We start from the raw sequence: 142,825 nt of genomic DNA on the forward strand, positions 1-142,825 counted from the left end.
AAAGAAATTGATTTAAACAAAAAAAATCCTATTTATAGGATAATAATCTTATTTATATTTATTCACTTTAACTTCTTTTTGGTATTAAAAAAAAAAGAAAACCAAAACAAGCCATCTTCATCTTCTTATTCCTCGCTGTAACGCCTCGGTTATTTTATTTTAAGATTGAAATTGTGCCTTTGGATTTTCCCTAAATCCTTGAATTTTATAATTTTGAAGTTCTAATTTTTTATATTTAAAATTTAGGTTTAATTTCTTTGGATTAAGATAAATTAAGTTTTCAAATTTTGGTAAGAGATTTTTAATTAAATTTTAATCCAACGTTTTGGAAATTTAATTCTCTCTTTTGCATTTTATTGGTTTTAATTTTAAGTTAATCAATATTTTAGTATTGTCCCAAATCCATGTAAAATAAAGTCTGTTTTCTTATTGGAAAAGGATTAGGAAAAATCTCTTTATTTATAAGACCACAAATCTTATTTTGTTATATTCTTTTGTGAGGTAAAAAGAAAAAGGGGAGAAAAAAAATAAAACAAAACTAAAGAAACCTCAAACACCATCTTTTCCCCGTATCTTTTTCCCCTTCTTATTCTTCTTTCATCTCCTTCTTCCCCTTCCTAACCCTAGCCGCCCCCGTTCTCTGACGACCCAACAACACGGTGGCAGCAGCAGTCTTCGACGGATGAAAACTTCTGCCAATGTTTTCAGAATTTTGACAACTCTGCCAACGTTTCTCTAAAACTTTGGTAGAAGTTTCTATTTGCCAACCTTTCTTTAAAACGTTGGTAGATCTACCAACATTTAAGAAACGTTGGTGGAAAGTCAGCTCTACCAGCATTTTTTGAATGTTGGCGAAAGTATTGTTCTGCCAACTTTTTTTTAAAAACGTCGGCAATGTGCTTTCCCAACGCACTTCTAGCTGATGTTTTTGTCACAAATATTTATCGTTGGAAGAAACTACTCCCAAAATTAAAATTCTTGTAGTGAGACCTAACTTCAAAATTTCAAAATTATTTTCTTTCTGTTTAAACTAAAATGACATAAACGCCCTTACAATTAATTATTTTTAGAATCATTATTTACTAGTATAAACAATTAGTTTTTAAAAAATATTTAATATTTTATTCACTACGTCAATAAAAATATATTAATTATTTAAAATTTTGAATTGAGGGACAGGGTCGGGAAATGCATTTCCTATTCTTGGAGCGAAGACTCGACCCGGTAGAAATTGTTGTATGTCTAATGTAGAGACATGAAAATAAAAGTTTAGAGAGATGAAATAAACTTGTGAAATATAAATTTTAGAGAGAAAAGAAAAAATTTAGGGAAAAAATAGTAAAAGGAAAGTCAAAAACAAAAAGAGAAAAATTTTAGAGAAAAAGAGTAAAGTAGGGAGGAAGAGATATGTTAAAGAAAAAAAAGTGAAATTAAAAAGAAAAAGAAAAATTATAGTGAGAACCAAATTTAGAGATAAAAACAAATTTGCAATATAATTTTTATAGAAAATAAGTAAATACAAAGAGAAAGAAAAGTTATAGAGAAACAAAGTTGAACGAGAAAAGAAAATATAATTTTGTCAGAAAAAAATTTAATAGGAAAAATAGATTAGGAAGAAAAAATAAAAGTTATAAAAAGACGAAGTTTTAGAGAGAGAAAAATTCAAGAAAATATATTTTTTGGAGAGAGTTGTGCGGTGAAACAAAAACAAATAAAAATACATACAACATGAATTTGAAGAGAGAGAAAAATAATAATAAATATTTAAAATAATATAATTTTAGAGAGAGAAAAAAATGTTTAAGAGAAATTTATGAAAAAAAAATTAGCAGAGAGATTAATAGAACTTTGCTTGGGAGGGTCAGATGTATGTTTGTAAATGCTAAACTTTCGAAGGTTTTTTTCGAGGGAAGCTGTAACTATAGCAACTTATTTCATAAATCATAGCCCTTCCTCTGCAATTAACATGAAAACACCACAAGAAATGTAGACAGAAAAATCTCTTAGTTTAAACCAATTGAGAGTGTTTGTGTGTGCAGCCTATGCACATATATGGTAGGACAAGCTTGAATGAAAGTGAATGAAAGTGTTGCTGATGTTCAACGACGAAAAGCGACGAAAACGCTTTTCGTCGTTGAAAGTGGACCTGGCGACGAGAATCTTTTTCATGGCAAAAACTTTTTGGCGACGGCCCAACAGCAACAGCTTGGGCGACGAAAAAATTTCGTCGTCGAAGGTCTTTGGCGACGAATTGTGTCGTCGCCAAAACCTAAAATTTTTGTAGTTGATCATGAGATCGTGGAAGCATGGTTAAGAAATACTTAAAAAAGTTAATATTATCTACTATTATACCGACAATAAAGTACACATTTCTATTTGATGGCTCAATCATAAGAACTTTAAAATTAAACGTGCTAATTTGGAATAGAAAACATATGAGTGAGAACAAAGTATGTGGAGAGAATCCATATTTGGGAGTGAATTTTGAGTATTTTGATTATTCTAAAATCATTTTTTTTAAAACAAACATGCATTAATCATTGTAATCATTGCTTCAAAAACTAGAACCAAATAGTAAAATAATTTTTTATTAAACATTTTACAAAACTATTTATAATTAAATCAGTATCTTAAAATCACTTACAAACATATCTTTAATATACGTGACCATATCTTTAATATACGTGACCACCCCTACCTCTAGAGCTTGCAAAATCGGAATTAGTAGATAATGAATGGAACCTACTTAAATCACGCTGCTCTATGTTTGACTTAGCTTTTATAGACGATAGATCGTCCGTGGATTGATGGTCCAAATTGTCATCGGAATTATCGCCAACGGGAACAATTGGCTTCTTGACTCTCTCTTTTCTCCACTTGACCTTCCTCGTCCAATGATTAACCAACTCTAATCCCAAATAAATAAAAAGTGTTCCCAAAGTCCCGCCCACCACTGCCAATATCGCATTCGGAAGCCAATTTGTTTTGTAATCTTGCGGCAAGGTGAGCCATGTGGCCGACGTGAAAGTCGTTGTCATGAACCCTAGAGACAACCACAATACTTTATGGATAATCTTAAGAAGTCGTAGCAGTAATTTTTTTTTGAAAGGGATGATGCTCACTAAAACGATCATAATACATAAAGATGTCGTCATTGCGATGCTGTTGCTTATTAGGAATACCTTGTAGCCTTTTGTTTTGGCAAATACTACTTTTCCAATTAGTGGACCGTCTTGGTGAATTCCACCAGGGGGGCTTATGCCGGCAGAAAATGTAATTGTAGCAATCAAAGCTGCAACTAAAGTAATTGTGTTTCTTACATTTTGGAATGCCTCCTTATACATATCGTGTTGCTTTTCCCGTCGAGAATGGTTCTTGTTCATTTTGCTTATCAGAACTTTCCGCCGCTTTTGACTGAGAGCAACGTGTTGCTTTTCCCACCGAAAATGGTTCTTGTTCATTACGCTTGTTACAACTTCCTGCCGCTTTTGGCTGAGATCCTCTTGTATCTCCAAGGATATTGAAATCACAGACCCATCTTTGTTCTCTTCTTGATCGATTTGTTCACCGTTAGCAAGGATAACATTATTATTGCTCCTCAAATTTTCAAGGTCATTCTTTTCTTCTTCCTTCTTATCATGAGCTAAGTCAATGATCTTTTGCAAATGATCCTCCTCCAACAAATTTGGATCCAAAGAATCAATCCTCTTTTCTTCTTTCTTCTTATCATGCTCTAAGTCAATGATCTGATCCTCATCCAACAAATTTGGATCCAAAGAATTAATCCCCTTTTCTTCTTCCTTCTTATCATAACCTGAATCAATGGTCTTCTGCAAACGCTCCTCCTCCAACAAATTTGGATCCAAAGAATCAATCCATTCTTGAATCCATTCCCCTTTCTCGCTAGTTGGAATAATAATGGTGGAATCCATCAGTTCTATTTTTCTCTTTCCATCGGCATTTTTTAACATGTCCTCAAGAATTTGGAACTCCTCAGTGTCATTAACGGCAAGGTTGTCGAGCATGTCAAGGGCTGTCCTCCCTTCCATATTCTGACAATTTATCCACATCCTCATCTTCATTTTATTGATCAATAATTCTACAAACTGCAACATATTATTCAAAAAGATAAACCACGTCAGAAACGTACTAGAAATTAGACTCAATATATGTAATAGTCCCTAATATATTGAGTTAATATACAATTATGTATTGATGAGTTAGTATGTGAAGAAAAGTAGAGAAAGTGAGGATTTTTGTGACCTGTAGTCGTCCATACAGTACTGCAACATGTAAAAGAGTATTCCCATGGAGGTCAACAGAATTGAAGAATGATTCATGTGTATTGAAGGTTCGAGCCAAGTGGAGAAAAGTAGGGAATTGGTTATACCGAATGGTGAGATGAAGAATTGGGTCTCCCTGCTTCGTAGGATCCAGTAAGGAGAGTGGAGATAGGTCCATAAATAGTTGAAGAATGGGGATGTTGCCGTTCATGGCAACCAAGTGCAACGGCGTAGAGCCAGAGTTGTTGAATTGGCGTGCCAGCTGAGGATGATGACCCAACAGATACCTCACTACATCCACATGGCCGCCAATACAAGCCTTGTGCAGACCACAGAACCCGTTATCGTCCACCTTTTCAGCCACTTTTGGGAACTTCCCTAATATTTCTTTAACCAGGCCTGCACCCAACCAACCATCACCTTTTACTAAATTTGCTGCACTACTTTTACAACAAAAGAGACTAAAAAGTAAGAACACACAGATGCCCATGTTTTCATTCCAACATTTAGAAATAAACACCCTTAAATTTTCTTCATTAGATTTACGAAAGAGGCCTTTATTTTCAATACAACCTCTTACCTTTCATAAATCTGTGTATGAAAAATACCAATCGTGCAAACATTCACTAATATTTTTAATCGGAAGTTAACATGACTAGTAATTTATGTATGACACGATAATTAACTCTTCATCATCGATGGAGAGCTCATTCGATCCCTCTCTTTTCCTGAAACTCTTTGTTAGAATACAATTTAGCACAAATAATTTCAAATAGAAACCTGTTACTTTTTTTAAATCCATACTTGTAATTTAAGACATTACTAAAATTAGAAATTACCCAAGTATCCCCGAGAGGCAGCCTCAAGAAAGCAAGCTGCGTGGTCGTCTAAATTGTGGAGCCATGGCTGTTTCAAAAGGATCTTGACAGCATCCACTTGACCATGGCTGCAGGCCGCCAACAACAGGCTCTGGTTTTGATGGCTGAGTTCAGATCTGACCCATGGCTCCATCGCCAGAAGCAGCATTAAGATTTCGGGTTCCGATCCTTCCCTACAAGCTTCTTGGAATGGAGTCTCATTCTTCCGATTCTCCACCGCCGCAGCTTCCGGCCACAGCCTCAGGATCTCCGTCACAAAGTTGACATGGCCGTGCCTCACCGCCGAGTGCAGCGCCGTGTCCCCCGTCTCTTCTGATATCTGCTTCATAATTTCCCAATTTTCGTCCACCAGATTCCTGAAACGCCTTCTGTCGTTCCATTTCACTGCCTGGAAAAGCCTTGTATCCATTTTTTCTTTCCTTATTTCCGATTCCGGCGAATTCAGAACTCAAACAAATTAATTCTGGGGACGAAGTGGGAGTGGGCTTTTATTATTATTTTCCATCAATCATTATACGCGTCTTGGAAGTCAAATAAGGATAAGGGTGCTTAAGCAGAATTTTTTTTAAATAATTAATTTTTAAAAACAAAGGATAACGTAGGTTTTAAAGTAATTAAAAAAATAGGGTAAATAAAAATAGGGTGGATAAATCGTCGGGATATATGACTGCGATTTGACCAAAGTCATAGGAATAGGTTGTGATTTCATCGTAAATCACAATCATTGCCTGCGACTAAGGCCAAAATCGTTGTAATTGCTACAACTTCTCCTTTACGTGGCTCCAGACGTCTCTATTGATGGAAGTTGCAGTCACGTCTCTATTAACCAAAGTTGCAGCCATGGATAAAGCAGATCTATTTTATATCAGAAGGTGGCTGCGACTTCTTTTTATTTTTTTTTAATTTTAAAAATCAGAATTTAAGAAATCTAGGTCTTACATTATCTCTATAAAAATGTATATCCATACACAAGAAAAATGATCCAACCCAATAAATTTTTCAAAATTCTGCTACCATTTTGTCCTTTTTTTACTTTAAATTTTATTGTAAAAAACCGAAATTTAAGAAAAAGATTAAATTATGTTCAGGAATATTTAAATGGATGTGTTATTGACTTTGTACCATGTTTAAAAATTATATATTTGTTTTAAAAATACTATTACGTGTATTTATGTAATTTATACCTTGACTTTTATGTTTTTATCGAGGGCAGTTAAATATGGCAAAAAAATGTAAGGAAATAACAAATTTAGCATCTACATTTTAAATTTTTAAATATATCAAAATTTTTAGGAAAAATTGAGGTCAAATAATAAAATGTCAAAGTTACCCTCGTAGCACTATTTTATATATATATATATATACACTTGATATACCTCTAGTTTACTATTGATATACAACTGATATTACTGATATAACTATGATATCTATTAATATAACTTCTTATATGATTATATTATTTACTATTTATTGATTTACCATGGATATACGTGTGATATATAATTGATATGTCTTTGATATACCACTGATATAATATTGATATACAATTGATTTACTTATGATATAACGAGGATATCTACCCATCTAACTTCTAATATGGTTTACCACTGATATACATATGATATATAACTATGACTTATACTAATATAAGTTCTTATATGATTATATATAATTTACCATTGATTTATCATGCTAATATAACACTTATATGTCTGTGATATATGCTTTTAATTTACCACTGATATAACTATGATATCTACTAATATAACTTTTTCTACGATTATATGATTTATCACTAATATAACATTGATGCATCTGTGATATATACTTAATATATATAATTTACTACTTATATAACCATGATATCTACTTATATAACTATGATATATATGTATTGATATAAATCTAATATATCAATTAATTTTTTCCAAATGAAACCAATGGTGTAAACAAAAAAAAAAGAAAAAGAAAATCTAAAATTATTGCATAAAAGATTGATATGGACCACATGCGTCCAAAAAAAAAAGTTAAAAGTCAAATATACTTTATAAACTTAAACAATTGATATCCTTTATATTTAGTATCTAATTAATATTGATATAGATTATAGAGTGGATATAGCAATCAAAATTACTGAAGATATTAGTATATCAATCAACAAATTGCAGTTATAAACTACAATTTAAACAACTGATATACCATTGAAAATTAAATATTTGATACACCTTATATTTAGTATAGCAGTTACAAATATATTTAGTCTATCACTGATATACATCAAGTGTACATTAGAGATATATCGGATGTATATTAGATAAGATATACATAGGTATATCAGTTACAAATATATTTAGTATATCATAAATTAGAGATACATCAGATGTATATTAGATATATAATATGTACATCTAATGTATATCAGAAGTACATCGGATGTACATCAGATATAGATCGGAAGTATATCAGAGATATATCGGAAATATATCAAAAATATATCAGACATATATCAAATATACATCAAACGTATATCAGATATACATCTATCTGGCATATATCAGATATAATCCATTGGGCGTATATCAAATATATATCCATCGAGCATATATCAAATATACATCAGGTGTATATCAGATATCATAAGGATAAAACTGGAATAATAAAAATTTTGTAAATAAAAATTCAAATATTTTACCATATTTACAAAATACAAAAGACGTTGACATATATATAAATATGTATAAAAATTTAGCTACCCAATACAATTTCTCTTTTATTAATTTAATAATTTTTTTTATCGATTTAGTTTATATTAAATTTAAATGTTATTTTATAGAACATATCAAGATGAAGCACAAGAGAATGACATTTTAATCATTGAATTGATTTTAATCTAATTTTAAACTTTCAGACTTTAAATGAAATTTTAATCAAAATTTAAAATATAATAACAAAAAATATAAAATTTAATCACATCTTAATTAAATTTAGCAATATTAATAAAATAACAGAATAAAAATTGAAATTAAAAAAAAAAGAAGTTGGAAGTCGAATACAATGTACACGACTTTCGAAATAAAAAAATAATAAAAATGTGAAAGTCGTGTACAGTGTACGCGATTTCCACTTAGTCAACTACCACGTCAAATATACACGTTTGCATGGAAATCGCAGGCATTTTACGCGAATTTTGACTTTCACTTTTGACCTAACCTATTTTTGTCAATAATTTTGAAAACCTAACTTACTTTTGAATTTATTTATTTTATTTTGCTATCATTTTTAAACTAACATTATTTTTATAATTTATTTTTAAAACTATATTATTTTAAAATGTTGTCCTAGTTTAGGCTAGATTTTTTATAATATTCTAGTTGAAACTGTAGGGTTTTTTTTAGTACAACATTTAATCTCGACTGAATTATTATTATTATTATTTTAGGGTTTTAACACAAAAATTCAAGAATGGACATAATTGTAGAACTTACAGAGAGGTGGTTTATCCATACATGGTTCACATACACTTAGACACCGTTTAATTACCCGTAATCATAATCGACGAATCGTAATGAAAACCTTCATTCCCTTTATAGTGTTTACCAAATTGTAGGAATGTAATAAAACAGAGTGCGACCCACCTCAAACTTTGTGATCTCATTCCGTGTAATCTTATTACACTCATACAACCTCATCAACTTCATTCTTATTCCATATCCCGTGGGTCCCACTTATTTATTAGAATTAATTTACAACTTTTACTCTTTCTCCCTCGTTCATTAATTAGACCCATACAATTTTTAATTAATTTTTTTATATATATTTAATATTTTTTTCTCCATTTATACTTCAATTTTTATTAGTTGATGTGATTTTATTATATAATATTATAAATTTATATTAATTAATATCAAATAGATTTTTTAAAATATAAATTATTATTTTTTAAGATTAGAATAATAAAATTTAATAATATTTTAGATTAAATCATGGTTGTTCAAATGAAAAAAATTTATTTGATGGAATTTTATTTTAATAATTCATTATTTATTTGATGTAATTTTATTTTAATTATTCATTATTTATTAATGTTGAAGGTGAAAATTGAGCAGGACGCGTGTCAGCCTTAGAGAGGGGCGGGACCACAAACGGTTACACATCTTACACTACAGGGAAGGCGCATTCCACTACCCCGATATGGGGAGCACGTCGTGCCCGCGGCCTGCCACCAGCAAGGGACAAGCTCACAGCCTGCATGTACAGCCCTAGCAGGTATCGTACCCCGTGGCACGCCCCTGCCATCCCAACCGTCGTCCTCCCTAGTCAGCCATCCGAACCTATATAAGGAAGGACCTTTACTTTCACTAAACAACATCAAAAGAATTCTGATTACGATTCCAAAAAAGTTATAGTAAACAACATCGAAGGAATAACATTTCCATTCCGATTGATTTCATTAGGATTGATTTTCATTCTGATTCATTCTCATTACAATTGCGGATAAGTAAACGTGCATAATTAATATTAACCACAAATAAAGTGTTGAATAACTTGATGATATTCTCCATAACAAAAATATTTGGTAAGCTTTTATTTATCGTTAGTATTTTAAAACTTATTTTTCAAGTTCAATGCTATGAATATTTGTTACATTGTTATGAGTATAGTTCAATTCATGAAAAACAGTACTTTCTTCTTTTAAGTATTACTAATTCAAATGGTCGCCTCTTTATTGAATTTCAGAAAAAAAAAGAAGTTATTAATATGCAATTAACCAATTCTAAGCTGAGGTAAATTTGACACTTTAATAATAACAAATAAGTTTGAAAAATTATAAAAGATAATATTTATTAAGTGTGATATTAAAACAAGATCCAGTGCGATAAAAAAAATGAAAAGAATGAAATTAAAAAGATCCATAAATATATCTGCTAGCATACTGTCAAAAGGGTTGCATGCTACCGAGCCAATCTGTTAAAAATAAATTAATAAATAAGTATAGGAAGAGTTGAAAGTTGACTTTTTATAGCATATACCATTCACACTATAATTTTATTTTTATAAATAAATTATTATTATTTATGAACAGTTCATCATTTTTATCTCTGGGCATAACCTGTCTTTCTTATCTTCTGACAATGCCAAACCTCAACATGTACATCGAACCTTCTCTCTCTTGCCAACCACCACTACCTCGAATCTCCTTATGAATTTCTCCCTATTTTTTGCAAACTCACTTATGTAGCCTTCATCATCAAATTTCCCTACTGATATCAAATTCATTTTAAAACTAGGTACATATTTGACACCATATTGCAAAACTAACTCGATTCCATTGTGAGATTCCTCTGACCTTGGAGAGTCTCTCATTCCATGTCCTCACCGTGCAATGACTGACTATAGTGAGGGATGTGAACCAACTCCTACTAAAGATACATGCACTGAAGTTGCACTATCAACTACCCACTCTGATGACTAGTCTACAAGCGTTGCAACCCTCAATACATGCTAACACATCCACTGAAACGTAATTTAGAGTGTCTTCATTTTTCCGATCCCTCTTAAGCTTCCTACAGCGTTTCTTAAAGTGACCCTTCTTATAGTAGTAAAAACATTCAACCTCAATGTTCCCACTCCTCTGGTCATGTCTCTGCTGTTTTCCATTATTCATCTTCCATTTACCTTTGCTCTACACTACCAACACTGACTCCAAATGATTCTCACCACCAGAAGTGGATGCGGAATTCTTCCCACCTCCTTTCATGCGAATCTCTTAATCAGCAATTGCAGCATCAAAGATATCTAAAAATTTCAGACTCTTATCCCCAACGAATTTGATATTGCCGTCTTCATCGTCTCCCAACTGTCAGGCAAAGAGGATATCGGTTTTACAACCCTCAGCTCCTGTGAAAAAGTGATATGCATTGACTCGAACTTGTTCATCAGATCAGTGACCTCATTTTATGTGAGAGTTCACTGAAGTACCCTCCTCCATATGAATGTTGAAGTATCTCGTAATGATATACACCTTGCTGTAGGCAGAAAGTTTTTCATATTTGTCTGTCAGCGCCTTCATCAGTCCTATTGTCGTTTTCTAACTCACTACAAGACTTGCCACATTGATTGACAAGCACAACCTGATGATCGTTACGGCCTATTCATCCATCTCAACCTATTCCTTGTCTGTCATCCCAGCCTGTCGTTCCTTCAAGGTTTTTGTATCTTCTTGTATATAAGAAGATCCTTGATTTGCATCTTCCAAAACCCAAAATTTTCTCCATCCAATCTCAAAACCCCCTCGAAGTAGTGATGTGGCTTTCCACTGGATCCCATGACGCTGAACCTTAGAGCTCTTATACCACTTATTAAGAAAATTACTTACCAATAATATTTTTCCTCTTCCATAGTTCGTCAATGAAAAATAAGTCAACCACAATAATAAGAGAAAAATAAGAAAAGCGTAGAAATGACACAAGATTTATACTGGTTCACCTAACCACAGGCTACGTCCAGTCTTCCGCTCAGATGCACGTTCTATTATGATTATGAGATAAATACAATGTACAATACAATCTGTCAAACTTCAGGCCTCGACAAAAACCACCTAACTTTTATAAACTACAATAATACAATCCTAGAAAATACAAGAATGAAAAACCTCACACTACTCACGAGATTTGGTTGCCGACGATGTACCACTAACTCCACTGCCACTCCTTTGATTTTGTGCAACACGACAAAATTGTCCAGCCACTCTTTTTGGTTTGTTTTAATTGTCGGCTTCAACCAAAAATTAATAATTACCTACCTATATAAGTGTACTGGCGGCCAACCTAAGGAAGAAGAAAAAAACATTTTGGGCTTTTAATGAGTATTTAGGCCCAATTGGTTTTTTACTCCACTTTATCCCAACATAATTTTCGTAATATTAGATAAATTTACAACATGAATAAATCCTCCGAAACAAACGTGGCTATCCAAATATTACTGTATATCCTTAATAAATTTTCCTACAAAACAACCATGACTATCTGAAGATGTCGGACATCTAACATTTCGGACATCTAAAATTTCAGACATCTGAAAATACCGGATATTTACATTTTCGAAAAACAAATGGTCATTAATATTCCAATCATAATTATGGTTAAGTTAATAATACATTAGAGAGTTAAAAAAAGGTCAACTTGAGATATGACAAAAAAAAAATTAGCAAAAATAAGGAGAATAGCAACCATATTTTAGTTTTTCAAATATAGCACTAAACGAATACTCACATATTAAATGACAATATTGTCCTGTAGGCCCAAACCCAAACACAAAATAACCAAAAAATAAACCTAAAACGTGAAGTCCAAAAAACCTTACATTTTGATTTCCCTCTGATTTCCGTCTGATAAACTATTCATATTCATATTTTATATACTAGTGATATAAGTATCTGATGTATTATTAATGTTATAGTCTCATATACGCCTGATATGAGTGTTTCATATTAATATGTATATCCGATATAAATGTGATATACTAATGATATAACTATGTGATATACTACTGATATGTATATCTGATATCTATGTTGTTGACACCGTATTTGGTCCGGCTCAAATTTTATTATTTTTATTTATTTATTATTAACATTAATATTAATATTTTATATTATAAAATTTTATTTTTTTTCATTAAAAATAACATATTTTACCTTATTATTAGTTTTAAGGTAAGGTTTTAATTAAATTTAAAAATAGATTTTGTTTTAAAAGAATTTGATTTATTATTAAAATAAATAAATAAATAAGATTTGATTTTAAGTAAATAAAACGATTTGTTTAAATTTAAAAAAAAGTTTTTTTTAATAAAACTGATTTTGATTATGTTTTACTGGTCAAAACTACGTGACCTTTTCTCCGTTATCTTCCCCTTTTTTTTCTCTCTTCAATTTTGACCCTCTCATTGTTACCGTTACATTTTTGCTTATTTAAGGAGGGGGAAGGGACAGATTAGGGGGACACAAAAAATACAGAAAAACGCAGAAACAGAGAGAGCGATGCAGAAAAACTCTGATTTTTTTTTTCCTTTTGGAGAGTCCTCTCTCTTAAACCCACGAAGAATCCCATTTTTCTTTCTTCCCTCCTTCCTCTCTCTAAAAGCTCACCATCTCCATCTCCTTCCTTTTTTTTTTTTTTTCCTTCTTCCTCTCTCTAAAACCCCCCACATTTTTCCTCCATAATATTTCTCTCTCTAAAAACTTCAACTTCCACCTCACCGCCACCATTCCCTCTTTCAATCTCTTCAAAAACCTATTTTCTTTTACATTTTTATTTTTATTTTTTCCCTCTTTCCATCTTCTCTCTCCAAACACCCATTTTTCTTTTCCGTTTACTTTATTTTGTTTTGCTTCTCTCTCTCTACAATCCATTTCTCTCCTCAAACACTCATTTTATTTTCCTTTTTTATTTTATTTTTTTTCTCTCTCTCTACAGCCCATTTCTCATTTCATCTTCTCTTCTTCTTCCTTCTCAATTTCAAGCTCCACCACAACACCCACAACACCAATTCCAGCGGCAGCATAGGGACTTCACCGGCGAATCGACATTCCGGTGACCGACGGTACAGATCGGCGGCAGCAGCGGCGGCACCCACATAGCGGTGACAGTAACGTTTCGACAACAAACTCCGACAAACACAAATCGGACGATTTGTAGCAGACGATCTCGACAAACAGTGACTTCTAGCGACGAGAGTAACTCCCATTCTGGCGACTATGGACTCCGGTGGCGCAGAGCCATTTCAGCCTCCAGTGGGGGTGAGATAACCTCACGAGCATTGTACGCCTACAGCGGCAGGACCCGAACGGCACCACAGCTCACCGGCAGTAGCCATAGATTCCGGTGACCTCCATCCTTCCTCTACTAAAACAAAGGTAAGAAAGGTGAGTTTTGGTTTCCTAAAAATCAAAGGAAAAGAAAGTTTGTTTTAATAAAAGGAAAAAAGTGGTAAATTTTTTTTGTCTTTCCTTAAACGAGGAGTTTGTTTGGAGGGATAGTGGTCTGTCATAGACATTTTTTTTTTACTTTTAATTAAGCTTTTTGAAAAGAAAATAAAGGTTTTGTAAATGAAATTTGTTTTAAAACAAAATATTTTTTCTTTGTAAATCCTCTAAGTTTTAAAAGGAAAAATGTTTTAAATTTCAAACTTTCTTTTTAAATGAACAAATAGTTGACTAAACATGATTCGTTTTAAATTAAAACATCTCGTTTAGAGTTTTTTTTTTAAATAAAATTTAAAAATACAAAGTTTGTAATTTAAAATGGAGCATAGTTTATATCCTAAGGTGGTGGCACGTTGGTGAGACATTGAAGTGTCATCACTCATGTTGAGGTGTCAAAATTTTTCTAATGGCCTTCGTGGCACTCATACCTATTAATTCATATCTTATAACAAAATGTGAATTAATATAATATGAGACATTTAAAACAAAATAAAACATTTCTTTTTTTTTGACCAAATAAAATAATAGGATAATTTTTGACAAAATGTGGTACCGTTTTCGAACAGGTGTCATAGGTGTTAACACCTTCCCTACGCTCAGTCGACTCCCGAACCAAAATCTGTTTTTCGTAGACCAAGTTTTTAAAATAGGTGATCAATCACACCTCGTAGATGATTGGTGGCGACTCCAAACCCTAATCTCAAAAGAGACCCGTCAGGGGATGACGTCGGCCGCTCCGCGTCGCGATAACGTTACGACAGCTTGGCGACTCCACTGGGGATTCTTGAGAGTCAAGCCATTTGTTTTTGTCATCTACTATCTCGTTATGAAATATTTTGGTCCATTCCTTTTTTATTGCACATTTTGTGTTTTAATTATTTGCTTTTGTAAGTTTGCATTATCCATGCATCTCACACAATTTCACAAGCCTCCTACCCGGGCTTTACCCTTAGGATTAGATCGGAGACTGAGTAGTGTGACCTTCGCGGAATTTCGGTTCCCGTGCAGGCGCATGAAATTCTCCACTCAAGTTGACCATATTGCCAAAGCATATGGAAGATTTGAGGGCCATTATCCTCTAGGATGCATTAGTACATAACTTCACGCTCATATTCATATTACATTGTATTTTTGTTGTGTCATATTGTTTATTTTAAAAATAAAAAATAAAAAATAGGGTCAATTTGGCCAAGTTTCAACCATAAGGTTTTAAATGAACCACTTTTTTTTAAATTAAAAAAAAAGGAAAAAAACATTTACCTTATTTCTTCCTAACTATTTGCTTGAGTTTAGATAGAAGTGTTGCATTTCAAAGGGGGTTGTAAATGTCTCTGTTGTAGGCGAATAAAAACTTTTAAACTTATTCACTTATTTAGGAGTTCGTCCTTATAACCCTAAGGTTTCATTTCATGCGCCTATTCATGATCTTCCCTCCTGTGATGATTTATAGTCTAGTATTACATTTACATGCATTTAGATTTCATATCATATCACTTCGCGGTAATTGGTAGCACATTTTTTTTTTCTTAAAGTAAATTAAAACTGTTCTTTTCTTGCATTATTTTGCATGTCCATAACATAAATTAAAAAAATATGATCTTATGCATGCATCATTTCACATGTTCATAATCATTTACAATTTCCCTTAATTTGTGATCCAAAATTTGCATAACATTATCTCATGCATATCAATTTCTATCTTAAAAAAAAAAAGTCAAAATCTGTGCATTCTCCATTACATTATAATTAATACGAACTCTTAGGAAAAATAGCTCAAGAGCCACATATTTACTATTCTTTATATACAAGGTACATAAAGCAGCATAACATGGAAGAATTTAATGCTGAGCTAAAGAATATTAGTGACGAAATCCACGAACGGGTCATCGAAGAATTGAATATTGAGCTAAAGAAAATAAGAGACGAGATTCAAGAACAAGTCATGGAGGTACAGAATGTAGAGCTAAAGAAGATGAGACAAGACATCGATAATATTCAGAAGCAAGTCATGAAAATTTTAAATGTCTTAAAGAATATCGTTACAGTTGGGGGTACTTCTCAACCTAATAATTTAGTCGAACCTTATAATAATTCATCACCTAGGGTGGACCCACCTCTTTGTCAATCAAAAGAGGGCTTTCCTCAGCACAGTTCGTCACATGACGCTCAGCTTTCCAAGAAAGGCCAACAAGTTCCTACAAACTGCCAGGTTGAATTCACATTCAAAGATGAACAAACACCAAAGGTCAATTACTCAGATAATTTAAAAGGTGAAGAAAAAGAAAATGTTACTCAAAGATGGGGAAAAGCAATAGAACAGCTACCGGTGCCTTTAATTAATAAAGAGCCGCATCCTAAAATGAATAAAAGCTCTATTAAAAGGAAAAATAAAGTCCTGGCAGTAGTTTCGAAGCGCAAGAGGAAGTACCAACAAGGATTTGTGGCATACAGTCCTTCTACGGTACCCATAAACTCAATGACTCTGCAGGATGATCCACAAACATTACCTAACAATCATAGTAGTCGGAGACAACTAAAGCGAGAGAGCTTTCATTCGATCCCAACATCCTATACCGAGTTGTTATCCCAATTATTTCAAGGTAATCTATGAGCTCCTATATCCGTAGAACCATTGCATCCACCTTATCCAAAGTGGTACGACCCGCAAGTCCATTGTGATTACCATGCAGGAGCTGTAGGTCATTCAACTGAGAACTGTACTTCACTGAAGCATAAAAATGCAAGTGCTAATGAGGGCAGGATGACTAAAGTTTTCAAAGGAAGATGGTCAACACATGAAGCACTAGAATCATGAGTGTACAAGATTATTAAAATCAATGTTGACCTATTGCTTTCCATTATCAATAAAGTTTATTTCTTCTTTGAAGTCATCTTTGAGATTGTTTGCTAGTGTTAAAACAGAAATGAAGCTTTAGTCACCCATGATTTAGCTGAGTACTTGTAAAAAAGAATGTGAGTGTGGAAATTGAGCTATTGTTTTTTATTTTTTTATTTTTTTAAAAAAAAAATCTAAGTCGTCATACATTCATTCATGCATCACTCATATCATATCATTGGTTGAAAAATAAAAGAACAAAAAAACAAAAAACAAAAAATGTTTTCTTTGAAAATGCTCTCGATAAAAATGAAATTATATGTTTTGGAGTTTTTCAACAATAATTTTTATATGGTCTACTCTTATAATTTTTGTTAGTGGAGACCTTAGCCAGAATCATAAACCGACCATAGTAAGTCACTTGGAGGAAACAAAAAAAAAAAAGAAAAATGAAAACGAAAAATAAAAGTGAAAAAATGAAAAAATGAAAAAACGAATGCCTTCAAAGTTCTCAACAAGATATAATCTTTTTTCAAAACTCAACCATTTTACCAAGCTTTGTTCTCGGGCTAAATCTTAACTCAAAGCAGCTTTATGTTAGCCTCCTTATTTCTTACCATGTGCGAACCGGTAAACCACTAAATATCCATGCTGGGGCAAAAATGTCTTTTTGAGGTGAGAGTCCAAAATTACTCACCCCCTATAAAACCTTGAGCTTAGTCTGTTTTAAGCCTAATCTACCTTGAGCCTAGCCTACCGATATATGATAAATAAGATCAACATTGAGAGTTGACCATTTATTGCAAAAGATCCTTTGTTCAGTTCGTCACATACAATTTTATCCATATTTGCCAATTCACCATAAAAGCTTTTTACTAAGCCTGCCACATCTAATTGCTTGGCAAATGTCCAAATTATCCACCTAGTGTTGCCCTGAGAACTTTGAAAGTAATAAAATAACATTGGGCTCTTATGATTGACCGCTTCATGAATTTGTACTTGTAGCTGCTCAAAATTTCCCTACTCTGACTTCCTTATTTCCCTTTCTATTGTTCTCCTATCTTAATCCTTGGTCTACTTTCTTCTTTTGAGTAAAAGTGATTCCAAGACCGAGGATAGTGATTTTGAGAATTGGGAAGTTAGCGACCTGACAAATAGTCTCAAGATCTCAGTCTCCTTTGATGAGTTTCGTCTGTGAGAAATTTTTACTAGAGCAGTAGCAAAGACATAATTTGGAACAGCAGTAGAGGCGACTACGCATTTTTATATGTGATTGCACCCTATTTTTCAATGACTGGGGCAATCAACAGAAATCTACAACAATAATTTCAAAGGCTCCAAGGTCTTCTTTGCAAATCTCCACACTAGGGCAAATTTGATCATTACTATATTGAGGCAAAAGCCATCATCTGCTACACTGGGGCAAAACTATCATTTGCAAGCTGGGGCAGGGTCATGAGACAAAGGACATCTTCAGACTGAGGAGATCTTATTTCTCTCGCAGGAAATTTTCAATTTTGAAGGTTCTTCACTGCACAAAGTGGGCTGTTATACAACATTTCATAAAGAACTTCATTTTGAAATTGAAGGCTAAAAGGAGCAGTCATTTACATTCAATAAGTAGACTGCAACAATATTGCCGTGAAGAACGACACTTCAAAGCTAAGGCTAAAAAGATCTTTACCTTCAAAGTGGACCACAAAAACATTTCCGTGAAGAATAACATGTGGTTAGAAAGATGATTTCATCAAATTTCTCCAGCTAAGCTCAAAGGAGTGAGGTAAATAAACTCTTGGGGAGTTACGCAACCAATTCTCAAAGTTATTTGTCCAAAGAAATTGGGTCATTTCTACTCTTCTATTCATTTGATCCTACTCTAATCTTTCACCAAAGCTCTTAAAAATATATTTCAATCTCTTATTGTTCCAGAGATTTGACAAAATATCCATGAATTCTTGGTTTCCTTTTCTTTAAAAAGGAAGTCTGCTGACTTTTATTCATTGTCAAACTTTGTTGCAAAATCATGATTCCTATCCTCCATTACTCCTAATGTAATCCATTTTCTTGTAACCGATCTTTTTCTTGTCAATTATAAGGCTGAGTTTATGAAGTAGTTTGATCAAGCAAGATGTACAATGCTATGTGTTACCTTTGATTGTTCTCTAAACTGGCACATGAGATACCTCTACAAAAGAATTCCCTTCCAAACCTGATATAGTTGAGAAGTTACCTTGTATATCTCCAATCGAGTGAAAACATTCATTAAAAAAAATAATAAAGAAAAAAAAACAAAAGGAAAAAAAGAACAGTTGATGTGTTTCTTCCAATGTTGACATTACATTTTCTCATTTGATTCTTTGCTAAATAATTGCTAATAAGAAGGATGAGAGTAGAAAAAAAAAAGTAATATCTTTGCAAAGTATGGAAAAATTTCTTGTTCTCTCAACTATATTTTCACTAATCATACATTCACATCACTGGCATACATATTCTTCAAAAAAAAAAAAAAAAAAGTTTGTCATATCATGATTAGATTATGAAAATTTAAGTATCATGCATTGTGCATTCATAATCACATTCTATTGTTTGAGCCAAAATAAAAATGAGTATCATACATACATGATGCAACCATCTAGGATTGCATATACATTATTGCAGCATGCGTCGATGGTCAAATTCATTGGTTAAACGAAATAAAAAACAGATCATATACTGTCACACATTGTCAAATGATAAGAATAAATGGAAAGTAAAATGGAGACATTGGGGCAATACACATCTGTAGATGCACTATCCGTCCTAAAAGAATTGCGCCAGAGGTCATGCAACAGCTTCCCGTGAAGCCTCCGACGGATGTCTTTAGCTTTTCCTCGGCCTTTAGAGTTAGAGCTAGTTGATAGGCCACACTCAATTGTCAGCGACAGGGTACCCGATCTTCATTAGCTATTTCTAGTAGGAGCTCTACAAGGGGATGCAACTTAATATGAGAACAGCTTTCCACAGCCTCCATTCCTATCACATTCTTTATGATCTCTGGGTATTCCAGTCATCTCCTCATGCCACTGCGACCGTTTCAATATACTATTTTATTTATATACTATTTATATAAATAGTATATGATCCCCAGCGGTGTCATTAACTTCTTATTAGTGACGGACCTGGCTTTTCACGATATACTATTTATATAAGCATTTGATAAACTGCTGATTTTGATATACTACTGATATGAGTGTCTGGTATACTACAGATATTAATGTTTGATATACTAATGATATTAGTGTTTGATATACTACTGATGTGATATATCTGATATACACCTTATATGAGTGTTTCATATCAACACGTATGTCTGATATGAAAGTGATATACTACTGATATGAGTGTGTGATATAGTCTTGATATGTATATCTGATATACTATTTATATCGGTGTCTGATATATTGCTGATATTCGTGTTTGATATTCTACTGTTATAAGTGTCTGATAAACTACTGATGCCTTGGTCTCGTATACGCCTGATATACTACTGATATGAGTGTTTAATATACTACTGAAATGACTGTTTGATATACTACTAATATGAATGTCTGATATACTATTGATGTGATAGTCTAATTCACATATGATATAATGTTGATTTTACTTTAACAGAAGAGTTAAATATGGTATTCAGGTGCAAAAGTACAACAATATTCAAAATTATAATCAATAGGTAACATTCTCAATATGCTAACACCAACCCAAATAAAAATCTTTAGAAGTTGACCATTTGGACACTTTCTATCATTTAAGGAGATGCCCACTATAGTTTCTATAATCAATAGATAACATTCTCAATATGCATCTAATTCACCGAATATTTGAAAAGAGCCCACGAGATGCACTGATATTCAATCTAAATAGGAACTTTTTAAGATTTGGATTGAGGGAGTTTAGCTAGATTACAGGTTTAAACTATTTTGATGAATACCCTAGTATTGACCAGATTTAGGGGTACATTACATATATATCAAGGGTACATCAGATATATATTGGAAGTATATCATAAGTATATCAGAAGTACATCAGATGTAGATCAGATATATATTGAATGTATATAAGATGCATATACATAGGATGTATATCAAATATAGATTAAGTGTATATCAGTTACAGATATACATCGAATGTATATCAAATATAGATTGGATGTATATCAGATACAGAAATATATCAAATGTATATATATCATAAGGGTAAAATTGAAATAATAAAAATTCTGAAAATAAAAATTCAAATATTTTGTTATATTTGAAAATTTTAAAAGTTTGTAACCTTTTTTGAATATATAATTTTTTTTTTTTGGTAAGATTTTTTGAAATACATAAAATATTTTTTCTACCTACTACAATTACTAAAAAAAAATATCTAGGTAAGAATAACATATGTACGATATTAGATGTATATTAATTGATTTCAATATAATTGAAGCTTCTATAACAAGATTAATATGATAAATTCATAAAATAAAAGATAAGGAAGAAAAGCAACGATGTTACTTTGAGAAATATTGCTCCAAGCATATCGATGGATCCATCTATAACCCAAAGTTCAAAAGAGATTCAAAAAGGAGCTAGATTGTTGACATCTCATGATTATAAGTTTCTCCTCAAGGTGGCAAATTAGATTCGAGAACGAATCTTTCAAAAGAAGGAGAGGATATGAATCAGCAAGCCTCCATCATACTTCATCGAACATACTAACGTGAAGATGTTAATTTCATTTATTTTTATTTTAGTAGGGCTTAGCCAACTAGGCCTTAATTGTTTTTTTTTTTTTTTAACTAAGTGTTAGCCTTAATATTATTTAATTAGTTTAGTTGGTTATTTTATTTATTTATTTATTTTACCAAAATAAATAAGGACTAATATTGTTTGCACCTAGGTTATTTTTATTGGCAGGCCATATATAATTAAGCTTACCATTTATGTTGTTTAGTTAAAATAGAATTTTGAGCATTTGTGTTTTTTCTTTCAAGCCAGCCAAGAGCGGTTGAATCCTTGTAATTCTTCATCTAGGTTGCAAACTTGGAACATTCAAATTGGGTTCGATCAAACTCTCTTGTGTAGTGTTCAATTTCAAGTAGGAAACTAGTTCTCTTTTCCTCATGGTCTTCAATCAACAAAGTAACCTTATTCTAACTCTTCATTGGAGTTGTGCTAAATTGATTTTGGAGGTTTTATTGTTGGTGAATTAGGGGTTCATATACCCAGATGGTTCCTAATTCTAATTCGCTAGGGTTTTCATATCAATATAGTTTTCAAACCACCATGTTATTCACTATATGAATGTGTTTCAATAGTATGATTGGACAGAGATCTTTGGGACCATTAAACTCTGCACACGTATGAGTGGAGATTATTATGTTATGTATATTAAGATTGCTTTATGCCAAACCAAATTTTCTCTGCTTTGTTTCTAAGGCTGCACAAATCAATAGTATGACTAGAAATTAGTTCTAGTGTGCATATTGAGACTACTCTACGCCAATAGACCAAATTATTATGAGTACATGTGTGGTGTTGAGTTTTTTCTAGTCCTATTTAAGTTCAAAAGAGGATGTTTTACAAATATATTTAAAAATTGTATTTAGAGAGCAGGTTAAGAAGTTGGTGCAACTAGGTCGTAAGAGAATGCCAGGGCCACTAGGTGTTAAATCCGGATTCCAAATTCTGATTTGGGAGTGTTACTTTTTGTTTCACTCAAAAGTTGCTATTACAAGTTTCTTATGAAAAAATTTTATCGACTTTTTAGTTGTTTAGACTTTTATGAAGTTCATTACAGACATTTGACATTTTCATTTGGTTGTGACAATAGTTTTACAAAATTATTTTCTTATTAACTTCCCCTCACTCGACTTTTCAAGCTCAGTGTTTATCCTTTGTTTTGCTCCTCAGGCTATACCTGAGTTTTAAAGAGATGGTTGACCAACTTGTATCCTCTGCATCTGCATATCAAATTTAGTTTTAACTTGTAAAAGGTTTAGCTACACCCTTTTGTTTGTGAATAATGTTTGGAATGAGTGTAAAATAGATGTTCTATAAAAGTTTGTGTTGTTCTTCATTAGTACGTAATGTATATAGTGCTTCTTATTCAAAGTTTAGTTTAAAATTAAGAAAAAGTTTGACTGTGGGCTCTAGGTTAGTTGGGGTTTATGGTCGGCAAAACTGATCGTTCTAGAATTAGATGGTGTTTTAGGGCGGGTCATGTCAGTCATGTGAACCTTGAGTTAAAGATAATGGCTACATGAATAAATCTATATACCACTATTAAGGATCCCACATTGAAAAGAGGGATCTTACATAGGTTTATAATAGATATGGGTTATACCTCTCATTTTCAATTGGTTTTGAGATGGAATCTCATAAATATTAATATGGTATCAGAGGCTAAAACGCTCAAATGAGCATCGGGTCAAAAAATGATATCCGACTAAGATCGATAAACCAAAAAATCCACGATCTTGAAGGGCTTGTTATGGATCTCACATTGAAAAGAGGGACCTTAGATAGGTTTATAATATATGTGAGCTACTCATCTTAATGTCAATTGGTTTTGAGATGGAATCAAATGAATATTAATAAGCACGTCAAAATGGGAGGGATCCTGACAGCATAATTAAGAAAGACTTAAAAGAATTTATACTAACAATAATGTGCACAATTCTGGTTGACTCAATCATAAGAACATTAAAATTAAACACGTTTGACTAGAATTAGTGAAGACAAAATATTTTGAGAGAATCCGTATTTGGGAGGTAATTTTAAGTAATATAATTATTATGAAATCATTTTTGAAATAAAAAATGCATTAATCATTCAAATCACTGCTTCAAAAAGTAGAACCGAAAGTAAAATAATTTTTTTATTGAACATTTTACAAAACTATTTATAATTAAATCACTCACAGTTAAAATCACTCACAAAAATGTCTTTAATATACGTGGCCACCTATGCCTCTAGAGCTGGCAACATCGGAATTAGTAGATAATGAATAGAGCTTTCTTAGATCACGTCGTTCTATTTCTGACTTAGCTTTACTAGACGATAGATCATCCGTGGATTTATGGTCAGAATTGTCATCGGAATTACTACGAACATGAACAATTGGCTTCTCGACTCTCTCTCTTCTCCACTTGAGCTTTCTCATTCGATGCTTTACCAACTCTAATCCCAAATAAATGAAAAGTGTTACCATAGTCCCTCCCACCATTGCTAATATCACATTCGGAAGCCAATTTGTTTTGAAATCTTGAGGCAAGGTGAGCCATGTGGCCGACGTGAAAGCCATCATCATGAATGCTAGAGACACCCACAACACTTTATGAGTAATCTTAAGAAGTCGCAGCACTAACTTTTTTCTAAAAGGGATGATACTCACTAAAACCATCATGATGCATAGAGATGTCGACATTGCAATGCTGTTGCTTATTATAAATACTTCGTAGCCTTTTGTTTTGGCGAATACCGCTTTTCCAATCAGTGGGCCGTCTTGGTGAACCCCACCGGGGGGGCTTGTGCCTGCCGAAAACGTAATTGTAGCAATCAAAGATGCAACTAAAGTAACTGTATTTCTTGCATTTTGTAGTGCCTCCTTATACATATCGTGTTGCTTTTCCCTCCGAGAACGATTCTTATCCATTTTGTTTATTCTAACTTCCTGCCAGTTTTGGCTGAGATGCTGTTGCATTTCCAAGGATATTGAAATAATAGACCCATCTTTGTTCTCTTCTTGATCAACTTGTTCCTCCTTAGGAGGGATAATATTATTTCTCCTCAAATTTTCAATGATCTGTCGCCCGTGATTCTCAAACAACAAATTTGGATCCAAAGAATGAATCCTCATTTCTTTTTTCATCTTATCATGCTCTAAGTCAATGATCTTCTGCGAACCATCCTCCTCCAACAAATTTGGATCCGAAGAATGGATCTCCTTTTCTTCTTCCTTCTTACCATGATCTAAGTCAATATTCTGCAAATCATCCTCTTCCAACAAATTTGGATCCAAAGAATGAATCTTCTTTTCTTCTTCCTTCTTATCATGATTTAAGTCAATACTATTCTGCAAATGATCCTCCTCCAACAAATTTGGATCCAAAGAATTAATCCATTCCTGAATCCATTCCCCCTTCTCGCTAGTTGAAACAATAATTGTGGAATCTGTCAGTTCTATTTTTCTCTTTCCGCCGGCATTTTTTAACATGTCCTCAAGAATTTGGAACTCCTCACTGTCATTACCGGTAAGGTTGTTGAGCATGTCAAGGGCTGTCAGCCCTTCTGTGTTCTGATAATTTATCCACATCTTCATTTTATTGATCAAGAATTCTACAAACTGCAACATATTATTCAAAAAGGCAAACCCACATCAGAAATGTATTAGAAACCAGACTTGATTACATTCTCAGTTAGTATATAATTATGTATTGATGAGTTCATATGTGAAGAAAGTAGAGAAAGAGAGGATTTTTGTTTTACCTGAAGTCGTCCACACAGTGCTGCAATATGTAAAAGAGTATTCCCATGAAGGTCAACAGAATTGAAGAATGATTCATGTGTTTGGAAGGTTTCAGCCAAGTGTAGAAAAGTAGGGAATTGGTCATACCGAATGGTGAGATGAGGAATTGGGTCTCCCTGTTTCGTAAGATCCAATAAGGAGAGTGGAGAAAGGTCCATAAATAATTGAAGAATGGGAGTGTTGCCGTTTATAGCAACCAAGTGCAACGGCGTATAGCCAAAGTTGTTGAATTGGCGAGCCAGCTGAGGATGATGACCCAACAGATACCTCACTACGTCCACATTGTCGCTAATACAAGCCTTGTGCAGACCACAGTAGCCGTTATCGTCCACCTTTTCGGCCACTTTTGGGAACTTCCCTAATATTTCTTTAACCAAGCCTGCACCCAACCAACCATCACCTTTTACTAAATTTGCTGCACTACACTTCTACAACAAAAGAGACTAAAAAGTAAGAACACACAAATGCCCATGTTTTTTTCCAACGTTTGGAAATAACTAAATTCTAGCCTTAAAAAATATCCTGTTTCAATAAAATCCTTGATATTTTATAAATATTTATTTATACCGTTTGAATAAACGTCCATTGCTATTTTGAATGGGAAGTTAGTACGACAAAAAAATTGTAGAATGTTACAATAATTAACTCTTTATCTAAACACAAAATTGAAAGTTTATAAACTATTATTTTTTTTTTAAGAATGTCCTAGACTCATAGGACGTCCAAACTTGTAATGTAAGACATTACTAAAACTTGAAATTACCCAAGTATCCCTGAGAGGCAGCCTCAAGAAAACAAGCTGCGTGGTCGTCTAAACTGTGGAGCCAGGGGTGTTTCAAAAGGATCTTGACAGCATCCACTTGACCATGGCTGCAGGCCACGAACAGCAGGCTCTGATTTCGATGGCTGAGTTCAGATCTGACCCATGGCTCCATCTCCAGAAGCAGCATTAAGATTTCGGGTTCTGATCCTTCCTTACAAGCTTTACGGAATGGAGTCTCATTCTTCAGATTCTCCACCGCCGCAGCTTCCGGCCACAGCCTCAGGATCTCCTTCACGAAGTCAACGCGGCCGTGCCTCACCGCCAAGTGCAGCGCCGTGTTCCCCGTCTCTTCTGATCTCTGCTTCAGAATTTCCCAATTCTCGTCCACCAGATTCCTGAAACGCCTTCTGTCGTTCCATTTCACTGCCTGGAAAAGCCTTGGATCCATTTTTTTCTTTCCTTTCTTCCGATTCCGGCGAATTCAGAACTTTGAACTTGAACAAATTAATGCAGGGGAATGGGAGTGGGCTTTTATTATTATTTCCCATCAATCATTATACGCGTCTTGGAAGTCAAACTACGAGGGGCTGAATAAAATAACAGATAGTGTAGCTTAAGCTGGACTTGTTCATACTGTAGGTTTTTTTTTTTTTTTTTTATAAATACAACATGTGTTCAGTTTGCTATTTATTTTCGTCAAAACAGGACCGTTGTGAGTTGTTGTAACTGGATGGCAACTCATTTGGTAAACATTGATCCAAACATATTTTTCTTTTAATGGCGTTGAGAAAGTTCATTTAAAATTCTAAATATTTTATCTTGTTTCCAGAATGATTTCAAATTAATTAAATTAAACTTTTTATTTAGATGTTTGCGAAAATAAAAATTTTATTGATTTGGACTTTTAATCTAAATTTGTTGATTAGAAATTAAAATTTGACATGGTTAGGCAGGTAATTTACTCTGAATTTTATAAAATCATGCAAAATCCAACAATTTTGGTCCAAATTTTTTTTTTAAAGCAAGATTTAAAATCATTCAAAATCATTTGGGTATCAAATAGTAGTATTCATTTGAAATCCATTATGATTTTTAAACTCTCGAATCCTTATTGAACCTAAAAAACAACATTATTATATGCAATTTAACCGATTCTGAGCTGAGGTAAATTTGATACTTTAATAATAAACAATAAGTTTGAGAAATGTTAAAAGATAATATTTATTAATAAGGTCTCATTTACTTGTCCGCCATCGTAATGAAAACTTTAGTTCCGTGTTTACCAAATCGTAGGAATGAAATCAAATAGTGAGACCGCCTCAAACTTTATAATCTCATTTATCCGATTTAATTCCATTACACCCCTATAAAACCCCATCAATCTCATTTGAATTCTAGATCTTTATTCTGGGGTTATGTATTAATTAGACCATACAATTTTTTATAATTTTTTTATACTTTTATAATTTCTTCTCCATTTATAATTCAATTTTTATTAGTTGATGTAATTTTATTATATAATATTAAAAATTTATATTAATTAATATCAAATAGATTTTTTAAAATAGCAATTATTAATTTTAAATATTATAACAATAAAATTTAATAATATATTATATTAAACTGTTGAAATAAAAAATTATTTTACTTGATGCAATTTTATTTTAATTATTCATTATTCATTTGATTTAATGTAATTTTAATTATTCATTATTTATTTGATGTAGTTTTATTTTAATTATTCATTATTTATTAATATTAAATAAATTGTTATAGTATTTACTAACAATAATATAGTAATAAATTAAATTAAAATTTATTATTTAATTAAAAAAGATTAGCAAAATAATATATTTGTAAGTAACTAAAAATGATAAAGGGGTATACTAGTAATTGTATATATCTGATTCCTATTTCGATTTCGGTTTAGTAAATATCAAAGGATTCCAGAAAATTTAAAATAACATTCTCATTCCGATTGATTTTGTTACGATTGAATTTTATTATGATTCATTCTCATTACGATTGCAGATAAGTAAACGGAAATAACTGTCAAGAGGGTTGCTTGCTACCGGGCAATGGGTTTATAAATAAATTAATAAATAGGTATGGGAAGAGCGTTGAAAGTAGATGTTTTTATGGTATTTACTGTCCCCACTATAATTTTATTTTTACATAATTTCTTTTTTTTAGGAAATACATAAAATATTGCTGCATCATTTCTAATAAAAGGTTCGTATATCAAGTAGTAAAAGATTGTACTTAAAAACAATGAATGGATGGAATATTCATAATTTTTTATGATAACTTAATGAGAAATTGATTTATCCCAGGAGAAGAAAAAAAAAGATGTTATTGTCCTCTTTGGTATCCCAAATTTTGAGGGATTTCAAAATCAGATAGATTTTAAATAAATTCTGCTCTTTGGCACTACATGATATTGACGGATCCAGTTTTTATGTAAAAAAAATTCGGATCAAAATGTTCAAATTTTGATGGATTTAATAGAATTTCAAAGTAGATTACAAATTTAACCTTGTCATTTTTTTAATTTATATATAATAAACTTAGATTAAAAGTTCAAATCAGTAAAATTTATATTTTTTTTTAATCTCCAAACAAAGAAATTTAATTTATTTCATTTCAAATCATCCACGTTCTAAACAAGATAAAAAATTTAAAATCATTTCTTAAATTTCAAATCACAGAATTTAAATCGTTTAAACTTTCTTGACGCTAAAAGAGGGACTTACCAACAAATTATTGAATTATAAAAGGTTGTTTATTTCTTTTTAGTTCTTAAATTCTAAACTTACTTTTAAATATTTATTTGAGTACTTAAATAACTAATTTTATCATTACGTTATTCCATCGTTAAATTTCTCTCTTGTTATGTTTTTTTCGTTAGAGTAATAAAATTATCCTCAATTAATATAATAAAAAAATCTTTTTTAGATAATTATCGGGCCATGTTTGAAACCTAATATTTATATCCACCAAATCTAGATGTTTTAATATACATATTCATGTTAACATATCAATACATATAAATCGGGTAAACTTGTGCATATAGTTCACAAATTAAGGTATTTATACCTGATCAAAAAATTGTGAAATCTATATTATCCATTTAAATATTTAATATACATATTTAAAGCCTCGTCATTGATATTAATCACGTCATTGATCTGTTTAATAATTAATTTTAATCCGTTCATATTTGAGCTGGAGCTTTTATGGGTCCAAGCTGGAGTCATGTTCGCAAGCTACCTCCGTGACTTTATTTTAGCTTAGTCAGCAAAAGTTAGTTACTTGGTTATTTTGGGGAGAGTAAAGAATTTTTAATTTTCTTAAAATAAAGAGAAAGAGGCAAGAAGGGATTAGAATACGTCATCTTCTTCCTCGGCTTGAGTGGTGTGAGTGTTGAATTCTTCAAAGAAAGGGGCTGGATGTTATTCATCTTTATATACAAGCTTATTGATCAGTAAAAACTTTTCACCTTGCATGGTTGATACATGACCAACTTGATCGAACTACTATACTTCTTGCGTGTCCTAATTCTCATCATTCTCCCTTATTATGTTGTTAATGTGTGATGGTTTTGATTTAGATCTAATTGTTTAATTATGCATCCTAGTTGAGAATCTCCTGGACTTTATTTCTATCGATATAAATCAAGTTCATTTACTTTGAGTTTTACCTCTCAGAAATTCCTTGTTAACAAAATTTTCTTTTTTGTAGATCGAACCTGGATCACACATAATTGACGGTTCATTTGAGCAACCGTTGCATGGGCTGATTTGATTTAACCAATGTCATTAGACAAATAAAAAATAAAGACACGACATTATATTATTTATCAATTTTAGAATTTAATTGGAGACATTGTAAATTTATAATTGGTCCCAAGTTTAACAATATATAATTTTGTCATTAATCTAAAATAATAACGTGACAAATATTGATGATTGAAAAAAAATTATCATTAACAACAAAATTAAACCCAAATTGTTCAATGAGTTATGTCTGTTATGTACAAAAGTATGTGCTCGCGAGGAATTTTGGTGAATGAGATCTATGTATATAGTGTTATAATCTCCAATCTATAATCCTTTAATACTTTCTCTTGGGTGTAAACTTGAATTGAGGGCTGAAGAGCTTGTTCTCGTATCAAGGAGATTGGTGCCTTCCGCTTATAGCTTGTTGAAGGATCTTTGAGATCTTCAGCTTGTAGTTTGATGAAGTTTTTTGACTTTGAGATATTGTTGAAGATCTTTGAAGTCTTCGACTTGTAGTTTAGCGAAGTTCTTCGACTTTGAGCTTGTTTAAGATCTTTGGCTTGTAGCTTGATGAAGTGTCCAGTTCGTAGCAGCTTGATGAAGTCTTCAGCTTATTGCTTGATGAAGTTCTTCGGCTTGTTGAAATTATTCGACTATGCAGCTTAATAAAGTTCTTCGGCTTATAGCTTGTGAGTTTTTTGGCTTGTTGAAGTTCTTCGACTATATTGCTTGATGAAGCTTTTCGGCTTTTCTGCTTGATGAAATCTTCAACTCTAAAAGCTTTGCTTGACACTTAGTACTTGTAGACGATTCTAAATCGCAAATCCGAATCCTTCTGGATGTCTCTCAAATGAGAGCTAACCTCTCTATTTATAGAGTTTGTAAGCCTCTTCTCATTGGCTTAATGGATTTTGACCCAATCTCTTTCTCGGTTGATCCAATAAGTCAATGTCATTGGATGACCATAAGAAAGATACGTTACATTATCTGATTTGACGATTTTTAAATTAATTTAAAATAAATCTAAATTTGTGATTGATCCTAAATATAATTTTAAATTTGTCACATTAGATTTAATAGTGAGCCAAAATTTTCAACTGACATACAATTGGAATTTAGAAGGAATTTAGAAGGTATCACGCGCACACATGTTACCACATAATTGAAATTTATAGACTTGGAAGTAACTCAGCTGTCTTCTTGTGGCTTAGCCATCTCAACTTAAAAGAAGTTTCAATCACAATTATGAAAGATTTTTTGGTCATTTTCTTCACTAATGAAAGCATTTTTCTCTGTGCCACGTTTATGATTCTCACTATCAAAGCAGCCCCCAAGTTGAAATTTTGGTACCCACTCTCTATTTTTGTTAGCTTTCAACTTTATTGCAGTACTAGTTTACTTTATTTATTAGGAAAATATAACTGTTGAAGGTGTTCAACGTGGAGAGCAAGTGTGTGAGAAAATATGAAAAAAATCAAGTTCAAGATAAAAAATCGTAGCAGCCTAACTTAATTATATAGTATAGATATGAGGGCAATACCATATATGGAAAGAAAATACGATGGGTTCTTAATTTTTTCTCAACCATGTTTCTTATCTTTGAAGGGTGATTCTCACTGGGAGATAATAAGAGATAGAAGCACCGAGAGATATAGTACTTTTATTTTTAGTACAACAACATGTATGAATAGAAATTCGAACTTGAAGTTTTCTGGTTAAAGATATATATCAAGTGAACTATATTGATCAGGTTAAAATTTACATGTATTAATGTTTATGCTAAAACCCAACCTCTGATGTAAAATGTTAATGTATAGTGTTATATATGGTAAAGATAACTATGAAATTAGCTATCAACTATTACTAATTTAGATTAATTTATGCTTATAACTTGAATATATAGATCAACTTGTTAGGATAAGATAAAACTTTAATTTAGTTGAAGGAAAGAAAGAGGCAACGTAGAATAGCAAATTAATTTCATTTGTTTAAAATGTTATATACCGTAAGACAACTGTGGAATTAGATATCAATTATTTACTAATTTAGATTAAATTATGTCTATAATTTGAATATAGCTCAACCAGTTAGAATAAGACCGTTATAACCTACACAAAATCAAATCAGATATTGCAGATATTGTTGAACGAAGAATTAACTTATTCTTGTGGGACATTAAACCAAACGTATATTGTCTGGTAAAAGGAAAGCTCAATCATCTTTCATATGCAAAGTAAACAAAGATTAGAAAAGGGAGAGAGAGAGAGAGAAAGGAAAAAAAGTCGATTCCAGCTGTGTTTAATTATTAATTAATTGATTAACCCATGAGCTTAATAAAGTTCATTAAATTTTCAAATGGTTTGATTTGTCGATCTCAACCACCATATAAGACAAACTCATGAAGAGGTGGTCTAATAGTATTTTTCAATTAAATGATTAAATTGACTAACCCAACAGAGAATTAAAAGTAAAATGTGATTAACTATGAAACCTAAATTATTGAAATGAAGAAAAAAAATGTAAAATAAGTAAATAAGCGAGAACATATCTATGCAAATGCACCAAACACGTTTATGATATTTGAAAAACAAAAAAAAAGACAATAATATGAAGTGTTTGATTTTGTCTATATTAATAGCAAGAAGATTGTCTTTTACAAATCAACACAAATTATTTCAACATGCACTGTCATTGCATGCTTGACTTTGAAGTTCGTATATAAATGAATGATAAAAAAAATAAATTATTTGATCGATATATGGAATTACATTTTTCTTTTTTAACACAACATATGAGAGAGTAGGAGATCGAACTCACAACTTCTTGATTGGAGATATATGTTAATTACCGTTGAGCTATGCTCGTTTTGGCATTGAAGTTATAATAGTCTTAAGATTATTTCTCTGATTTTGAAGTAGTATAGGTTCATTCACGTGCCTCTATATTGGACATTGCTGAAGTAGACTATCTATTATTATTAGGTCAAAGTATATAGCCTTTCTTTAATAGTCATATAAATCTGAAGCTAAATCATTCAATTGGCATGTGAATTTATTTTAGTTTTATGCCGATTCTGTTTAATTTATTCATGAATAGGAAATGGCATCATATAAACCTAACCTAAACAGGGTGAACTTTGATTTAATCCCTAAAATTAACAAAGACAATTATTGCTGAACCCTTCATATATATTCTTTTTTTTTATTTGGAAATAATAAACATTAATTATTTGATGCAACTATATATCAAGTTACACCATTCATCCATTTTTAATACGAACACGCATTATTCTTCTATCTAAACCCACCCACCTTTAGCTTCCTCTCATCAAAGTCCTTACAAGTCTATACTTTTGGCTAAATTATTCTAATAAATTCTTAAAGAATAATATATCATAAACTCTCAATTTATTATTCGAGTTTATTGATAATTTAATATTGATCTAAGCTTAAGAAGTTATGAGTTCAAAAATTTCTACCATATTATTTTCTTTGAAACTAATAAAATTAATCACTCACATATTGGATTTGAGTTTATGAATCAAAATAATATTTGAGTTTATGTATGAGAAAAAGTATTATGAATATATATTTTTTAAAAAAATCAAATATACCATACCCTTAAAACTAAAAAACTTTTTTAGTTTAGTGATGATTTGAAATTTCACATCTTTAGTTTATTTGGTGATTGGGCAGATTTTGACAAACTTTTCTCTTTCTTTTGTGGGATGGTTTTGCTATATGAGTAAGTTTTGTTGGTACAAGAAGATGGAATATTCCCATTAATTAAATTATCAGTAGATAAAAGTTTATTCTCTTTTTATAGAATTTATTAATATTATAATTAGAATTATGCTTAGGTTACAATACAATTAAAGAGTGAAGAGAAAGATATAAACAAAAAATTTGGATAAGAATAACATTATAAACATATTTTTTCATGTTCGATATATAAATATATATATATATATATACATATATTAATTACTTTCAATATAATTGAACGCTTTTATAACACGATTAATATGAGAAATTCATAAAATAAAAGATAAGCAAGAAAAGGAGAAGGTAGAGTAGAGAACAGGTTATGCTGAAATTTTGGGCTCTCTCCCAACCTGAAACTAACTTTTAGAAAAGAAAAATCTAAAATATAAAAAGGTAATTTCTCAATTTTGGTAAGATGATTGTAAACCATGTAATTTACGAAATTACTAATTATTTTGATAATCACCTAATGACCCATTTCCTTTAGTATTTCTCTCTTTAAAAATTAAGTTGTTTACTGATAATTTCATTGATTTCCTTTTTCTTCATAAAAATATATCTAAAGTTTTATATTTTTTTAAGTATTAAAAAGTAGGCCAAAAAAGAATAAATTATTAACTAGAAAGCTTAAGAAAACCATCAGAACTAAAATTCTCATTAAAAAAAAGAACTTCAATTTTTATAAATAAGAATCTAAAAAAGCAATTAGACACTGCTTAAATTAAGCAAAAAAAAATACTAACAATTAATATTTTTCTTTTTTTTTACACAACAATAAGTGGAGCTGAAGTTTAAATCCACAACTTTTTAGTCAAAGTATACACCTTGACAAATTGACTTTTGATGAGTTCCTAACCATTACTCATTTTTAATACCATAAAATTATTATCTTAAATATTTTCTAAAATTGAAATCGCTAAACTGGATTAGAAGGGAAAAAAAAAAGGCGTTTTGGCATTCAATACTAATGATTACTTCAAAGTTTATAAACTATTTGACGTGAAATTAAATTAAATTAAAATTGCATTACGTGTTGGATAATAGATACAAAGTTAAATCATGCGAATAATTCAAACCCATCACTTAACTTCATCGATATTGACTTCACAGGCTCCAACTCCAAAGTTCATTTAATCTGAAATTTGAAATATTACTTTAGACGTAAGCTAATTAGTCTTTTTTTTTTCTTTCGTAGATTGACAAAGTATTTTTCAGTATATATACTACTGTAGAAAATATTTTCCATTTGGGATAGTTTTTACCTACATAATTTAACATGTCAATACTTAAATTCTTTCTCAATACTAAAAATTCGATTCTGATTTCGATTTGATTATTTGAAACATTCTTTATTTTCATTTCGATTAATCAAATTGCTTCAAAATAGTTTTAGAACAACATGACCATTGTTAAAACAATAGGGAGGAATGCATGATGGGGGAAGAGGAAGAGATTTTTTTTTCCTTGTGAAAATATATTTATAGGTGAGAGGGAAGTAGTTTTCTTAATTTCCTCCTGACAAAAATTACCCAATTGTTTAAAATTAATTTTGAAACTCTTACTTTCATTTTCTTTTTATTTTTCCAAAATCGCCACAATCTCACATAAAGTGGATTTAGACTAAATTTTCTTTATCATTAATCGTGTTAACCTGGATAATAGACAACCCAAAAACAAACGCCAAACACGACAGCTGGTTTTTTACTTTCACTCCCAAACGCCGCCGTCGAAGCTGATCGGAATCGTACTCTGATCGGAAAATCCCCCAAACAAATCCGCTTCCTCCTCCGCAAACGGTGGATATCCCCACCGGTCAACCGAGTCAACCAACACGAACTCGTTCCACGACTCATCCCTGATTTCCCCTTCAATGTTGGGCAACTCCACAATCTCCCCCAATTCATCGGACTCCGCCGACGAAAACGACGCCGTAGTGGAACCATCGAAATTGACCATCGCCGCCGCCTTCGCCGCCGCGGCCTGAATGTCCCGCGGCATTAGCGACACCGGGCGGGGCAGCAACCCGGCGAGCTCGGGGAAATTGAGAATCGCCTTGGCCGAATCGCCTTTGATGCTGAGCGCCGCCACGTCGTGGGCACGCGCCGCCATCTCCGCCGTCGAAAATGTCCCGAGCCAAATCCGAGACTTCTTCCGCGGCTGCCGGATCTCCGACACCCATTTCCCCCAACTTCTTTTCCGCACGCCTCTGTAAATTGGGTGCTTCTCCCCCTGTTCTCGATCCCTCCGATTTCCCGTTTTCAATTCCGAAGTTTTGGGAGCTCCGCCGCTGGTACTTTCAGATTCTGAAGTGTTTGGTTCCGCCATTGATGATGTTCATAAAGAGATGGAAAAATCTTATGAGAGAAGAAGAAGAAGAAGAAGAAACAGAGGAAGAGTAACATGTGAGAGAGAGTTTCGTATGAAACAGAGAGATATATATACAAATTTATACGCTCCTAACAAAGCGACTTATAACCAACCAAAGCTTCTATAATTTGACAATAATTCCTAATAGAAATCACAGAAAAAAGACTTTAGAGGATTACCAATAATTTAACAAATATATATTTTTGGCGTGAATGAATATTAAGTTTTCTTCTCACTCCTATTACTATTGTTCCAGAAGATGAGTCATTTCCTTGACTTTCTAGAACTTCTCTTTTTTCTTTTACATAATTAAATCTGCCTTTTTTCTTTTCTTTTGGAGTGAACAGAAGCTCATGGCCGGGTGAAAATAGATCGGTTAAAAAGTAAGATAACGATTTAATATTTGAACTTTAGTTTATTATGATTTAATTTTTATAGTTTTAAATGGGTAACAAATTGGTTCCTGTATTTAAAATTTGTAACGATCGAACTCCTATCATAAAAAATATTGTTAAAATTTGATAAGGTTTCTTATATGTGTATAACAATAAACTAACGAGCGGTTAAATGTATTTATAATTTATAAACATTATATTGTTATATAATAAGAAATAGTATTTAATTTTGATGAAATTTTTTACATTAGAAATTAAATTGTAACCATTTTTAAACTATAGAAACGAAATTATTATATATGAAAGTTTAATGGTTAAATTGTTACGAATTTTAAAATACAAGAACTAAATTGTTACAAACTAAAGTTAGACCACAAATAAATAGCTTTAAGCCAAGTATTTTTTTAAAGCTAAAGCAAGCATAACGATAAATGACATATATCTCTAACCAAGAGGTAGCTTGATCCCCGCCCCCACATGTTTACTAAAAAAAATTAAAAACAAAAAACATGTCAACTATTTTTAGACTCACTAAAGAGATAATTTCAAAATCATCTCAAATTTATTATTAATATTATTTGATTTTAAAATATTTTATTCAAAAGTCATCTCGAATTTGTTATTAATATTATTTCATCAAGTTGATTTGGTAATGTTGATGTAGAAATTTGGTCTCCTGTAATTCCGTTAAATTCACACCAATCTTCGACAATAAAAGGGATCGACGAGACCTGCGAAACAGAATAATGAGTATAAAATGTTACATTTAGGGTTTGATTTACTTCTCTATTTATAGGAGTTGAATCCTCATCCCTCTAGGGATTGTCGAATTCGAATACTAATACATCTATGAGGATATCAAAATCATAAGGCCATCAAGATATTTCCCTTTTGAATTCCTTGAATAAAGGGAATTTGAATTGTAGAAAATTGGGATTTTCTCATCCAAAACAATAGCCCAACCCTCTCTGAGAGTATTTTGTGATTCATGGGTTGATTATTTTTGTGAATAGCCTCATTTTAGTCGCTATTGATTGTCGTCTAAATTATGCTAACTTTCCTAGTCCCCATCTTCTTTTGTTATAGTTGGCTACCATCAAGTCTCTTAGCATTGAGAGTACTTGTCGTTGTTAGTTGTCACTTTTTATGAGCTGACTGTCATAGCCCCATTTTCTTTTGTTGTAGTTGGCTGCAATCTAGTCCCTTAGTGTTGAGAGTATTTGTCGTTATCGGTTGTTGTTTTTATGAGCTAGCCTGTCATAGCCCCTATACCTTTTTGTCGTAGTTGCTGTAGTCAAGTCTCTTGATTTAATCAACCTATTTGGCTTCTGCCCATGGTTCTATACCTCAGGATTCACTCTTGGGTTTCTAACCTATTTGGCTTTTGCCAATGATTTTATACCTGAGTCTAGTCGGCCTTGGGTTTCTAACGTTTTGGCTTTTGTCGGTTTTTTTACTCTAAGTTAATCAACACCTCTGGGTTTTTAACTTATTTTGGTTTTTACCAAATGGTTTTCTACCACTGGATTTCAATGATTAGTTAGGCTTGCTTACTTTTTGTTTTAACCTTGGCCTGTATGCATGCCTTTTTCAGCACATTGGGATTCTCTTCCCCAGTTTCACTAACTGGCTTTTAACTTATCGACTTGCTTCTAGATTTGTCCCAATTCGAGTTGTTTGACCAGCTGTTGATTAACTTACCCAGGTTCTGTGCTGAAATTTGTTGATTCATTCATTCCATCGGCTACCTCGGGTAGGGGTAGTCCCTAAGTCGTATGGCATTCGTCGTTATGCTTAGCCTCCAGAATCCATGCCCATTTGTTTCTCCCAAGATCTCTCTTCGGATCCGAGCAGTTCTCGATCAATTCGTTGTCAATCTTCTTGACTTTTAGATCTTAGTCGTTCCCACAGACGGCGCCAGCTGTTGATTGAGAAATTTGGCCTCTTGGAATTCCGTCAAATTCACACCAATCTTCAAAAATAAAAGGGATCGATGAGACCTGCAAAACAAAATAGCATTAAAGACCTGTGTGGCTGCCACACAGGCTCCGATGCTTAAGTTAGAATCGGTCACAGGCTTTGATGCTTAAGTAAGAATCAGAGTAGTTGAGTATAAAATATAGAGTGTTGTGAGCATACCTAGGTTTGACTTACTTCCATATTTATAAGAATGGAATCCTGATCCCTCCAGCGATTATGGAATTCGAATCCTGATACATCTAGGAAATCTGGTTATCTGAATCTAGAGAGAATGTCGAGGCAATCAAGATATCTTCTCCATAGAGATATTTCATTTTTGAATTCTTAAATAAAGGGAATTTGAATCGTAGAAAATTGAGATTTTCTCATCCATGACAGGTAACTTAAAGAAATGATACATGTAGCAACTTTATTTTAGGTTTTGTTTGATGATGAAGTTGTACTGCATCAACATAATTGAGATATTAGTCCTTAAAAAAAAATTTGAGATATTAGTGCATCTATTATTTTCTACCACCAATAATTTATTTTTTTTATAAAAATGTAAAAGTATTAGAAAGTTGTATCATTCTTGTTATTTCCATGTAAATCACCACATGGAAAGCACTATTTTGCATATTTTTGTTTATTACTAACCCAATTCCATCTTTTTTCTAAAAGCATTTTTTCATGTGTTTATAGTCATTTTTCACTGATTTATCCTTTTCATAAGATTTTATATATATATATATATATATATATATATATACAAACTAATTAGTTATTTTATTTAAGATAATAAGTACTTAGGTAAACGATATCTTGATTAATTGAACTATGCTTAGATTGTTTTATAATATTTGTGTTTTTCTTAAGTTCAACAAATATAGAATTGGAGGTCGAACTTTTAAGTTGTAATAGATGTTTTATCATACTCGAATTGACATTAATTAATATAATGCAAAACCAATAATTGATAAATCAATAAATAAAAATGAGTGTACTCATGCCATGAAGAAGAAATGCATAAGTTGCATTGATTTGACGATTTTAAAATTGGATAGGAGTAAGATATATGGTAGAATGAAATTGATGATCTTGTTAGAAAAGATAAAACTTTTTTCATTCAAGACAAGTGGAGTTAATTATGTAATGAATCACGACTCACTCGTTCTCTATTCTGATTAATGGAGAAGCCAAAAGTCACATCATCCGCGTCTACAACTTCTACAGAGGACCATTTATCCCTCTATTTTTTCCTGATTTGGGAAAGTCTGTCAGTGACTATTAAAAAAATATATATATATCAAATTTATTTCCATTAAGTAGATATCAAATTTATTATTTAAATTGTTATAGTTAATATACTCCAAAATATCTATTTTAGTTAATATACTTTCAACTATATACTTTCGACGCTCACTTTTATTTTTTATGTATATACTTTTATTTCATTTTCTCCCGTCACAATTTCATTTTTTCTATTTACTTGTTTCTGTTTCTATGTTTATCTATATATTTTTATTTCTTTTTTTCCCATCACAACTTCAATGTGACAATATACTCAATATATTTATTGAGATGTAGTCATAATTTTGTGTTAAAGGATTTTCATTGTGTATAGAATTTGTGTCAAAATTTAGCCTACAAATACTAAAATAATTACTTTTTAGAAGTACAGAGACAAAAATAAATGTTTCAAAAATATATCGATTAAAATGAACCAAAATCGAAAGTATATAGATAAACGACAATGTTATTTTTTTAACCTTTATCTTATTAGTAATTAGAAGTCAAAATATAACATCAATATCATGAAAATTTAAAAAAGTAATTGAATGAGTGTTATAGAATACCCTGACGAGAGATTTAACACCTCATAGAAATTTGGTTGCCCATAAAATGAGCATTTAAAAATTTACACGAAAAAAACACTCCAAAAAGAAAAGGTTCCTGTTGTCTAAAATTGGGTAGATTATTAAATACTAAATTAACATGTCTTAAAAATAAATAAATCAATAATAGAAAAACTTAAATAACATGTATGAATAAAATACATATAAATTTGTTTAAATCTGGATTCAAACTCACGACCTTTTGGTCGAAGATAGATGTGTTCAACTGTGTTTTATGTTGGTTATATAACCGTCAAAGCGAACATAACTCAACAGTAATGAGTTCGAATCCCCTCCCACGTATTGTACTAAAAAAAATATTGGTCCTATAACCAATATTTAATTTAACCTACAAAATTACATTTTAAAAAATAAATCTTTTTTTAGAAGTTGAAAAATCACATTTTAATTAAAGAATTACTTTACCCGTTTATAAGTTCAAAATTAAAAACACTTTAAGTTTGTAATATTATAATTTAAGAAAGTATTTCGAAATAATTTACTAGATATAATAATTGATAACCTAATTTATTTTAAATTTATTTTTTCTTCAATGATATTATCAGTAAATTTAACTTAACTTAATGCTATTGACTCATTTGATTAAAAAATAATAATAATTATATTTTAGATAATGCGAAAAAATAAAAATGACATTTTTAAACTTTGAAAATGGTTGGGCTAGTAAGATAATAATGAAATGCTGAAGTTTGACTACATCACTTCAAAAGTAAAATTTTAAAAATTAGAAAAATTATATTTTAGATATTTTACATTCGATTTTGTACAATAACAATAATAATCTATTATATATATATGAGGTCACTGAAAAGCGTGAACTGGGAAGAGACTGGGGCCCACATAATATATGAAGAATGAAGTCAATGCGCATTTATTTTGCACTAAAAACGTTCAATTGATTTTCTTTCTTTATCCTCCAAATTTTCTTTTTTATTTTCTTTATTCCTTTTATTATTAAAAAACATTTATTTAAATTAGATCCGTTGGCTCAGCGGTCAGCAGTCAGCAGTCAGCTGCATTTTGTTTTTTTATTTTGAAAATTTCGATTGGCTAGCTTCACTTTTAAAAAAACATATTTAAATTAATTTCACTATATCTAGACATGTTCCATTTAGTTCCCAAAAAATTCGTAAGATATTAAATCAATAGCAAATATAATTAACTTTTTCTAAAAAAAGAGAGTATAATTAACTACATGTTAATTACTTTTTTCTTTTTACCAATTCCATAAATAATTGATTTAGGTTATCTTATTTGACATAAATAAAGTAGTTACAAATTAATTTGTATTTGTTATATAATTAATGATTATCTAAATCAAATAGTGTTTCCAATTTCGATATTGACATAAGATGTGAATCAACATTTTCATAGTATCGCAAAAAGAAAAAAAAAATGATAAGATATAAAAAAGTATATCAACAAAATATAAAAAAAATATGGACATAATATTAATATTAATAAAAAAAATTTAGTACAACATGTGGGGGTGGGGGATCGAACTCACGATGATATATGCCAATTATCAATGAGCTATTCTCACTTTGACAATATTAATAATTTTTAACTTATTTAAAAAACAGGTTAATTTAAATATTTGTTATGGTTTTTATTTTAATAATTTTTCAAAAAATATCCAATACATCAACATTTCCATTAAAAAAAAAACTTTTTTTAGTACATGTGAGGGTACTGATTCAAACTCAGGATCTTCTAATTAAAAATGAGTATTTTAACCAATTGAGGTATACTCATATTGGCAAAACTTCTATCAAATTGAGATATTGACATTTCTATTGAGACATCGAATTTTAGAACTCTAATCTAAATGTTATTAAAGAAAATTACAATAATTATGAATTCATATGTGATGGGAGTTTTTTTATATTTATAATTTTTATTATTATTTATATACTTTTATTTGTATTAGTTAAATTACAATGGATTAGGTTTAATTTCTACAATCTGGGTTTATTTTGATTTTTTAGTACAAAATTTAGTTTTGATTCTTATAATTTTGGTTTAGTTTCAATTTAGTCTCTATAGTTTTAATCAATTGAGTTATGTTCACGTTGGCAACGCTCCCACCAAATTGAGATATTGACATTTTTATTGAGACATCCAATTTTAAAACTCTGATCTAAATGTTATTAAAGAAAATCATAATAATTATGAATTCATGTGTGATGGAGTTTTTTTATGTTTATAGTTTTTATTATTATTTATATGCCATTATACTTTTATTTGTATTAGTTAAATTATCATGGACTAAGTTTATTTTTAATTTAGTCAATACCATCTGAGTTTATTTTGATTTTTTTAAGTACAAAATTTAGTTTTGATTTCTATAATTTGGATCGTGGTTTTAAAAATTTCAATTTACTTCTTAGGGTTTTATTACATCACAAAATCATCCTTAAATACTTTTTAACCTATTAAAAAACTCATATCTGTTTTGTTATAAATATAGATCAGATGGAAGATAAATCTATACTATAGGGATGAAATTGATAATTAAACATATTGTATTTTACTTGCTGCCAGCCCAACTCATATGGCCTAGCTAATTACAGATTTTCCTTAACCAATTAAATGTCTTATTTTTTTCCAATCACATGGGCATTGTTTCAATTATTTAGGTACAAGTTTGAAGTTAATCGAAAGAGTGGGCAAGTGTTTATTGATTAAATATTGACTTGATTTAGTCTTTGTGAAAAAGTAAAATGTTGCAAAATTTTAGTTAGATCAATGAGAGGTCTCTGGCTCCAACCTTTTAAAAGTATATAGTAATTTTTTGCCCAAACAAATGTCTTAAGAAGGGACAATTAAAATCATATTATATGCACATTTGACATAATTATTTGACTTTGTTAGGATGAGTGTGACACAATATAAAGTATAATTTAGAACCCAATATGAGAACACAAGTGGTTTCAAAATCTGCATTTGTTTTTCTTAATTATTCATATATATATATGTATGTGAATTGATTTTCTTTATTCATTCAATCCAAGTCAAGTTTATACTATTTCTTAATTAACTCTTATTTATTTATTTTTAAAATGTTACAATCAACACCAAATTGTTTTAGTAACGAGAGAATAATGGGATGACTTTGAGACTATTGGATCAAATAGATCTGAAAAGAAGTTTTTTGAAAATGGAATGGAAAAATGTTTGGTTAATTAATTTTTAAACTTTTTCATAGTTTATTCTTACAAATGGCCTTTCTCTTAAAAATAATTGAAATTTTCACCCTTTAAAATTTACGAAAAATTATAAATTATTTAAAAACATTTAAGAACTATTTTTTTAGAACAATTATCAAACAACTTTTAATATTTTAATTGTAACACACTTTTTAAATACTTTTTTCTTTCGAAGGAATTAATTTTTAGGTGGGTGACAATTATGGGATTTAAATTCATTCCTTCTAAATCGTTTCGTTAACTGTTAGGACATTATTAACCTTCTAGGTTTTACTGTAATACTATTTAATTAACCGAGGTAATCCTTTCATTACAATAACTTCGAATTTAGTTAAAATGATAAATGGTTGAACCAATAACCCAAGGACACAAGAGTTGTTTGAAGATATGGTTGTGTATTGAATGGCAGTAATGGAAAATAGGGAAAATCACTTTCTTTCTAATTTTTTCTTTTTAGTACCGAGGTGAAGAATTTAGACTTCTACCTCAAATAATATATTTGATAAATTGAAATATACTGGTTAAAATTAAAATACTTCCAACTTAATAGTATTGGTGTTACGATATCACATTTTAGGCATGGTTCAATAACGATTTCATTTTTATTTTTTTGTTTTTAAAAATTATGTTGGTTTTTTCTCAGGTATGATTCTCATCTTTTCTAAAAACACATTCAAATTCTTAGCCAATTTTTAGAAACAAAAATAAAATTTTAAAACATATATAAATTTTTTTAAGTTTTCAAAATTTGACTTCAAATTTAAAGTGTTTTCAAGAGTAGATAACAAAATTGTCTCTGGGGATAGTTTGGGTAGTGGCTTGGGGCAGTACAACAAATTCGGAATATTCTTGAGGTATTGGATTCAAGTCACATGAAACGCAACTACACCAAGCAATGACCCCTTGCTTATGTAAAGAAGTAGATAACAAAATTAAGAAACACTTAACTTTCAAAATCAACTAAAAAACCAAAATCAAAATTGGTATTCAATTTTCAATTGCCTCAATTTCAACTTGAAAAAAGTTGTAATAATCCCCCAGCTTAAATTCTCATACCTAAACTACAATACTATAATATGTTCGTTGTTACAATTACACCTTCAAATTTGTAAAACTATAGGAATTGCAATCACTTACAAAGTTATATCACCCAGAAAAATATTATAAGAAGAAAGTTTGTACTATACATATAGTGCAAGATCAGTACATATAAAATGAAAGAAATAAATGGAAGCATATTGAGCAAACTGTGTGTGGGGGAATGAATAAAAAATGTTGTGAAAGCTAAGATTTATTTGAGAATGTAGAACAAAAACTTGTAAAGAAGAGTGAAAAAGAGAGCAAATAGAGCCTGATGGGCTAATGAAAGAGTCTTGATTTCAATGGGAGGTTGAGGGGCAATTGAAGAAGAAGAAGAAAAGGTAGAGTTTGGAGAAAAGAAAAAAGCCAATGAGATGCCATTATTAATATTATTACTATTTCCATTATTTTCCTCTTTCTTATGATCTCTGTAAATTGGCCTACCAATCACATGCTTGTGCTGCCCACCACTCCATGCCTGAAAAAGAGAGATTAATTAGTGCAAATTAACTTAATTTTGTCTCATTAATTTAATTAAAAGTCCCATCTTCACTTTAATTAATATGATTCCACCAACTTTTTTCCCTACAATAAAAGTGACCTTTTTTCATATTAAATTTAAAAGCGGCAGTTGCAAATGGAAATTTTTTTTAGTAAAATTAGTAAAATAAACCGCTATATTTAGTTTTTTCAAATATAGTACTTTAAAAAGAAAAAAAAATGAAGGTTCTTTTAAGATAAACACTTTACCTGAATGATATATATCTGTAATTTATATGTAATGTATCTAACTACTAATATATGTATGTGATATACATATGATATTCTACTCATATGAATGTCTGTGCAATGTTCATGTGATATACATTTAATATACTACTAATATGACTGTTTGATATACAATTAGATACTTATATAGGTGAAATTTTTGTTATATTTAAAAATTTTAGATTTTTGCTATCACTGTAATTTTCCAATTTAAAACTCTCTACTTTTTTTTCATTGCAAATGCTCTAAAAGTATTTTCAAATGAAACCCACGTCTAAAACAAAATTGTTATCGGACATGAAACGAGGTAGGTTAATTTACCTGAATAAGATCTCCGACGGTGACAACGATGGCGGACTGATCGGGAACAAAAGAAACCCAGCCTCTCTTGGAGTAAACATGGAAGAGAGAAGAAGATCCATGGCAGAAGTGGAAGGAAAAAGCATGGGAGAAATCATTTCCCCTTATAAGCATTCTGATCACATCATGTTTCAAACAGTTTTCCCACTCTTCATTATCCCAATCCACTCTCTCCTTCTGCTTGTACACACACCACACTGATCCATGCCCTTCCTTCTCTGCAAATTCTAATTTCCCACAACTTTCCCGGAAAATTTCCAGCATTTTCTCGCCCACTTTCTCTGTTACTTCTGTGAGGGCTTCCATTTTCTTGCTGCATACCCAAAATGTAAGATGAGCGAGAGTGGATGATAAATTGATAATGTTGGGATAAAATTTTAGATTTGGGTTTGAGATTTAAATTCTACTTTGAATTGTGGATTCGTTTGAAAGTACTTGAGCAACAAATTTTTAAAAGAATAATGTTAAATGTATCCTCAATTTTCAATTTCATTCTCAACGTTTGGAAATATTTCAATCAAATTCCTTTTCATTGACATTATTGAGGTTTGATGTGACATTTAAAATGTTTTGAGACAGTATCTATTGGGTGATAATTTTTTAGTTGGATAAGATGTACGTGGTAATTAATATCTTAAAATATCACATCACATCACCCTTCTATTGCTCTATTTCAATGGCCATGTAGAGTTGGATTATTTAATTGAATTTTTTAAATTTTGAAAGACAAAATTGAAAAATAATCGAAAAGAATATATTTTGGTCAATGAATTTTCAGCTACAGACTTGTTTGATTCCCAGCGTTTTAAAATGATGCATTTTTGTCTTTGAATTTTCAAAAATAAGTTTAAATGATCCCAACATAAACTCTCGTTTTTTTAGGTTGAAACTGTTCTTCTTTTTATATTTCTTTTATTTGTTTTCCAGTTTTTAACCGTTTACGTTTACGTCTAAAAGAAAATATTTTTGACATAGTGTAGCATAAATGGTTGGGAACAAAAATTGAAAATAACTTAATTTAGTGTGTGTACTAAATTGATGGAGTTATTTGGCAGCCATTACGATAGGGTTTCATATCATGATCATATTAATCATGTAATGTGATATGAAGATAAACATTGTGATGCCTAGACTTTAGCGTGGTTATACTCGAAATAAATATCATCGCAATGTTCAAAATGTAATGTTCATCATGTAAGAAGATAAATACACAATCTTAAAATCTATCTTGGTGTTATTGTAAGCTTTGGTATAATGCAATCAAAGGAAAGAATATTGAGATTTTGTCTTAAGATCACGATGTTTATCCATCCAATCACATTATGCGATGACGATAAAACCACAATCTTACAACTCAAATTTTTCACATCAACTCAACTCTCTCTGCTTAACAAATCTATTTAGTGACTAGACTATTCAAACGGCCCCTTCATAAAAATTCAAGGATAAAAATTGCATAATTTTGAAAGACAAACTGAAAATTTAGTGAGGAAAGGACAAAAATGATCAAATTTCTAATGAGATTAGTATGGATATTAAATTGATGGGAAATATTTGAGTAATAAAGAAAAGCCGAAGGAATTGACAAAATTACCTGAAATTTGAATATCCAAACGGCGAAATCGCTTCCATTTCCATCTTCAAACGTTCATCTCTGCTCCAAACAAACTCTTCACTCAGTTCACTCTCATCCTCTCCATGCCAACACTCCTCAAACCCATACGCCTTCTCCGGCGATCTCGCCACCGCCGCCTTATTCTCCGGCGAGACACCGAAAACTCCGGTGGCCGCCGCCGCCGAAACCGACCCAATTAGCTCCACCGGGATTCCATGGTTCACCAATTGAAAACACCCAATGCTGCTCATCGAATCCAAAATCGTCAAAACAGAATCATTGCCAGAAGATTGAATCGAGCGGAAATCAATTCTCGGTGGGCTCTCAATAAACCTCTGCCGCGGGAAAATATTGTCCGGCAAGACGAGATCCGGGACCCGGAGAGAGTGCTCGAGGAACTCGGTGAGAACGTCGTCGTTGGTGAAGCATGACCGGCGGCCGGTGCCGATGGGGGAGGGCGGCGGCGCCCTGAAGTCGAAGGGCTTCGCCGGCGTGGGTTCAGGCGACATCATCACCATGGTTGGAAAACAGAGGAAACAGGGGAGCGGTGGGCAGAGGAGGAATTTTGCGACGAGATTGGATTTTGGAGAGGAAAAGAAATTAAAAGGAAGAGGCAAAAATGATGGCATGTCCAGAAATTGAGGGACATGGCCCGAATCATCTCTGGATTGGAATTTGGACGCCTTTTTCTCTGCCTCTCCTCTGTTTCTCTTTTTTTCTTTTCTTTTCTTTCTTTATCTCTTGCTCTGATTCATCCTCGTCGTCTTCTTTTCCCTCTCCTTTTTTTCTTTTGAATTTTGATTAAATTACAAGTTTGTTCCCTAAAATTTAGATTAGATTTGTTAAAAAGCATCCATAGATTTTGGAACTTTCAATTTTATGTCTAAAAAATCTATGATGAATTGTCAATCTGAATCTGAATCTCAATGGATTAAAGTATCTATCTTTGACAACAGTGAATATTGAAAAATATTGATTAGATTGAAGATTTATTAGACACGGAATTTGAGAGTTAAGGATCTAGAATACAGTACACTTCTAAAGTTAAAAAGATTTATTAGGCACCAATTTAAAAGTTTAGAGATTAAATTTGTGATGTAAGGGTAAAATTTTGAAATGTATTATTGTTAATGTGGATCACAGGTGAGGTTGTGATATGATTATACACTATAGTGTGGCCATGGAATTTGGAAAGCACAGCTCTTTTGGTTTCAAAGGTTGGGGTTTGGTGGGGGCAGGTAAGAGCTACTACTGGCTACTGCCACTTTTTCTAATAATTCTATGCCATCTTTTTATCTATCTTCTTCCTTTCAATGATGGTTTTTTCTTTTTTTCTTTTTCCTTTTTTGTGTGATTTGTAAAACTTAATTACCAAAAAGATTTATTAACAAATATTAATTACCAAAAAGATTTGTGAAGAAGTTTGGTTTGGTGTCTTTGTAACTATACGGTGAATTTGTGGATGGTGTAAAATAATGCAGGATTTATGTATCCTAAATTTTAATTTTAAATCAATTTATAGAATGTATAATTTGAAACGTAGATTTTATAGTTTTGACTTTTGAGTAAGCTTATACATTTATGAAATCTACTTTAATCTATCAATTTTATATTTTATATTTAATAGTGATTTTATAACGGAAAGTTTTGTAAATAAATCTACATAATTTCCTTTTTTCTCTAATTAATATTTGATAGTAACTTGAGTCTCAGGTTAATTTCTGACACTTTTTTTAGTTCAAATGAAAGTGCAAGAGCAGTGATTCAAACTTTTTATTATTATTATTTTTTTAAGAATACACTTTATCAACAAACTCATAATAACTTTACTTCTTCCGAAAATAAATAATGTTTAATCCATCAATTAAATTTAAGAGAAACCAGTAAATTAATTATTAGTAGCTTTAACCTTTAATTTCTTTAATGAGAATTAGTTGATCTAATGATAATAAAGAGAACAAAAGAAATTGATACAAAAAATAATTATTTATAATAACAATAAAGCTGCAAATTGAAAGCTGAAACTTGGACTAGAGGAATAAAGTCTCAAAAGGGTGTTAAAGTTGATAAAAGCAATTTCTTTCAATTTGTAAGAATACTAAAAGAAAAAACGTCATCATTTAGTTTATAATTTTCCATTAACTTCCAAAAATATATATTTCTTTACTTATAAAAATAGATTTTGAAGTACTATTCATTTTTTAAATTAAAATAAAAAAAAACAAAAAAACATGATTCAAATATGAAATAAAAGTGAAATTAAAATAAAAAAAAAAAAGGTAAATGGTTACCAAAAAATGTTGAACGTCTAAAAGTGAAAATTTTCAGACATTTGTGAAAAATTAGTTGTGAAATGCGAATGATTTGATAGTCAACTCAAAATAAAATGTATTGGGCCAATTGGGCCCTTATCTCAAAATGGACATGAGCCCAAGAATATTATTTTCGAAAAGGAAAAAGGAAAAAGGAAAGGATAGACCTTTATTTTATAGATTATAATTTTATAAAATGATTCTTTCTTGTTTTTAAAAATAAATTCCAGGATGGAATCCAACAATTTACCCCTATATCTTTTTTTATATATATTTAAATATTATTAAATTATGGAAATTCATTTTTGAAGTTAAATTTTAAATCCCTAATTTTATGAAAAATTTTCTAAAATAAAAAATACTCAAATACCTAAATTTCTTTGTATTCTTCGAAAAGAACTACCCGTTGTCGGTTTCTTTGTCTTCTTCATAAAAAGTATCATTTTTTTTCAATAGTCTTCTCATTTTTCTCAGTTTCCTCGCCGACAGCAGCTTGTCTTGCTTTTCACCATTGCTTTCGATAGGCATCCTAGCCTTCTTCGTTTTCTGTCGTTACCATCGCCAGCAGCCCGTTTTCGATTCGCTTGCTTTTCACCATTGTTTGATAGCCCATTTTCTACCATTTACATTTTAAAACTTCTAGATTTGTTTATGATTTATGATTTTGGGTGTTCGAGTTTGAGGTATTTTTAAGAATAGTTGTTCAATACGGGGAATTATCCTAGTCTATGGATTTTTTTAGTATATGCTAGTGTGTTATTTGATTAGGTAGTTTATTTGCTTTGTTTGTTAATTGTAGAGAAATATAATCATTATATACTTTATAGGCTAAAATATAGTATAGAGGGGAGTTTTTTCATTTATTTTTAAATTTTTTTTTTACCGTAGGAAGGAAAAAAAAAAAGGAAAAAGTGTAAGGCTTAGGTACGAATATGTTTTCCAACTACTCCCAAGAAAAAAGTCCACCATTTCATTGGTAATTCTTGTTTGTGCAAAAATTAGCATAATAACAATGTGAACATAATCAAGTCAATTTTTATTTCATTAATTTAATACGTACCTACGAAATATAGAAAATAGAAAACGTAAAAGTTGATTCAAAATTATACCAAATCGAATATTTAAAATACTGTCTCATGTACATCTTAGACTTTTTTTTATTAATAGGAATATAATATCTTGGACTTGGCTTTGGGTTATTTAGGAAAAAAAAAAAAAGACTAATGTGAAAAGATCTGGGTTTTCCCCTAAATTTCATTGTTAATAACTTTGTCAAAACATATTTTTATTTATAATGATTCTATTTTAATATATCAATTTCTTATTTTCAATTTTTTTTTTAATTTTATTTGACCACCTAATAAAGAATGGGAAGTAGTACAATAATGTAATTGGTCATTGTTTTTTCAATATCTTCTCAACTCTCTTTTCCAAATTTCTAATTTCTCATACTATATATCATAAATAAATTCTGTATGAATATCTCTCTCTCTCTCTCTCTTTTTATTTTTATTTTTTTGCCTTTAAGTTTAATTCAACGTAACCTTGATATGTATCACCCCTTAATAATAAAATTCACGATATTTATACATTCTAAGAACTTTCATGTTAATAAAAATGCTGTAGTTATATGTAAATAATAATTTTCTATTTTAACTATCTTTTTTTTTTTTGACAAAAACTTTTTTTAACTAACTACAGTTAATCAAGTCTATTAAATAGTTACCAAATGTGTCATGTTCGTTGGGTGGCTTGACCTTCATTCACCAACCCATTCAATTTTGTGATCTAGTGAGATTAGTCGAGGTGGGCACAAGCTGGTCCGGACATCACAGATATAAAAAGAAAAAAGATTTGACAAAGATTTCAAATGTGTTAGAAAGAAAGATGAGAAATGTAATAAAGAAATATAATAAAAGAAACCAAAAAAACTAATTTATGCCTTTTCCTGTGAGAATATATCTATCCTCGTTGAAAATTTGGCAGCTCATTTTTTCTAATTACTTTTATATTTATTTTTCATAATTATCGATAATTAAATGTGATGAACAGATATAGATCATCCTCATAACTAAGGGTCTGTTTGGTTGGAAACTCAAATTTTGTTTTTTTTGTTTTCTGATCAATATGTGTTTAGTAGCTAGGATTTGAGAGATTTGTTTTTGAAAACTGTTTTCAGATATTGTGATCCAAATAGTAGAAAATTTTGAAAACAACCTTTTTATGTTTTCAGTATTTGAAAATTTTAAGATACAAAATTAAATTAAAAATGATAAAAATTTTGATAAATATATTATTTCCTGAAGTAATAGATGGACTGTAACTAGATTCGATTCTCTTTTTTATTCTTGGTTTTAGAGTTAGATGCCCTACTCAAAGGATCTCTCCCTAAAGCAGTAAACTGATCCCCAGTCTGAAACAAAAGCTTGAAAGTCAGGAAACTCGATAGGACACAAAGTTATTAATAGGGCGAGAAACTTCTCTCCCCAGCATCGTCCCACATAGAAAGAAAGAGTGCAGAGCCCCGACCTGACCTGTGGGAGGATTCACTTGTCCCCTTGTCCATAGGGACCTCGTGGCATACAACCGAAACGACTCCCATTAGATAGCGGGTAGGGGTTCATGACGAGTGGGCGGGCATGAACTGTAACCAAACAAACAAAAGTCAGCCAACCACGAATTCCTGAACCAACCAAGTCTTTGGCCAGGGAACGGGAGAATTCCCACTACTGCTGGCAGGCCAACCGAGCCGTGAGTGCACATCCTAAATAAAGTACCGTAGGAAAGCTTCTAACAGAAGCTTTTGAAATGCCACTGCGGAATTGGGGGTTCGCAACAACTTTGACATTTCATATCAGATGCCGTTTATGCATAGCGAAAAGGAGCATTGGAAGGGTCTTAGCTCCAGAAGGTCCTAGCTATGCCATGTGTTCAATACAAAATCTGGAAAGCTGCAGGGATGACAAAAAGAGGGCGCGTTAGCGCCCTTCCTTTAGTTGCCCCCACCCTATCTATTCATCTTTTGGCCTGCGGTAATGTAATCAGGATTTCATCTCCACAATTCTTTTTTTCTATGAAAGCAAGAAAGTTTAGTTCCAAATTCTGCCTTATTCCATGAGATCTAGAAGCACTTATGCAACCTTCTCTCTCCCCATTTTCCCTATTGCTATTTTTTTTTTACTTCTTTCAATGGGGAATGCAGGCCTTCCTTAGAAGTTGTCGCTCGATCGAAAGGATATAACAAACACATACGAAACCTTAGCTTCGCTGACTTTTGAGGTATAACCTTTGCCATGACATTAGTGACTTAACTCTTCGCGCTTCCCACAAGCTTTTCTTATAGAGAGAGAGTAAGGGGGCGGTATGGAAGATTGGTCCGTTCTGCAAAGCTGAGCTTTTCGGTTCGCTCCCCCGGCCTTCTTACCGGAATGACAATTCCATCTATCACTTTATTGTGAAAGACCAGATCGGCCCGTTCCGCCATAAGTACCTCCATATTACGCTGAGTGAGGTTCGACAATAGGTTTGAGTCAATGACTTCCATTTTTCTTTCTTTATACCTTTTTCAAGGTCTACCAAGACAGAGAAAGATGTACACGAGTTTGGTAAAGCATTCACCTATCGGTCACCCCTCAACCAACTAAGACATTTATGAGCAGTTCCCCTTACGCGCTTTTTTAGGAGGAGTTCAGTGTAGTCGGATGGAAGGGAAGCACATATCGAAAACGAATCGGGCATCTATAGGGCGAACTTGATCCTCTTCCCCAGGGATCCCAGATGATTCGAGTCAAATCGACCTTCCCTCTCATCTCAAGGACATCGAGGTGCCAAACCTTCTCGTCGATGTGAGCTCTTGGGGGCTTGCTTCTATTCTTTCTCTCCGAGCGATGAACCGTGGTTGTTTAGCTGTACGGAATCCCTAGGGAGAACCCTCTAGTGGTCCTTTTGACATAACATTCTCGGCTGCCTCCGGTCCGGTAAAGCCTCTTTGAGTTGAGTCCATAGAGAGCCTTTGAAAGCTTACACAAATAGTTTGGATGAATAGAGTCTTCATAATCGGGAGGTTGGCGGCCTCGTCATCGAAAGCGGCTTCCAATTGCTCGGAAATTCTAAGCTATATGGGGGGCCCGACCATAGGTTCAAATCCTGCCACCTTTCTTGTGGATCATCTTGTGGTTACCAAATTCCGACCGGTTCCTAGAGCGCCACACCATTCCACCCATCATTTTTTTACATGGTTAGTGTCTTGAACGGGGGCCTCCGTTTGCTTCAAACTCTATTACCCCAATTCGAACCTCTTTTCCTGGCATAGTTTTTTTTGGTTTTTTCATGTTGTCAAAGATTTGAACAATGAAAATAGATGGCGAGTGCCTAATCGGATTCACGTGCCTTCCAGAACCAGGGGTCTTCGAGCTTGCTGTGTACGATTAGCCAGCCTTGCGGAGACAAAAGGATTAGACGTCCCCCTATGCTACGGTTCCCTGCAGTTCGATATTTGTTGGGGTCATAGCCTAGAAGCTTAGGTTTTGGAGGCGGGAAAATGGAGCTTACCGCGCTGAGTTACGTCGTAGGCGAAATGAGAGACGGTGAGATACAATGTTAATGTTGTATTTGTCTTAGTTTACTAACCAGGAAGCAGCGCCCTAGTAAAATCTGGATCTTGTTCCTTTGCGAGCGGAAGTCAGAATGAATACCAAGACTCCTTTCTTTTACGCCTTAGTAGTTATTCAAGCGGATCACTTTGTTTGGGAAAAGCATCTGTAGCTATCTGTAGCTGCATGGAACTCAATTGATGATTTCTAACCTTCGTCCCCGTGAACCTCTATTTCATCAACTGAAAAAGGCAAGTCTTTGACAAAGGCCATCCATTACGAAAAGACCTTCCTCTGAGTGGATATGTTGAAGTACGCTATGATAATCCAGAGAAACGTGTAGTTTCTCAACCCATATGTAGCATTGGCTAAGTTGAAATAAACTCAAGTCTCAGTAATTCTACAAATTACCCAAGAGTTAAAGGTTAGAAACTCGTGTATAAAAAGCCAACTAATTTTGTATGTGAGAGTAGTTGAGAAATTCACCTTTGTAAAATTTGTACGGTGAAAAATTAGTAAATATCTTCTCCCTGCAATGGATGTAGGCCGTGTGCGGAACCACTTAAAAAATTGGTGTTCTTCTTATCCTTCCCCTTCATCTTCTCTCCTGTCTTCATCTATCATTTTCGTCTTCTCTGAGAGCATCGCCAGAAATGGTTTCTCTGATCCCATTTTGTTCCAGCGTGCACTAAAGAGAAGCAAGAGGCTTAAGATGAGGTAAAATCTCAACACCATAAGGAAGATGAGAGGAAGACATACATAATAGTTGGTTCGTTATTTGTCTCACTCCCTCTCTGATTTTCTCGAGGCCCGCAATGAGTCCTCGTTGAGTCGAATTGATCGTGTGTCATGTGCAACGTCCATCAATGATGATTCATTAATGTCCATCGATTTAGACTCCTTCCCCCTTCCTAGCTACGAATAAGATCGAGAGGAGACCAGAGCGTGACTAGGGAGCAAGCTCTTAAAAACTCTCATTTTCTCGTTGGGGTTCTTAGGAGCTTCCTTCTGACAGCTTGATTTTGAAAGTTGCCTAATGTCGTATCCCCATTCGATAGATCCCACCTATTTAGAGAAAATTGAGCCACCGAGGGCAAACCACCCCGACGCCCAGCTCCGCTGGAGAGACCTCGAGTATATCTAGATAATAGGTAGAGTAGCCCACTCCCAACCTTCACTCAGTCGTCATATGATGGGTAGCCCAGTGTAAATGTAAAAAAACCATTGAGAATGACGCTTGGAAGATGAATGCATAATACCAGTTGTTTGATGCGAAGCAAAACTCGAAGATCTATTGCGACATAAATTTCCCAAGTCCCGCTCCGACGGCCCGACGAGTAATCTACTTAAAAGAACCCAAACATTTCATGATAAAGGAACGCGTGGGTTGTTGACCGTGAGAGACACCAAGAAAGATTGGAATATGAAATAGAAATAGAAAATTGGAAAACATGAACCAGCACCACCATTATTGGTTATGCATTCAGCCCTGGTGGTTTGACGACGCTTATAATGAGTGATGGAAAATAACAATAAAAGCCCACTCCCACTCCCCCAGTCATAAGTATAAATTTGTTTAATTAATTTCAAAGCTGTGAATTAGAATTCGCCGGAATCGGAAAAAATGGATCCAAGGGTTTTGCAGATGGTGACATGGAACCAGGAAAGGTACTGTTTCAAGAAGTTGGTGGGCGAGAATGCTGAAATTCTGAAGCAGAGGTCAGAAGAGACGGGCGACACGGCGCAGCACTTGGCGGTGAGGCACGGCGGCGTGGAGTTTGTGAAGGAGATCCTGAGGATGTGGCCGGAATCTGCGGCGGTGGAGAATCTGAAGGAGGAGACTCCATTACACGAAGCCTGTAGGGTAGGAGAAGGCGAAATCTTGAGTGTTTTGCTGGAGACGGTATGGGGCAGTTCAAAACTCACCAGCCGTTAAAATCGGAACCTCCTGTTGTTGGGCTGCAGCCAAGGACACGTGGATGTTGTGAAGATCCTTTTGAATGAGCGCGGGATCCACCACTCCAGCTCCGACCGTGTAGCTGCTTTTCTTGAGGCTGCCTCCCATGGACATCTCCGTATTTAATTTCTAAACCTTTCGCTTTTTACGTTAAGGGTCGAGCTTTTTATTTCTGTTTGTTTTTTGTTTTTTCTTGTTTAATAACAAATTCACTTTTTTATTTCTCTCTCTCATAGTTTCTTTCTCTTTCTAATTTATGTTTAAATTTTCTTATATCGAACCAACACTTCTCTTTCACTATAACTTTTCATTCTCTTTTTGTTTATTTATTTTTCTCTAACAAATATGTTTCAAATTCTTTCTATCTAAAATTTTTTCTCACTGTAATATTTGTATTTTTTCTTCCTGTTGAATTTTACTTTTGAGTACTTTAGCAATTATGGGAGGCTTGAGGTGAGGGAGATATTTTTTATATATAATTATTCTTTTTTAATCCTTAACTAGTTTAAGTTTGAACGTTGTGAACCGACTGACCATTTTTTGTATATATGGATTTACCACGTCATATTTCTGTTAATTTTTAATGGTAGTGACTAAATTGTAATCAATTTTAAAGTACAAACATTATTTTTGAAAATTCAGATACTAAATCGTTACTGTGTTGACAGTTTAGGGACCGAATGTGTAATTTAACCTAAAAAGAATATATTATATATACCACCTTTCATAATTCAAGTTGAATCTGCCCATGGAAGCCAACTTGGAATTTCCAAGTATTCTTTGGAAATTAACTTATATCAACCTCTAATCATTCTTAATATTAATGAATTATTGGTCGATATGTGTTGTCCACTTCAATATATCGATAAGAGGGGAATATTATTTTCCCCTCTTATTATTGAAATATCGAAAAAATCTAAGACAATTCAACAAAATTTTCCCTATACATTAAAAGGAAAAAAAAAACTTAGAGCTAGACCAAAATGAAGCCCAACCCACAATTAAAAATTAACCTAAAAATTATTGAGGAAAATGTGTAATTGATGAGGGAAGAAGGAGAGAGAGAGGAGAGTTATTGATTTTTTTTTTTACATGTTTTCTTTTAAATATATCTTCACATGGAAAATAATTATTGTTACATGAACTGGTAGGGTTAGTAGGATATCTCGAATGATCGTAGTATTTTTTTATTCTTTGTTAGAATTTTACTTTTGAGTTCTTTTAATTTAATCTAACTTTACTACTTCCTTTTCAAATTTAATTACAAAATTTTCAAATCTATTCTCCAATTTCTAATAGCTCAATTTCACTAGATCTTCAAAAGTCGTTTTTCTTATATTAATTAAGATATTTGTTCTTCAATTTCAATTACCTCTTAGTTATTGCTGACTTTGCCAATATATATTTAGATTAATCATCTTAAATAAATAATTATCACACAGAATAAAAAACACATTCGTTACAATTATTTAAGTTAATCAAGGCTTTACCAATTTTAAAAAGCTGTGATATCACAATTAGTTTTAGAAAAGTGCTATATTTACAAATATCTTAAAAATATATATAACCATTACAAGTTTCCAAGATACTGTTTGCATTTAGGCGGAAAAAACAAACATAATTTTTTAAGTGAAGGAGCGCGTGGGTTTGTTGACCGAGAGAGAGAAAGAGAAACGCAAACACCAAGAAAGATCGGCATATGGAAATTGGAAATAGGAAATTAGAAAACACCAGGAAGCAGCATTATTGGTCATGTATTCAGCCCTCGTGTTTGACTTGTAAGAATAAAACCCCACTCCCACTCCCACTTCCCCAGCATATATATAAATTAGTTTTTACGTTGAAAGCTCTGGAAAAAAAATAGGAAAGAGAGGAAAAAATGGATCCAAGGGTTTCCGAGGCAGTGACAAAGAACAAGGAAAAGCGTTTCAAGAAGCTGGTGGGCAAGCATGGGCGTAAAATAGTGCAGCAGAGATCAGAAGAGACGGGCGACACGGCGCTGCACCTGGCGGTGAGGCACGGCCGCGTGGAGTTTGTGAAGGAGATCCTGAGGGTGTGGCCAGAAGCTGCGGCGGTGGAGAATCTGAAGCATGAGACCCCATTCCACGAAGCTTGCAGGGAAGGAGCAGCCCAAATCTTAGAGCTGCTTCTGGAGACGAATCTATGGGCGAGTTACCATAAAAATGAGAGCCCCTTGGTGCTGGCCTGCACCCTTGGTCACGTGGATGTTGTCAAAATCCTTTTGAATCACGACGGGATCCACCACTCCGACTTCGACCCAGCTGCTGCTTTTCTTGACGCTGCCTCTCAAGGACACCTAGGTAATAAATTTCTAATTTTTTCAACTTCAGTACATTATTCAACTTTTTATTTTGTGTGAGTAGACTATCTATTATTCAACTTCAGTTCATTTGTTGTAATCTGACCAAGATTCGTTGAAAACAACCCTCCAAATTCAACCCTCAACCTTGTAATTTAACCCATCTATGCTTTCTTAGTTTCATCTGATTTGAAGTTCATTTGTCGTAATCTGACCAAGATTCGTTGAAAACAACCCTCCAAATTCAACCCTCAACCTTGTAATTTAACCCATCTATGCTTTCTTAGTTTCATCTGATCTACTATTTTAATTTCTAAAAAAATTGATGAAACTTTGGAAAACTGCGTTCTCCCCCCCCCCCCCCAGCGAAACTCTTTGTCATCTTCTTGGAACGTCACTAGTCTAGAATCCCAACGGAGATGTCAAATAGTTTCAAGAGAAGGGAGGAATGAACTCTCTGACGATAAAGACTTAATTGTCACGTTGTTTCAGATTTTATTAAACCAATTTTTCATTTAGTCTAAAAAAGTCAGGTGTAAAATAAGAGCACTAATGACAAAAATAATTTAAGGAATCTTTTAATTAATTAATTTATTTTTAAATGCTGACTCCTATCTTGTCAGCATGCGTTGTTGCTGCAAGGGGTGGGTGATTTTTAGTCCTCATCATGGTATGAAAAAGGTTTTCGGTTAATTATAAGTACATTTTTACATTTTGTCATCCAGATATCCGTGAATTAAGACAAAAATTTCTTAAAGATTTATTAAATATCTAATATATGAATTAAATTCATGTAATTCATCAATTTATGGATGGAATGGTCATTTATTCATTCATCTTAAAAAGATTAAAACATAAGGCACAGTCTTGTTAACTGCCGCAAATTTAGTAAGGGGTGATGGTTGGATGGGCGCAGGCGTGGTTAAAGAAATATTAAAGCATTTCGCAGTGGTTAGAAAGGTGGACAAGGATGGCTTATCTGGTCTGCACAGGGCTTGTTTAAGCGGCCATTTCGACGTGGTAAGGTTTCTGTTGCGTCGTGGTATTGGAATGGCTCGCAAATTCACAAACTCTGGGTATACGCCCTTGCACTTGGCTGCGATCAACGGACACACCCACATTCTTCAACTATTTGAGCAGTATAATCGTTTCTTGTTTGTGGATCGTACGCAACAGGGAGACCCAATTCTTCATGTCACCATTCGGTATAACCACTTCAATACCTTTCTCCACTGCGCTCAACTCTTCCATGATGATGAATCATTCATCCATTCTGTTGACCGACATGGGAATACTGTTTTACATGTTGCAGCAGAGTATGGACGAGTAAAGGTTACAAAAATCCTCACCCTTTCTCTGCTATTACATATGTTTAGTCTAGTTTCTAATTATATGTTTCTGATCACGTGGTTTGCCAGCCTTTTTTAATAAAATTTTTTGCAGTTTGTAAAACATTTGATCAATAAAATGAGAATGCCGATAAATCGTCACAACACGGAAGGGCTGACACCCCTTGACATGCTCGACAACATTGCTGCTACTGATATTAAGAAGCTCCAAATTCTTGAAGACATGTTGAAAAATGTCGGCGGAAAGAGAAAAATAGAACTTACGAATTCGACTATTCCAACTAGCAACAAAGGGGAATTGGTTCAGGAATGGGTTCATTCTTTGGATCCAAATTTGTTCGAGGAGGATGGTTTGCAGAAGACTGACTTAGATCATAATGAGAAGGAAGAAGATAAGATTGACCATGAAAATTTGGGGAGCAATAATGTTATCCGTGCTAACGATGAACAAGATGATCAAGAAGAGAACAAAGACGAGTATGTGGTTTCAAACAACTTGGAGAGGCAAGAGCATCTTAGTCAAAAGCGGCGGAAAGTGCTCATCAGCAAAATGGATGAGTACCATTCTCGACGCGAAAAGCAACACGATATGTATAAGGAGGCATTGCAAAATGCAAGAAACACAGTTACTTTAGTTGCAGCTTTGATTGCTACAGTTTGTTTTTCTGCGGGCATAAGTCCCCCTGGTGGGGTTTACCAAGCTGGCCCATTGATTGGGAAAGCAGTATTCGGCAAAACAAAAGGCTACAAGGTATTCGTAATAAGCAACAGCATTGCAATGGCAACATCTCTATGTATTATGATCGTTTTAGTGAGCATCATTCCTTTCAAAAAAAGACTGCTGCTGCGGCTTCTTAAGATTACCCATAAACTGTTGTGGGTGTCTCTAGCGTTCATGGCCACGGCTTTCACGTCGGCTACATGGCTCATCTTGCCTCAAGATTATAGGACACATTGGCTTCCGAATGTGATACTGGCGGTGGTGGGAGGTATTATGGGAGCACTATTCATATATTTGGGAGTAGAGTTGGTAAAACATTGGATGAGGAAGCTCAAGTTCAGAAGGGAGAGAGTCACAAAGCCAATTGTTCCGGTCAGCAGTAATTCTGACCATCAATCCACAGATGATCTATCGTCTGGTAAAGCTGAGTTAGACATAGAGCGACGTGATCTAAGTAGACTCTATTCATTTTCTACTAATTCCGATGTTGCCAGTTCCAGAGGTCACGGTGGTCACGTATATTAAAGACATGTTTGTGAACGAGTGATTTTTGTGAGAGTGATTTAATTATAAATAATTTTGTAAAACCTTTAATAGAAAAGTTATTTAAATATTTGATACCGCTGAGCTATATTAATGTTTTATTTGAAAAATGATTTTAGAATAATCAAGTTATTCAAAATTAAAACTAAAACGAATATAACTCAGCGGTGATCGACATATATGTCTAATCAAGGGTTGTGAGTTGGATCCCTACCCCTAGTATATATAAAAAAATAGTTATTCAAAATTAGCTGCCAAATAATGATTCTTTTCTTAAGCGGTTGTTAATTATTTCACAAAAAAATTACCACCGCAAATTATTTATAGGAAATCACATTGAAGTAATTTTAAATTTTTTTGAAGTCATTTCTTCACCGTTGTAAAATATTACAATTTTGAAATGGAAGTAATTTTCACCATTGAAGCTCCGAAATTAAATGGGAGATACCATTTTCAGGTTGTGAGTTGTGGACAGCCTTTTTTTTATTTGATTAAATTAATCCAAGAACGACCATCCCTACTTTCTGAGGTTGATCTCTATTAAAAAAATTGACAACTTATTAATTTGAAAAAAGAAATCTATATTTTTTATTTTTCTATATTAGTTGTCAAACATTTAATTATAGTGCACTTCTCATCGTTGAATGAAATTTCGAAGACCAAAGATAATGACTTTGCTTTTGGATTCATCGAAAAGGCCTCACACCAATGGAGATAATTGTCATCTCTTATATACCCATGATCATTTCCTTACCTAGTCAATATAAACTTTGTTTGCAATCACCTCACAAACCCAACACCTATTTTAATATATCAATTTGTTATTTTCATTTTTTTAATATCTTCTCGACTTTCTTTTCTAATTTCTCATACTTTTATATAATAAATAAATTTGGTATGAATCTCTCTCTCCTTTTCCCTTGAGTTTAATTAACCTTGCTGTGGATCACCCTGTTTGGTTGGGAGATTACTAGGTGGGAATGGAATGGGCAAGTAAACTTTGTTTGTTCGACAGTTTTGAAAACTTTTGCCCTCCCATTTTCATGGTTTGTTCTGGATTTCGTGGTAGGTTGTTGTCTCTCCTTTTCAATAAATTATTTTTAAAAAATGTAGTTATTTACTTTATTTTATTAACAAAATTAATTAAAATTAGTAAAAAATTTTCAATTAAATTTATAATTAATAAAACAACATTAAAAATTTATCTAAATTAATTATTCTATGGTAATAAATTAATTTATTAAAGTATATTCTAAATTTTTGCTATGAAAAATGTAATAGATGGATGACCATTTATAGAATAATGAAAATATTAATTTTATTAAACACATTTCTTTTATGATAATTATTAAAATTGATTACTAAATAAAATCAACAAATAAATTTAGATATATTGTTTATAATATATGTACTAATGAGTGCTGCTTAAATTAAAATATAATTACTTAAAATAATTTTAATATGTTAATTTAATAAATATATATTAATTAATGTAAATTAATTTTGATTAATTCTGATATGTATATATTGAAGTTTAGGTAAATAATCTTTACTATTAATTTTTCAAATGGATCATTATGCTAAATTCTCAACATAGCTAAATTGTCGATTTTAAATTTATAAGGTTAATATAAAATGATTTATAAATTTATAAAATTTATTTTTAATTAAATTTCATTAGTTATTAATCAATATTTACAATGACATAAAATGCATATTTCTAAAGTAATCACACACAATAAACATATATATATAATTTATTTTCTGACGTCTCAATCTCAGGTATCTTAATTTCAGACATATATACAACCAAACATAGTTATTTTTTATTTCAGACATCTTATTTCCAAACAACTTAATCTCAAGCAACTTAATCCAAAACATCTTAATCACATACTACTTTTTTGAAACCTTCCACCAAATGATCCCTTAATAATAAAATTCACGATATTTATACATTCTATGCAGTTTCATATCAATAAAAATGTTGTAGTTATGTAAAATAATAATTTTATATTTTAGTTTAAGAAAAAAATTATATTTTAACTAACTTTTTCTTTTTGATAAACTATTTTAACTAACTACAACTTTAATCAATTCTATTAAATAATTACCGAATGTCTCATGTGTCTTCCTTGGTGGCTTGACCTTCATTCACCAACGACCCATTCAATTTTCTGTCTCTCCCATTTTCATTAAAAATTAGACAAAGAAAAACGTCACAACATAACCCATTATTTATTACTAAATCTGCTATCTTTATATACTAATTTATTACTTTGTCGTTAATTAGGTCGTTTAGCCGCCAGATGTGATTGGTATTTTTTAGTGTTAATTAATCTCACACTAAAAAAATGTCTCCAATTTGACTAGTGGATATACACTAATTCCAAGCATCTTAATAAATAAAATGAATATGAAACATCCACGTAAAGATTTTAATCAGTATTTTTTCCTTTAAAATGTCTTTTATAATAAAGTTGGAGATTCGAATCTACAACCTTCTGGTCAGATATAAGTATTTTAATCAATTAAATTAGGTTTAGGTTGATCCCGTAAAATACTTGCCTAATTTAATTAACATAAAACTTTTAAGAAATATATATATATAAACGTTACTAAGCATATGCATAATTAATTGGCAAGTCACATATGTCTTTGATTAAAAATAAAAGAAAAAAAGATAATTAATACAAAATAATAATACGAGTGAACAGCATCAATTAATAAAAAATCCACGGAATCAAATATATGGAAGTGAACTAAAAAATCACATTAAATATTAGGATAAACGAAATTGAAAAGAGAAAATTGACCTAACATAGACTTTTTTGGGTTTGGGATCTATCTATTTTTTTCCTCATATTTCAACAATTTTGGGATATGGGGGTCCAAGCTCCAACCTCTAAGAAAGAAGTACATGCCAATTATCACTAGGCATGCACATGTTGGGCTGGAAGTATCTATCTATTCGGTTGTGTTACCTTTTTTGGTTGAATTTTCTACCCCTTGTTAACCATATTCACCTACTTAAATTTAATATTTCATGTTTTTTTAGGGAAAAAAAAGATTCATGCATGTAGAACCAGTATTAAAAAAAAAAAACGGGGGGTTGGGAGAGCTTCAAAAAATCTAGAAGGATTTGATTGAATTCACATTGAAATCACCCACCATTTCCTTTTAACTGTGTTTGGACTTTTGAATCAATTGGTTCATATGCATATTCATGTGTAAAGAAATATATATAATATGACAGGACAAATGGGTTGGTAGCTAGTTAATTAATTTGTATTTGATTAATTATTAAATCTTTGCGTCTTAATTAACATTATATACTTTTTCATGATGTATCTTTTTTCTTCTCTAATTCCAATTATTTTCACACCTAGTCTTGATTTTTATTCTTCGATTTTTCTAGCAAAAAAAAAAGCAAAATAGCAATTATGTTTTCGTTTTTCAAATATAACATTTTTTTTTCAGAAAAAGTGGAGGCCCACATATTAAATGACAACATTGCACTGCAGGCCCAAACTTAAGTCCAGAAAACCCTACGTTTCGATTTCCCTCTAATTTCCATTTGATATAAATGTGATATACTACTGATATGAGTGTGTGATATACTACTGATATGTATCTATGATATACATACGATATACTATTTATATGAGCGTCTGATATACTATTTATATGAATGTTTGATATACTATTGAAATGATTGTTTGATATACTATTGATGTAATGGTTTGATTTACATTTAATATAATGTTGATTTTAACAGAAGAATGAAATATGGTATTCTTATGCTAAAGTGCAAGAATATTCAAAATTAGAATCAATAGATAACATTCTCAAGATGCTAACACCGAAATAGAAATCTTTAGAAGTGAACCATTTGGATACTTTATGTCATTTAATATTAGAAGATGTCCACTACAGTTATTAGTACATCTAATTCGCCGAACATCTGAAAAGAGCCTACGAGATGCACTGATATTCAATCTAAATGGGAACTTTGTAAGATTTGGATTTAGGGAGTTTAGCTTGATTACATGTTTAAATTGTTTTCATGAATACCTAGTATTGACCAGATTCAGGGGTACATCAAATGTATATCAGGGGTACATTTTATGTATATCGAAGTATATCAAAGGTACATCGAATGTACATTAGATATAGATCGGATGTATATCAGATACATATATACGTCGGATGTATATCAGATATAGATTAGATGTATATCATATATATATTGTATGTATATCAGATACAGATATATATCGGATGTATATCATATATAGATATACATTGGATGTATATCAGATATCATAAGGGTAAAATTAAAATAATAAAAATTCCGAAATAAAAATTCAAATATTTTGCTATATTTGAAAATTTGAAAAACTGGTGACATTCTGTGAAACACATAAAATATTTTTGCTACCCACCACAATTACCCTTATTTTATTTTAACATAACTTTACCTACTTTCTTTTCAAAATTAATTACACAATTTTCAAACCTATTTCTCCAATTTCTAATAGCTCAATTTCACTATGATTTTCAAAAGTCGTTTTTTAGTATTAATTAAGTTATTTGTTCTTCATGTATCACGACAAAATCTTATGGCACCACACCAGTGACGGGATATACACGGTCAGATCTCTCCGATCTCTGCTTGCATCTCACTGCATCTATGATCCTTCTGAGATCTTCGCCAAATTATGGTCATTGCACCGCTTCCAATAAAATGTAAGTTTTTCATTTGGTGTATCCTTCATCGGGGCATAAATACATACGATAAATTACAATTTTGGAGAAATCTTGGATCATCTATTCCTACATTGCCCTTTTTCAGTGGTCATCTGGATTCGCTTGTTGGATATATTTAACCTATCTCTTCCTTCGCATGGATACATCGACAGCTTTTTAAAGGAGGTCTTATCTCCTCTCTTGAAAAATTGTCATAACATCCTTTGGTGTAATGCAGTGGGTTCTTTATTGTGGTCCATTTGGTTGCAAATGAACAACAAACTATTGGCTAATTTCCTCTTAGCTTCACTTTGGTCTTCCAAATCTAACCTCTTTTCTCTCAATTTGAGCGCATTTATTTAACCTCTCCTTATTTCTTCGTATGTTTCTCACATACCTTCTTGAATGAAATAGTTCGATATCTTTAAACAAAATAGTGTTAATTAAATCTAAGTTAATGAGTGATTGTTACGATTATAGTTAATCTATATTAGATTAATTATCTTAAATAAATAATTATCACCCATAGTAAAAGCACATTCATTTTAATTATTTAAATATTTGACTTATTTTCTAAAAATCCTTTATGTTTTGTATTTCTCTATTAATTAGTCAAATATTTATAGTGGTGATAAAGAACAAAATTACTCCAGGTACCCTAAATATTTTCGTTTTCTAAACGGAGTGCATCGGTTTGTTGACTGAGAGAGAGAGAAAGAGGAACGCAATCACCAAGAAAGATCGGCGTATGAAATAGAAATAGGAAATTAGAAAACACCAGGAACCAGCATTATTGGTCATGAATAAATTCAGCCCTCGTGGTTGACTTGTAAGACGGGTACAGTGATTGATGGATTTTGTCTTAATTTTTGTTTCTTTTTACGATTAGTTTCGATTTTATGTGGGTTGAGGAGTTAAATGGTTGTTTATTTATGTCGATTCAGTTTTTCAATATTTAGATGAACGAATACATGTATAATATTGCATCGATTTAGGTTTTTTTCTGTTCATTTTGTTATCTGGTGTTCTTCTTTGTTTCGTTCCCTGTTTTTTCTTCAATTTTTAATTTAGGTTGGAATTGAGGTCCTGCAGGAATTTGATTTGAAATGTTTGAGGTGGTGTGGTGGGAGGTTGAAGATGAAGAAGTATTTCGAGTAAAGTGGGATGGACCTCGAGCGAGGTTGAAGAGATCTGAAACATCGCTCAAGGTTTGGTAAGCCTCTGTCATTTTTTTCGGGTTCAACCTCAGGCAAGGTTGAACCCGAGGTAATTGAAAGAGGCTCAACCTTGAGAAACCTCACTCGAAGTTGAGCCTTTTTTAATTACCTCGGGCTCAACCTCGCCTGAGGTCGAACCCGAGAAAAATGACAGAGACGTAGAAACCTTGAAGTTGCTCAACTTTTTCTATTACCAACTGTTGACTTCGGGCGAAACCTATGAAATCTCGCCTGAGGTTCATCGTTTCTTATGAAACTCGGTCAGAAAATCATCCTTAAAAGAATCATGCTGAAATACGAAACTAAATTTAAAAATGACAACCTGTTTCAAAATAAAATGAAACAAAACAATAAAATTGCTTTTTAAATATAGTCCAATCTTAAGAAGAAATCAAAAGCAGCAAAATTAAGGGCAATGGTTGTTGTGAATTAAATAATTCCAGGACAATGGTTGTTGTGAATTAAATAATTCCAGGACGTGAATTAATATGATCCCGCCAAGATTTTTTCCAGTGATTATGTTTTATAATTAAGGAATTTTGGTCCTTTCATCTTCTCTGACACATCATTAATGTTAAGTTGACACATTTTAAGAGGAGCGAGTCGTTTGTACCTTTCAAAAACTTTTGAAGTTATTTGAGTGAATTTTACCCCATGTATATAAATTAGTTTTCAAGTTGAAAGCTCTGGAAAAAAAAATAGAAAAGAGAGGAAAAAATGGATCCAAGGGTTTTCGAGGCAGTGACAAAGAACAAGGAAAGGCGTTTCAAGAAGCTGGTGGGCAAGAATGGGAGTGAAATAGTGAAGCAGAGATCAGAAGAGACGGGCGACACGGCGCTGCACCTGGCGGTGAGGCACGGCCGCATGGAGTTTGTGAAGGAGATCCTGAGGGTGTGGCCAGAAGCTGCGGTGGTGGAGAATCTGAAGCATGAGACCCCATTCCACGAAGCTTGCAGGGAAGGAGCAGCCCAAATCTTAGAGCTGCTTCTGGAGACGAATCTATGGGCGAGTTACCATAAACATGAGAGCCCCTTGGTGCTGGCCTGCACCCTTGGTCACGTGGATGTTGTCAAAATCCTTTTGAATCAGAGCGGGATCAACCACTCCGACTTCGACCCTGTCGCTGCTTTTCTTGACGCTGCCTATCAAGGACACCTGGGTAATAAATTTCCTAACTTTTCAACTTTTAATTTTCTGTCTGTTGTAATCTTACCAAGATTTGTTGAAAACAACTCTCCAAATTCAAGGCTCCAAATTTTCTTACGAGGAACTGATCAAAACTTTCCCAGACACGTGCTAAAGTAGATTCATATATGTTCTACTTTTTAATTTTTGGAAAAATTGTTGAAACTTTGGAAAACTGTGTTCTCCTCCCCTCCCTTCTCCGGCCTTCGCTTGAATACCCGCGAGAGGTAATGCCACTGGTCTAGAATCCTATGTTTCGACCTTGCTACAGACATGTCAAATAGATTTTTTTAAAAAAGGGAGGATGAACTCTCCATCAATAAAAAAAATTAAGAGTCTGGCGGTTTCAAATTTTATTTATGCTAATTTTTTATTTAAAATATTAATCTATGTTTGTTTAAACTGCATCTGTGAAAAATTAAAGGTAGTATTGAAACTTCCTGGACTACAAGAACAAATAACAAAATTAATTTAAGGATTCTTTTTCTTTTTTTGTAATGTTTTTATTTATTTTTCAATGTTGAACTCCTATCTTGTCAGCATGCGATGTTGTTTAAATGTGGTTGAGTGCAGGCGTGGTTAACGAAATAGTAAGGAAGTTCCCAGTGGTTAGAAAGGCGGACGGGGATGGGTTACCTGGTCTGCACAGGGCTTGTTTAAGCGGCCATTTGGACGTAGTAAGGTTTCTGTTGAGTCATGGTGATGGAATGGCTCGCAAATACACAAACTCTGGGTATACGCCGTTGCACTTGGTTGCCATCAACGGACACACCCACATTCTTCAACTGTTTCTGCAGTATAATCGTTTCTTGTTTGTGGATCGTACGCAACAGGGAGACCCAATTCTTCATCTCACCATCCGGTATAACCAGTTCAATACTTTTCTCCTCTGCGCTTAACACTTCCATGAAGATGAATCATTCATCCATTATGTCGACCGCCATGGGAATACTGTTTTACATGTTGCAGCAGAGTATGGACGAGTAAAGGTTACAAAAATCCTCACCCTTTCTCTGCTATTACATATGTTTAGTCTAGTTTCTAATTATATGTTTCTATTAGAGGAGAGAGTAAATTAAACTTGCATATCTTTATTCATAAAAGACAGGTCTATATATAGACCACCCAACTGTATACAAGCAATTACATATAAAATTAACTAATACATTATATGTAACTAACTAATCTAATAGTTTCTGATCACGTGGTTTATTTTGCCTTTTTTTGAATAAAATGTTGCAGTTTGTAAAATATTTGATCAATAAAATGAGAATGCCGATAAATCGTCAGAACACGGAAGGGCTGACACCTCTAGACATGCTCGACAACCTTGCTTCTACTAACATTAAGAAGTTCCAAATTCTTGAAGACATGTTAAAAAACGCCGGCGGAAAGAGAAAAATACAACTTACGAATTCGACTATTCCAACTAGCAACAAAGGGGAATTGGTTCAGGAATGGGTTCAATCTTTGGATCCAAATTTGTTCGAGGAGGATGGTTTGCAGAAGACTGACTTAAATCATGATGAGAAGGAAGAAGATAAGATTGACCATGAAACTTTGGGGAGCAATAATGTTATCCATGCTAAGATGAAAAAAATGATCAAGAACATAACAAAGACGGGTCTGTGGTTTCAAATACCTTGGAGAGGCAGAAGCATCTTAGCCAAAAGCGGCGGGAAGTGCTAATCAGCAAAATGGACAACTACCGTTTTCGGCTGGAAAAACAACACGATATGTATAAGGAGGCATTGCAAAATGCAAGAAACACAGTTACTTTAGTTGCAGCTTTGATTACTACAATTACGTTTTCTGCAGGCATAAGCCCCCCTGGTGGGATTCACCAAGACGGCCCACTGATTGGAAAAGCAGTATTCGGCAAAACAAAAGACTACAAGATATTCGTAACAAGCAACAGCATCGCAATGGTAAGATCTCTATGTATTATGATCATTTTAGTGAGCATCATCCCTTTCAAAAAAAGACTATTACTGCGACTTCTCAAGATTACCCATAAACTGTTGTGGGTGTCTCTAGCATTCATGGCGACGGCTTTCACATCGGCCACATGGCTCATCTTGCCTCAAGATTATAGGACACATTGGCTTCCGAATGTGATACTGGTGGTGGTGGGAGGGATTATCGGAGCACTATACATTTATTTGGGAGTAGAGTTGGTAAAGCATTGGATTAGGAAGATCAAATTCAAAAGGGAGAGAGTCGGAAAGCCAATTGTTCCGGTCGGCAGTAATTATGACCATCAATCCATAGATGATCTATCGTCTAGTAAAGCTGAGTTAGACATAGAGCGACGTGATGTAAGTAGACTCTATTCATTTTCTACTAATTCCGATGTTGCCAGTTCGAGAGGTCACGGTGGTCACGTATATTAAAGACATGTTTGTGAGTGATTTTAGAGAGAATGATTTAATCATAAATAATTTTGTTAAAATTTTAATAAAGAGTTATTTGAATATTTGGTACCGCTCTTAAAAAGTGACTTTTGATATATTAATGTTTTATTTGGAAAGTGATTTTAGAATAGTCAAGTTATTCAAAATTACCTCCCAAATAATGGTTCTTTTCTTAAAGCGATTGTTGTCCGATTATTTGATAAAAAAATTACCTCCCAAATTATTTACAGGAAATCACTTTGGAGTAATTTTAAATTTTCTTAAAATCATTTCTTCACCATTGTAAAATATCATGATTTTGAAATGGGAGTGATTTTCACCATAAATATGCCCAGAAGCTCTGCAATTCAATGGAAAATACTTTGGACCTATTTTTTAAAAAATTGATAATTTATTAATTTGAAAAAAAAATATTTTTCTATATTAGTTGTCAAATATTTTTTTAGAGGACTGATATTCTCACATAGACCTAAGACAGATTTTGATGGGTTTGTAAAGGTCCTGTTGTTTTGCTCCAGCCAAATAGCCAATTATGCCAGAGTAGAGAACCAAAAGCATTGTTTCACAGAATGTTGCTCTAATTCATAAGCGGGAGGGAGAGATTTTCACTGATGAAGAAGTAAATTTGACCTGGAAGTGCAAGGGCGAGGTTGAAAATCTTCAAGGAGGCGAGACCAGATAGTCGCTGTGAAAAGACAGTAAAGCAGAAGATGGTCCAATGATTCAGCAGCAAATTTGCAGAGAATGAACCAATTCGGGCTGATGTATAAAGATGGTAAACGAACCTGAAGCTTTTCTTATGTATTGAGAGCAAAATGGATGATGCACCAGATATAAAATTCACTTCTTTGGGAGAAGAGTTTTCCAAAGCCTAGAGAAGTGTCTGGGCGGAGAGTGGTGCAGCTGAGAGGTCGAAGGCTAGCTTTCATTGATTTTACCGAAAAGAGACCCTCGTTGGATAGAGACCAGTGAGGGGCATCAAAAGAGGGAGAAGGAAAAGCTATCGAGATATTAGACCACAGTGTAAGTTCTCTGTCTATCACGGGGCGTCCCGGACGAATATTCCAAGAGCCAGAATCCCAAGCATAAAAAACCGATAAACTCTCGCTTGCCTATAGAGCATATAAATGGGGAAAAAACTGTCTCAGAGGAGCGTGTCCAGTCCAAGTTCAGTGCCAAAAGAGAGTGTCCCTGCCATTTCCCACTCTCCACTAGAGTGCCCTAGAAAAAGAATCCTTAAATTTTATGATGTGAAACCATGGGATCTGGAGCTTCAAAATTTGCAGCGGGAGGGGAAGGGTCGAAAGCCTCTGAGGAGTATTTTACAGATATCAGAAGAGCTCATAAAGTGTCTCTTTTCTAGGAGAAAATCTTCGTAACCATTTCGTGAGTAAGGCTGTATTAGTACATCCGACATTGCCAATCTCTAAAACCTCTATGATCTTTTGAAAGGGAGACGATGTCCCAGCAAACTAGGTGTGAACTCCCTTTCCAATATCAATGCCATCCCATAAGATGTCTGTCATCATTTTTCGATTTCGATGGCTGTATTTTTTACTTGTATATACTAAACTATTAGGTTATATACTATATAATTTCATATAATTTATAACACAACAAACTGTCTACAAAATAATACCATTGATGTATGATTTAACATCACAAAATTTATAAGTAAGTTCATGTAAAACAAAACAGTAATGGAATATTATTTGTAGAGTATATGTGCATATACCTAACATAGGCCGACTAGAAATATAATATATACACTCCAAAAAAGATAAGTATCTGGAAAATTAAAAGGTCACCGAACATTTTATAGTTGCCTAAATACAGTAGATCCTCCAAAAATTAGAAATAAGCTGCTGGAAATATTGTGGGTGAAAAAAAAAAAAAAAGAAGCCGCCGGAAAAAATAAACAAATTCATATCGCGGATAAAAAAGGGAACTAAAATTTCCAGCGTAGAAGTACTAAATTAGGTGAGCAACAATAAAAAATCATGTGAAAATTGTTTGGATAAAAATTCCAGCGGGAAATCTTGATATTTCCATGAATATTTTTGTAATTAGTTGAATTATTTGGAAAATAATTGCATGGATAGAGTTTCTATATTGGTTGAATTATTTATTAAAATACAATCATTTAATCATAAACGTAAATATTTGCAAGGAAAGAGTACATTTTAAAATATAATAATAAATATAATCGGATAAATTTACTCAACCCATTAGCTTAAGATTTTGAGTGGTATCAAGATGAACATATGACCTCCCGCTCTGATACCAACTTAATAATAAATAAACCATCACTCAACTCGAAAATTTAAACTAATGGATTGGATAAATTTAATTTATTTATGAATATCTAATAGTGCATGCCGATGATTATTGGGGGTGATTTGGAGGAAAAAAGTCATTTCAAACCTAGAAATCTAGATTTTGTAAATATATAATACATTCGATATTTATGAAATATTGTTTCTCATATGACTCATTAAGTATAATTTCTCAAAATAAAATGTGGTTTTCTTTTTTTCCTGAGTTCTACGAGTATGATATCCACAATTTTTTAAGTACAACAAGGAGGGAGGAGATTTGACCAATTAAGTTATATTATTTTCATTTCTCATAATCGATGTCGTGTAGCTCAATTCTTGTGTTCGACGATAAATTATAAGAAGAGAAAACTCGAATTGATGAAAACTTGTGTTGTATTTATGTATGTGGGTGTTACAATATCTAATGTATAATCTTTGATTAATTCCGTTAAATGTAAACTTTCATTCAAGGGCTTGTGAGTTTGTTCTTGAATCAATGATGTCGATGCCTTCGGCTTGTTGCTTGTCGAAGCAGGATTTTTGAAGTCTTCAGCTTTGAGCTTGTCGAAGACTTTGTCTTGTTGATGAAGTTATTTGCTTGTTGAAGTTCTTCATGAGAAGTTTTTCAGTCGATTTGATGAAGATTTTGAAGTTTGATGGCGTCGTCAAGTATTATTGCTTGGGGAGAGAAGCCTATCGTTTTTGGAGGCTTCGCTTGACTTTAATGATTGTAGACGATTCTAAATGCTTTGAATCTTCAATTCTTCTAGTTTCTTCTCAATGCCTCAAATGAGGGGTGATCATCCCTATTTATAGAGTGTCTTATATGGGCTTGGGCCCCGTCTCTTCATAGATTTTGATCTAATTAATTGATTTCATCGGAGGGTCGTAAGAGAGACACGTGGCATAATTTGATTCATCGATTTTAAAATGAATTTAGGACACGTGTAACTTCATCATTGGTCCTAAATATAATTTTAATTTTGTAACGTGACATTTAGTAATTAGCCAAAATTTATCCTTCAACAGCTTGAGCTAAACAACACGGTGACCATAACAGGATTCAAATTTGAGACCTCAAGATGATACATCAAGGCTCCAAGCACGTTTGCCACTAAGTACCATTCCAATTAGACAAAACTAGATGGATAAATATTTACAACTTGCAAACTTAACGTAATTTGAATAAAATGTTCTAAAAATAACAATTAAGAAAAATATTTACAAATATAGCAAAATTAAAATATAAGTAAAACAATAAGCGTTATGATAAATATATAATTTCTTTTAAAAAAGAATCAATATATAGTTAAATTGATCATAACTGTTAATCATATATATAACTTAATTAGTGATTGTCATGATATAATTAATCAATATTTAGGTTAATTTTTAATTGATGTTAAATGAATGATTATCACATAAACTATTCTAAAAAAAATGATTATCACATAAAGTAAAAACACACTCATTACAATTATTTAAGTTAATCAAAGTTTTTTTAAAAATTTGTGATATCCACAATTAGTTTCTAGAAAAGAGCTATGTTTACAAATATTTTTTAAAAATATATATATAATCATTAAAATTTTGCAAGATAATATTTGCATTTAGGCAAGTATAGTATAGAGGTTTTAATTTTAAAAAAATTATCTTTTCTTAACTTTTTTACCGCATCAAGAAAAAAAGGGGTAAAAAGTGTAAAAGCAGAGGTACAAGAAAAGAGTCCACCTTTTCAACGGTAATTCTTGCTTATGCAAAAATTAATATGATGATTATGTGAACTGAATCTATGTTAATTATTTAATACATACATACAAAACAGAAAATGTCAAAATTTATTCAACATTATACCAAGTTGTACGTCCTCAACTTTCTTTTTATAAATAGGAAAATAATATCTTGTCGCTAAAAAAAAGGAAAATAATATCATGGACTTGGCTTTGGGTTATTTAAGAGAAAAAAAAAACTAATGTGAAAAGATTTGGATTTTCCCCTAAATCTCATTGTTAATAACTCTGTCAAAAACGTATTCTTATTTATAATGATCCTATTTTAATATATCAATTTCTTATTTTCATTTTTTTAATATTATTTGACTACCTAACAAAAAGGGGAAAGTAGTATAATAATGCAATTGGTCATTATATATATATTTTAATATCTTTCTCGACTTTCTTTTCTAATTTCTCGTACTTTTATATAATAAATAAATTTTGTATGAATATCTCTTTTTTTTTTCTTTTAAGTTGAATTCAACCTTGCTATGGAGCACCCCTTAATAATAAAATTCACTATATTTATACAATTCTAAGCACTTTCATATTAATAAAAATGTAGTTATGTAAAATAATAATTTTCTATTTTAACTAACTTTTTATTTTTGATAAACTATTTTAACAAACTACCACTTTAATCAATTCTATTAAATAATTACCAAACGACTCATGTGTCTTTCTTGGGTGGCTTGACCTTCATTCACCAACGACCCATTCAATTTTCTCACTCTCTCTCCCATTTTCATTAAAAATTAGACAAAGAAAAACATGACAACACATAGACCATTACTATTGATTACTAAACCTGCTATCGCTATATACTAATTTATTACTTTGTCGTTAATTAGGTCGTTTAGCCGCCAATCGATATGTGATTGATATTTGATATTCTTAATTAATCTCAAAATGTCTCCAATTTGACTAGTGGACCCAATAATTCCAAGCATTTAACATATAAAATGGCTCTTCTCGAAGGAAACATTCCCATAGAGATTTTAATTAGTATTTTTTTCCTAAAATGTTTCGAATTCACACCATTTTGGTCACAGATAGGTATTTTAAGCAATTGAATTATGTTTACATTGACTCCATAAAATACTTATAGAAAGTTGTCCAATTTAATTAATATGAAACTTTTAAAAGAGTTATATATATAACGACTAAGCATATGCATAATTAACTGGCCTAAGGCACATATGTCCCGTTTAAAAATAAAAGAAAACAAAAAAAAAGGTAACTAATACAAAATAATAATAGGAGTGAACAGCAATTAATCAAAAATCCATGGAATCAAATACATCAAAGTGAACTAAACAATCATATTAAATATTAGGATAAACGAAATTGAAAGAGAAAATTGACCTACCAAAGACTTTTTTGGGTTTGGGATCTGGTTTTTTTTTTTTTATTTCAACAATTTTGAGATATGGGAGATCGAACCTCCGATCCTAAAAAATGAAGTACATGTCAATTGCTATATTGAAAAGATCTATCTATTTGGTTGTGTTAGCCTTTTTTAGTTGAAGTTTCTACCACTTGTTTTGACCATATTTGTCTACACATTGAATTTAATATTTCATTTTTTTTTCAGAAAAAAAAAAATAATTTCATGCACGTAGAACAACCCGTATAAGAAAAAAACGTGGGTGAGCTTCAAAAAACCTAGAAGGATTTAACTCAATTCACATTGAAATCACCCACCATCTCCTTTTAACTATGTTTGGACTTTTGAATCAATTGGTTCATATGCATATTCATGTGTAAAGAACTATATATAATATGACAGTCAAATGGGTTGGTAGCTAGGTTAATTAATTTTTATTTGATTAATCATTAAATCTTTGCGTCTGAATTAACATTATATACTTGTTCATATATCTTTTTTCTTCTCTAACTTCAATTATTTTCACATCTAATCTTGAATTTTGTTTTTCATTTTTCGCTAGCCCAGAACAGAAATAGAAAATTGGAAAACATGAACCATCATTATTGGTCATGTATTCAGCCCTCGTGGGTTGACTTGTAAGACGCGTATCAATGATGGATGGAAAATAACAATAAAAGCCCACTCCCACTTTCCCAGCACAAACATAAATTTGTTGTGAATTATTAGAATTCGCCGGATCGGAAAAAATGGATCCAAGGGTTTTCCAGACAGTGACATGGAACCAGGAAAGATGTTTCAAGAAGGTGGTGGGGGAGAATGTTGAAATTCTGAAGCAGATATCAGAAGAGACGGGCGACACGGCGCTGCACTTGGCGGTGAGGCATGGCCGCGTGGAGTTTGTGAAGGAGATTCTGAGGCTGTGGCCGGAATCTGCGGCGGTGGAGAATCTGAAGAAAGAGACTCCATTCCACGAAGCTTGTAGGGAAGGAGAAGGCGAAATCTTAGTGCTGCTTCTGGAGACGAATCTATTGGCAAGTTCCCATCAAAATCAGAGCCTGTTGTTCATGGCCTGCACTATTGGTCACGTGGAAGTTGTCAAAATCCTTTTGAATTACTCCAACTTCGACCATGCAGCTGCTTTTCTTGAGGCTGCCTCTCAAGGACACCTCGGTAATAAATTTCCAAACTTTTCAACTTTTAATTTTTTGTCTAGAGAGTACATATATAATTTATAAGAAATCTGTTGAAAACAACCCTCCAAATTCAAGGCTCAACCTTGTGATTAACCAATCATATGCTTTCTTACGAGGGATTCAGCAAAACTTACCTCCGGACACAAGTGCTAAAGTTTCATCTGTTTTCTACTTTTTAGTTTCTAGAAGAATTGTTGAAACTTTGGAAAATTAAGACAAAAATTTATCTTGGCAGCATGCGTTCTTGCTGTCAGGGGTTGGAGGTAAGTTGTGGTGGGGGTGGTTTAGTCCTCATTATTGTGTAAAAAAACGTTTTCAAATTATAAGTACATTTTAGGATTTTGTCATCCACATCTCAGTGAATGTTAAATATGGGTGTTGGCAAGTGGATATCATTAAGAAAAAAATTTCTTAGAGACTAAAACATGGGCCGGGGCATGTTGGTTTTTAGTCTCTTTTGTTGTAAAACTGCAGCAAATTTAGTAAAAGGCCGTGATGGTTTGGTGCAGGCGTGGTTAAAGAAATAGTAAGCAAGTTCCCAGTGAGTGCAATGGTGGACGAGGATGGGTTATCTGGTCTGCACAGGGCTTGTTTAAGCGGCCATTGGGACGTAGTCGAGTTTCTGTTGCGTCGTGGTACTGAAATGCCTCGCAAATTCACAAACTCTGGGTATACGCCTTTGCACTTGGTAGCCATCAACGGCCGCACCCACATTCTTCAACTATTTGAGCAGCGTAGTCGTTTCTTGTTTGGGGATCGTACGCAACAGGGAGACCCAATTCTTCATCTCACCGTTCGGTATGACCAATTCCATACTTTTTTCCACTGCGCTCAACTCTTCCAAGAAGATGAATCATTCATCCATTCCGTCGACCGCCATGGGAATACTGTTTTACATGTTGCAGCACAGTGTGGAGGAGTAAAGGTTACAAAAGTCCTCACCTTTCTCTGCTATTACATATATTTAGTCTACTTTCGAATTATATGTTTCTGATCACGTGGTTTTGCCTTTTTGAATAAAATGTTGTAGTTTGTAAAGTTCTTGATCAATATGAGAATGCCAATAAATCGTCAGAACACGGAAGGGCTGACACCCCTTGACATGCTCGACAACCTTGCTGCTACTGACATTGAGAAGTTCCAAATTCTTGAAGATATGTTGAAAAATGCGGGCGGAAAGAGAAAAATAGAACTTACGAATTCTACTGTTCCAACTAGCAACAAAGGGGAATTGGTTCAGGAATGGGTTCATTCTTTGGATCCAAATTTGTTCGAGGAGGATGGTTTGCAGAAGACTGACTTAGATCATAATGAGAAGGAAGAAGATAAGATTGACCATGAAAATTTGGGGAGCAATAATGTTATCCGTGCTAACGATGAACAAGATGATCAAGAAGAGAACAAAGACGAGTATGTGGTTTCAAACAACTTGGAGAGGCAAGAGCATCTTAGCCAAAAGCGGTGGAAAGTGCTAATCAGCAAAATGGATGAGTACCATTCTCGACGGGAAAAGCAACACGATATGTATAAGGAGGCATTGCAAAATGCAAGGAACACGGTTACTTTGGTTGCAGCTTTGATTGCTACAATTACATTTTCTGTGGGCATAAACCCCCCTGGTGGGGTTCACCAAGACGGCCCACTGATTGGAAAAGCAGTATTCGCTAAAACAAAAGGCTACAAGGTATTCATAATAAGTAATACCATCGCAATGATGACATCTCTATGTATTATGATAGTTTTAGTAAGCATCATCCCTTTCAAAAAAAGACTACTGTTGCGGCTTCTTAAGATTACCCATAAACTATTGTGGGTGTCTCTAGCATTTATGACGATGGCTTTCACGTCGGCCACATGGCTCATCTTGCCTCAAGATTATAGGACACATTGGCTTCCAAATGTGATACTGGCAGTGGTGGCAGGGATTATGGGAACACTATTCATTTATTTGGGAGTAGAGTTGGTAAAACATTGGATGAGGAAGCTCAAATGGAGAAGGGAGAGAATCAGGAAACCAATTGTTCCCGTCGACAATAATTCCGACCATCAATCTACGGATGATTTATGGTCTAGTAAAGCTGAGTTAGACATAGAGCGACATGATCTAAATAGGCTCTATTCATTTTCTACTAATTCTGATGTTGCCAGTTCTAGAGGTAGGGGTGGTCATGTATACTAAAGACATATTTGTGAGTGATTTTTGAACGAATGATTTTAGTGACGGTGATTTAATTATAAATAATTTTATAAAAATTTTAACAAAATTATATTTTAATATTTGGTTCTGCCCTGTTAAAAAGTCATTTTGAATTATTAATGTTTTATTTGAAAAGTGATTTTAGAATAATCAAGTTATTCAAAATTACCTCCCAAACAACGGTTCTTTTCTTAAGCGATTGATGGCCAATTATTTGACCAAAAAATTACCTCCAAAATTATTTACAGGAAATCACTTTGGAGTAATTTTAAATTTTTTTGGAGTCATTTCTCCATAGTAAAATATGGCCAGGACCATTTTGAGATGGGAGTGATTTTCAGTGTAAACATGCTCGGAGGCTGTGAAATTAAATGAAAAATATCTAGGACCTATTTTCAGGTGGATCATCATTGAAAAATTGACAACTCCATAATTAAAAAAAAACTATATTTTTGTACTTCTCAATTAATTAACGATGATTTTCTTTTCTGTTTTTTTATGACGTTAACTATGATTAAATGTTTGACAACATTGTCAAACATTTAATCATTGTGTGCTTCTCATCATTGACGACCTAAGCTAGTATTTCATTGTGTGCTTCTCATCATTGACGGACCTAAACTAGTATTTCCTAAATTAAATTTTAGGGAATTTTGTACCTGTAATTTGTAGATAAAATAATTTGATTATTTTCATGTGCAATATATATTATCTATCTAATGAAAATCTAAAGTTGCCAATGTAAACTTTAACAATATGTAGTTGACATAGCTGAGAATTATATTCAAGTAGCAATCCAAAAAAGTCTAGGGTATTTAGATAAGGTTGGGTGCCTTATCTTGTTACTACTATTGACATGGTCCACTTTATAAAAGTTACAAATATTTTAGTCTTAATCGTTCATGTGAAGACATGTGAGTCGGAGTATCATACACAATGACTTTGTATAAGAATGCGTTGTGTTTTGTATTTTCTTATAAGACGTAGAAATTGCAAACATATCACTAGGATTATTATATGCTCATTTAATCTTAACCATAATTGTGTTGTGAACTTCTGAGTATGTATGTGTATTCTTGAATTCACATGGGTGAAGGTCAAAGTGTACGCCCAATAAACCTACTGTTTTGGGAACATATGTTCAATTGGGTAGTTGGGAACATTCTTACACGAGATATATAAAATTTACCGTCACTCAATATTGGAAAGTGAGTGTGTGTACTTCTTCTTATTGAGTGAGTATATAAGTGATTCCCTTAACGTTCTAATCAGGGCTTGGATAATAGAGTATCTGCCTTCTTGATAGCTCAAGAAAGATTAACCTATGATGAGATCATGGAAAGATAATTCATTAGTTCTCCAATGAGACTTAAGGAGCAAGAGATGAGATAATCAAGAACAAAATAGTAATTTCGTACATTTGGGACCAAGGGAAAACGACAATTTCGTCCAACTGAGACCATGAATCACTTTGTGAAGGATAATATGAGTGGTTATAATTATATTTGTGGACATACCTCATCTGCGTGAATGATAATATCAACCTTTGTCTATAGTAGAGTCAGTTTGGGTTAATGGTAAAATTAATTAATTAAAAAGTTTAATCAATCAATTGTTGACCATGGAGCTCATAACCGTAGCTCTATAAGGTCTCCTACTAACTAGCTCATTGACCTATCCGACGATAAGTTGGGAGAAAATTAAATAAGATTAATTATTTAATTTAGAATTAAAGTGTTTAATTTAGCTTAATATAACAAATTAGATTTATTATTAATTTTTTAAAAATAGATTTATTATTAATTAATGAGATATCCCAAATGAGCGAACATATTAATTAAGAAAATAAAAAATGACTATTTAATTTTCCTAATTAATTAGAGAAATAATGTCCTATGGTTTTGGTTCAAAGTCTATGTAAGGAGACTTATAAGTTGAACCCTACGGCATGCTAATACAAGTCTTTTCCTCTCCTCCCTAGTAGCCAAATGAAGAAGGTGGTGTTATTCCTCTTTCTCGAAGCACCAATTTGTTGTAGATCCAAGATAACTAGAAATATCTCATGGAATCGACCAAATCAGTCATCGTAGAATCTGTTTTTGGACATAACTTCGCGACTTTGCTTTTTGTTTCATCTTAAATGTATCAGGATAATTGTCGTATCTATATAGTATGATCACTCTCTTTCCTAACCTAACTAATGTACGACTTTTGCACAATTTACAATCTAACAAAAAATTGACAGGGCATCATTTTAAGTTATTTTTGGATTCCTTTTTTTAGTTATCATTTGTGACGAGGATACGATTGATGCTTGGTAATAGGGGTGTTTATCGGTCGGCCGGGTCGGCTTTTAGGCCGAAATCCCAACCGACCGACATGTTGTCGGTTTCTATTTATGGAAACCGACCGACCATTTAAATAATATATTACCGACCGACCGTCGGTCAGTCGATTTTTGCCCAAACCGACTTTTTTTTAAAATCAGTATGTGAACTACTGAACAGTCTTATTTCTTTTTTTTTTTTTTGCCATTCTTTCGCCAAAACCGCTGTGGGACTAGGTCGCTGCATGGCTTGGGTCGCAACGGGCGACGAAGCGTCACAGAATCACGAGCCTGTTGGGTATGAAATGAAAAGAAAGTAGAAATTCAGAAGAGAGAAGAAGAGAAAAGAGAGAGAATAGAAGAGAAATAATTGACCGTTGGACGATGGGCGACGGGACGTCACGGTGGCGAGGGCGCTGCAACTGAGGAGAGGGAGAGTGGGGGGATTCGGCGGCAGCGTGGCAGTTGCCGGTTGGGAGTGAAGGGATGTGGGGAGAGAGAGACTAGGGAGAGAGAGTGGAAAAGTTAAAAATGAAAAGAAATGAGTGGGGAGGCGGCTGGTCGGAAAAAAAACTAACCCTAATTCTATTATAATATTATATATATATATATAATATAATTTTTGTTTTTAACATATCGGTTGGTCGGTCCGTTTTAAGGGATTTTTTTGGGCCAACCGACCGACTGTCCATCTCTCAAAATCCCAAACCGACCGACCATATACCTTCAAAATCGACCGACGGACCCTATTTCGATCGGTTTCGATTGGCCAGGTAGGTTTTGCCTCTTCTAATGTTCACCCCTACTTGGTAACACCAAGTATTTTTAAAAAGGAAACCCTAAAAAAACAAACATAATTTTTTAAAGCAAAATCATGATCAGGAGCGCGTGGGTTGTTGACCGTGGGAGGGAGAGAGGATCGCGCAAACACCAAGAAAGACTGGCATATGAAATAGAAATAGAAGATTATGTAAAACAAGAACCAGCAATATTGGTTATGTATTCAGCCTCGTGGTTTGACTTGTAAGACGCGTATAATTACTGATGGAAAATAACAATAAAAGCCCACTCCCACTCCCACTCTCCCAGCATAAATTTGTTCAAGTTCAAAGTTCTGACTGCGCCGGAACCGGAGAAAAAAAGAGAAGAATGGATCCAAGGCTTTTCCAGGCAGTGACATGGAACCAGGAAAGGTGTTTCATGAAGTTGGTGGGCGAGAATGCTGAAATTTTGAAGCAGAGATCAAAAGGGACCGGGGACACGGCGCTGCACTTGGCGGTGAGGCACGGCCACGTCAAGTTTGTGAAGGAGATCCTGAGGGTGTGGCCGGAAGCTGCGGCGGTGGAGAATCTGAAGCAGGAGACTCCATTCCACGAAGCTTGTAGGGAGGGAGAAGCCCAAATCTTAATGCTGCTTCTGGAGACGAATCTATTGGCGAGTTCTCATCAAAATGAGAGTCTGTTGTTCGAGGCCTGCACCATGTGTCACGTGAAAGTTGTCAAAATCCTTTTGAATCAGCGCCAGATCCACCACTCCGACTTGGAAGTTGCAGCTGCTTTTCTTGAGGCTGCCTCTCAAGGATTCCTAGGTAATAAATTTATAAACAACTTTTCATATTTTTGTGTCTAGTAGATATATAATCTGTAAGACGTTTGTTGTAATCTAATCAAGATTTGTTGAAAACAACCCTCCAAATTCAAGCCTCAACCTTGTAATTTAACCAATCATCATATGCTTTCTTACGAGGGATTCAGCAAAACTTACCTCCGAGACAAGTGCTAAAGTTTCATCTCTTCTACTTTTCGATTTCTAGAAAAATTATTGAAACTTTGAAAATGTGTATTCTCCTTCCTTCCCTCTCTTCTGTTGAAACTCTTCAACATCTTCGTCCGTATTCCGGCGAGAGACGTCGTAATGCCACTAGTCTAGTATTGATGCCTTAGCACATCAACCGAGAATCCAACATTTCGACCTGGCTACAGAAATGTCAAATAGTTTCAAGAGAAGGAAGAATGAACTCTCCGTCAATAAAGAATTTGTCAAGTTGTTTTAGATTTTATTAAGTCAATTGTTCATATTTTTATAAACACCTATCAAGTCGGTTGTTCATATTTTTATATACACCAGTTGAAAGGTAATATTGAAACTTAAAAAAAAAATGAGAAAATTAATTTAAGGAAATTTTTTGGGTGAATTTAAAAAATAATGCTATTTAAAAGACAAATTAAAAAAATAATGTAGATTTGAAAATAAAATCAAAAGAAATATAAATTAAATAAGAAATTTTAAAATTGAGGTAGGTTTTAAAATTAACAAAAAAAAAAAGTGTGTAGATTTAGTCAAAGTCAAAATAACTGTCACATCATATAGCAATAGACTGCGTTCTACACGATTTCCACATAGAAAATCGCACGCAGCCTACTCGATTCCAAGAAATTGAGTTTACAAATTTTATTTTATTTTTGTAATTTATTTGTTTATTTTTAGATGTTGACTCCTATCTTGGGAGCATGCGAGGGGTAGGAGTTAAATTTTGGTGTGGCTGATTTAGTCCTCATTATGATATAAACAAGGTTTTCTATTAACTATTGTAATTACATTTTAACATTTTGTCATCCACATCTCAGTGAATGTAGAATAAAAAATTTCTTAGAGATTAAAACATGGGCTGGGGCATGTTGTTTTAGGCTCTTTTGTTGTTAAAGTGCAGCAAATTTAGTAAAAGGTGATGGTTTGGTGCAGGCGTGGTTAAAGAAATATCAAGAAAGTTCTCAGTGGGTGCAATGGTGGACGAGGATGGCTTATCTGGTCTGCACAGGGCTTGTTTAAACGGCCATTTGGACGTAGTAAGGTTTCTGTTGAATCGTGGTGATGGAATGCCTCGCAAATACACAAACTCTGGGTATACGCCCTTGCACTTGGTTGCCATCAACGGACACACCCACATTCTTCAACTATTTGAGCAGCATAGTCGTTTCTTGTTTGGGGATCGTACGCAACATGGAGACCCAATTCTTCATCTCACCATTCAGTATAACCACTTCAATACTTTTTTCCACTGCGCTCAACTCTTCAATGAAGATGAATCATTCATCCATTCTGTTGACCGCCATGGGAATACTGTTTTACATGTTGCAGTACAGTGTGCACAAGTAAAGGTTACAAAAATCCTCACCTTTCTCTGCTATTATTTATACTGAGTCTAATTTCTAATATGTACTTTCTGACGTGGTTTTAATTTGGCATTTTTGAATAAAATGTTGCAGTTTGTAAAATACTTGATCAATAAAATGAGAATGCCGATAAATTGTCGGAACACGGAAGGGCTGACACCCCTTGACATGCTCTTTGCTGCTAGTAGGTGTCCTTTTAGTTTCCCAATTCTTGAAGACATGTTAAAGAACGCTGGCGGAAAGAGAGAAATAGAATTGATGGATTCGACTATTCCAAATAGCGAAAAGGGGGAATTGATTGAGGAATGGGTTCATTCTTTGGATTCAAATTTGTTCGAGGAGGATGGTTTGCAGAAGATTGACAATGAAAATTTGGGGAGCAATAATGTTATCCATGCTAACGACAAACAAGCTGATCAAGAAGAGAACAAAAATTGGTCTATGGTTCCGTACAACTTGGAGAGGCAAAAGCATCTTAGCCAAAAGCGGCGGGAAGTGCTAATCAGCAAAATGGATACCTACCGTTCTCGAAGGGAAAAGCAACACGATATGCATAAGGAGGCACTGCAAAATGCAAGAAACACAGTTACTTTAGTTGCAGCTTTAATTGCTACAATTACGTTTTCTGCAAGCATAAACCCCCCTGGTGGGGTTCACCAAGATGGACCACTGATTGGAAAAGCAATATTTGCCAAAACAAAAGGTTACAAGATATTTATCACAAGCAACAGCATCGCAATGGGTACATCTCTATGTATTATGATTCTTTTAGTGAGCATAATCCCTTTCAAAAAAAGACTACTGTTGCGGCTTCTTAAGATTACTCATAAACTGTTGTGGGTGTCTCTAGCGTTCATGGCGACAACTTTCACGTCAGCCACGTGGCTCACTTTACCTCAAGATTATAGGACACATTGGCTTCCCAATGTGATACTAGCAATGGTGGGTGGGATTATGGGAACACTATTCATTTATTTGGGAGTAGAGTTGGTAAAGCATTGAATGAGGAAGCTCAAGTGGAGAAGGGAGAGAGTTAGGAAGCGAATTGTTCCGGTCGGCAGTAATTCTGACTATCAATCCACATATGATCTATCGTCTATTAAAGCTAAGTTAGACACAGAACGACGTGATCTAAGTAGGCTCTATTCATTTTCTACTAATTCCGATGTTGCCAGCTCCAGAGGTCAAGGTGGTCACGTATATTAAAAACATGTACTTTGTGAGTGATTTATGAACCAGTGATTTTAGCGAGAGTGATTTAATTATAAATAGTTTTGTAAAAATTTTAATAAAAAGTTATTTTAATATTTATTATTTTTAATTTTCTTGAAGTCATTTCTTCACCGTTGTAAAATATCACCATTTTGAAATGGAAGCGATTTTCTTCCTAAACGTGATCTAAAAGTGTGATTTTCACCATAAAATAATTTATAGGAAAAGACCATTTACTATGGAGCAAAGCAAGGGATTGAGTTGCAAACGTTTCGAATTAAATAAGAATAAACCCGCGTTGAAAACGCCTTCTTAATTACGAAGAAATCATCTTTATATTGGTTTCGCTCTTGTGTTAGTATGAATATGAATTAGATTCTATTTGTCTTCTTTATTCTCGTCTGAACCGGGTTGTTGGCGTGTTGAAACAACATATAACATACCCTAAAATTGCTATAAAAACTAAGTGTCGGGGTGATTTAACCTTCCTCTCCCCTTTGCACTTCTCCCTTCCGGCGAACCTCGTCGGCGCCATCTTTCCCCTACAGGCGGAATTATTGGTGAAAACTGAAAATAAAAGGTACCATATATCCCATTCAAAATTCCCGCAATTGAATTAAAATTTTAAAAGTTCAAAAAAAGAAGAAGAGCAACTCCTCGAATGAAATCGCACAACGAAGAGGATAAAGGAAAAATCAAAGATGCAGGAACAAAATTCCTTTTAATATCATCCTTAAAAAGGGATCCGATTGGATTTAACTTTTAATATATGATAAATTAGAAGGTTAAATTAAATTCCATTACATATCGTTGTATTAAAAATCAATTCTATACAAAGAAACGAAATTTGGGGAAGAGACTAAAAGAACCAATCCAATCAAAAAAAAAAAAAACAAATAGATCTCAATCCATCTCTTAATATTGGTAATTTTAGTTAGGAATGATGTTTAAATTTAAAAAGTATTTTATTTTTAAATTCTTTAATTTTTAAAAGAAGTATATTGATAAGTGGCTACCATGTCGTGGAAATAAAAATAATAATAAAATAATTAAAATAAAAAAGAAAATTCACCGTCGGGATCTTTTCTCGTTCTCGCTCTCTTCCGCTTTCTTGCTACCACTCGTTCTCGCTCTCTCCGTACTTCTCGCTCTCTCGTCACTTCTTGCTCTTGCTCCCAGCTTTCCCACTTTTTCTTACTGTTTCTCGCTTTTGCTCCCCGCTCTCTCACTTTCTCTTACTGTTTCTCGCGCTCTCCTTCCTCACTCTCCCACTTTCTCTTGCTAACTCTATTTCTCGTTCACCCTCTCTATTTCTCCTCACCTTCTAGAAGAAAAATACTGATGAGACACGATGTAATGGGAGGCGAAATTGTTATTTTGTGTCAAATGGGAGATGGTTGGGGTTGTGCATACAAAATAAAAATAAATAAATAAATAAATAAAAAGAGGAAAGAAAGCTATTGGGCCATGAAGGCCCAACATTATTTGTTACCCTAGTTTTAGCACATATATATATGTGTGTTATTATGGTGTAGCCGTGAGGAGCAGCCAAGTTTGAGAAGCTGATTTTGGAGTTTTTGGCAGCAATTTGTGGGGGCGGCTCGGGATTGGTAAAGACTTTGGGGCAGATCAAGATCGACATTATTGGTATTTGTATCTTGATTATTGTGAGTTTTTATTCATGTTCCTGAAAATACTTAAAAGTTAGAGGGCTTTTGTTGGGACCTCTAGGGAATATTTTTTAGGAGTCTTATTGTATCCAATCATAAAATTATTAGTGAATTACCACATTTGATTGGAAGATTGGACGTAATCCTTAGTTGTGAACCAGTATAAATTCTTCTATCATTTACTTGTGTTTTACTATTTTTCTTCCTATTTGCATATTCTTGGTTGTGTTGGATATTTTTTGTAGAAGGGGACTGTCAATTTCTCAACAAATACAGGTAAGGAATTTTCTCTCTCATCCTAACTAGTTTGAACGAGATAGATATGAGTGTGGTTTAACTTTGGTCTGTAGCCGAGAGGGCGAAGTCGATCGTGGGTGAAGACACCACTAGGTAGAATAGCCACAAGCAAAGGATCGCCACTACCTCGAACTCGAACTGTCGCTTGTCACCTACAAAAGAGTGGAAGAAATTTTTTTGCAAGGAATTGATATTGAAAAACAGGAGAGGAGAGAGGGAGAGAGAAGAACATGAAATTTTCAAAGAGAGGGAGAGAGAAGAACATGAAATTTTCAAAGAGAGGGAGAGGGAAAACCATCATGGTGGCTCATTAGTCCAAAAAGGGTAAGGTAAAGTGAGATGAAATGAGCTCAAATTACATAATGGCTACCCACGGTAAAAATCTTATATTTTGAAAAGTTGGGCGAAACCTATTGCAAAATGGGTCATTCTCCTCGATTTTCCTATTTAAGGCGAATATTTTTATTTATTATTAAACTTTTATATTTAATAAATTATTCAACAAATATAGGAAGGTTTAAATTTCATTATTCTCGTTAATTTGGCTCTTAATTATCAAAATCCTTAAAACTATTCACTACATTTTGTTTTCATTTTTCACTAAAGCTCACGATTTCACCTGTTTCAATATCATTTAATTCTTCATTTCTTATGGCTGCAACCTTCACGCAAAGGACGACGATTTACGTTCTCAAACATTTTAGTGACTTTATTTCACTATCTGACGGCTATTTCAAGTACTTTTCTGACGACTCATCCTTTTTCTAGTAGCTTATTTGTATTTTAACACATTAATTCTTCTGCTTATATACTAAACTATTAAGTTATATCATACATACCTTTTATTATAAAGTATGTACACCACATACTCAAAATATACTCCATATTAGTAACTTCATATCATTTATAGTAATATTATAAGCTGTCTACAAAATAATACCATTATTGTATGTTTTAACATTATAAAATTTATGCACTATATATCAAAAATATACTTCATATAATTAAGTAACTTCATGTAAAACAAAATAATAATAATGAAATATTATTTCTAGAAGTATATACTGTATATACCTAACATAGATCGACTAGAAATATAATACAGCTCGCTTGAAGAAAACTCTTATTATCGGTAAACCGCTGAAATTTTCAGCCGCCTGAATGACAGTGTATCACCAAAAAAGATAAGTCACGGAAAACTAATAGGTCACCGAAAATTTTAAGAGTTTCCTAAAGGCAGTAAATCATCCTCCAAAAATTAGAAAAAGGATGCTGGAAAAATATCTTGGATGTCGGGAAGACGAGAAAAAAAGAAAGAAAAAACTTGGCGGAAAAAGTAAACTAAACTTGATATCGCCGGAAAGAAAGATTCTTTCAAAAACGGTGTTTGATTAATCATTTAGGCCAATTTGATACTCATATTAGTTTTTTGTTTTCAAAAAGTTAGAAAATTGAAAATACATATCAGAGAGAGAAAATTTTATATAGAGTAGAGATGGTGTGGATGCGAGTGAGGATGCTCTCCCCCATTATCGGACTCGTGCAAATTTTTAGTCTCCGTCTCCACCTGGTTCTTGGGCCCGAGAGATGTTCTCGAGAAAAATTATCAATTTTATAATTGTTTTTAATTATTTTTAGAATTTAAATATAAAAAAGTGTAATAAATATATATTAATTATTTAAAAAATGGAATCGGGGAGGGAATGAGGTCGGAACATGCATTTTCTATTTTGTTTTTTGAAATAAATATAGAAAAAAAGTTGAGTATTAGAGGAAGAAATGAGATTTTTAAAAACAAAAACCTGTTTTTTGAAAACTATAGAATTTCAAAATAGTCTTTGAAAACAAAAAACAGAAAACTGAATTGGTTATCAAACAATCTCGTTTTTTAAAAACTAAAAACCAAAAACTAAAAACCATAAACGAAATGGTTATCAAAAGGGCCTCAATTGTCTGTCTTTTGTTTTTTGAAATTTTATATAAATTAAAAAAAATAGCTATTTTTAAAAACAGATTTCCATTTTTTAAAATCTAATACCAATTTTAATTTTCTTTTTCATATTTATCTCTAAAAAATTACATTCTTATCCAAAAATTTTTTACTTTCTAAATTTTTCTCAAAAAAATTTATTTATCTCTTTAAAATTTTAATATTTTTAATATTTATTATTATTTTTCTCTCTCTTTCCAATTTTTTTTAAGTTTTAATTTTTTTTTCTAACCAATCATTTTCATTTTCTCTCTCTAAAAATTTAATATTTTTCGAACTTTTTTACCTCTACAATTTCGTCTTTTATATTTTTCTTTCTCTTCTTAATCTATTTTTCGTTCAATTGTTTTCACGATAACTTTTAAATATCTCTATATTTATTTATTTTCTCTGAAAATTATATTTCGGAACTTGTTTTTATCTCTGAAGTTTTTTCCACTCTAATTTTTCTTCTTTCTTTCTAATTTCTTTTTTTAAAATATATTTTCCTCTTGGTTTTACCTTTTTTTTCCTTTAAAATTTTTCTTTTTTTGTCTTTTTAACTTTTGTTTCACTATTTTTTTAAATCTTTTTATTTATCTTTCTAAAATTTATTTGTTTACATTTCTCTAAACTTATATTTTCACTTTATGGATGACAAAATTTTTTGCAAGGTTGGGCCCCAGAAATAGAAAATGCATATCAGGACCCATCGTCGATTCTATTTTTTAAATAATTAATATATATTTATTACACTCTTTTATTTTTTAAATTCTAAAAATAATTAAAAACAATTATGAAACCGATAATTTTTTGCGAGGACATCTCTCAAATCGAAGAACGGAGACGGGAGATTAAAAAAATTTCACGAGCAGGACAATGGAGAGAGCATCCTCCATTGCACTCACACCATTGCCATCTTACTCCACATAGAGTTTTCTCATTTTCAATTTTCTAACGTTTAAAAAATAGAAAACTAAAACTAGTTATTTGGTTTTCTGTTTTTATATTAAACAAAAAGTAAAAACTAAAAATAGAAAAACCTGAAACGAGAAAGGTTGTAAACGGGCCGTAACTTTCTGGCCGATAAGACGTGAGAGAAAAAAATCGGAAAATTGGGGTTTCTAGTCCATTATATGACTTATCTGGATTTTTGACCCCTTTTTAAAAAAAACTAATTTGTGACCTACTGTTCTAATTTGTGACCCCTTTCCACTTTTTGTCTTTGTAAAATTATCAAAATATCCTTGTTTTTTAGCATTTTTTTTTAATTTTGAATCTAATATAGATTAATTTATTACTTAACAAACGAATCCACACAAAAAAAATTTGAAAATTAAATTCTCCAAATAAGTAAATTAGGGTGAAAAAAAAATTTGCATGATCCAACAATAAAATGCATAAGATTTGTTCGGAATTAATTAAAAAAAAAAAGATTTGCATGATCCAAGAATAAATTCATAAGATTTGTTCGCAATTAATTACAAAAAAAAATTAAGGTTTCATAAATGTCGTGCCAAAATTGCATTAAATGCCCGAGATTTAATTGACAATAAGGGCTAAAAGAAACTGGAATTAAGAGGGGGAAAACGCAAAAAAAAAAAAAAATCTGGAATTTGGGATCTCGGACCGGGATGGGAGGATCTCGGACCGGGATGGGAGGATCCCAGACCGGGATGGGAGGATCCCGGTCCGGGATTGAACCATCCCGGACCAGGATTGTAGAATCCTGGACCGAATAGTAACCTGGTCCGGGATGGTTCAATCCCGGACCGGGATCCTTCTAACCCGGATCGGGATCCTCCCATCCCGGTCTGGGATCCCAATTTCCAGATTTTTTTTTTTTTTTTTTGCATTTTCTCTCATTTTCTCTCCTCTTGGCCCTATTGTTATCAATTAAATCTTGAGCATTTAATGTAAGATTGTCCCAAATTTTTTTGTAATTAAATTCGCCCAAATTATGTAATTATGTACGTTTTTTTATTTTTTCCATATTAAACTTTTAATTTACTATTTGAGTTAGATATTTTTTTTAAAAGTTAGATTTTCTAGGGTTGGAATTAATTATTGTGAGAAATTTGTGGAGGGAATAAAGATTTGTAAAGAGATTTGTGGAGGGAGATGTTGATTTTGAAACATGAGGGTACTACGGTAATTTTACATTTAAAAATTATGAAATTATTAATAAATAAGGAAGAGTGGGGTCATAGATTAGGTTTTTTCAAAATGGGGTCATAAATCCAAAGTGAATTATGGGAGGGGTCAAAATTTCAAATTTCCCAAAAAAATCATTTTCATTTTGTAAATAAATATCTAAAATATTGGATATTTACGAAATATCAGCGGTACCGACACATAATTCGAACTTGAGACTTTAAAATAAGTGGTAATTTAAGGTTGTGATCCAAGCGTTTTCCCAGGGGATGGAACTAGATATATAAATATTTGCAACTTGCAAACTTATCATAATTTGAATAAAATGTTCTAAAAATAACCGTTAAGAAAGATATTTACAAATATAGTAAAATTTAAATATGAGTAAAACAATAAGCCTTGCTAAATATATACTTTTTTTTAAAAAAAAAAAGATCAATATAGTTAAATTGATCATAAATGTTAATCTATATATAACTTAATTATTGTTATGATTATAGTTAATAAATATTTAGGTTAATTGTCAATTGATGTAAATAAATCATTATCAAGTAAAAACACACCCATTCCAATTATTTAAGTTAATCAAAATTTTACCCATTTTAAAAAAATTTTGATATCCACAATTAGTTTTTAGAAAAGAGCTATATTTACAAATATTTTTTTAAACTATATATAATCATTAAAATTCTCCAAGATAATATTTGCATTTAGGCTATAGTATAGAGGTTTTAATTAAAAATAATATTTTTTTAAAAACTTTTTTACCAAATGAAGAAAAAAAAAGGTAAAAAGTGTAAAAGCATAAGTACAAGAATAAGTTTTGCAAACCTACTCCCCCAACAAAAATGTCCACCTCTCAACGGTGATCCTTGCTCGTACAAAAATTAGTATGATGATCATGTGAACAGAATCAAGTCAATTATTATTTTATTAATTTAATACATATATATAAAATAGAAAATGTCAAAGTTCATTCAAAATTATACCAAGTCAAATATTTGAAATACATCCTCATGTGCATCTTAGACTTTCTTTTTATTAATAAGAAAATAATATCTTGGACTTGGCTTTGAGGACAAATGTGAAAACCCCTAAATCTCTTTGTTAATAACTTTGTCAAAACATATTCATATTTATAACGATTCTATTTTAATATATCAATTTCTTATTTTCATTTTTTAATATTATTTGACCACCTAACAAAGAATGGGAAGTAGTACAATAAAATAATTGGTCATATTTATATCTTCTCGATTTGATTTTCTAATTTCTCATACTATATATAATAAATCAATTTTGTATGATTATCTCTCTTTTTTCTTTCATGTTAATAAAAATGCTGTAAATATGTAAAGAGTAATTTTCTACTTTAACTATAATCTACCACTTTATCGACTCTATTCAATAATTACCAAATCCTATTCAATCATAATAAAAAATAAAAAAAAAAAGTGAAACTACATCTTTGTTTCAATTTATGAATTACATGAATACTCTTTAACCTTAATAATGGATATAAATAATCAGATTAGTATTGAAAAATGTTTAAATATTCTTTTGATTTCTTTAGTCTCAAAACCATCCAATCAACTTTTTGTTAATTTTAGTTCTTATATTTTTAGAAAGTGACTATGGACTATTTTGGTCACTTAATTCTTATTTTTATCTCATTTTACTGTGTGATACTCTTCGTGAAATGTAGTCATGATTTTGTATTAAAGTGTTTCTAGTTTTGCAAATAGGGACTAAATTGGTCACTTTAATTGAAAACACAAAGACTAAAATTAACCAAAATCGAAGTATAGACTCTACTAAAACAAATACTTTAGAGTATAGAGACCAAAATAAATCAAAACAAAAAAATACAAGAACTAAAACAGTATTTTAACTGGGAGGTTAGATTGATGATATCATGTATTTTAGTAATTTAACATGTTATCATATAAAATCAAAATCATATAATGCGTACCTTTGGTATGTGAAGATTATCACGAGAGAGAAGCATGCAATTGGAGAAGAAAATATAGGCGCTAACAAAGAAGGGAGAAATGGGAAGAAATTAAATGAAGGACTTTGCAAAATAATGGGAATATATATAAAGGCAATAATATGTGAAGAGAATTAACAAAACGAGAATTCTTCCTTAATTCCCATTTTTAGTCACGTGGTCAAAGGTTAATAATAAACAAACAAAATGTCTCAACTTTAAAAATTTTGTCTTTTATACTCACTTTCAACACCAAACAGTGACATATATCTACCACTGTTAACTCAACTTTTTATGTTATAGATGATGTTGTTGTCTTATCGATGTTATATATATTTTTCTTATTATTTAGATTATGTTTTTGTTACAAAGAAATACGGAAAAATTACATCACAAACAAATATAGCAGAGGATTCAAATCTTGAACACTAGAGATACCAATTAGGACTCATTTCATAATGTTTCTGTTTCTTATTTATTTTATTTCTGTTACTTGTTTCTCTTTTTTTTCTTTTAGGTTTAAAAGGGAAATACGTGCTGAGTGCACACCTGTAATTGAATTACAATCAGCACAATCAACTCGTGTACAATTTTTCCGAGGTCAGTACTAACTCTGGTAAAGCCAGCTAACCTGTGCTAAGAGCCTAAACCTAGTCTTTGTAGGTTCGGCCCTACAATTGACCCTCAATCGAATCACCAATATTCTGTGCCAATTACAATCAATGTTTAAGAGCAATCCAATAGCCCGCAGTAAATCCCTCTCATAATTATGCCCCACTCGATTCACATGCCCACGTAACTTGACTCGACACTTACACTTGTTTCTTGTTCCTTATTTTCTCTCTTTTAATAAATAAAAATAGAACCTTCGGTAAATAGTTCTTTAAATCATTTTAAAGTTTAAACTAAGGAGAGAGAGATGGGCCATGATTGAAATTGAGGGAAATTGGGTTCTACTCACAATGCCCAAATTTGATCATAAATGATCCAAATTCATTAAAGTATATCAATTTTACTTTTATATAAAAAAAACCAAAAAAGAAAACATATAGATTTAGTTTAGATATTCCCAATTGCTCAAATAATCCAAAAAATCTCAATAATTTAAAAATGAAAAATAGGACCCATATGATGATGATAGAGGGAGAGGAGTCTACCTTCATTGACTGTCCCATGCATTTGCCTCTCTCTCTCTTTCTCTTTGTCTTCCTTGGGTGGCTTGACCTTCACCAACCCATTCAATTTTCTCACTCTCTCCCATTTTTCAATGAAAATTAAAACAAATGAAAACGTGACAACATAACCCATTATTTATTACTAAATCTGCTATATATCTTTATATACTAATTAATTACTTTGTCCTTAATAAGTTCGTTTAGCCGCCAATCGATATGTGATTGATATTTGATATTCTTTAATTAATCTATCACTAAAAAATGTCTCCAACTTGACTAGTGGATCCAATAATTTCAGGGATTTAATGTATAAAATTAATATGTTTTTTTCATAGGAAACATCCCACATCGATATAAAGTATTCACCGTGTTTACGCTTTAAAAATTATTAGGGAGAGATAACGTTGCAAAATATAGCTATCACTTACATGACTTTTTATTATTAAATAAATATTTTTTCTAGTATGTTTTTGTCCGTAAAAGGAGTGGTTGTATAAATGTAATATACTAGTTTATCGGATTATGAAAATAAAATAGAAAAAAGCTTAGATCGGTTAAAAGGTGTTTTGATTAACTAAAATTACTTTTCAAGTTTTTCATGATTTAATAAATAAAATTATATTTTACCATTTTCATGATGTTTGATAATATCATAAAAAACACTAAAGAAACGTTTAATTATTAATTTTTTTTTTCCAAAATGCTTGTAGAAATGTGTTTGAGTCAAAAACTCACTCCTTACAAAAATTACATCAATCATTGTTTTATTTTCATTTGATTAAAAATATAATAAAATCTACTTGCTAGGATAATAAACTAATAAATATGCATGATTCATCCTTATCAACTTCAAAGAGCTCCAAGTGGAAGAAAAGGTTGCCAATTTAATTAATACGAGACTTTTATAAATTTATATATATAATATATATATATATATTTGGACCAAAAGACGTAAAAAATGCCGATCCAAAGGAGCACCTTGATATTTTGAAAATGAATTGACTTTTTAGAGAATTTTTGAAGCGATGAAAGAGCATTTTTAAAAGAAGGCTAATAAAGTCACTCAAGACGCTCGAACATATCATTACTAAGGAGTAAGATATATATATATATATATATATATATATATATATATATATAGATCTATGTATATAAATGAAGTACACATTTAAAGAGTATAATAAATATATAGACTAAACATCGTTCAACCGATTAAAATATATATTATAGGTCAAAAGTTTCTCAATCATGCTCTTCCACATGCATGTTTTTAAATTTATAAAACCAATTAATACAAGATATAGATATATAGTATGATGGAGACAATAAAGCATATATCAATCCAAATCCATGGAATCAAAAATATACATCAAATTCTGAACTAAACAGTCACATTAAATTGACCTACCAAAGACTTTTGGGATCAATCTGTTTGGTTATGTTGCTTTTTTGAGTTGAATTTTCTACCACTACTTTGAACCACATTTATCTACAGTACATTAAATTTAATTTCATGCATGAATTAGAAGCAGTAGAAAAAAGGTTGGGTGAGTTTCAAAAACCCTAGAAGCATTTGAGATTCAATTCACATTGAAATTACCCACCATCTCTTTTACCTATGCTTGGACTTGGTTCATGCATTTTCATGTGCAAACAACTATATATAATATGACACAAAAATGGGTTGGTATGGTAGCTAGCTAACCAATTTTTCTTTCACTATTATAATTTTTTCATCTTAATAACATTATTCTCAAATTTCAATTATATTCACACGGTGGTTTTTATTTTCATTTTCATTTCTATAAACATGTTAAATATCTATAAATGAATTAAATTGATCCAACTTATTAACTTAATGAGTGGTAGTTTATTCATACTTAACAATGTGAATTGAAATAATAAAAGAAAGTAAAACTTTAAATTGTCAAAAAAAATCTGAATATTGTATCTATTTAGTTTTAGTTACTGAAATTTTTTAAGAAAAAATAGTTGTAATAATAATAATAATTAAGTTATTAAAAATTCTCTTCTAATTTCATTATACCATTTTGTCTAGCATTTACTTTGCAAATGCCCTATATATATATATAAGAATTGATAGGAAAAAAATATAGATCAATTAATAAGAGATAAAAATAGAAAAAGCTTAACATTATCAATACCGCTAAGTACCCCTCGTATCTTATCTCTACTTGAGTATGATGAGTATGATATTGTTCATTTTGGACATAACCTTCACGATTTTGTTATTTATTTCACTCAAAAAATCTCATACCAATAAAAATAATTATCGGATCACTCCCTTCTCTAATCAATGTAAGACTTTATTTGCCCGCGCTTTATAAACCCAACCGAAAAAGGGCTACTAGGGACTAGGGAGAAGTTTTCTCAACCCATTTGATCACCTTATATCATTATTTTTCTTAACAGTTTATATCTAATTTAGCATTTTTTTCCCTACCATGACAAGACATTAATTATGCTGCAGAAATTAATAAATTTTATATTTTCATTTTACCTTTTTCTTTTATACTGTTGCGTTTTGTCTTTTATTTTCTAGCATTGAATGGTTGCCTTTTTCTTAAGACAAAAATAAAATATTTAAATAAATGTTATTATAAACCAAAAATTTTTTATTTTATTTTATAATGCTTTATCTCTAGAATAGATAAGCTTTTGAATTTTCAATAAAGTCATAAATAATTATATTTTCGAATGTGCATTCATCCTTTAAAATTTTGAAAAATATTTTAACTTTTCATCAAATCATTTATGTATGTTATTCTAAAAAGATCATTTACAAATAATGGCAATAAAAACTATACTAGGATTATCATTAAAAAAATAACCGTCTTAATAAAAGAAATAGATAATTAAATTAGTTAAGTTTATATTTAATAAATAAATTATATATATGCCTACAACATTCCAAAGTCCAATTAAAAGTGTCATAAATTATTCACCTCATCATTTTAATATTAAAAATACTGTTCTAGAACATTGAACCATCATTTCAATTCTTGTTCCTAGTTCTCATGAGTATTATTGAAAAAAAGATTTGTATTTTATAATAGTGGGTTTTACTTTCATATATTTAAATTACTGTTCTAGAACATCGACCCATCATTCAATTCTTGTACTCAGTTCTAATGAGTATTTTTAAAAAGGAATTCCATTTTACAATAGTGGGTAATTAAATGTGTTGTTATATTTTTATTTTAATACAACATGTATAAGATTGGGGTCTAAACTAACAATTTTTTTTTTTTTGAAATAGGCGGCTTAACCAATTGAGTTAGACTTGTATCGACCTTTTTAACATATTTGAATATGTTTCAAAGTATAACTCTTACTTAAAAGCAACCAAAAAAACAAATAAAAATGAGAATTTTAAAGACGAAAAATTTCCTTAGTTTACAAATGGTTGACAAAACCTTCTTTTCAAATTCAAACTATTTGAAATTTCTTTGGTCTTTACATATACCTTTGCACACAACAAAAGTTGGAATATTATATAGTTTCACACTCTCTTCTACCAAAATAATAGCTAAACAAGACTCTAGTGACTTTTAAGAATTGTTGGATAGAAAAAATTGCAAAATAAAAAGAAATAAATTATTGTTAAACAACCCTTATTACAAATGGGACCTTTGATTGTTGTAAAACTTATGACATATTTTATTTAATGTATTTTTTCTCTGATCATGTATAGTTTCTTTATTCGAGTATCATGGTTTTAATATATATATATATATATATATATATATATATATATATATATATATATATATTCTATTGGAAGTCTTTACTTTTCTTTTGAATTTAAAATAGCTTTATTTTTTATTTTTTAACCTTATTTTATGAGATGAAGTTTGAAGGCCTTCCCACAAATAGAATTTTCATATTCAAATATCATCAATTTCTTTGTTTGAACAATGAATATCGACTCAATTTTAGAATCAACCATTTTTGTGTACCCATTTTTCTTTTAATAGCATAGAAGAATTGAATATGCCTGACAAGATCACAAAATAAATGTTTCATGATGATTTATTAACAATTAGTTATAGGAAAAAAAAAAGAATGTCGTATTTTTAAATTTATGGCCACGTATATCATTCTTTCAAATTTTAAAAGATGGAAAGAGAGGAAAAAAAATACTCCCTAAATTAGGGTAAATTTTTGCATGTAACATGTCTATATATACATAAGTATTAAATTTTGTTCTAAATAATTAATATAACTCTTAATATGATTAATAGTCATTCTTTCAAAGAAAATATGATTAATATTCAAATCATCCTTCACAAGTGGACCCCCTTTGCCTAATTTGGATGACATGGAAATGATTTTGTTTTCAACAACTCTTGCAATTCCCTATTTCATTTTCCCTTTTTGATGTTAGGTTTGTGGGTGACTGGTCCTTCCAACTATATATATATATATATATATATATATATATATATATATTTTGTAAGTTGAGGATATTAAAGTAATTAGCATAAAGTTCATCTACAATACAACGATTCGAAGACGAGGATTTGATCCTTCAGACATTTTAGTTGACGATATATACTTTAATCAAACCAATTGAATATAATATATATATTTTATTACCATGAATGTTGAAACTTTATTATTATTAAATTATTTAACTTGAATAGTTAGACATCAGTGATGTTTAGCTTTTACGAAACAACTTTTTGACAACTAAAATTTAGCTCCGTATTTGTTAGATATGACAAGCAAGAAAAAAGAAATTTACTGTTTGGGTGAATTTTATATTTGATATGATCTATGCACCCTAAATGATATTTAATTCTGTTGAGTAATTTAATCAAATTAAGGGAAAAAGAAGACTAGTAAAAGAGAGATGCAATTTGCTTGGGCTCACCTACCCCATGTTATTCGTTCCATCACTCACCTACCTTTATATGTAATGCCATTGCCAACCATCTCTTGACCAATTTTTTTTTTTTTTTTTTGGGAAGAAAATGAATCTTTTTATCAAATATTTTGTTTTTTTCTTTTCAATTAGTTTGTTATCCCCAAGTTCTTACTTTGTTTCTTTTTTACCTCCTTACATTTTCTCTCTCTCCCTCTCCTAAGTTTTAATTTTTTAAAATTATGGGAGAATGCAAAAATATCTCATAAAAAAAAATTAATAATAGTGTAGGGTTGTAGCCAGTGCAGTATTTTCCTGATTTCATAATTGACACTACCATCCATCCATTTGAGTTGGGGACTTGAGGTTCCATCAAATGAGCATTTTGTGATTGTACACATATAGATAATGTCTCATACAAAATAAACACGACTTTCAAAATGCAATGCAATATAAAAATCATATATGATTTCAAATATATATAATCCAACTATACAATTAACATTAGACAAAAGATAAGCATTTCGAAAGCCAAACCAATTACCTTTGTAGAATTCAAAAATGTCGGGAGTTATATATATGAAGAAGATGCCTAGATAAAAAGATTAAGGAGATAATTTTTCTTTATAGAAGACCTAAGATGAGATATACATCTGACTTAATGGAAATAATGAGGACTTAATTGAATTTTATTCAAATTTAAATTAAACTTCTAAAAGGATTGCTAAATCTTAGATTAATTATTTAATCATAGAAATTATTAATTGAATGAAACAAGATGTTTTAATCTAACCCAACCTCTCAACTTTCCAAGACCACATTTAAATTAACAAAAATTACAAAAAAAGAAAATTGAAAAATAGATGTAAATGTGTTTGGTTTATGGAAATGGAATCTCTTCCCATTCTCACCGACGGAAACGGAATCCATTCTCCAAACAGAAAGAAAGTCACACCTTCCTCGCACGAGCGCGCGCGCGCGAGCCAGCGAGCCGTTTCATGTCACTGTTGTTAGGTAACCGAGCGCAAAAAAAATCAAAACAAAAACAAAAATTAAAAATTGGACTGACTCATAATATTTAATAAATACAAAATAAATAACAGTGGAAAGGAAAGTGGGTGTTGGGTGGCCAGGTTTGAATATTTTCAACTCAAACAACTACCAAATCCTTTTTCATCATTTTCATTTAAAAAATGTATCATTATTCCCCAATTTTGACATTTCCTAATCCTAATTGATTGGAATAATTCCGCTGCCTCTCTCCCTCTTATAAATCCCCCTTCATTTTCTCCCCCGAAACGACCATCCCCCCTCTCTTCTTCTCTTTCACCGGAGAGTGAGAGTAAAATTACCAAACCCCAATTCTACAATCTGGGTGTGTTCTAATTTCTTCGAATCTTTCAGAACAGGGGAGTTAAAAGAAAATGGAGCGGCGGACGAGCCGGAACTTGAGCCGGAGCATAAGCCGGAGTTTGAGCCGGGCGAGTTGGAGCATGGAAGACGTGTTCGCCAACGGGAACCCTTCGCGCAGAAGCACTCGAGTCGACGAAGACGAAGAGGCTCTGCGCTGGGCCGCCATTGAAAAGCTTCCCACTTACGATCGCCTCCGCACCAGCATCCTCCAGTCCGTCAACGAACCCGACCCCCGCCTCGCCAAGGAAGTCGACGTCCGCAAGCTCGGCGTCAACGACCGCCAGGATTTCATCGACAGAATCTTCAAGGTTGCAGAGGAAGACAACGAGAAGTTCTTGAAAAAGCTCAGGGACAGAATCGACCGCGTCGGGATCCGACTCCCCACGGTGGAAGTCCGATTCCAGCATTTGACCATCGAGGCCGATTGCCACGTCGGAAACAGGGCCTTGCCGTCGCTGCCCAACGCGGCTCGAAACATGGCCGAATCCGCCATTGCTTTGCTTGGCATCAAATTGGCTAAGCAGACCAAACTCACCATTCTCAAAGATGCCTCCGGGATTATAAAACCATCCCGGATGACCCTTTTGCTCGGTCCTCCATCCTCCGGCAAAACCACCCTGTTGCTCGCTTTGGCCGGAAAATTAGACCCAAGTCTAAAGGTAAGGCTCTGATACCATATTAACACAACTCATCCCTCTCTTTGTAACATTTTAAATTTTGGTTTGGGTTACGTTTGATAGGTGAAAGGAGGAGTGACATACAATGGGCACAAATTGAATGAGTTTGTTCCACAAAAAACCTCTGCTTACATCAGCCAAAATGATGTTCATATTGGAATTATGACTGTCAAAGAAACCCTTGATTTCTCTGCCAGATGTCAAGGAGTTGGCACTCGTTATGGTAATTTCATTTCATTACCCCCTCCCAAAAAGATACTAAATTGGTTTGATTTTAACTTTAATTTTAATCTTTTTCCATTTTTGTTGGTACAGAACTCATGAGTGAGCTTGCTAGAAGAGAAAAGGCTGCAGGGATCAAACCAGAGGCAGAGGTGGACCTTTTCATGAAGGTATTTTATTTTATTTTCCAATTGCCAACATGTTTATTTGTAATTTGTATAGAAATTGATGGGAATTAATTACAGGCAACCGCCATGGAGGGTGTGGAGAGCAGCCTGATTACTGACTACACTCTCAAAGTAAGTTTACCGGCTCCTTATGTAGAAGGTCAAAAGGAGGATATTAACAAATCCATAAATATTGGAGAGATAAATATGGTTTTTAATTTTTTGTTAAATATATTTTCCATTTTTTTTTGTCTTTATTTGAAGCAAAATGGTATGGTTGGTGGATTAACTTCCCCTTTTATGACTTTTCAGCATACTTCCAATCCCCAACCACTCTTCCATTCCAAACTCAGCCCCCTTTTCTGATTTTCCTCTCTCTCACCTACTCTCTCTATAGAATAATATTAGGATAAAACTTAGTTGCTCTGTTGATTATTTAAGACAGACAAATGCATTAAGAAAGAGAGAAAAATAAATATGTTCATAATACTTTATCGTCCTTAAAAAATTGACAACTATATTTTCTATTTTCTATCTTCTATCGTGCATTCATTTCTTTTAATGGTCAATTTTTTAATAATGTCATCTAGATCTCATTTTATGGTCCTTTTTTTAAAAAATAAAAAAAAATAATATTGTTGAAATTGTGATACAGATACTGGGGCTCGACATATGCAAAGACACTATTGTGGGAGATGAAATGATACGAGGAATATCTGGTGGACAAAGAAAGAGAGTCACCACAGGTTAATATATTTTCACTTCTTATATGTTTTTTTTATGAAAGAAAATTAATTATTTTAATTGTTTGAAAAAAAAAGAGAGTGGAAATTAAAATATCAATGAGTTGAATGATCACCAACGACATTGTTATATTCTTGCACCTAATGTTATGATAAACTCTATTTCTCACTTCACATTTTCAATAAGAAGCTTTTTAAAATGTTGGTATCAAATAATATAGATAAACCTTGAATGGGCTAGGCCCAATCAACTAAATTACAGAATTCTTCATGCTAGCCCAATTAGCTTTGGATTGGGCCCAAAACGTATCTAAACCGAGTATTACAATTTTGTTTTTATATATATTTTTTACTATACCATGAAAAATTGAAAATGTCGATGAGAATTTAATGGTTTGTTTGTTATTTATACAGGAGAGATGATTGTTGGGCCCACAAAAACATTATTTATGGATGAAATATCAACGGGGCTAGATAGTTCAACGACTTTTCAAATAGTAAAATGCCTACAGCAGATTGTACACTTAACGGAGGGCACGATCTTAATGTCACTACTTCAGCCCGCACCGGAGACGTTCGATCTTTTTGATGACATCATCCTCGTATCGGAGGGTCAGATCGTGTACCAGGGCCCACGCGAACACATCGTTGAATTCTTCGAATCTTGCGGCTTCAAGTGCCCCGAGAGGAAGGGAACCGCCGATTTCTTGCAAGAGGTAACACATCAACGGTCCTCATTGTTTCCCGCTGCTTAATTATCTAGTCCCGCCGCACCTGATTACTACTCAATTAAACGTGATTTAATTTAATTTATTTGAATTGTTTGAATTTTGGTGCAGGTTACTTCGAGGAAGGACCAAGAGCAATATTGGGCTGATCGGAGGAAGCCGTACCGGTACGTGTCGGTGTCGGAATTCGCGGGCCGATTCAAGCGATTCCATGTCGGACTGAGGCTGGAGAACGAGCTCTCCGTCCATTACGACAAGTCGCGTGGTCATAAGGCGGCTCTGGTATTCTCAGAGAATGTCGTCCCCAAAATGGAGCTTCTGAGGGCTTGTTTCGACAAAGAATGGCTATTAATGAAGCGGAACTCGTTCGTTTACATCTTCAAGACTGTTCAAATCATCATCGTAGCCATTATTGCATCTACAGTGTTTCTCAGGACCAGAATGCACACCAGAGATGAATCGGACGGAGCGGTGTTTATTGGGGCTCTTCTGTTTTCCTTGATTAGTAATATGTTCAATGGCTTCTCTGAGCTTGCGATGACCATTTCGAGGCTTCCGGTGTTTTACAAGCAAAGAGACCTTAAGTTCCACCCTCCATGGACCTACACCATCCCTACTGTCATTCTCGGAATCCCCACTTCGATTCTTGAGTCGGTTGTTTGGTTGGTGGTAACATATTACACCATTGGATTTGCTCCTGAGGCTAGCAGGTTGGTGATGGTTGTTGAATTATATTGTGGAAATCTTTGGTGTTCGTAATGTAGTTTATTAACTTTGATTCTTCCAAATTTTGCAGGTTTTTCAAGCAATTGTTGTTGATATTTCTAGTCCAACAAATGGCAGCTGGGGTGTTCCGGCTCATAGCTGGAATTTGTAGGAGTATGATCATTGCCAACACGGGAGGGTCTTTGATTCTTCTCCTTATTTTCTTGTTGGGTGGTTTTCTCATTCCTCGAGGTGAGTTTATAGCATTTGAACATGACATCTAGAAGTAGAACATTTCATAATTAGTCAACATTGATTTGAAAAGATCATCGAAAAAGAGTTTGGGAATAAAGGAGAATTTCTATGTTTGTTATTGTAACAGGGGAAATTCCAAAGTGGTGGATATGGGGTTACTGGATATCACCCCTGACTTATGGTTTCAATGCTATTGCTGTTAACGAAATGTTTGCCCCAAGGTGGATGAATAAGAAGGTATGTCAACCACCCATTCCTTGGAAAGAAAAAGAAAACACATGGAAGAGGTTATTTATAAACATCTTGGGTTGACTGTATTGCAGGTTACAAATAGTAGTATTAGCTTAGGTGTGAAGGTGCTGCAGAATTTTGACGTCTTCCCTAATAGGAATTGGTATTGGATTGGCATTGCAGCTATTCTGGGATTTGCAATTCTCTTCAATATCCTTTTCACCGTCGCACTTACCTATCTAAATCGTAAGAATTCTAGTTTTGCTCTAGTTGTGTGACATATCATTTATATGTTAAAACACTTCTAATCAAACTTATTCTATCTTTCAAATATTAGCACTTACAAAACATCAAGCAATAATATCTGAAGAAACAGCATCAGAGATGGAGGCCAGCCAAGAAGACTCAAAAGAAGAACCTAGGCTAAGAAGACCTATGTCGAAAAAAGATTCATTCCCTCGATCTTTATCAGCTTCAGATGGAAACAATACAAGTAAGAAAAATGAATAGACTAGATCATTTTAACTGTGTGTAGAAATGTCAACTATGTCATTTTTCTTACATGGCCTTCGTTTGAAAATTTTATCAGGAGAAACCGCCATGCAAAGAATGAGTAGCAAATCTAATTCCAATAGAATGAATAGAAATTCCAGTTCCTTGATCGAAGAGGCCAATGGTGTTGCACCCAAGAAGGGAATGATCCTTCCTTTCAGTCCTCTTGCAATGTCCTTTGATACTGTGAATTACTACGTGGACATGCCTCCTGTAAGAAAGAATCTATTTTCGTCACCTTTCGTCCATGATTTAGCATTGAATTTTGTCCATAGTTGATTGTTCGTTCATCACAGGAAATGAAAGAACAAGGAGTCACAGAGGACAGGCTCCAACTTCTACGTGGAGTTACAGGTGCTTTTCGTCCTGGAGTCCTCACTGCACTAATGGGGGTTAGTGGTGCTGGGAAGACAACGTTGATGGATGTTTTAGCAGGAAGAAAAACAGGAGGTTACATTGAAGGGGATATCAAAATTTCGGGGTACCCCAAAAAGCAAGAAACTTTTGCAAGAATTTCTGGATACTGTGAGCAAAATGATATCCACTCTCCTCAAGTCACAATCCGAGAGTCCTTAATTTACTCTGCTTTCCTTAGGCTCCCGAAAGAAGTTAGCAAAGAGGAAAAGATGGTGAGAATTGAGAATGATATAATTTCCTCTTTTAAACAGTCCATGAGAAATATATACTAAATTTGTGCGTTTTTGTTATGTCTTTTCTAGGTCTTTGTGGATGAGGTAATGGACTTGGTGGAGTTGGACAACCTTAAGGATGCCATTGTGGGGCTACCGGGAGTTTCAGGGTTGTCAACAGAACAAAGAAAAAGATTAACGATTGCAGTCGAGCTTGTTGCTAACCCTTCAATCATTTTCATGGACGAACCAACTTCAGGCCTCGACGCTAGGGCAGCTGCCATTGTGATGAGAACTGTTAGAAACACTGTGGACACTGGAAGAACAGTGGTCTGCACTATTCACCAACCTAGCATTGATATTTTTGAAGCCTTTGATGAGGTAATGCATTTCTCCTTTCTCTATGTGTCCCTCTTTCTGAATCCAACCCTTGAATGTGTGATACTTATTTAAGATCTTGTATTTCAGCTACTATTAATGAAGAGGGGAGGTCAAGTGATCTACTTTGGACCTCTAGGTCGCAACTCTCACAAAATCATTGAATATTTTGAGGTACTTAATTTTCCTTTATTCCATCTTTTTTTCTTGAGTTAAACATTAGTTTTCTAATTCTAGATTCATTGATTTGTAGTCAATTCCTGGAGTGCCAAAAATCAAAGAGAAGTACAATCCAGCTACCTGGATGTTGGAAGTAAGTTCTATTGCAGCAGAAGTTCGACTTGGAATGGACTTTGCTGAACATTACAAATCATCATCCTTGTCTAAGTAAGTATAATTTAAATGACACCAAGAAGTATTTGGTTCCAACTTTTTATTAAATTCTAAACGAATCTTAACGAAACAGGCGAAACAAGGAATTAGTGACAAATTTAAGCACGCCCCCGCCGGGAGCAAAAGACCTTTACTTTGAAAGTCAGTATTCACAATCAACATTGGGGCAATTGAAATGTTGCCTTTGGAAACAATGGTGGACATACTGGAGAAGTCCAGACTACAACCTTGTTAGATACTTTTTCACCTTGGCTGCTGCTCTCATGATTGGTACAGTTTTCTGGAAGGTCGGCACCAAAAGGTACTTTATTATTTCCTCCTTAGCAATCACCCCAATGATTTACATGTTGTGCCATTTGAGAACTTGTGTTCTGACATTGTTCTTCACGAATCTTTCAGGGAAAGCTCAACCGATCTCACCATGGTCATCGGTGCCATGTATGCTGCTGTATTATTTGTTGGAATCAATAATTGCCAAACTGTACAACCCATAGTATCTGTGGAGAGAACTGTATTCTACAGAGAAAGAGCTGCTGGAATGTATTCTGCACTACCTTATGCCCTTGCACAGGTAAACTACATAGATTTAGTTAGATTTTTTTTTCCTTATCATCAAGAATCTAAAAAAGAGTTGCTCTTTGTGCCCACGAGTCTTTTTATGTGATGAAAAAAGAAGTAATAGTTGAAATGGAATGATGATGTGAATGCAGGTGTTGGTAGAGATCCCATTCATTCTAGTTCAAACAACATACTATACTCTTATTGTGTACTCCATGGTTAGCTTCCAATGGACTGCTCCAAAGTTCTTCTGGTTCTACTTCGTCAATTTCTTCTCCTTCCTCTACTTCACATACTATGGAATGATGACTGTATCCATTACCAAACCACCATGTAGCAGCCATCTTTGCAGCAGCTTTCTATGCACTCTTCAACCTCTTCTCTGGCTTCTTCGTGCCGAGACCGGGTAAGGCACTTGTTCTCCATCTCCTCTTTAACCTTTGAATGTTTTGAGAATCAACTTAAGCCATCCCATCCCATCCATATAAAACGCTAATGAAATAAATTACTTGAAACTTCAGAGAATTCCCAAGTGGTGGGTGTGGTACTATTGGATCTGCCCTATAGCTTGGACCGTGTACGGGTTGATCATATCGCAGTACGGAGATGACGGGACTGAGATACGAGTGCCTGGAATGGTTGATAAAATACCTATAAAAGCTTACATCGAAAGCCACTTCGGATACGATCCGAACTTCATTGGGCCAGTTGCAGGAGTTTTGGTAGGTTTTGCAGCCTTCTTTGCCTTCATGTTTGCTTACTGCATAAAGACGTTGAACTTCCAAATGAGGTAAAGAAGAACCAGTGAAAGTGAAACAAACACACTCTCCGTATCAAAATACATACTCAATTCTTATAATACTTAGAGAATGTAAATATTAGTAAGTAAGAATGTAATGACGATAATTTTCGATCATTCCAAAAGTTTTGATATTAATATTTGTACGTTTAAATGTAAAGGGATGTTGGATTGTCTTAAATTAAAGCAAGCAAATGTTTCTATGACATCTCCCCAAGCTAGCATGAGATGGCATTTTTTTTTTCTTTTCCTCTATAAAATAAAGTTTACCCTCACAATAATGAAGATTGTTTTCTTTTTTTAAGTTATTTTAAGCTGCTAATTATTTGTCTACCAAGTACCAACATTTGTTCATGTAATCATGCCATAATTTTATTAACGATATCAATAGACAAATATATATTTTAGTGGATGAATTAAAATAATGGCTTATAATTTGTGTAGGAAAAAAAATCAATAATTACCGTCAAACATACTTAATCAAATTTAATTTGACCTTAAACTTTCAAGTCTCGACAAATGTTGCAATTTTAATGTTGGAATCAATTTTTGTTGTCAACGTGAGGATAGTCGATCAAGGATAGAAGGTATAATTGCACCTCTCCCATGACAATTTCTGTTTCTGCCCTAACTTTACATAATATAGATTAACGATGGGATTGGTCACATCAATCTACAACTAAAGTACGTAAACCGTATTACATGTTTTCAAAAATGTATTTTCATCATTTCTACCGTTGAATCATAGAATCTAAAAATAATTTAAAAAAATAACGTGGACAAATATTCACTAAATTCATTCATACATCATACCAAACAGATCCTTACTTGTAGACATTTTATCCACCATCCATCCTCTTCCCAGGCTTGCATTTATTTTTATTATTATTGTTATTATTATTATTATTATTATTATTATTATTATTGATAATCTCAAAATAAGTCATGGAAGTAATAAAAGGAGCAGGAATGGAGCCAAATCACAGCACCAAATGGCATGTTCTAAACCATTTTGGTTATGATCTCAAACTTCATGGGCCCAACAGCTGCAATTTTGGCTGCTTTTTTACTACTTTTTGTTTGCTCTCCATGTGAGCAGTTTGCATAAAAAATAGCAAACTTTTAAGCCCATACTTCTTTCAATTACTCAGAATAAAATTGTAAATTAAACTATATTAATTTCGAAACAGATAATAGAATTATCTATTTATGAGCTCGACCAAAAAAAAAACATGGAAATTCAAATCATTCAATTAAAACAAAACAAAAACACATCTCATACAAACTAAAACATTAATGTTTAAGGTATCTCTATGTCTTCCAAGAGGTGTTTTTCTTTTCATGGAGTAAACCTCCTCCAAGAGCTTTTACGTTTAAATTCTCACCTGTATTTGTGTTGTAATATCCTAAAGACCAAAAAGGAAAAAAAAAAAAGTTAATTACAAATTTAGTTCCAACTTGTTCTTCATTATTTTAAAATTTGAATTTAGTTCCTAAAATTCAAGTTTTGTACTATTTTATCTTTATGATTAATTTAAATCTAAATCAGTTACAAAATATCGTGATATTAAATATACATGATATGTTTTTAATTTACCTAATGATAAACTGGTATTTAGAGTTTAATATTGAATATAAGAGAAAAAATGGTTATAAATCAATGGTAAAGTTTTAACCAAATTATAGAGATTAAATTGAAACTTTAAAACCATATAAACTAAATTGAAACTGATTACAAACCGTATGACCCAATTGAAATTAAAAAAAAAATCATAAGAATTAGATTCATAGTTTAACCTAAAATAGTATTATAAAATCTTTTTTTTAAGTAGTACTCTCATAATATTAAAAAAGAATTTAATGGCGAACATGGGCTGACGAGTGACGTTGACAGACGCAGCGGCCCCACTCGTTGATCCAAAATTAGAGGCAGCGAGTCGACGCGGCTCTCCTTTCACCACCAACTCCCCCCAATTTTTAGCCGCCCATCTTGATTTTCTCCCTTTCCTCTTTTACCCTCCAAAATCAAAATCAATACTATATAATATAATATAAATATATAACATCTTCCTTTATTTTGATTTTAAGTCATCTGGGTCTTTCTGCCTTCAAAATTTTTATTTTAGTTTCTAAATGGTAAGGAATACAATCAAAATCTTACATTAGTTGGAATGTAAAGATACATAATATATAAATAAAGACAATTATCTCTTTATATGTGTGAAACCTGTTATGAAGTCTTATATTCAAAGTATACGATATCATCCATTATGAAAATCCAGAAAAGTTTGTTGTCTTCAACCTTAACTTTGAAAAACTAATCATTTTGAACTCTGAACTTTCGTTCAAGGAATGGTTGTCTTTTTAAAGTTTGAAGATTAAAATATATATTTTGTAAATTTCATAACCAAAATGAAATAAATCTAAAAATTCAAGGACCAAAATGCGAGATCACAGCAATGAAATTTAAACCTATAATTTCTCTATTTTGTTAATATCCAAATTTGCCCCCAATTATTGTTTGTTATATCATGATTCATGTGACATGTTTTTAGGGTCAAATTTATCATTTTCTTTTCATATGTTTTTTCCTTGAGCTTCTTCATTTACTAATTTGACTTTAGGACGAATCCCCCACCCCATCTGTACTCATAAAAAAAAAAAAAAAAAAAACACCTTTAGGATGATATTTTATATTTTGCCAACCACACAACTAAATTAATTACACGACCACGTCAAAATAATAATAATAATAATAATTACACGACTTTTAAGATTGCGTGACAACATGTGGAGTCTACTTCAAAGGACATTATTGTAATTAGGCTTAATAATTATGTTTACCTAGTCTGAAAAATCAAACCATTTGTAAATGTTTAACATATAAAAATATAAATATCATAATTTGATTTACAATTTCTTTCCTCTCGGGATTATTTTTTTTCTTCGTCGTAAACATACTTCAATTACTGTTGAACTACATTTATGTTGGCAGAAAATGTACATATTTAAATTATATTTCGGTTGACATTTATATTCTAATTTGTGAGTATAAATATCATATTTCCCTTCTAAATTGGAAATTATTGTCTCACTTACCCCTAAAACCTATGGTTGGGAAAGTCGTTACCATCAATGGCTCATTAATGCGACCGAAAACATATTGTTTTTGATATAGCTAAAGTGGCACTAGTTTCTTTTTGTTTAAAAATTAAATCTTTATTATTAATGTCCGCTCGAATTCGAAAGATCAAGATATTGATAACCTCCGGTAGAACTAGAATTCAAATGTTCAAATTTTCATCTGTATAACAAGAATTATAATACTAAAAAAGACAACGTGTCAAACACTTTCGTAAGGATTTGGTTCGGTTCTTCTTTTCGGGAGACGTGAAATTTCGACATCTAGCGATTTGAAGAAAAGTTAAGAGAAGTGAGGGCGAGAAAAAGAAAGGAATTTGAATTTGAATTTTTAGAGGGCGGAGAAAGCCAAGAATTTGGCATGGATTACCATACAAAACCAAGAGCTGCCATTAAGGTCGCCACCAGTCTCTCTCTGTATTCAGTTTTCTCATTAAAAACCTTTTAAATGACCACAGACTTTGACACTTGACAACACTTGGACGTTGTTTTCTAACACTTCTTTTTGTAATTTTCAATTCTAATATACCAATCCTCCTTTTATTTTATTAATTAATTCTAACTTTTAAAATAAATATAACTTAGGTTTCTGGGATTTTTGGTATTCCAAACAAAATCATTTCATGCTGACATATTAAAAACTACAGATATTATTTGAGAATATGTCATGTGTAATACATTCTCTATTGTCGTGTTCTTTTATAACTTAGGAGCCTTCGAGAATCATTCCCACTTTATTTTTTGTGTAAGATATTTGTTTGCTTGTTTAGTCACTAATTGTATTTGATTCTTTTTTCTTTATGTTTTAAAAAGTTGAAAATTTTGCAATATCAAATTTGAAATTGGTATATGTATATTGAATCTTGTTTATTTAAACTAGACTTTAAACTTTTAAAAGAATTAATTAGCGATGGATTTTAGGTTATATAATTCCATTCAATCTTTGTTATTAACATTATTAATATATCTATTGGTTTATCAAGTTGTTTGGGTTTGTCCCATCGTCATCGACATGAATATAGTTTAATTGATTAAAATATTATATGCCTTTTTTTAAAATGTCAAATGTTCAAATCTCTCCGACCCTTTTTGAACTCAAAAAAGAAAAGTTGTTCGTAACATTACATTAATTTGGCCAATTATTTAATTGACATGTTACATAAATTTCTCAAAGACATACATTAATTTCATATTAATAATGTTAATATTGTAGCCGACATGAATTTAGGTTAATGATAATTGGCACATATCTCTGACTACGAGGTTATGAGTTCAAACCTCCCACCCTACATATTGTACTAAAAAAAATTAATGTTAATATCCTAAATTAAAAAGAAAGCATAATATACCGTTTAAATATATAATTAAAATTATATAAAATACAAAAGTGGAAATAGACATGGCTATTTTGTTTTTGAAAAAGCTAAATTCCTTTGCCTAGGATGCCCTTTGAAGGCTAAAAGAAAATTGTAGTAAGTGCAAGGGATCTAGGTTTTGTCGTAACATTCAAACAGCCCACCCCTTCAATTTTACTAGGTCGGAAACAACAGACCTTCCAATACATTTTTCTACGATAAGATGATATTGTCCACTTTAAACATAAGTCTTGTGATTTTATTTTTTATTTCACCTAAAATATGTCATATCAATGGAGATTTTATGTCTCACACGTATACTCATGATTTGCGCTCCTTGTAAATCTAACAATTCTCCCCTCAAACAATAATCTACCATCGAGTCTTCCCCCAAGTAATAGTTATCCATATGTTCAACTCTATCGGACTAACCTGCTAATTTTGCAATCAAGTACGTCATTGTAACTTCATTTAATAGAATTGATAGTGAATTAAAAAATGCAAACACTATTGAACTAAAATAATAATTGTTGTTCAACTTGAAGATAGTTGAATTAGTTAAATACACGGGTTAACCTTTTTTAAAATTTAATAGGTTCTTATATTCACCTCCACCTTTTGTCACAAAAGATCTTTTGTTGTTGCAAAAATGTCCCTCAAATCTACACAATTCTTGCAACCGAGTTTAATCACCCATTAATTTTTTCGGTTAATTATTCAAATTTGAAGTATAAGAATGTCATTGTAGCAAACCCTATAGTTTCATACAACTAAGATTCAAACTAAAAAAAATTAGATAATACAGGTATAAGAATTAAGCTTAGGTGTTAACCACTGAGTAGGTATCTACACAAAAGGAAGCGAAAGAAGAAATTTTTTTTTAATGATGGTCAACATGAAGATACATACTAAACCGAAAATCACCTAAATATTATTCTAAGCATAGCTCTATCATAAATTAAGACATTTTTCCTACCATCTCTAAAAAGTTATAGTTTCAAATCTTCGCCTCGTATTCGGTGTTATATTCCTGAGAAATAATATTACTATTATGCAATCCCATCCAATGGGATTGGGTTGGTGTTTGTGGAGTCCCTACCAATAGGAGAATTTAGAGTTTGTGGTTTAGAGATTATGTACGTGCTTGCGGGAGGCACCACCGATGGCAATGGCCATAGTCATCACCGCCGGGCCACCATCATACCCCACGCCCCACAACAAGTTTTTTTGGCTCTTAAAAACACAACCCTTCAATAACCAATCCAAACACCTTTTCTCCTATCAATAACACATCTTCTATTTTATCATCTACCAATTTTTTGTCACCTAAGTTTCTAAATAGTCACCTCACCCCCATTTTTTATGGCCATTTCTTCGAATCTTGAAACGTTTTAATCATGGGTCATCGCCCTCATCGCTAGTGTTATTTCTTTTCATCATTGTTTATCTGATAAGATTTTGAATAACTTTCGGTTCCTTGAAGTTAAGTGTTGGACCTTTTGCAAAAATTTGAAACATAAAATGAGTATATTATTGATAAGTGTGTGATTTATTGTGGAGGGCGAAAATCTATTGTGTTGATGCAAAAGAAAAAGATGATGATTGAGTGCTTGAAATAATGTTGTGGTCTAAATAAGTTTCTCGGGCTCAAAGTTAGGGATTTAAACGACATGATGATTGACAAAGAGATGTCAAGTATACTCAAAACAACAGTAGTGAATGCATAGCTAGAGCTTAGGCGGTGAGGTGATACTTTATAGGTTTGATAGGTGGTTGGCCACGACGACAAGTGTTGAAAATGGGAGTTTAAGTGTCTACAACTTTATGCAAAGATATGTGATAACTGATGATGGGAATTAGCTTTAACAATATATATCAATCGTAATTAAGGAATCTAAACAATGGCTTAATCATATCACCACTAAATTCTTTTAAATCAAATTTTAGTTTCCTAAACTTATTCTAGTAATCCAGATCTGAATTTTCTTTCTTTTTTTATTTTTTTTATTTGGACTCCCATAACATATTTTGGTCTTTAATATTAAATTTATAAGCTCGCCACCTTGAGATATGGCGTCATATTGCACAGTTTATAGGTACGTGCAACCGTCCCATGACTTTGCAAAGAATCATTCACACCACCGCATCCCCTATAAATAGAATTAACTTCCAATCTTCCAAGATAAACAATTCGAGAGACACGTCGTACTTTCTTCTCTTCTCCTCTTTTAAGTTTATCAACTGACTTAAGCATCAGAGTTGGAAATCTGACACCATATAAATGTTTTTCTTCTTATCGTTTTCTCTCTGTAGACTACGACTATCTTCCTAATTAAAACTCAACCTCTTCTTGATCACTCGACGATTGATCTACTCAAATTATTCTAACAACTTAAGATTAAAAGCTTATGAATTACGGTAAATTTAATCTTTTAGAGATATTTTAATAATCTACTTTGATTTGAGTATATTTGGTCAATTTTAGTTTATTGGACATTTTATTTAAAACTCTTGAGAAGATGACAAGAAATATTTTTTTCTTATTTTTCTTTTTTGAGCATAAAATGAAAATGGCAATGAGGACAATTACAAGGAAAAATAATAAATAGGAATAGACGGCGGAGAGGGGACGAAATTTGGAAGGAAGGCTGCACTTCCATGCCAAATGTGTGGTCCGAGGAGCTCTCACGGTGGCCCCCCCCCCCCCCCCCCCCCCCCCCGCTCTTTTTTTTTTTTTTTTTCCCTTTTTTGCTAAAATATCATTTTGATCATTTGTATTTATTCATCTTAAGCCTATACTTTTAAATGACCAAATTTATTCGATGTACGTTTAATCAATCTTAAAATATAGTCTCCAATGTTAGTTTATGAGTAACCTTTAAAAAAAATTTAGTCTCTATAAACCTTCTCTATAAATTTTAGAGGCATATTCCTAAATCTCATTATGCCTTCCTTCAATAAAAATTATTATTATTATTTATTCAAATGGTATAAAAATTAACTTCAAATTAACATGAATACTAAGTTATGAATTAGCTATCTCATACTAATATTATGTTTTTTTATTAGTAAGATAATAAAAAAGAGAGAGAGAGATAGACGAGATTTTTTCTACTTTTCAAAAAATTAAATAATTATCAAATTTTTAATATTGTAAGTAAGTATTAATTTGTTAAAATGTGTGTCAAAAGAAATTGTTAACTTATATTAAAAGTACTGAACCAAAACATATTAGGATCAAGATGTTATTTTAATTTTTTTATTTTAATTTATTGTTAATCTAAACATAACTTAACAGGTCAGGATATCTATTTTCAATTAAATGATTTGAATTCCTACCCGACATCTTGTAATAAAAATAAAAAATATATAAATAATGCATGCGCCATCGAATGGTAGACATTCACTTAAAAAGTTACAGCTACCGTTACATTAGCAAGATCCTCCACGTGTCCTGTCATTATTGGTTCTCCTTCTACAAATTGGAATTTATTTCCCGTCCAATTTTGTGCGCTGGAATTCCTTGTCCTGTCTTGGAATTGGAACCACAACTATCTATCATTCCTCAGATGGATTTTCGTCTCTTTTTAAACACGTTTACATCTTCAGCTTCTCTAAATTCATTTGTTTTCCTTCAAAATTAGTCGGTTTTTTTCCCTCAATTTTAATTCTTTTTGTTGATTAAATTATCTATTATTGATTAAATCAATTTTTATTCATTTTATTCGTACTCTGACAAAGTGTCTATTTTGATAATTTATTTTCATTTTACTTCATTTATTTTGATTTAATTTTTAACATAATATTTTACTCCTTAGTTTTTATTGTATTAAAATCTGTGTTAAATTTTAAAAATATGGTCTATTTTTAAAAGTAAAATAAAAGGACCAAAAGGGTTTATATATGTACTCATAAATATTGGAAAAAGAAAAAAAAAATCTTTATATTATAATTTAAGTGGCTGAAATTAATGTTTAGAAAAGAAAAAGAAGGAAAAGAATTAAAGTAAAATCGTTTTCAATTTCCGACCTGCTGAAATGGTTTGGTGCGAGCGCGACATGTTCCATCAAAATCTCCCGAGTTTTTGTGAGATTTACGAAAATGACAAACACGTTCCATCCACGTGATATCCACTGTCCAAAAAAACATGCACATCTTTTTTTTCCGTCTAAATTCGCCGCACCGGATCATTTCTCCCTTTGGCTACCGTCACCGTGTAATTCCTCTTTCGGTAAATATATTCCACGTGTCACTTACTCATCACCCATCACTTCTTATCTTTACCCGACAGTATTCATATATGATCCTAGAATTAAAAGTGAGGAGTTTTTTAGGGTAATAAAAGAGAGAGCACTACACATTTACAATTTTAAAAAATTATATGTTGAATGTTATATTTGTAAAAATTAAAACATTTTTCAATTATGAACAACGATTAAGGTACCTGTTATTTCTTTGAAGTTGGATGTCGAATCCTCAATTCTATATTTGTTGTTTTAAAATTACCATTTTTTAAAATTATATCATTAAAATTACAGGAATTGATAATCTGAATAATCTAGATTATCCTCACTTTTACACTTTTTTTCTTTTAACTCATCAGAAAATATTATTAAAGATATTGTTGAGGGTAGAAATCGAACAGGATACGTGGAAGGCTCAAATGGCAACAGTTGGCAATGGGGACCAAAACCTATGACAGACATACAACTGAAAGAGAGAGCGACGTTGATACATGCGGCAGTGTACGAGAGGCGTGGCATGCACCTCTTGCAACTAGTAGTCTGCAGGTAGACAGGCGACAACCGACGAGGCAAATACCACGCTTGGGAACGTCCTCTAACAGCCCACCAATATCTTGTACGTCGGTGAGCCCCACCATTCTACGTGCCAAGTGTCTCAACCCTACTATAAGAGAGTGGGTTGAGACCCTCACCAAGTGTGCAAGTGTTGGCGACATGCATATGCCGCCCATCGGGCCATGTCGAGGGCCGATAATTGAAGTGTCGTGATGCGACCAAGGAGGATGGTGCATCACCTAACATACCATATGGTTGTACCCAAGCATTTCTAGAGAAGGCATATGCAGAATGCAAGGCGAAGGCGATGTCAGTGGTGTCGGTAACAAGCTCAACGGGGGCCAGTTGGGGCCCCGGGCCATGACCCTAGAAGTAGGGTTTCCGTTGAGAGTTTGGACGAGCGGCTTTAGAGTTAGATGCATATAAGTGAGATATGCAAGCACACCAAGTTTCGTGTCAATCGGAGTTCAGGCGTGCGCTCTATGTTAGCGAGTGACTTCTCGCCACTTTGCACGTACACTCCTGCCAGACCAATAATGCCTTAGAATGTACCTTAGGAGGAGGCATGGTGTTGGCTCTCCACCACCCCTGGGCCATGTCAGGGCCTAAGTGAGCCACCTCATGGCATAGGTGTGTGTCATGGCGAGGGCGAACGTCTACAAGACGAGTGTCTTGGGCGACTTCCTTTGAGGATAAAAAACTCGAGGACAGTGTCGGGCGACACGAGTGTGCCGGCATTGCGCCTTGATCCATGTGTTGGAGGTTGCACCACAAGGGTCCCTATGCGGGACGGTATGCTTGAACGACACAACACGAGCGCAAGAGTAGTCGTGCCTCGATAGTGTCCAAATGGCTGGATGTCCGGAAGGTCCCGATCATAAATACAAGCACATGAGTCGGTTCTCGGTATACGTGTCCAAGTGAGCAGTGAAGCCCGATGACATCCCGATGCTCGGGGTGACATCCTAAAGTACCGGTGGGCACCCGGTAAGTGAGAAAAAGCTAGTCTTGGCCCGGTAAGCGGCAAGACTCATCCCGGTTGCCAAGTTTAGTCATTCCTTGCCGGAAGTCGGCAGGAATCATCCTGGCAGTACCCGATAAGGCCGTTTAGCCCGTTATTGACTAGCTTCTCAGCAGGAATAGTCTTAGAGGTGTCTGATGGGCACGATAAGCTAGTTTTGACATAGTTAAGCGGCAGGAATCTCCCGGTTGTGCCCAGTTGGCATTTTAAGCTCGTTCTGACCTCGTTATGGGTCAGAACTCATCCCGGTAAGGTCCTGGCTCATTGTAGGAGTGGGACGGCCAAGTGGCCGAGAACCAAAATGGTTGAAATCAAGTTGCGACGTCGCGTTTAGAAGACCTTGGCCTAGAGTAGAGGCAAGGTAGAGCCGTGGGGCTTGGCCTAGTGTAAAGGCAAGCCTGCTAGAGTCGCGATAGAGTTTAAATGCACGTACAGGCGACGTGCATTGCGGAGACAAGTTAGAATTCTACTGCAAGTGAAGCTCGGTTGAGGGAGAAAGAACCTCGCCTAAGGTCCGACGAAGCCACAAAAGACGCGAAAAGTGGATTGGGACTAGAGTTCTCCGTAAGGCTGGTCATGGTCGAGCTTAGATCATGGCGCCGCGCGGTTGAAAAATATAGGACCGTGACACCAAGCATCCTTTCTAGTCGACCCTAAACGCCTATAATAAAGGCAAACTACCACAACCATCAAACAAGTAAAAAATCTGTTACTAAACTACTTAGGTGCTCTCTACTCTCTTTCTCTGAATACTAACTTGATCGTTGGAGAGTATTAGGCAGGGTACCAGTATCGATGTTGAGAATCGTTGTTGCAAGTTCATTTGTTCGACAGTCCACCGTTTCGTCTTCTTTTTAAACATGCAATTTCGGCATCAAATACCAGAATTTTAAAAGGGCATGATATGAAAGAAAAATTTACAAAAAGCTTAATCACTTAATTAGAAAGATGTACTACGATCTGATATGATATGATTTGATATGAGTGTTAGATTTTCCATTATGATTTGGATTGTATTTGGTAGATCATATTATTAGATATATTTGAATTAAATTTATGATTAGAAATTATATTATTTGATTCAGATTTTATATTCTTATTATGATTATAAATTGGTGGTTAAATTGGTATGAATGAGAAATTCAATTCAATGAAATCATATTTGGTTATTCTTCCGATTTTCTCTCATCTCTAAAACTCTATATTGAAAAAATAAATATAGGCATTTGTTCCAAACTGAATGTTAATATTAAAGAACTCAATAAAACTGCCAGCGACAAATGGTCGTTATGTAAGCAAAATTACTCGTCAACCCATATTTAACATCAAACAAAGTTCTATACAAAAGTGGTCGAAAGAAGGACAATATATAGCCAATTTGGTCTCAAAAGTGAGACAATCCATGACATTGCCAAATGACCTGTAACAAGTTCGTTATAAGTACGAGAGACTCCATGCCACCTTTGACCTTGCTCCAAATTATGAAAGATTTAGCTTTATTTATATTGATCGTAAGTCAATAAAAAGAGACACTTTAGTATCGTTCTATTGATGGAATTTTATTTATAACCAACCTATGATTATTTCATTCCAAAAAGAACATTATCTCTAACCTATTTAAGGGTACGTTTGAGGGTGCGTTATGGGAGGAGTAATTTTGAAAAAAAAATTTAAATATAATTAATTTTTCAAAATTACCATGTAAGTGATACCTTAAAAATCAATATCTATAATAATTTTAAAGTTTTAAACTTTCATAAAATCAATTTTTTAATTTGCATGATCAATAGAAGGGGAGTGATTTTTACTAGTAAAAGTGATATTAACCATGTTAAAATCATTTCCTAACACGCCCTAAATCATGCCATAAACTGTTATTATTTACTTTATCAATTCTATTTATTTGTATTCAATTTTTTATAGGTAGGTTGTTGCAATATGGACCACTCGACTGAAAACACGTCTATAAACCTCAATCCTAGTAGGCAAAATCACTAGTGATCAATTTAACAGAAGCCTTGTTTGATACTGATCATTTGGGAAAAGTAGATGTCGCCAACATAAAATACGCTAACACCAGTTACATAATGTCAGAGTGACAACACTACACTCCCCAAAACTCCCATTTTGGACTCCTATCTTCACAAAGGTACATAGTTTCTACGCCTAACTAAGTTCACCTCAACATCAACTCAAACTAAAGTTCTAACTTAAGTTTTGTAGTATAAGTGGCTGAACACTATACCGATGCAAAGTTAGGTGTGCAGGGTACTCATCTCAGCTAACCAGGCATCCACCTCAAATACAATGTCGGCTGATAATCTCGTATGGAATCCTAAACATTAAAAAAAAAATTACATCTTGAATTTTAAGTTCTTTTGATTCTAAAAACTTATATCAAACACATAAACCAACATACATATTAATTAGACTAAAGCACATACTAGATCGACCAAATCAAGGTGATTAGTTAATCTCACTCTCTTTGAGTTCAACAATTATGGGTTGGTTATTGAACCATTGTTCTTCGATATGATAATAGATGTCTTATTCAAGTTATGACCAAAATCAACTACTTATTAGTTATCACCTTCCTCGAGATTTAAGATTCTATCTTCTAACCACAATCATTGGAGTAAAAAAAATAAATAAATAAAAATAAAATAAATAAAGAAGGTTAAACTTAATTGAAAAAAATCCCTCAACCCCAACCAATCAACATGTTTAATTACTAACACACCTTTTAATTTAATTTTCTTTAAAATATTAATTTCCTTAAATGGTTTGGTTTTTTTTGACAAATTCATTAGGCGACCAACTTGCCCTACTTTTTTTTTTAATTCAATTAAAGAAGAAATTAGAAAAAAGAATAATAAATAAATAAAACAAATGAATTCCTCAGGAGCTTCCTATAAGTTTCCCATTTTCCCCCTTTCTTCTTCCTCTTTCAAGCCTAGACCAAAAAAACCAGAGAAAGAGAGAGAAGCGGAGGAGAGAGAGAGGAGACAGAAACAGAATTTGCAGGAGAAAACGGAGGAGAACTCGCTTCCTTAACAATCTCATTTCATTCTCCTTCCTCCTCCTCTTTCTCTCTCTCTCTCTCTCTCTCTCTCTCTCTCTTCAGACCCTACTTAAAGAATCGGCCTCCTCTTCCCCTTTCCACAGAGACTTTTGATTTGCAGCTGTTTTCACCATGATCTCCTTGAACAGAACCACTTTTCTGGTATTCCGAATCAGACCCAGTTTTCTGATCCTTTGTTTTTTCGCAACATTTCCATGCTCCATCTTCTAAATTCCCTTTTCTTACTTATATGAACTTCCGATTCATGCTGTTTTGTTTTAAGTGGATTTTTCTGATTTGTTCGATGTTGTTGATTCTTTCTTTTCAGACCCAGATGGGGGTTTCTGGGGCTTGCTCCACTCCATCCGGCAACGGCAGACGGCGGCCGGCGGCTCTGAAGGTACTGTCGATGGACTCAAATGGTCGAGCCGGCGAGCGAGGGGGGAGTGTTGTGGTGGAGAACAACACTGTGAAAGAAATTGCGAAAGCTCCGTCGCCGGTGGTCGAGGTGGAACCTAAATCCACCGCCCGGGGTTGGGCTCAGGATGCGTACGTTGAAGACGCCGCCGCCACGGAGGAACAAATCATGACACCTTGGAGCGTCTCCGTCGCAAGGTGAAGATCACGATCGCCATATTTTCGAGATTTAATTGTGTAATTTATTGACCTCCTTTTTTTAACTTTTGTGGCATCATAATCACAACCATTGTTTATTTTTAAACATTATAAAAGTTAACCGACTGCATCATATCATATTCGAGTTGAATCCCAATTGATATATTGTTGGCCTTTTCCTTTTTGGGGTTCTTTTTCAATACTCTTAAATGTTTACTTAATTTTATATCTTCTGGATTTTTGGATTGTGTGTGCTCAACCTGACTATTGATGAGTGATGACTGAAGCTGTTCTTACCGATCCAAGTGAATCGTAATTTATTTTTTGAAATTAGTAGCTTTGATGATTTTTATAACATATTGTAATGATCCAATTTGCAGTCAGTAAAAACCAGAGGATTGCCATAATTTTACCCTTTTTTGGAAAATAATAAGAACCATGTAGTCCATTTTTATCTCTTCTGGCGTCGAAAAGGATTGGCATTACTTCGGGTTTGGGATTGTTTCCTTGGTTGCATAACCTCCTCCTTCATATCATTTCAAATCTATACAGCGATCGATTATAAATTTCGTAACGGAATGATGTTTTTTCCATGATCCTAGTCCTTTGTTCTTGATAATTCACTAGAGTAATAAGTTATTTGCGGGAGTTTACATGCCTTATAGTTGCTAAATTGTGATTTCCTGCTGGACTTATTTTTATTATGGATTTCGATTTGCAAACCTCTGAGAATTTTTTTTTTCCAGTTAACATGTCACTTCTGCTTCTTTTTTGCTGTTCGTTCTTTCTAACCTTTCAGAGCTGATTTTTTCCCCTTTTTTTGGTTGTTTGCATAAACTTTAGTGGGTATAACTTATTGCGAGACCCACGCCATAACAAAGGGCTTGCATTTACTGAGAAAGAAAGAGATGCTCACTACTTGCGCGGTCTTCTACCCCCGACAGTTGTTGCTCAAGATCTTCAGGTTATCCACTCACTTGAGATACTGTTGAAGCCCATCACAAGTTTTACAATCTTAGTTTTTGATCATGGAAACTATTTGAAACTACTTTCCAGGTAAAGAAGATGTTGCACAATATCCGTCAATATCAAGTACCGTTGCAGAAGTACATGGCAATGATGGATCTTCAGGTAGCCATCGTTGATCTCATTTTTTTAGTATTAGGACTTTATGATTAGATTTTTTTGGATTTCATGATCTTGAATGAACTTTATGAACCTCATTTAACCAAATAAATTGGTGGAACTTATTTATTGATAAATTCAACAATTTGTTCTCTCTCTCAATTTATACTTTTATGATCAGATTCAGCACATTATATCTTATACACGACCTTTGCTGTACCCTTTTTCAGGAGAGGAACGAAAAGCTGTTTTACAAGCTCCTTATTGATCATGTAGAAGAATTACTGCCAGTTGTCTATACTCCAACCGTGGGTGAAGCTTGCCAGAAATATGGAAGCATCTTCAGGCAACCACAGGGTCTTTATATCAGTTTGAGAGAAAAGTATGACTGATTGAGTTGTTTCGAGTTTCTAGATTCTGATCCATTTCTTTCTTTCGTTTTTGTGTTGAAATGTTTGAGTTACTTTTGCAGAGGGAAGATCCTTGAGGTCTTGCGGAATTGGCCTGAGAAGAATATTCAAGTCATTGTAGTAACTGATGGGGAGAGAATTTTGGGGCTAGGGGATCTCGGATGTCAGGTTAATTCCGCTGAAACTTGTTAGAAGTATTTTGAATTATCCACTGAAGCTTGAGATTGAACTACAAACTCCCCGTCTTGTCTGTTGTGGTACCTAATGATGCTAACACAGAGCAAATCCATGTAATGTTTCAGGGGATGGGCATACCAGTCGGGAAGCTCTCTCTATACACCGCACTTGGGGGTGTTCGTCCTTCTGCAGTGAGTATCGATACAGCCTGTACTATTCTTCTATAAAGCTGAACTAGACATTCATTCTTAAGTTTAGGACACACCATAAAAATTTTAAACACCAAGACTTGAGTTTGGTGGAAAACAATAAAGGGCATTTGTACTTATCTCAACCAATGCTTGTTTTCCGAAATTGACCTTGTTTGCTTCATTTGTTTTTCTTGTTGGTTCACTATCTAATTTATCGGTTTTCTCAGTGCTTGCCCGTGACCATTGATGTCGGTACAAACAATGAGGAGTTGTTGAATGATGAGTTTTACATTGGTCTCAGGCAAAAGAGAGCTACTGGACAGGTTTGTGACCCTCTTCCTTCTCTCTCTCTCTCTCTTTAGCCAATGTATGTTACATTAATATTTTAATGTGGCAAGTCTAATTTATTGCATTCGAAGCTTAAGTGGGATGACTTTTCTCAATGTAGGAATATGCTGAACTCATAGATGAATTCATGACTGCGGTAAAACAGTGTTATGGAGAGAAACTCCTCATTCAGGTATGTTGCTCTTCTAACTACGCATACTTTATTCTGTGTAGCTGATCAAATCTAGTTCCTTTTTAATTATTCTTAGATTTTTCTAATTCAATTTCCACGTCTTGAAGTTTGAAGATTTTGCAAACCACAATGCATTCGACTTGCTAGCAAAATATGGTGCAACTCATCTCGTTTTTAATGATGACATTCAGGTTGGCCTTGAACTTTTGATTTTACTCTTTGATTAGTTTCAATCATCTCTGATATAATTGCCATCGTTGAATCTCAGGGGACAGCATCTGTGGTCCTTGCTGGGCTCGTTGCAGCTTTAAAGTTTGTCGGTGGATCCTTAGCTGACCATAGGTTTTTGTTCCTTGGTGCTGGAGAAGTGAGTCCATATCGAATCATGTCTAACATCTTAAATGTTCCTCCTAATTTCAACAAAATATATTGACTTTTGGGGTTGCCTTGGTGGTTCAGGCCGGTACTGGAATTGCAGAACTCATAGCCCTTGAGATATCAAAACAGGTTAAAATGAATACTCGTTTTTAAATTATAGACTTTCAATCCTACTTTGTTCGAATTCATTAGTTTTTGTCATATTAACTAACAAGAACTAGTCCTTTGTGTAGACCAATGCTCCATTGGAAGAAACGCGCAAAAAAATTTGGCTCGTGGATTCTAAGGTAACTTATTCATCAAGCTCGGGGATGTCATTCATAAAGTTTTTTGAGATTTCATTTCTGATTATTTATTTCTTATTTTCCCTCAGGGGCTGATTGTAAATTCTAGGAAGGAAACACTCCAACATTTCAAGAAACCTTGGGCTCATGAACACAAACCTATTAAGAAACTTGTAGATGCCGTGAAGGTGTTAAATCTAACCTCTACAAATGCGTATACATAATTTGAACAGAGGCTTAAGTTTCTTTGTTTACTGTTTCACATCAGGAAATCAGACCAACCATCTTGATTGGAACATCAGGCGTCGGAAGAACATTCACTAAAGAAGTTGTGGAGACTATGGCCTCAATCAATGAGGTATGTAGTCCGTCTTACTGATAATTTATATAGTTATTTGTTACAATCAGAAGAATGTATGCTGATCATGATCTGTGTTGTTGCAGAAACCTATCATTCTCTCTCTTTCCAATCCTACTTCGCAATCTGAATGTACTGCTGAAGAAGCTTATAAATGGAGTCAGGTAATACAGTGTTTCGATCTCTTATCGTCACAGTTGTATCATGGGGCAATGGAAAGGGTGTAAAATGAAATGTTATTTTGTATGATCTTGATCGGTTGTTGTGTTTCAGGGTCGTGCCATTTTTGCTAGTGGTAGCCCATTCGATCCAGTTAAATACAAGGGCAAAGTCTTTGTGCCTGGCCAGGTCCTTACAATTCAATTCTATTCTGTCTAAACAAAACATGTATCATGATTTGGGTGTTAATATTGTTCCTTGGTAACTTATCTTTGACAAATCAGGCAAACAATGCTTACATCTTCCCTGGATTTGGTCTGGGGTTAATCATGTCGGGCACAATCCGCGTTCACGACGACATGCTTCTAGCAGCCTGTAAGTACTCAAAAGCTTATAGTTTCAGAGCACAATAGTAGAGTGTCTTAGAGACAATGCACTTATTTTCAAAGCTAAGATGGAGCATAGTGCATAGATACATTTAAGTCGTTTTTTTTGGGGTCGGAGTCAGATTTTTCCCAGCATATTGATGTACTTGTTTGTTATGAACAGCGGAAGCTTTGGCCTCACAAGTGACCCAAGACGACTTCGACAAAGGACTCATCTATCCTCCATTTACCAACATCAGAAAGATTTCAGCACATATTGCTGCCAGTGTAGCTGCAAAAGCTTATGAACTTGGTCAGTCTTCAACTTCTTTTACCCTTTCTCAAACTTTTCGTAGAGTTTCAATTTGATAATCATTCTCCCATTTCAAATTCTGTGTCATAGGTTTGGCCACTCGCCTTCCTCAACCTAAAGATCTGGAGAAATATGCCGAGAGTTGTATGTACAGTCCTAGCTACCAAAATTACCGGTAGATTAGCCAAGTCTCTCTGCAGTAGCTATATCGTTGTATCGTTCGTTTATTTACCGATAATGTATGTTCGATTTTGATTTATTTTACTTTCTTTTGTTATGTAAGTTAGTTGGTGGTTTAGAAATCAGCTATAGTTTGTATTTTTTGTGAAAAAAAAAAAGAAAGAAAAAGAAACTCTTACAAGTTTTACATGAAATGGAATGGAAACTTGTGCTTGAAATCTGAAGTGGATTAATGATTTGTTGAATGAGATTTATGTGTAATTCAAAGCACTAGACAAAAACTATCCACTTTGCTACCATTATTTCATTCAATTTTACTATTATTTTATTTAACCGCATGGATTATAATATTGTAATGCCATCTTAAGGCATAGAATAATCTTGTAATCTTCTACCAGAATTTTTCATTCCATTCATTGTCGATGAATTAAAAAAAAAAAAAAAAAAGAACAGAGAAGTGTATAATTGTAATATAACATCTCTTAAGGATATTTCGCAAACAAGAAGATTTTCCTTGAAATTCAAACGTTAAAATTGTAGGACAAATGTATAATGCTTTAACGATTAATGTTTAGGTTGACACATTTCTCTACTTAGAATTTCATGTTTAGTCGGTGTATATTGACTTCGACATGTTAGCGTTCTTAGCTCGAATCATATAGTATAAAAATTGCCTTTCATTGAGCAATTTTTCAACCCATATATACTAGATGGTACACTTGATACTTTTTTTAAATAGTAAATAATGACACTTTGTAAAAGTTTGTAATGGATGTCTTTTTCTAAATTAGAGGATGGATGGTGCTTCATTAAAATGGAAGAAAAGATGATATGTTTTTAAATATAAGAATAGATAAATCAATTTTTTAATGAATAATACTTGTCTTCTAATTGGTCAGGAGAAAGAAATGTAACCGTTTGAGAAAAAAAAAATCTCTTTTATCCCTCTCCTTTTCTACCTTTAGAATCAGTAAAAAGATAAATATTATTGTTTTTAAATATAGAATGAATGACTTTACTTTTGCTATTTTGCGAACATTAAATAGGCAACACTATAATAAAGAATAAAATGACACTTATTAAGAAGCCAAACTACGACACTTAGAATAAATGATATTTTTCAAAAACAGACAATTAATTTTAAGTAGATTATAGATTATTCTTTTTAAACAATAAAATAGAAAGTAGATGCCATTTTGTGAACACAAAGAATAAATTATACTTTTCTAAAAATATTAAAGTGGAGAATATATGTCATGCTTAAACCATAGGATTGATGATTTTTTCTTTAAACAGTAGAATGTATGGTTTTTTTTTTTTTTTTCTTTTTGAAGATTTGAACATTTCACGTCAAAAAAGGTGTATGTGAGTCATAAGCTATATTTATTTTAGTGTTCTAAAAATCATTTTAGTTTAAATTTTAAATTTTTATAAGTAATTTAATTTTTCTTTAAACAATTGAAATAATATATGTTCTACTTGTTCTACTCATTTAATAACCGAGTAGATTAAATTACATGAATAATATTTGAAGTCGTGTATTAAACCAAATGCCTAAGATTTTAGGTGTCTAACATTTAAATTTTGTTAAACAATTTACAAAAGTTTACATCATAACATGAATAACTTTTTATAGAAAACATTAAGACTCGTTTACTTACACTTCCATTCTCTTTGATAGTATTTACGAAATTGTAGGAATAGAATCAAATACTGGAACTATCTCAAACTTTGTAATCTCATTTGCTAAAAGAGTGTAATCATTACACTCCTATGACCCATCAATCTAATAATATATATTATAATTAATTTACAACTTAAATTAACTAATTTAATTTAAATATTAAACATTATTAAGATATTCCATATTAAGATGGTCCATTCGTTTAATTTAAATATTAATTTATAAATTATTATTTTTAAATACTAGAATAATAAAATTTAATAATATGTTATATTAAATTAGGGTGGTTCAAATTAAAAAAAAAATTATTTGATGTAATTTTATTTTAATTATTCATTATTTATTAACATTAAATAAATTGTTATGATAAAAATATTTACTACCAATAATATAGTAATAAATTAAATTAAAATTTATTATTATTTTAATTAAAAATAATTAGCACAATAATTTATTTGTAATTAGCTAAACATGAAAAAAGAGTAAACTAGTAATTGCTATTTATCTGATTCCGATTCTGATTCCGGATAGTTTTAGCAAACAACATCAAAGAAATTCTAATTATAATTCGATAAACTTTTTAGTGAACAACATCAAAGGAATAACATTTTCATTACAGTTGATTTCATTCCGATTCATTGCCCTTGCGATTGCGGTAAAGGTAAGTAACTATAACCTAAGATGTAAAATAATAGAACATTCAAAAAGTTCAAAAATCAATATTCAAATTGCAAATGTAAGCTACTAATTATGATATTATAACCTCTCCTCTTGTGAGAAATATTAGAATTTTTACTTGCAAGATATAAATCTAAGCTTCCTTCTCGTTGGGTTCTCTGGAAGACACAAGGTAATTAACCTTCTACTACACCATTTCAAGTTTCTCTATGTATTTTTTACAAAATTGTCTTCCAATTTACCTTCAAATTCACGAAACATTTCAGTTGATTATTGTTCATCAGTATCTTACTAGGACTTTAATTGGGAGGTTCAAATCTCATTTTCCTCCGACTTTTAAAGAGTTTTTCAATTTTAGTTCAAACATTAGGAAAGTAACTATTTTGATCTCATTTATGTATATTAATATGCTGATATGAGCATGGCTGGCAATGTAATTGAACAGATATTAATGGTAGGAAAACACTAAATTGGTAAGTTTTTAAAGTTCAAAACTAAAATTAAAAGAAAGATAGGTGAAAGTTGAGAGTAATACCTATCGACGGTCATAAATTTTGGAGTTAGTTAGTTACTCTAATTTCCCATCACTTTTGTCCTAGGAGTACGGTCATAAATTGGCGTGTCGTCATGTCCGTGTCTGTGTTTCTGTACATATCAATTGAGACCGTGCTTCCAAAAATACATCAAGAGTTTACATAAAGGTTGTTACGGCTTTACATTGAGTGAGTGACAGTTTATGGGTCTGATTAGACTAAATTTTATCCATCGATTTGCATAAGCTCTAAAGCTCTCAAACTTAGCTGAAAAGTTCCCAATCCCGCCACCACAAAACAAAAAGAAGAACAAACCATTTCAGAATCTGAATCGCCACTCTGATAAGAAATTCCCTTACCAAAATAATATGTCATTGTCTATAGAAGGAAGGAAGGGTTATATCAATGTTAACAGTGGGATTCTAAGCTAAGGACTACAGGAGACAATGATGTGAAAGGGGAATTTCAAATTATGAAATCATATTCTCTATCTTTTTTCCTCCCACCATATAAAAATGCAGATGTGACTGCACTTTCTTCTGGAAGGAACATGAGAAAGTGCATGGCAGAAGAATAGCAAGAAACTTTATCATAAAATTTTACCATAATCAGAACCATTCCTGTCTCTAACAAGTAACAATTAACTGGACAAGTTACATGCTTAGAGCTTCAGATGAGAGAGATTTTTGCTATATATATTGAATACTTCCTCTCTTGGTTATTTAAGGACTGTTCCTTCTGTCATTGAAGAGTAAGAGACTGTAATATGTCTATTAGTTTGCACTAATGATATTCTTGCACTGTCTATCATTAGTGTTTGCATAGAATCCTAAAGTTGGGTGCGTAAAGAGGCGAAAGGCACTAAATGAAGGTATATTCTTATTGAAACCTAAATTTGGCATGTCCATGGAATATTGCTACAAATGATTATGGAATCTGGTAATTTCTTTTGAATTTCTGTAAACCAGGGGGAATATGATAGCCGCCCTCTCCTACTGCGTCTATCTCTCGAAGGCTCAGATGCTAACAACAAAAATCTGGTCTAGATGCATTGCAGCCCTCTTTTCTTCTTTCTTCTCTCTCGTTTCTCCTCTATATAAACCTCTGGGTCCTAACCATTATGTAACTAACTTAACTGATTGGTACTCCATAATCTTCATATCCTATCCTACTCTGTTTCTCCCTTTGACATTTTTTTTTAAGATGGAAAGGAACCAGTTGTTGAGGCAAATCAGCAGCATGAGACAATCACTCTTTGATCAGGTCCTTCTCCCCAGACCTTTATCTTACTTAAGCATCCATTTGCCTTCAAAAAAATTCCTTTTTCTTCTTGCTTTGAAAGGTTTCGCCTCTGATAACAACTTTACCACTTACTAGCTTAAGTGACTTTATCAAGCCACTTCTTCATCTTTTATGAAATCTATTGATGTAAAGCACTAAAATTTTCTTTGGACCACCGTAGTACTCTCCAACTTATTGACATCATACCAAAGTGTATGTATTCCATGCACTATAGTCAAAACTCTACCTATATTCTTTTTTTTATTTATTTATCCGTGAGTCTTGAGACAACTTGCGCTCACCTTAATTATCTTATGGGATAACCATGTGACTCTAAAACACTTGACTGCTAAAGAAACTTATAGGATTTTAAATCCTACGAAAAGAGTTCTAAGAAGTGAAAAGTTAAAAAGATTTTCACCTTACTATGACAATAATGTTAACCTTAATTATACTAAGAGCTTAGGCTTCAACTGTAAATGGTGTAATATGACATACTGCCCTCCCTTCCTCCCTTCATTGCCCCATTTTATAACCTCAACTGGAAATTCAGACATTGATCTCTACAGGGATTCCTTGATGAACAATTTCTCCAGTTGGAGGAACTGCAAGATGATGCTAACCCAAATTTTGTTGAGGAAGTTGTAACTTTATGCTACCGTGACTCATCTAGATTAACCCTGAAATTGGAGCATGCATTGTAAGTAAATTTAAAACATCAAACTCTCTCCCTTGTTATGCTTTTTAGAGTACGACCACCATTCTAACGAATTATTTTCAGTGCAGACAGAAGACCCCCCTAGACTTTAAACAGTTGGATAGCTCTATGCAACAGTTCATGGGAAGCAGCTCAAGGTAAAATCTAAAAGCAAACAAAAAAAAGATTAAAAAAAAAAGGATAGTAATAACAATAAAATATTATCATAAAGTTAAACTATATTCTCTGTCGGCTTTAATAAAAACATGTTCTGTTTTCGATAATCTGTTTCTGAATGGATACAGCATTGGAGCAAAAAGAGTGAAAGCTCAGTGCACACTGTTTAGGGAATACTGTAAGGCTGGAAGTGGGGAAGGGTATAATTTTTTTTCCTAACCTCATCATGATCACACACCACTAAGATTATTATTCTGATTAACCTGCGAGCATATATACTCGTTTTCTATACTGATTCTGATAGCTTTTGTAAATGTGTAAAGATGCCTTAGGACTTTCCAACAACTGAAAAAAGAACGTGCAGCTCTGAAAAAGAAGTTTGAATCATACTTTCAGGTTTGTATCTCTCCCCAAAATCCCCAATTTTCTCTTATGAAATGACAAGAAGAAGAAGAAAATGTTTGGAACTTTCCTAATATTTGTGTTATTTTCTGAGCAGCTGAAAAGGCAAGCTGGTCCAAGTCAAACTGCGAGTCGTCCCAAGTAAAGAATGATGGGCAACCGAAGGCCAAGGCTTCAAATTTGAATCGTTACATTTCCTAGCATGCTTATGGAAAATCAAACATATAAGGTGGCGTAGTGGGCTCTGAATGTAATGATTTCAATTTCAGAGCTATGCCTTCAATTACTTTGTAAATGGAAGTGTAAGCAAGTCTTTGCCTCTTTTACAATGTCGCTCTCCTGATTGTCCATCAGCCTAACAAAATACGATTCTTTTGAAATATCAGGGACTATTTGGAAAGGTAGAGATGAATCTAAAAAAATGACAAAAGCTAAGATTAGATGTTACCAATAATAGTGTGTAGATGGTATGCATCTCTAATCCGAGCTGAGAGGTTGTCCAACATCGACAAACTTAAGAGAAAATTAAACTTGACAAGCTTAAAAGTACAGGTGTAAATCAAAATAAAAAATTCCAAAGCTCCTTTGGACTTTCACTTTCTTAACTTTTGTGATGTGAAGTACAAAATTCATCTTGTAATGCCTCGCTAATAGACTCGAAATGATCCTTGATGTGGTTATGGCAAAGAATCGAAGTGTTTTTGTCCTTGATGTGGGCCTGAAGAGAATTTTAATGGAGACAAACAGATTGCCTGCAAGTCAAGATTTGATTCAATGATTTTGTTCCCTCAATACTTTTGAAGGTGGCTTAATTATTCAGGACATCAGGCATTTAGCTTTTAATTTTGATATTTTGTCCCTTTATTCTGCGAAAAGCATAATTTAAATTATATAGCTGATTTCGTGGCTAAGCAAGCTGATGGTTGCTTTTCTTGTGATGCCTCCTTCATTACCTAAGTTTTTTTTTTTTCTCTTCTTTTTTTTGGGTAGAGTACATCATTACCTAGATAGCTGGAGTACGTGTAGGTTGGACTTTGGTTTGCTTTGGTGGCTAACGAATTTCCTTCTAAAAAAAATTAGCTAAGGTCTACATGAATCGACCCACTCATACATTTACTCAAATAAATTTATACTCATATAAAATGCTCAAAATACCTTTGGAACCTCGTTTACGTATGAACACAACAACACTAGGATGACTTGTACAACCATGGAAATACAGCTTTTCCTCATGCTTATGAACAAAATGTAGCCTATTATACACAGGCATTCTCTTGAGAAAATTCGTTTCCCGCATCATTACAGCCAATAGCATTATATGAACCTTTAAGGGTTAAAGGTAGTGAAGAGTCCAACTTGCAGGATTCTCTCTTTCTTCTGGTCATGGAATGCACAAGAACATCTGCTGCAATGCCGTTTGCGGTATTCACTTCCTAGTTGTATCAGTTCGGCATCTAATCACATGAAACCTCATCCAGCAAGTCCAGGAAACCTTTCTTTGATGTATTTCGAAGAGTCTGATTAGAACGAAATGGATTAGCTGATGCTGCCTCGAATTTCATCCAGAGTTCTCTTTTAAGAGTCTCCTCGCCAGCTCGTTTGCCAGCCCGCAATACACTTTCGCATCCTTTCCACATGGGAGTGCTATCTACGTGCGACAAGCTAACCCCAACTGGATCTTTAAGTAAATTTATGTTAGAACCCGAAATATATTGAAAGATAAAAGATAAACGAACTACTACCGATTATTAGAGGTACTTGGACCCTCCCCTCTTGAGATATCATTCAAGCCTCAAACATACTCACTCAATTGGATACTTTCATTCTTACACCTCATTCTATTTATAACAACATTCCTGACAACTTTCCTATCTAATTACTAAGGTACCCTCGATACTCTAATAATATCCCTTTATTATCTGAAGGTCATTCCTATCAATCAATTTCTTAGTCAGAAGAGTATCACAAATGATACAAATTACAGGCCAAACACTATAATGATATTATTAAAATTATCTATGAAAAAACAGCATCTAAACTAATTCATGAACAGGACCGTATGGTAATTGACAAACAATAGTACCTTGGTGGCTGAAATTATTCTTGGTTTCATGACATCCATCAACATCATCAAATCCATTTAATACAAACGATTTCAGCTGCGAATTCAAGACCCGAGAAGTCACAGGAGGGTCGATATCACAAGCAGCATTTTCCACTGAATGAGAATCAGACGGCTCCAGTAAAACACATGTTTTTGGTGGTGACATAAACCAGTCTGGAGAGGCTTCAACCTCCTTCTTCCTAATTCCTGATTTATGAACCTGTTGAATTCCTAAGAGTTCTGGGTACTTCAAAGCCAGTCCATCAGAAGCGTCACTGCCAGAAGAAGAGTAATCATGAACTCCAACAGGAAAAGGTGTGGCCTTGTACAACCTTTTTTGGTCTTTGTGTGATGACTCTGAAATGGGTTCCAGCAGAACACAAGATTTTGGAGGCGACATTTTAAAGCATGGAGTCATAACTAACACAGAGCAATTGTTCTTTGATAACATTGGTGGGGAAGTAAATCCACCCTGACGAGTAATCCCCACTTGTGTTAAATTAGACCCAGAAGATTCGCCACCACCAGGCGCAATTCCATTACCTTCCAGCAGATTCTCGCCAACTTTTGTAAAATCAGACCCAGAGGGTTTACCGCCACTAGGCTCAATTCCGTTACCCTGGAGCAGATTTTCCCCCACTTTTGTTAAATCAGACCCAGAAGGCTTATCACCACTAGGCTCAATTCCATTACCTTCAAGCAGATTCTCGTTTGGATCTCCACATGAAATAAAACACGGTTGTGCGCCCGCGCCCTTGAATATACCAGAAGTCATTCCATTTACAGATTCAGAATATTTCACATGTTTCGATGAGAGTGATTTAGAAATAGGAAGAGGTGTGAGTAAAAACAATTGTCTTCCCCTCTCAATATTGCATCCAGCACGCCATGATACAAGGGGTGAAGGAGAAATCAGAGCTTGAACTTCAGCGTGGTCTGGGCTGTCAATAACGTTATCTTCCGTATCATTAACCAAAGCATTGCTTTCACAAGCTAAAGATTGTCCTATATCACCATTAGAACCTATTGTTGGATGAGAGAACGCCTTCTGAAACCTGGGGACCCAGGGCTGCATTTACGGAAATTATCCAGCACATGAGTTATCAGGATGAGTGGAGTTTCAATACACAATCAGGTACTGGAAGATTACCTTCAAAGAAGATAGCATATCAGATAAGACATGAGTGAAAGATTCGATCTCTTTCCTCCCTTGTTTGCCCATTTCCTTCAGTTCGAATGCTTTCACAACGAGTTCATCAATCTGCCAATCCAGTAAGGTAAGATGAAGCTATATGTACATAATATATCCTTCTTAACAAAAGAAACAACTTCTTTGTTAGGTCCGAATGAACTGTTTTCTGTTATGGAGAGAGTGTTGATAACACCCGCAAACAATGGTTTTCTACGCTGCAAATAATTAACATTACAGGATTTTGATATCCAATTTTCCTCTCAGCCTGTCTAATATCTTCGTGCAATTAGAGCACTCTTAAGAAACAAAGAAAACAAAAAGTTGCCAGCGTCAAACACACAGAAGCACTATGAAATACTAACTACATTGGTCAAGATTCAGGCAAAACGTGAGGCTAGAGATCAATGTACTCCAATGAAGAGATAAATCTGGCTGTTTATTATCCCCTTCCGCTTCCCTCAATGTTGAAAAAGAAATAAACTAAAATGAAACCAATCCGCACATGGAACATCAAGATGAATAGAATGAATTTTCACGCAGATGGTTGTGTTGGAGCGAATACTAATTCTCGACCATAGTAACATGGGAAACCACCGACATATTCAAATGGAGGAATATTCAAGAGAGGAACCTGGTGAGTGAGCGCGGAGAGATCTGACTGAACGAGTAGGAGGCGATCCAGAGCATCATCTTGCTCTTCAACCTTAGACCTGTTATCGCTTTCCTTTCTGTTGGCTGTAGTGACAGATTTGGAGGAATTTCTGCCCAATTTGTGGTTCGACACGTCCCTCAGAACCTTTCTCCCTGATTTCCCCATCATCGGCATCGGGTTCGCCGGCGGCAGCCTCCCCTTCGGAAACCTGCAAATGTTGCTGTCCTCACTTTTTGAATTTCTCTCCAATGGCGGGCATTTGCGTGCTTGTACAGTGTTATCGAGAATGAGACTCCATTGATGCCCAATGGAATGGGCCGCGCCCATTGGGCTTTCTTAAAACCTTTTTTTTATTCTTAAATATTCGTAAATATGTAATTGCAAAATATATATATATATATATTTTTTTTTTCTATAAATAAAAAAACGTAAATACTAGCTTTTTTTTTTAATACAAGATTTGAGTGGAGATTGGACTCGTGATCTTTTATCGGAGATATGCGTCCTTGATGACGTTCAGGTTGCATATTAATTAATAATTAAGGGTAACAACCACTCATTTTCCTTTATTTAAAATTTTCCATATCTACTTCTTTTAGCTATTACTTTTTAATTTTATTTCTTTTATTCACATGCTTTTCCAAGTAACAATAATAGAATGTAAGAGTAACATTATTTGTACAGTCTAGAAGAAAAAAAAAACTGTATGATAGATTATATGCTACAATATGATTAACTTTGAACCAATATTAAATTATAGATAGATCCAAAAGCTTACCGCTTATAAAATATGATAAATTCAATCATGTTATATAATCTTGACATTTTTCTATCATTTTAGTCTTTCTAAACAAACTAACTTAGAATCAACATAAGCATAGTTTAACAGTAATAAAATACCTATTGAATGTCGGGCATGAGAATGAGGTTTAAAAGACTTGTAATTCCTGGGCACTCAACTAAGTTGGAACCAGAAACTTTTGTTGATATATGGCTTATTCCTTGCCTTCCCATCTGTTTTTTGATTGAGTGCTCATTCAAAACAACAAAAATAATGTACATTTAATACTTTTCTCTGCTCGACTTTAAAACTTGCACCCTTTCTTTCTGCTTTGACTCCTGATGTCGGACATTCAAATAATTCAGCTTGAACATAATAAATGATGCATCCGTGGCCTTTAGAGAGAGAGGGGGGGAGTATTCAACATAATTGTTCTTTTCTTGTACTAGGAAAGCTCAAAAAGCTCTATATTAGCCCCATCCCGGGAATAGGAAGCGAACGCCACGGGCAAAAATTTACAGTGCAGCAATGTGGAATGATACCGCGTTTAAAAGCATTGAGTGCATTCGAGCTGCTGCTGCTTTACATTGAGGGAAGATGAATCAGTAGTAGAGGTTAAATGGGCTAAAAGTGAAGATGGCAAAGTGATGAGTTGAGCTGAAGTTGTTCCACAACTATCTTCCTTGGACAAGACCACTGAAAACTTGGCTGTTACCAGCCAGAGTCGCTTCCCACTCGACCGAAGACAGTAGGATCTGCGACAAGGATATTACGACCTGCTTCATGTCAGGTCGTAGGATGGGATCCTCATCTACACACTGCTTAGCCAACATGGCCACCTACCCGAAACCAAGTACCAAAACATCACAAAAGTAGAAATCAATAGCAGAATGAAAGAGAGAAACGTCAAACGAGAACCGACTCGATTGTTATACTTTTGAATATGTTTGAGAAACGTGTCCAAATATTCAATTTTCATTAAATGAAGATTTTATGGTTCTTTTTGTTTATCAGTTCTAATATTCAATCGGTTGTTGCAGAAACTCCAACATCTTACTTGTAGGTGCCAAACACTCTTTCTTAGCTATCCTAAACATAGAATGGGATGGAAACGGTTAATTATGTACCTTGAATAGACAGTCATGAGGATACAAATCCATCATGCTTTGATCAACTTGATCTTTCAGACTTGCCATATTCATAGGATCGGGAGAGTTTCGAAGAACAGCTAACATCTGCATTTATAGCAGACACATTATAGTATGCATCAAAAAGTTAGAGCACCAAATGCACATAGTTCTTCAAGAAAACTGAGACATACAAGATGAACCATAGTGGCAATTAGTTCAAAGAGCCCAACATAAGGCAGAAAATACATCAATCGATAATTGAACTTACAATGGATGCTAGCGATCGTCTTTCAGGATTTTTCATAGTTGTGCCCTCAATTCGTATAATTGCCTCCTTTCCAGATATAAGCTCAAAAAGAACAACTCCGAAAGCATAAACATCACTTTTGGTTGTGGCAAGACCGTTACTTAAGTATCTAAAATGAGTGAAGGTTAGAGAAAATAAGTTCAAAAGAAATTGTATAGAAATATTCAATTGATTGATTTATTTGTGCTACTTACTCGGGAGCGAGATAACCATATGTACCAACAACTTTGGTAACTGTAGCCTCACCTTCATTTGTTTTTCCAACAAGTTTGGCTAACCCAAAGTCAGAAATCTAAGTACAAAAGGGGAGGAGGATTTCAGTGAAAGGTAATAACCTAATTTGAATAGACTAGTGGGTGCTATATTTATCACCTTTGCCCTAAAAGAACCATCAAGTAAGATGTTGCTTGTCTTGATATCTCTATGGACATAATGAGTTTTAGTATGCTCATGAATGTATTCAAGACCTCTAGCAGCATCGAGAGCGATTTGGAGTCTCATAATCCAAGATAGTGACGTATGACCTGTAATTAAGAGACCGACATGAATATGAATAAGAAGCAAAAAAGTTCAATATACAAATGAACACGATGTGTTCAAGGATATATGCCTTAACCAGTTGAGCTTATACTCAGGTTAGCTTCTAATAGATTAATAGATTAACTAAAGCAGTGATATTAACAAAAATAAAAGCATTAGCATATGATTTTATCAGTTGAGTAAAACTGGAATTTTACCCTTGTTCATCGGATCATGTAAATGACTTTTGAGTGGACCTTTTTGAGCATATTCATAAATAAGAAAAAGCTCCTCCTCACTGGCTGCATAACCAATCAATTCTACCTTGAAAAATGTAAACCAAACAGAAGTCAGAAGTTTAGAATTGAGGAAGTCAATAAGCTTTTGGGAAGAAATACATCAGGATTTAAGAAAAAGAGATGATTACCAGGTTCGCATGATGGACCTTGCAGAGGACTTTCATCTCTGCCATAAACTCTTTAGTTTTCGTTGCAGTCATTCTTTTTATAGCAACTTCCTAAAACGTCAGATCCGTCGAGTAAGGTTGAGTCAACAAAACTTATTTCCATCATCCAGTAAAATCACTTGGAACATATCAAGGTAGTTAAGCCACAAACCTGGTCACGCAGGAGGCCATAATACACTGAACCATAAGTTCCATGGCCAAGTAGACTTGAATCAGAGAAACCGTCAGTGGAGGAAAAGATTTCTTCACATGAGAAAACCACAGGTTTGTCTACATCGAATACATTGCTTTCGATAGCTGCACAAAATAAAATATATGTAACAATTAGATATTTCTCAAATAGTTTAGCAAACTAAAGCTGAAGCATCTAAAATTTAATGAAATGTGACTTATTCCATTAATTGTTCTTCTAGATCCAGAAGAACGGCAAGCCTGGCGAAGTTATATGGCTTTAGTTTATTAAACAGAAACATAAAGCTAGAGAAAGTACATAACCAAGTCTGAACGCAAGAGAAGCATGCTCACAAGTCAACTGACCAATTAAAAAAAGCATGTCTTCTGTTTGGATCCTAGTCCCCATTTGTATCATCGGTTATATTTCGTACTTTATAGAATGGGAGGGGGATAACTGTGCAGGCAACCACATAAAGAAAATGGAAGAGCCAGAGGAAAATTTTCGCGACTATCACGATGTTAGACAACTGGGATTTCGCTACATTGTTCAAATATAAGTACTAGCAATTTCTTTAAAACTAAGCAAAGTATTACTATCTGAGTAGAAGTTAATGGGCCCTTCAATCAACCCAGGTAGCCAAATCAAGCCAAGAATACTCATCATTTATTGGCTACTGAGAGTGGAGAAAACAAAGACAAGAACTAAAGATGTACCTTTCGGAATTGCACTCTGGTTATCGCTAGATTCCCCATTGGCTTGTTTCCAATCTGCAGAAGTGCAACAAATATACCTTCCTGAAGCACAAAAGAAACTTGACTTCCCAAGAATGTGGAATTTGTGGGATGTCTTGCCACTGGGATCTTTGGAGTGGCTACTCCTAGGTCTAGAAAAGCATTTCAACCACCTGAAGCAAGCATAAACTACTATGCCTAGTAAAATCAGAATAAGAATAACTCCCAAACTTCCAACAATCCATATATAAGGAGGGTGACGCTTGGGGTTCTCTGCAATATCTGCAATTCAGAAGGAAATAGAGTCACAAGCCTTCATAAGTTCATAACAAGACTGGGCAGTAACTAAAAGGAAAGAGCTGTAAGGTAAATCCTTGAGAGGGACTTCATACTATTGATAAAATTGAAAAATAAACAGCAACAAACAAAGAAAATCCATAAGCAAATGACTTAAAGGATCAGGGACAACTATAGGCCCTCCTTCCAAATAGGGTGAAATTTGAAACTAATTTCGTTGTTGATGCTCTTCTTAGTTAGATTTCCCAAGTTAAATTTATTTCTAAAAGATCACTAGATATATCCTCCAGTTTGAAATTGGGTTGCCATACATGTCAGTAGATTTGACTTTACTCAAAAGCACACAACCGCCTATTTCAATATTGTTACCAGACAATTACATCAGCCACTTGTTGACTTTAAGAATGACGTCCTGAAAGTATGCAACAAGAAAGTACATGCTGTCTGAATGAGAGTGTCAAAGTTCTTAACACCCACCTGAGAAATTGTTTTGAGAAAATGAAGGGGCAGGGGCAGGAGAAATGTCTGTCTCCACAGGATAAGGATCGCCAGGAACTACAAATTCAAAAAGTTAATTGATAAACAACATTGTATCATAACCCCATAGAATTTATTTCAGAAAAAGAAACACTAACCCGAATTCAAGGGAATATAATACAAAGCACCCACAGTGACATTGTCAGGATTTTCAATTCCATTCACCGATTCAATGCTATCCATACTGACCCCAAATCGACTCGCCAAAGACTCGATGGTGTCGCCATCTCTCATTACATAGCTCATCAAATAGTTCCACAGCCCGCTCGAACAGGCACAGAACAGCCTCAAGGACACAACGGCGCCGTTTCTGGCCATTCGGGTCGTATTGGGCAGCAGGGCAAGGCCGTCGTACGCGTCCATGACCAAGTCATAAACATAGCCGCTATTCGATTTGATGGTAAAAGTTGTATTTGTTATGTATTTCTTCAACCCAGAGGCGCAGGAGCAGTTCTTCCTGATGAACACATAGTTCCGGCCATTGCCTTCGACGGTGACATCTTCTGGCAATACGTCGAACATACTCTGGATCACAGAGACGGTCTCATTAGGCTGTGGCTTGAAGGCCAAAAACGAGGAGCACAAGCGAGTTGTATCCGTACAAGTTAAGGGCGTGGGATAAGAGGAACAGAGAGAGTGATCTTGAAGAAGAATAGCCAAGTACAGAAGGAAGAACAAACTCCAAATTCGTACAGGATTCATTGACCAAACCATTGAATTCCAGCTACAAATTTGGCCGATAAAAGATAGTGAGCTCAACAGTCAATAACAGAAACTGGTGGGAGACAAAACTCAATCAAAATTCAGCAAAAAGAGAAAGGGGAAACTCAAACTCTATGTGGGTAAGTCAGAAAAAGAAACCCAATGAAAAAAAACAAGCAAGGAGATCATAATCTCTATACAGTGCGAGTTATATGAAAGAAAGGCGAAGACCCAGAAGTTGAATGAATGAACAAAGTGAGATTTGAACGAAACAGGAAGAT

The 142,825-nt window shown here is 33.2% G+C and overlaps 15 protein-coding genes, 1 long non-coding RNA gene and 1 pseudogene across 18 annotated transcripts in view; 11 read left to right on the forward strand and 6 right to left on the reverse strand.

Annotated features, from left to right (window-relative positions):
* Positions 1 to 2,562: 2,562 nt before the first annotated feature.
* Positions 2,563 to 5,663, reverse strand: LOC111021073 (uncharacterized). The gene is made up of 3 exons (XM_022297914.2): positions 5,123 to 5,663; positions 4,264 to 4,682; positions 2,563 to 4,106 (listed from the first exon to the last, which is right to left on the reverse strand). Exons 1-3 carry the CDS (start codon positions 5,568 to 5,570, stop codon positions 2,676 to 2,678), a joined length of 2,298 nt encoding a protein of 765 aa, XP_022153606.1. The 5' UTR covers positions 5,571 to 5,663; the 3' UTR covers positions 2,563 to 2,675.
* Positions 5,664 to 13,113: 7,450 nt separating this feature from the next.
* On the forward strand, positions 13,114 to 17,038 carry LOC111021029 (uncharacterized). Its single transcript, XR_002602787.2, has 2 exons — positions 13,114 to 14,078; positions 14,714 to 17,038. It is a non-coding gene; the product is annotated as an uncharacterized LOC111021029 (long non-coding RNA).
* Positions 17,039 to 23,861: 6,823 nt separating this feature from the next.
* LOC111021033 (uncharacterized) lies at positions 23,862 to 26,862 on the reverse strand. Its single transcript, XM_022297865.2, has 3 exons — positions 26,300 to 26,862; positions 25,497 to 25,915; positions 23,862 to 25,353 (listed from the first exon to the last, which is right to left on the reverse strand). Exons 1-3 carry the CDS (start codon positions 26,745 to 26,747, stop codon positions 23,956 to 23,958), a joined length of 2,265 nt encoding a protein of 754 aa, XP_022153557.1. The 5' UTR covers positions 26,748 to 26,862; the 3' UTR covers positions 23,862 to 23,955.
* Positions 26,863 to 35,456: 8,594 nt separating this feature from the next.
* On the reverse strand, positions 35,457 to 36,343 carry LOC111021096 (dehydration-responsive element-binding protein 3 pseudogene; annotated as a pseudogene).
* Positions 36,344 to 44,821: 8,478 nt separating this feature from the next.
* DTA4 (downstream target of AGL15-4) lies at positions 44,822 to 48,312 on the reverse strand. The gene is made up of 3 exons (XM_022297893.2): positions 47,491 to 48,312; positions 45,858 to 46,209; positions 44,822 to 45,246 (listed from the first exon to the last, which is right to left on the reverse strand). The coding sequence occupies exons 1-3, from the start codon at positions 48,138 to 48,140 to the stop codon at positions 44,980 to 44,982; spliced, it is 1,269 nt and encodes a 422-aa protein (XP_022153585.2). The 5' UTR covers positions 48,141 to 48,312; the 3' UTR covers positions 44,822 to 44,979.
* A 9,888-nt stretch (positions 48,313 to 58,200) lies between these two features.
* On the forward strand, positions 58,201 to 61,393 carry LOC111021085 (uncharacterized). The gene is made up of 3 exons (XM_088126880.1): positions 58,201 to 58,693; positions 59,609 to 60,024; positions 60,136 to 61,393. Exons 1-3 carry the CDS (start codon positions 58,252 to 58,254, stop codon positions 61,285 to 61,287), a joined length of 2,010 nt encoding a protein of 669 aa, XP_087983006.1. The 5' UTR covers positions 58,201 to 58,251; the 3' UTR covers positions 61,288 to 61,393.
* A 6,556-nt stretch (positions 61,394 to 67,949) lies between these two features.
* On the forward strand, positions 67,950 to 70,156 carry LOC111021086 (uncharacterized). 2 transcript variants are annotated; one of them, XR_015792588.1, is made up of 3 exons: positions 67,950 to 68,430; positions 69,030 to 69,445; positions 69,699 to 70,156. XR_015792588.1 is itself a non-coding variant. In XM_088126909.1 (2 exons), the coding sequence occupies exons 1-2, from the start codon at positions 67,989 to 67,991 to the stop codon at positions 69,353 to 69,355; spliced, it is 768 nt and encodes a 255-aa protein (XP_087983035.1). In that variant the 5' UTR covers positions 67,950 to 67,988; the 3' UTR covers positions 69,356 to 69,559. The 2 variants fall into 2 exon arrangements, 1 of the variants encoding a protein (XP_087983035.1); XM_088126909.1 differs by lacking the exon at positions 69,699 to 70,156 and having other exon boundaries at positions 69,030 to 69,559.
* LOC148209467 (ankyrin repeat-containing protein ITN1-like) lies at positions 70,154 to 70,849 on the forward strand. The gene has a single exon (XM_088127988.1). It carries the CDS (start codon positions 70,154 to 70,156, stop codon positions 70,847 to 70,849), a length of 696 nt encoding a protein of 231 aa, XP_087984114.1.
* A 6,250-nt stretch (positions 70,850 to 77,099) lies between these two features.
* Positions 77,100 to 78,540, forward strand: LOC111021084 (uncharacterized). The gene is made up of 2 exons (XM_022297930.2): positions 77,100 to 77,523; positions 78,056 to 78,540. Exons 1-2 carry the CDS (start codon positions 77,100 to 77,102, stop codon positions 78,538 to 78,540), a joined length of 909 nt encoding a protein of 302 aa, XP_022153622.2.
* Positions 78,013 to 79,750, forward strand: LOC148209468 (uncharacterized). The gene has a single exon (XM_088128063.1). The coding sequence runs from the start codon at positions 78,598 to 78,600 to the stop codon at positions 79,723 to 79,725; it is 1,128 nt and encodes a 375-aa protein (XP_087984189.1). The 5' UTR covers positions 78,013 to 78,597; the 3' UTR covers positions 79,726 to 79,750.
* A 3,410-nt stretch (positions 79,751 to 83,160) lies between these two features.
* Positions 83,161 to 85,505, forward strand: LOC111021110 (uncharacterized). The gene is made up of 2 exons (XM_088127991.1): positions 83,161 to 83,657; positions 84,812 to 85,505. The coding sequence occupies exons 1-2, from the start codon at positions 83,219 to 83,221 to the stop codon at positions 85,267 to 85,269; spliced, it is 897 nt and encodes a 298-aa protein (XP_087984117.1). The 5' UTR covers positions 83,161 to 83,218; the 3' UTR covers positions 85,270 to 85,505.
* Positions 85,366 to 86,244, forward strand: LOC148209469 (uncharacterized). Its single transcript, XM_088127996.1, has 2 exons — positions 85,366 to 85,984; positions 86,093 to 86,244. The coding sequence occupies exons 1-2, from the start codon at positions 85,366 to 85,368 to the stop codon at positions 86,242 to 86,244; spliced, it is 771 nt and encodes a 256-aa protein (XP_087984122.1).
* A 15,643-nt stretch (positions 86,245 to 101,887) lies between these two features.
* On the forward strand, positions 101,888 to 109,253 carry LOC111021060 (ABC transporter G family member 29). Its single transcript, XM_088127198.1, is given in 21 exon segments — positions 101,888 to 102,669; positions 102,751 to 102,910; positions 103,003 to 103,079; positions 103,155 to 103,208; positions 103,732 to 103,822; positions 104,234 to 104,535; positions 104,659 to 105,257; positions 105,344 to 105,504; positions 105,635 to 105,744; positions 105,831 to 105,984; positions 106,076 to 106,231; positions 106,328 to 106,503; positions 106,587 to 106,919; positions 107,010 to 107,300; positions 107,388 to 107,471; positions 107,551 to 107,684; positions 107,764 to 107,991; positions 108,090 to 108,261; positions 108,401 to 108,567; positions 108,569 to 108,652; positions 108,769 to 109,253. Coding segments are annotated over 21 exon segments (4,455 nt in total). The 5' UTR covers positions 101,888 to 102,021; the 3' UTR covers positions 109,043 to 109,253.
* Positions 109,254 to 122,293: 13,040 nt separating this feature from the next.
* LOC111021036 (NADP-dependent malic enzyme) lies at positions 122,294 to 127,719 on the forward strand. The gene is made up of 20 exons (XM_022297872.2): positions 122,294 to 122,586; positions 122,753 to 123,039; positions 123,883 to 124,003; positions 124,096 to 124,170; positions 124,395 to 124,546; positions 124,637 to 124,742; positions 124,877 to 124,942; positions 125,170 to 125,265; positions 125,391 to 125,462; positions 125,570 to 125,653; positions 125,731 to 125,829; positions 125,922 to 125,969; positions 126,074 to 126,127; positions 126,214 to 126,312; positions 126,393 to 126,482; positions 126,569 to 126,646; positions 126,756 to 126,830; positions 126,926 to 127,016; positions 127,191 to 127,319; positions 127,410 to 127,719. The coding sequence occupies exons 1-20, from the start codon at positions 122,557 to 122,559 to the stop codon at positions 127,496 to 127,498; spliced, it is 1,941 nt and encodes a 646-aa protein (XP_022153564.1). The 5' UTR covers positions 122,294 to 122,556; the 3' UTR covers positions 127,499 to 127,719.
* A 3,708-nt stretch (positions 127,720 to 131,427) lies between these two features.
* LOC111021097 (histidine-containing phosphotransfer protein 4) lies at positions 131,428 to 133,355 on the forward strand. The gene is made up of 6 exons (XM_022297948.2): positions 131,428 to 131,657; positions 132,245 to 132,375; positions 132,462 to 132,530; positions 132,678 to 132,749; positions 132,873 to 132,945; positions 133,049 to 133,355. The coding sequence occupies exons 1-6, from the start codon at positions 131,598 to 131,600 to the stop codon at positions 133,094 to 133,096; spliced, it is 453 nt and encodes a 150-aa protein (XP_022153640.1). The 5' UTR covers positions 131,428 to 131,597; the 3' UTR covers positions 133,097 to 133,355.
* Positions 133,356 to 134,063: 708 nt separating this feature from the next.
* On the reverse strand, positions 134,064 to 137,176 carry LOC111021026 (uncharacterized). 2 transcript variants are annotated; one of them, XM_022297855.2, is made up of 4 exons: positions 136,879 to 137,176; positions 136,206 to 136,316; positions 135,035 to 136,124; positions 134,064 to 134,623 (listed from the first exon to the last, which is right to left on the reverse strand). In XM_022297855.2, exons 1-4 carry the CDS (start codon positions 137,071 to 137,073, stop codon positions 134,406 to 134,408), a joined length of 1,614 nt encoding a protein of 537 aa, XP_022153547.1. In that variant the 5' UTR covers positions 137,074 to 137,176; the 3' UTR covers positions 134,064 to 134,405. The 2 variants fall into 2 exon arrangements, with proteins under 2 accessions (XP_022153547.1, XP_022153546.1); XM_022297854.2 differs by having other exon boundaries at positions 134,064 to 134,629; positions 136,879 to 137,174.
* Positions 137,177 to 137,816: 640 nt separating this feature from the next.
* Positions 137,817 to 142,825, reverse strand: part of LYK3 (protein kinase family protein / peptidoglycan-binding LysM domain-containing protein) — a 5,280-nt gene continuing 271 nt past the window's right edge. The window contains exons 1-11 of the mRNA XM_022297920.2: positions 141,941 to 142,825; positions 141,783 to 141,860; positions 140,991 to 141,290; positions 140,254 to 140,399; positions 140,064 to 140,153; positions 139,855 to 139,960; positions 139,490 to 139,641; positions 139,312 to 139,409; positions 139,079 to 139,226; positions 138,808 to 138,915; positions 137,817 to 138,519 (exon numbers count right to left, since the gene is read on the reverse strand). The exon at positions 141,941 to 142,825 is cut by the window's right edge and continues 271 nt beyond it. Of these exons, the coding sequence (XP_022153612.1) occupies positions 138,355 to 138,519; positions 138,808 to 138,915; positions 139,079 to 139,226; positions 139,312 to 139,409; positions 139,490 to 139,641; positions 139,855 to 139,960; positions 140,064 to 140,153; positions 140,254 to 140,399; positions 140,991 to 141,290; positions 141,783 to 141,860; positions 141,941 to 142,556 (2,007 nt within the window). The 5' untranslated portion in view covers positions 142,557 to 142,825 and the 3' untranslated portion in view covers positions 137,817 to 138,354. The remainder of the gene's footprint in view (positions 138,520 to 138,807; positions 138,916 to 139,078; positions 139,227 to 139,311; positions 139,410 to 139,489; positions 139,642 to 139,854; positions 139,961 to 140,063; positions 140,154 to 140,253; positions 140,400 to 140,990; positions 141,291 to 141,782; positions 141,861 to 141,940) is intronic.

The sequence above is a fragment of the Momordica charantia genome (assembly GCF_013281855.1).
Source record: "Momordica charantia cultivar OHB3-1 chromosome 8 unlocalized genomic scaffold, Mcharantia_2.0 BLBB01000008.1, whole genome shotgun sequence".
Taxonomy (NCBI): Eukaryota; Viridiplantae; Streptophyta; class Magnoliopsida; order Cucurbitales; family Cucurbitaceae; genus Momordica; species Momordica charantia.

Excerpts from the sequence above, each read along its gene's own strand:
- LOC111021086 (XM_088126909.1), top strand. The coding sequence starts at position 67,989 with ATGGATCCAAGGGTTTTCGAGGCAGTGACAAAGAACAAGGAAAGGCGT. Across the intron at positions 68,431-69,029 it reads TGCCTATCAAGGACACCTGG|GCGTGGTTAACGAAATAGTA; the intron begins GTAATAAATTTC and ends GGTTGAGTGCAG.
- LOC111021073 (XM_022297914.2), bottom strand. The coding sequence starts at position 5,570 with ATGGATACAAGGCTTTTCCAGGCAGTGAAATGGAACGACAGAAGGCGT. Across the intron at positions 4,683-5,122 it reads TGCCTCTCGGGGATACTTGG|GCCTGGTTAAAGAAATATTA; the intron begins GTAATTTCTAAT and ends GGTTGGGTGCAG. Across the intron at positions 4,107-4,263 it reads TACTGTATGGACGACTACAG|TTTGTAGAATTATTGATCAA; the intron begins GTCACAAAAATC and ends AATATGTTGCAG.
- LOC148209469 (XM_088127996.1), top strand. The coding sequence starts at position 85,366 with ATGCCGATAAATTGTCGGAACACGGAAGGGCTGACACCCCTTGACATG. Across the intron at positions 85,985-86,092 it reads AAGCAACAGCATCGCAATGG|CGTTCATGGCGACAACTTTC; the intron begins GTACATCTCTAT and ends GGGTGTCTCTAG.
- LOC111021026 (XM_022297854.2), bottom strand. The coding sequence starts at position 137,073 with ATGCCGATGATGGGGAAATCAGGGAGAAAGGTTCTGAGGGACGTGTCG. Across the intron at positions 136,317-136,878 it reads TCTCCGCGCTCACTCACCAG|ATTGATGAACTCGTTGTGAA; the intron begins GTTCCTCTCTTG and ends CTGGATTGGCAG. Across the intron at positions 136,125-136,205 it reads ATATGCTATCTTCTTTGAAG|CCCTGGGTCCCCAGGTTTCA; the intron begins GTAATCTTCCAG and ends CCGTAAATGCAG.
- LOC111021097 (XM_022297948.2), top strand. The coding sequence starts at position 131,598 with ATGGAAAGGAACCAGTTGTTGAGGCAAATCAGCAGCATGAGACAATCA. Across the intron at positions 132,376-132,461 it reads CTGAAATTGGAGCATGCATT|ACAGAAGACCCCCCTAGACT; the intron begins GTAAGTAAATTT and ends TTTTCAGTGCAG. Across the intron at positions 132,946-133,048 it reads AGTTTGAATCATACTTTCAG|CTGAAAAGGCAAGCTGGTCC; the intron begins GTTTGTATCTCT and ends TTTTCTGAGCAG.
- DTA4 (XM_022297893.2), bottom strand. The coding sequence starts at position 48,140 with ATGCCATCATTTTTGCCTCTTCCTTTTAATTTCTTTTCCTCTCCAAAA. Across the intron at positions 46,210-47,490 it reads TTTGGATATTCAAATTTCAG|CAAGAAAATGGAAGCCCTCA; the intron begins GTAATTTTGTCA and ends TTGGGTATGCAG. Across the intron at positions 45,247-45,857 it reads CCGTCGGAGATCTTATTCAG|GCATGGAGTGGTGGGCAGCA; the intron begins GTAAATTAACCT and ends TCTCTTTTTCAG.
- LOC148209467 (XM_088127988.1), top strand. The coding sequence starts at position 70,154 with ATGGACAACTACCGTTTTCGGCTGGAAAAACAACACGATATGTATAAG.
- LOC111021036 (XM_022297872.2), top strand. The coding sequence starts at position 122,557 with ATGATCTCCTTGAACAGAACCACTTTTCTG. Across the intron at positions 125,266-125,390 it reads AAAAGAGAGCTACTGGACAG|GAATATGCTGAACTCATAGA; the intron begins GTTTGTGACCCT and ends TTCTCAATGTAG. Across the intron at positions 126,647-126,755 it reads AAGCTTATAAATGGAGTCAG|GGTCGTGCCATTTTTGCTAG; the intron begins GTAATACAGTGT and ends GTTGTGTTTCAG.
- LOC111021084 (XM_022297930.2), top strand. The coding sequence starts at position 77,100 with ATGGATCCAAGGGTTTTCCAGACAGTGACATGGAACCAGGAAAGATGT. Across the intron at positions 77,524-78,055 it reads TGCCTCTCAAGGACACCTCG|GCGTGGTTAAAGAAATAGTA; the intron begins GTAATAAATTTC and ends GGTTTGGTGCAG.
- LOC111021085 (XM_088126880.1), top strand. The coding sequence starts at position 58,252 with ATGGATCCAAGGGTTTCCGAGGCAGTGACAAAGAACAAGGAAAAGCGT. Across the intron at positions 58,694-59,608 it reads TGCCTCTCAAGGACACCTAG|GCGTGGTTAAAGAAATATTA; the intron begins GTAATAAATTTC and ends GGATGGGCGCAG. Across the intron at positions 60,025-60,135 it reads CAGAGTATGGACGAGTAAAG|TTTGTAAAACATTTGATCAA; the intron begins GTTACAAAAATC and ends AATTTTTTGCAG.
- LOC148209468 (XM_088128063.1), top strand. The coding sequence starts at position 78,598 with ATGAGAATGCCAATAAATCGTCAGAACACGGAAGGGCTGACACCCCTT.
- LOC111021110 (XM_088127991.1), top strand. The coding sequence starts at position 83,219 with ATGGATCCAAGGCTTTTCCAGGCAGTGACATGGAACCAGGAAAGGTGT. Across the intron at positions 83,658-84,811 it reads TGCCTCTCAAGGATTCCTAG|GCGTGGTTAAAGAAATATCA; the intron begins GTAATAAATTTA and ends GGTTTGGTGCAG.
- LOC111021033 (XM_022297865.2), bottom strand. The coding sequence starts at position 26,747 with ATGGATCCAAGGCTTTTCCAGGCAGTGAAATGGAACGACAGAAGGCGT. Across the intron at positions 25,916-26,299 it reads TGCCTCTCAGGGATACTTGG|GCTTGGTTAAAGAAATATTA; the intron begins GTAATTTCAAGT and ends GGTTGGGTGCAG. Across the intron at positions 25,354-25,496 it reads CACTGTGTGGACGACTTCAG|TTTGTAGAATTCTTGATCAA; the intron begins GTAAAACAAAAA and ends AATATGTTGCAG.